General features: G+C 42.2%; 1 protein-coding gene and 1 long non-coding RNA gene across 2 annotated transcripts in view; one reads left to right on the forward strand and one right to left on the reverse strand.

Moving 5' to 3' along the window:
• Window positions 1-13,650: 13,650 nt before the first annotated feature.
• Window positions 13,651-87,457, reverse strand: LATS2 (large tumor suppressor kinase 2). The gene is made up of 8 exons (XM_032838293.1): window positions 87,227-87,457; window positions 74,138-74,685; window positions 27,148-27,280; window positions 24,515-25,926; window positions 22,616-23,198; window positions 21,378-21,560; window positions 19,511-19,617; window positions 13,651-16,015 (listed from the first exon to the last, which is right to left on the reverse strand). The coding sequence occupies exons 2-8, from the start codon at window positions 74,477-74,479 to the stop codon at window positions 15,521-15,523; spliced, it is 3,255 nt and encodes a 1,084-aa protein (XP_032694184.1). The 5' UTR covers window positions 74,480-74,685; window positions 87,227-87,457; the 3' UTR covers window positions 13,651-15,520.
• A 44,451-nt stretch (window positions 87,458-131,908) lies between these two features.
• Window positions 131,909-144,179, forward strand: part of LOC116855440 — a 15,519-nt gene continuing 3,248 nt past the window's right edge. Inside the window, exon 1 of the long non-coding RNA XR_004380355.1 lies at window positions 131,909-131,947. This is a non-coding gene — a long non-coding RNA (uncharacterized LOC116855440). The remainder of the gene's footprint in view (window positions 131,948-144,179) is intronic.

The raw sequence follows: 144,179 nt of genomic DNA on the forward strand, positions 1-144,179 counted from the left end.
ACTTTAAAAAACAAAAACAAAAACAAAATTAACTTTCCCTAAGTTAAAATTATTATTTTCACAAATACTAGCACGAAATGAAATAGTAACAGCAAAACAAAAACCATGATTAATGAGGAAGTTGAATGTTTTATGATTTAACTATTATCTTCCTACAAGCCTGTTGCTTCTTTGCATAAAAACAGCACCAGCAAGGGCGGTATATTGCAAAATTAAAGAGAGTATTGCTCTTTATCTGACACTACACAACTCACAAACCTTTCTCCAGTGCCAGTATTTCTAATGGGAAGATAATTTGAGCATTTCCACCTCAATCTGGGGTAAGCAATCCAGGATATAAGCAAGTGACTATATTCCCTAAGGTTTAAGATTACAATGTTGTTCTTGATTTATGTAATTTTTATAACTAGCTTTTAACCACAGATAATTTCAGGATTCTGAATGCTATAATTGGAGTCTAGCCTAAAAATCATAGGGTGTTGCAAAAAAGATGCACATGTGTTTATCTGCAATCATTAGAAATTTAAGGGGTGGTTTCCTCCTTTAGCATTGTTGTAAGTATTGTTAAAAGTTGCTATTTTAAAACCTCTATGCACAACTAATTCAAGACAACTATACTAGATTAAGTCGCTTTATGCTAGTTTATTTAGGGGTTTCATTTTCACTCCTCAATAGATTTTATGTATTTTCCATATGTTTTTTCACTCATTAATTCACCCAGTTCTGAAGGATTACTGAGTATTATCTTGATCAGCCAACCATTTTCATAACATATTTGTTGACAAGTCTTGGATTTTCTGCAAGAACTTCATTAATTTCAGTTATTTCTGACCAGAGGAGAATAGAGTTCACTAATAGTTTTCACACTTTCCAAAGCACCAAACTTATCTTGCTCAATTTGGTCCAACTTCAGGCAGATTGCAATTAACATCTCCCAAAGCTTCCTGTGCAAAGTTGCTGATTCCCACTGGTCCAATACCATTTTCTGTTGTCATCCAGTCACGTTTGTCTGTGAATGCAGGCACAGAGAGCAGAGTGGAGCATGTGCACAGCTTCCAGATGGTTCCAGTCCTCAGCCCCCCGGGACCCCAGCCCCCATGCTCCTCACTGCTCCTAGAGTCATGTTCTCATGTTCACAGAGGTGTGGGGGTCACAGACTGGCAATGACATTTTTGATAGAACATTGAAGGCATGATCCATGGAAGAAAGAATTGGTTAGTGGAACTTTGTTACAATTAAAAATTTCTTCACTGTGCAAGACAATAAGATTCTCTCAAGAGAATGAGACAATAAGCCACAGACTGAAAGAAATTACTCGCAATAGACACATCTGATAAAGGACAATTATTCACAATACACAAAGAACTCTTAAATTTCAGCAATAATAAAACAAGCAATCTGATTTTAAAATAGGCAGTCTGAAAAGAAGCCTCACCAAAGAAGATATACAGATGGCCAGTAAGCATACGGAAAGAGGTTCAATATTATATGTCATTAGGGAATTGCTAACTGAAACAACACTGAGATACCATACTATATACCTATTAGAATGGTCAAAATCCCAAACACTGACAATAGCCAATGCTGGTGAGAATGTGGAGCAACAGAAATTCATTCATTGCTGGTGGGAATGCAGAGTGATACAGCACGTTGGAAGACAGTTTGGTAGTTTCTTGCAAAACTAAACATCCTCCCAGCATATGATTCAGCAATTGTGCTCCTTGGAATTCACCCAGAATTGAAAAGTACAGCGGTCTACCCTCATCTGTGGTTTCAGTTACCCCCCATCAACTGTGGTCTTGAAGCAGACAATCCTCCTTCCGACATACTCTCAGAGGGTCAGCGGTCACCTAATTCTCTACCAGAATGCCTCCGTCATTCACTTCGCTTTGTCTTATTATATAGGCCTTTTATCATCTCACACCAACACAAGGAGGGTGAATATAGTGCACAAAGATATTTTGAGAAAGAGACCATGTTCACATAACTTTTATTACAGTGTATTGTTATGATTGTTGTATTTTAATGTTAGTTATTATTGTTAATCTCTTACAATGCCTCATTGATAAATTAAACATGATCACAGTTGTGGAAGTACAGGAAAGAACATAGCATATCTAGGACTCATACACTGTCTGTGGGTTCAGGCATCCACTGGGGATCTTGGAGCACGTCCCCCATGGATAAGGGGAGACTACTGTATGTCCACACAAGAATCCATACATGGATGTTTAAAACAGTTTTATTAATAATTGCCCACACTTGGAGGCAACCAAAATGTCCTTCAGTAGGTGAGTAGACGAATAAACCATGGTACATTCAGACGATGGAATATTATTCAGCACCAAAAAGGAATGAGCCATGAAAAGCCCAGAAGGAACCTTAAATGCATACTAGTAAGGGAAAGAAGCTAATCTATCTATATCCAACTATATGGCATTCTGGAAAAAACAAAACTGTGGAGACAGTAAAAAAAAAAAAATCAGTGGCTGCTAGAGGTTATGGGGAGGGAGGATGAGTCCGTCAGGCGAAGGATTCTTAGGGCATGAAACTATTCTGTATACCATAATAGTGGAAACCTGTCATTATACCTTTGTCAAAAACCCATAGAATGTATGACACCAAGTCAAATCTTACTGTAAACTATGGACTTTGAATGATACCAATGTGTCAATGTGGATTCATTGATTGTAACAAATGGACTCTGGTGGGGGATGTTGATAATGTGAGAGGCTATGCATGTGTAGAGGCAGGGGTGCATGGGAAACCTCTGTACTTTCTATTCCATTTTGCTGTGAAACTAAAGGTGCCCTAAAAAGATAAACCTATTAATTAAAAAAATCTCTTTTCTGTCATTTTAGTGGTATTAGGGGAGAGAGAAAATGTAGATACATCCAGACATCTTAGATGTCTAAATCAGTATAATACATTGAAATAGAGTAGTGTGTTAAAGTCTATGGTTGGTGAAGAACACTAGAAGAAGCTGGTTACTTGTGGTCCTGAGGAAATAAATTAGTGCTCCTGGTATGAACTGAAAGCAAAGGAATGGGTATTGAGTAAAGAGGGTCCAATGGTTTATTTAAGAATCATAAATATCCTGGCAGTGCCAGCTGCTGAGTAATGGGGAACCATTTTTAGGTAGACTTCAAGCTTCTCACACTGCAGAAGATTCCTGACCCAGGAGGGAGAACACAGCCAATGTACAAGCAACAGAGGCAGAGATCTCAAGGTAGAGTAAGGGGTGCAAATTATGAGCTCATCCCTGCTGGGACCTAAGTCCACAGAATGCCTGCAGTTGGATGTATAACCACCAGTCAGCAAGTGCAGCCTTTCCTGCAAATACAGAAAGACCTCAGAGTCATAAATAAAACACACCCCCACCCCGCCAGGTGGGGCTCCTATTCAGCTGTCAGTGCTTGATACTTTAAACAAGAATGGATAACAAAAGGATAGATGCATAGTTCAATTAAATACAATGGAGAGTCCAGAAATAAATCCTTAAATTTATGGTCAGTTAATTTTTGGCAAGAATGTTAAGACAATCCATTGGGAAAAGAATAGTCTTTTCAGCAAATGTCAATATTCACAAGCACACTAATGAAATCATACTCCTGCATCTTGCCACTCACAAAGATAAACTAAAAATAAATCATAGAGCTAAATGTAAGGGCTAAATTAAAAAAAAAAATTTAAGATTATTTATTTATTTATTTACTTGACAGGCAGAGATTTACAAGTAAGCAGAGAGGCAGGCAGAGAGAGAGAGGAGGAAGCAGGCTCCCTGCTGAGCAGAAAGCCCGATGTGGGGCTTGATCCCAGGACTCTGGGACCATGACTTAAGCCGAAGGCAGAGGCTTTAACCCACTGAGCCACCCAGGTACCCCTACATTTAAAAATTTTTAAAGAAAACACAGTAGTGAATTTTCATGACTTTGGGTCAGGCAACGATTTATTAGATATGATGCCAAAAAGAAAACCAACAAAATAGTTAAGAAATTGGACTTCATCAACGTTAAAACACGTAGGGGCATCAAAGAATGCCTTTTTTAAAAAAAGTGAAAAGAAAACACACTTCCAAGAATGGAAGATATTTGCAAATCATATTTCTTTTCTTTTCTTTTTTTTTAGATTTTTTTTTTTACTTATTTATTTGACAGAGAGATGACAAGTAGGCAGAGAGGCAGGCAGAGAGAGAGGAGGAAGCAGGCTCCCCGCCGAGCAGAGAGCCCGATGCAGGGCTCGATCCCAGGACCCTGGGATCATGATCTGAGCTGAATGCAGAGGCTTTAACCCACTGAGCCACCCAGTCGCCCCGCAAACCATATTTCTGATAAGGCACTTGTATCTAGAATATATAAAGGACTCTAACAACTCAATAATAATAAAAAATAAATAATCAAATTTTAAAATTGGCAAAAAATTTGAAGAGACATTTCTCCAAAGAAGATATAAAGATGGATAATAACCACAGGCAAAGGACTGATATCATTATTCTTTAGGGAAATATAAATCAAAACCAAAGTGATACCACTTCACCCCTACTAGGATGGTTATAATAAAAGGACAGATAGTAACAAGCATTGATGAGGATGCAGAGAAACTGGGGACCTCATACTAGCTGCTGGGAATGCAAAAATGATGTACTTGCTTTAGAAAACAGTCTGGCAGTTCCTCCTGAGGTTAAATATAGAGTTATCATTTGAACCACCAATTCCACTACTGGGCAAATACCCAAGAGAAATGAAATCATTATCCCCACAAAAACGTGCTCATGAATGCTTATAGCATTCATGCTTATGAATGTTTATGAATGAATGCTCATGAATTCATAATAGTAGAAATAACCCAAATGTTCATCAACTGATGGATAAACAGGGTAAGTAAAATGGGGGAAATCTACACAAAATTATCTGACAATAAAAAGGAACGATATACTAACATATGGTACGACATGGACAAAACTTTAAACCATTAGGTTAAGTAAAAGGAGCCAGTCACCAAAAGCTGTATATTGTATGACTTTGTGAAATGTCCAGAAGAGGCAAACCCATAGAGATAAGAACTAGATTAGTGATTGCCTCAGGTTGGCAACTGGGAGGGGGGTTTAAAAAAAAAAAATGGGAATGATCACCAAAGGGAACAGAGTTTCTCTTGGAGTGGGGGGCACCTGGGTGGTTTAGTTGATTAAGCATCTGCCTTTGGCTCAGGTCATGATCCCAGGGTCCTGCAATCGAGCCCCACACTGGGCTCCCTCCTTGGTGGGGAGTCTGCTTCTCTCCCTCCCTTTGCCCCTCCTGGTTCGCCTGCTCATGCTCTCTCTCTCTCTCTCTCTCTTGCACACTCTATCTCAAATAAATAAATAAAATCTTTTAAAAAATCAAACGAAGTTGTTGGGATGTTTGTGCAACTCTGAATATCCTAAAAGCTAGTTAAATTTTACACTTTATGTATTTGTGTCAATTATATTTCATTAAAGCTACCTTTTTATTTATTTATTTATTTATTTATTTATTTATTTTTAGAAAAGATTTTATTTATTTGTTTGACAGAGATCACAAGTAGGCAGAGAGACAGGCAGAGAGAGATGGAGAAGCAGGCTCCCTGCTGAGCAGAGAGCCTGATGTGGGACTCAATCCCAGGACCCTGGGATCATGACCTGAGCCGAAGGCAGAGGCTTTAACCCACTGAGCCACCCAGGCACCCCTAAAGCTACCTTTTTAAAGAAAAGATTTTATTTTTAAGTAATCTCTACACCCAGCAGGGGCTTGAACTCACAACTCTGAGACCAAGAGTCTCATGTTCCATCAACTAGGAAGCCAGGTGCCCCTAAAGCTACTTTTTGAAAAAAAGATGGCCAGAGTCATTTGAGGAAAGCTTCCAACATGAAAGAGAAAGAATAAAACAAAGATACAAGTAGCAAAAATGATAGCAAAAAGATAACCAGAGACAATTTGGCAAACAACAGAAAAAACTCAAAATAATAAGAAGGCTAATAAACACAAATATTGAAGACATAAAACAAGAATAGATTGTTTAGAGAATAAGAATGAGCTCTTGGGAATTAAAAAGATATTGCTTGCCAGCCCTCAAAGAGTTTAATATGAAATCTAAAGTCAATGAAATCTTCCAGAAAGTGGAATAAAAAAGACATGGATGTTAGTATATAAACTTAAGAAAACTGGAGGAGCAATTGAGGAGATCCAACATATAGGAGTTAGAGAACAGAGCAAATAAAGTTTAAAGCAATGCAAGAAATTTTCCCAGAAATTTTCAAGGGTACAAGAATCTAGGTTGAAAGCTACACGGTTTTCAGGATAATACATGAAAAACAATGTATATCAAGGAACATAATCATGAAATGTAGAACACTGGGCATGCAGAGATGATCCTAAATGCTTGGAGAGAAAGAGGGGGATAAAAGGCCACTTATACAGGAGTGAGAATCCGAATGGCATTAGACTTCTGACAGTAAGACTAGAAGCAGGTAAACAAAGGATTAATGCCTTCCAAATGCATGTGAATGTTCATCCTAGAATTTTATGCCTCCCCATATTTTCAATCAAGTAGAAAAGGGACATTTTCAGACAAACTAGGACTCCAAACTTTTTCTAGGTATAAATCAAGGAAAAGGAAGATACAGCTTTTGGCAAAAATGGGATCCAACACAAGAAAGTGACAAAGAGAATTCCTCCCCAAGATGAGTTGTTTGTCAGGTTTGGAGGGTGGCCAGTCCAGACTGGGAGGAGGTGGACAAAGCATTTGTGCTCCTGGAAAACAGTCTGGCATTTGACAGATCCACTGCAACAATTGGAAGGCAAGGAGGGAAGGACAGGCAGAAGGAAGGGAGTGAGGGAGGGAGGGGAAGACAGGGAGGGAGGAGGAAAGGATGTATGAACAGACAAAAACACCTGCAGGCTCAAAGAAAACAAAGCAAATGAAAAAGTGAGGCAATTAAGTCCAAGAGGAAAAAAATTATATAAAAAGAAAAACATAATCACAATACAGTATTTGGCTCAAAGAGTACATAGCATAGTCTCAGTAGTATTTACACTGACAATTGATTTAACAAAATATTGTGGTAGAACTCTGTTAGGAAACAGAGGTTGGGAAGGGGACTATAAGAGAATGACCATAATATGCTATTGATAAAAAATATTTGAAATAAGTCAAGAAACATCATTAGAAGCTTATTACCAACAAAGGAAATACTAGAAGAAATAACAGAAAAACATAACAGTTGGTTGTGTTTGGGGAGCGGGCAATGGTAAGAGATGGACACAGACTTCTTTTTTTGAAGTCTCTTCAAAACTATATACATTTATTATGTTTATAAACCTTAAAATTAGCTTTTAACAACAAAGAAAACACTTTACCAATCATGTAAACCAGTGGTCTTAAAACTTGTTTTGGTTAGAATGCTTGTTTTGGAAAACCTATGCAAAATACAAGCACAACTAGTATATGAGAGAAGCAAAGGGCAGGGCCCTCCTGCCCTAGCAGCCTTGGAGACAACCCTTAGAAGTCACTAATTCTTAAGAATAACTTAAAAGCCAGATTCTCTCTGACCTGTGTAACTAATAAATCTGATAGAAGTTCTAACTTACCCAAAGTTATATAAAGCTGGGCTTAGAATCAAGGCACTGGATTCCCTGCCCAGGACTCTTTCTCTTATATGGCCCTGCTTCAAGAATTTAAAAACACAAGCGACAGAGGCATCACTGAAGCCAGCTCATTTTTATGGACAGGGAAAATGTGGGCATCTATGATCATATTGATGTAAGAGTTAGAGGTCAGTGGAAGGAATAAATGAGCACTGAGGCTTTCACAGGAGGTAAGATGTAATAGGATCAAAGGAGAAAGAGGGGAATTCAAGAAGTTGGCATTGCCGTGTTAAGATTGTTAACAAGATATTATCTTGATGCCTGGTTTGATCAATCAATAACTTCTCCAAGCACTGAGTTGGGTTTTGAGGCCAGGTCTGGGTTCAGCCGGAAGGGGTTTCTTGATCGATTGGCGACGTCTGGTAAGACAAGTGAGAGGTTGCTGTAGTAGACATGCTGCATGTCTTCTAGTCTTGACTTATTGCTATAAGCTATCATTATCCTTTTGGAGACATTAGTCACCAGCTTAAAGAAAAGGAAACTGGTGATTTTAGGAAACACCATGTAGTCAAAGCAGTGTGGCAGGAATAGTCAATGATGCTGCTGAACCAAAGGTAGTTTTGGATGCACCGTAGATCTTCAGTTGACTCTGCTCCTTGAGAGAGAGTGTGGTCTCTCCATTGCCCAATGATGCATAAGAGATGAAGGCTAGCTTTATCCTTATCTTAAAATTCAGCAAGAGGGTACCTGCATGGCTCAGTCAGTTGGGCATCCAACTCTTGATTTCAGCTCAGCCCATGATCTCAGGGTCATAAGATCAAGCCCCGCATTGGGGCTCTGTGCTCAGGGTGGAATCTGCTTGAGATTCTCTCCTTCTCCCTCTGCCCCTCCCCCTGTTTCCATTCTGTCTCTGAAATAAATAAAATCTTAAAAAAAATTCAGCAAGATGTTTGTCAGTGCAAGGATTAATGCAAAACTAGAGAACCTATTGTCTCAGATCTGAGCTATCCAGTATGGTAGCCATTAACCATGTGTAGCTACTGAGCATGTGAAATGAGGCTGGTATGACTGAGGAACTGAATTTTGAGTTTTAATTAGTTAAAACTGAAGTTGAAATTGAAACCCTCTTCCACTTTCAGATGGAGTATACATATTTTTCCCTATTCCTCCTGTTAAATACAACGAAAACTCTTAGACGTTACATATAAAACAAAAAGCACTGAAAGGTAGAGAGGTGGAAGCCAAGCAGCTAGGGACCTCAGTCTCCAAGGAATGACATAGTAGTGAGTTCTCTGGGTTTTCTTTCTGCCTCAGTGTTCCAAACTTGGAGCTAGAAGCCAGCAGCCTGGAAATGCCAACAAGCACAGGCAAAAAGAGTCCCAACAAAAGCCTGCTCTCTCTAGCTAGTGGGGTAGACTAGCAAGACAGCTTTTAGACCATAATCGCTCTCTACTCCAGCCAACTGCCAGAGAAAACTGTGACACCACACGCTCACCCTAAATTGCCATGCCAGCAAAGGCAAAGTGGAAGCCTACAATTCTACTCTTGCAAGGCTGAAATGAGGCTCCTCAACATTCCTGCTGGGGTGATTTCAGAGAACTCCAAGTAGGAGGCTGGGATATTTATCCCCGTTGGCTGGTGATGCCTTTCCCAACTTGGCAGTCTAAGTGAAAAATATGGGGAACCTGGACTTTGGTGTCCGATACCTGACAATAATGAGGCATCTCTCTCCCCCCATCACTAGGATGGTGTCAGAGGAGGCTTTGCACAGAGTCAGGACTTCTCAGTGATAATGAGGCCACCCCAATAAGATGTCAGTGGACACAACTTGGACAGCAGATACATCACCCCTGCTCAGCAGTTAACAAGGAAACATCCCTGTCCCTGCATATCAAAAAGAGGCTGAGAGGCTGACTTCTGCCTGCACCAGGCAATAATGAGGCAGTTATATCCCTCTTTCCTTGCCGGAACAATGCCCATGACAGCCACCTAAAACAGAAGATCCAAAGTCTCGGAATGTAATGCAAAATGTCCAGGTTCACAACTGAGGATCACACCAAAAATCAGGAAGATCTTTGAAAGAAATCAATAGACAACAATGCTGAGGTATTAGATTTACCTAAGATTTTAAATCACAATGTATGCTTCAAAGAGCAATTGCGTTCTTTAAAAAAAAAAAAAAATGGGTAGAAAGCTTCAGCAAAGAAGCAGAAGATATAAAGAATCAAATGTTATTTTGTGGTCCCCAAAATACAATAACTGAAATACAAAGCTCCATGGATGGGCTCAAGAGTAGAAGAGAGGGGACAGAGTAAAGAATCTGTGAACTAAAAGAACAACAGAAATTACCCAGCCTGAGCAGCACAGAGAAAATGGGTGAAGAGGTGGGGAAGAGATGAGCAGAGTCTCAGGGATAACAAAAGATGTAATACTTGTATCTTCAGAGTACTGGACAGAGAAGAGAAACAGGGCAGGGATGAAAAAGCGCTCAATGAAATAATGGCTGAAAACTTCTCAAATTTGGCAAGAGATGTGAACCTACATAGTCAAGAATCTGAGTGAATCACAAACAGGGTAAATCTAAAGAAATCCAAGCCAGCACACAACATAACTAAACTTCTGGAAAGCAATTAAAGAACATTTTGGAGTCAGAGAAAGACAATGACTTTGTCTGTAGAGGAAAAATAGAATGATAATAGATTCTCATCAGAGACCATGGAGGCTGGACAGAAGGGGCATATTTCTCAAGTGCTGAAAGAACTGCTATCAATCTAGAATCCTACACCCAAATGAGATTATACCCAAAGTAAGTACACCTAAAATATCTTTCAGGGGAAAAGGGGAGAGGAAGACATTCTCAGATGCAGGAAACCTAACAGAATTTGTCACCTGTTGACCTTTCCTAAAAGAATGGGTAAAGGACATTTTCTAAAAAGATAGGAAAAGTTAAAAATCCTAACAATATCAGGAAGAAAGAAGATGGTGAGCAAAAATATCCACAAAATTATCCACAAAATTATCCACAGTAGGATTCCCTTTCCCTCTTGATTTTTCTAAAGCATATTTGATGGTGGAAACAAAAATTAGAACACTGATGTGAGTTGCAAAAGAAAAACAAAGTTGCCATTCAAGCTAGTTTTCTCCCCTTAACAGTGAGCCATATGTATTTCATCCCAGTGTTCAATAACAATAAAATGTTTCTTCCTTTCTACAGTGAATAAGCACATTTTGTCCACTAAGCTGTCACTTTTGGAAATGGAAAATTCACTTGCCGAGGAAAAGTTCTTTATTGATAGAAAATAATATAATTAATGATTAATAATGCCAGCATAGTAGTACTTACAAATATGCACTTTAATAGCAAAGATCTTTTATGTTGAATTTTTGCCAATGAAAATAAAATATTAATTAAGTACTGGACTTTAAAGCTGGTCCACAAGTAGAATCTGGAGGAAGTATTATGAATTTGATAAACTGCATTTAAAAAATTTGCAACTGAGGGCACCTGGGTGGCTCAGTTGGTTAAGCATCTGCCCTCTGCTCAGGTTATGATCCCAGGGTCCTGGGATCCAGTCCCACAGCGGGCTCCCTGCTCAGCCAGGGAGTCTGCTTCTCCCTCATCCTATGCCTCTCCTCCCCACTTATGCTCTCTCTCTCTCTCTCTCTCTCTCGCAAACAAATAAAAATCTTTAGAAAGTTTTGTTTTGTTTGCAACTGAATAATGGTTCAGACCATAGGAGGTTCAGAGGAAGCCAGCCATGCTGGCTACTGTTTTTCTCTTTGAGATTTGCATTCAGATTTATCAAGGGACACATAACATGCCAAGTGTGAAGGAGGAAACTTCCAAAGAATGTAGTATTTTTTCCCTCAACACACTCCAGTCACACCCAGCAATGACCACAGATATGTTGAAGTTCGATCTGGCTGTGTCCTTGCAACATTCTGAGCGGAGTATTCACCTCCCATGGAATCTGTCAAAACACTGAAGGGTCTGTTCTCAGTAATCTGTTATCTGGCCTTCAGCCCAGTTAATTCACTGGAGCCGAGCAGGAAGAGAAGACCAGGAGTAAGAAGTGAATGGAAATCTTTTGGGATTCCCTTAAGTACCAACACTCAAATGATGCATAAAATTGGAACCATTGCTTTTTAAGGATATGCACTTGAATATTAAGCATACACAAAAAGGCTCAACCTCTTTCAAAATGAGAGGAATGTCAGAAGTACATCAACACACACATACACACACATTTTAACTTAGTCGATGGACGAAGATCAAAAAGGTTGATAATATACTCTGCAGCTGGCAAAGCAGTAAGTGAATACTCCCATATGTTTCTCTTGGGGGTATATATTGGCATAATACCTGTGATCAGGTCTAAGATTTGATTTTACCCTACTTATAAGCTAAGAAGTTAGCCTGTCACTCTTTCATGAATCCTGAAATAAGACAAGGGACTCCAGGATCAGACACACAAGACTTTATTACTCACAGAACATTAAGCAGCATGAGCACTGGTGTGTTTGCACAGATCTCCTTGCCTCCAAGTCCCACAGGGGAAGCACAAGAGACCCAGAGGGATTCTGCTGAGGTACACTGAGCCTGAGGAACCTACCCCTTTTATAGCAAGCAATAAGCAAGCTTTTTTTTTTTTTTTTTTTTTTTTTTTGTCTTAGAGGGAGACATTACTCCCCCACTCAGGGTTCCTCGCTACAAACCCTAACCTGAGAAACAGTCCATGTGAAAAGTGGTCAGGGCCTTGCCTTCTTGGTATACCCAAGAATGCATAGGAGAGAGCCATGGAAGGGTTCTCCCAAGATCTCTGCTGGGCAATCTGGCAATAAAAATTACAAATATACTTAACTTTTGACCTATCAATTCCACCTCTAGGAAACTACCCTATATAAGTACTTGTACATGCACAAAATGATGGCTATAGAGGTTATTTATTCCAGTATTATTTATAACAGAAAAAGATCAGAAACTGAAATGTCTGTTGATATGGGACTTTGCTTGATTGATTGTAATACACCTTCATGATGAAATACCACATAGTATAATAAAACATGATGAGTGATAACTTAGACTGTCAAGTGAAGAAAACAGATGCAGAAAGTATTCGTAACATTCTCCCATTTGTGTAAAAGAGGTAAAATGTATGCATTTTCTTGCGCTGTGTATGCATGAAGTTTCATTTTTTTAAGGACACACAATAAACTGTGAGAGGTGAATTGAATGGCTAGAAAAAGGAGTAGGAGACATTTTCTTGTATATCCTTTTACGTGTTTTGGTTTTGAAAATATATAACTACTCAAAAGAGTAACTGAAAGAAAATAAACTATCTTCTGAAATTCCACCAACCATTTTATTTTATTTATTTCTAAAAGATTTTATTTGAGAGAGACAGAGCATAAGCAGTGTGAGGGGCAGGAGAAGCAGGCTCTTCGCTGAACAAGGAGCCTGATGTAGGCTCGATCCCAGGACCCGCATCATGACCTGAGAGGAAGGCAAACGCTTAACCGACTGAGCTACCCAGGCGTCCACATTTTGATTATTTTTGAACCATGCGATTATAACTATTCAAAAGATTAACAGAAAGAACACAAACTATAATATTTTCTGAAATTCTATCAACCATTTTAAACCAAAGTTCAGGGAGTTACCGTAGTCCTCTTAGTTTAAGCGTCTCACAAAGGGTAATCAACTCCTGATCAGGATTTATTTTATCACCCACCATACATATTTGATATCCCACTTAATCCACCTGCTGATCCTAGTGAAGTATATTTTGTCAATGTCTTATGGAAGATAAGATAGGTCACAGAACCATACCCTGACCTGGACTTTCTGTGTATAACCTGAAAACCCATTTTTCCCACACCCGACCCTTCCCTTCCTGAGCCAGAACCCTGTCTGGGGAGGCTCTTCTCCCTCCCTCTCATGACAGTGCCTCCATCAGCAGTTGGCAGTCCTGGCTGCATATGGATCACTGAGAAACACATTGATAAGAGCAAGAAATTACAGATTCCAGTATGACATCACACCAAGGGATTTGGATTCAAACTTTAATAATAAATTGTGCCAGTAGAAGCTTTTCAAAGGCAATGATATATCAATAAATAATAGTTAAATTGAGTTCCTGAGAAAGAACCTACCACATGAAAGTATGTCAGAGCGCTGTAAATAACAGGGCGTTACTATAAAATAGCGAAAATACTGACAGTCACGATACAAGCACAGCAGACTTCAGAATTTGCCATTCATACAAATGTAAACCAGTACACAGTAATTTTTTTTTTGTTTTTTCTTAGTTTAGACATTGATAAACTTGTAAGTGTTGTTGCCTAGATATATACTAAATAATGGATACATTATGCTAAAAAATTCAAGGAAAATATGTGGAATAACATAATGAAAAATATGACGCATCAGATTTTTAAAAAGCAAAAAAGAATTGAACTTTTTCTGAGAAATAAATCACTTTAAATAGGAATCATACTAATTTGAAATAAGGAATATTTTGTGTGTTTATCTATGTAGTTATATATACACCTACACTTCTAAGAAAATACGTATGGCTTAATTATTTTTTTATTCCAATGTCACTTTGAATAATCCTTGCTGTTTTACAAAGATTAGAAAAGTATATTTTTAAAACCAAGTTAAGATTGATACTTCAAAGCACACCAAAAAAAAAAAGTGAAAGAATTAAATTTCATCATGGTCGTAACACCTCCCTTGTCTACAATGACAGGAGGAATGACATCACACAAACTGTTCATTGCGGGCAGTGTGCTGGCAGCCGGGCCGTGGCCACAGGGTTCCACATATCAGCTATGCCAAGGAGAGTATACTGACTAGCGAAATGGAGAGAGTTCGATGATTAACTTAATATTTTGGGGCATAGCTAAATTAATCCCTTTTGAAGTATATAAGTTTAGTATATGACATATATTTAAGTTTACCCCCAAAAGAATCCAATCATACCCAAGACGCACACACAAAAATCACTTCTCAGTTACACATCTGCATTTCTTTGACAAAACAATAAGGGATACAATCATAGCAAAGAAGTCACCCACACGATACGTTATCAGCAAACTGTCTAGAACATCTCATTTAAAGATACTCAGTAAAAACATATTCACAGAACCTGCTGTGAATGGCAAGATATGGTAATTTTATAATAGAAAAACCTTGCTCATGCAGTACTCTCTACACACCAGACATCTGAAATCACACCCACATAATCACCTTGCTCATACTTCCTAGTATACTATCATATGCAAAAAGCAAAAAAAGAAAAAAAAAAAAGCAGCTTTTAACATTATATCACAATTTTGAAATGTGGGAAAAAATATAAAACAAAAACCACTGTGTGAATAAAATGGTATCAGTAATATCAGAACAGTGTTACCTTTTTTTTTTAATACATTATTGCACAGAGATTTTTTATCACATGTTCTTCAGTTTGTATGTCTTTTCCTAAATGTGAATAAGTGCTATGGAAAAAATACAAATGTAGAAAATAACAGCAGCATGATTTGTCAAAGTTAATCCCTATAATTTAGTAAGAAAAATGGCTATAAACAAAATAAGTGCTCTTTCTAAACTGTACTAAATTTTTAAAAATATTGTTTTAATGCAGTGAAGGTCCTCAAAAGCCAATTTCAATTCAAAGCAATGTTGACACTTGTCCCCCACCCCCATCAACCAGAATCTGCTAGACTTGAGTCCTTTATAAAAAAGCTTTTTTGTTTGTTTTGGGGTTTTTTGATGAAGACCAGAACTTCAAGTGAAGTAACCAATGGACTAACTTGAACAAAGCTGACCTCGACTCTCCATCAGGCCTGTTAAGAAACCAGCTCTGGGCCCCCTGGACCTCTGAAGAAGCAGAGTGGCAGGGACTCCAAGTCACTGTCTATACGTACACTGGCTGGCAACCTTCAGTCTGATCCACCATATCAGAATTTTCCAAATCAGAGTCCTCAGCCTGTGAAGCATCTGCTCCTGAAGGCTTTGGGCACCTAAAGGGATAGCCATTGTCATCAAAGAACCTTCGGAAAGTGAACTCATAAAATGCATGCTCAGGGTGTTTGTTATTTGGAGAGGTGAGTGTGTCCCAGGCCTTCGTGCTATCTTCACTAGCATCGTTCCAAGGGCTTTCTTCATCTACAGGGTCAAAATTTGAGGTGTCCATAGGGTGGCTGATCTTGGGGACATAGGGGGCTGGCTGCTTCCGGATGTCACTCGAGAAATCAATGGCCCCGAAGAATGGATGGGTCTTCAGGTCGTCAGCCCCATTCCTCCCCAGCCGGTGGTCAGCTGCGCAGCACAGTTTGGTGATGAGGTCCCGGGCCTCGGGGCTCAGCTTGACCTGGGCTGGAATGTGGAGCGTGTTCTCCCAGTTTATGACCTGAAGAGACAACAAAACTAAAGTTTTCCTTTCTTTTCACATTTTAAGTTTCATTTAGGGCAGTTCTGAGATAGTATGTGATGACATGGCTTTTAACTAATTGGACTTTGACGATGGGAGGATATTTAGAATAGATCGAGGAGCAGCAGGTGCAAAGCTGAGCAGCTATCAAAGGCCAACATGGGTAAGTAGCAGGCTCACAGCCTGAGGTGGGGGGTGCGTAAGCCAAACAGACCATAATAGACGGACTTTCTTTTAACAGAAATACAGATTCAAATTAAAACCACATTGAGATATCACTTTACACCAGTTAGAATGGCCAAAATTAGCAAGACAGGAAACAACATGTATTGGAGGGGATGTGGAGAAAGGGGAACCCTCTTACACTGTTGGTGGGAATGCAAGTTGGTGCAGTCACTTTGGAGAACAGTGTGGAGATTCCTCAAGAAATTAAAAATAGAGCTTCCTTATGACCCTGCAATTGCACTACTTGGTTGTTACCCCAAAGATACAGATGTAGTGAAAAGAAGGGCCATCTGTACCCCAATGTTTATAGCAGCAATGGCCACGGTCGCCAAACTGTGGAAAGAACCAAGATGCCCTCCAACGGACGAATGGATAAGGAAGATGTGGTCCATATACACTATGGAGTATTATGCCTCCATCAGAAAGGATGAATACCCAACTTTTGTAGCAACATGGACGGGACTGGAAGAGATTATGCTGAGTGAAGTAAGTCAAGCAGAGAGAGTCAATTATCATATGGTTTCACTTATTTGTGGAGCATAACAAATAGCATGGAGGACAAGGGGAATTAGAGAGGAGAAGGGAGTTGAGGGAAATTGGAAGGGGAGGTGAACCATGAGAGACTATGGACTCTGAAAAACAATCTGAGGGGTTTGAAGCGGCAGGGGGTGGGAGGTTGGGGGAACCAGGTGGTGGGTATTAGAGAGGGCACAGATTGCATGGAGCACTGGGTGTGGTGCAAAAACAAGGAATACTGTTATGCTGAAAATTAAAAAAAAAATAGTAATGAAAGAGTAATAAAAAGAAAAAAATTCTGGAAAAAAAAAAGATACAGTTAAGCAAAAGAATTTTGTGATTTCCATAAAAATGAAGAGGCCGATCACTGGAGTCATTTCTTTAGCTTATGCAAGAGATTTCTATTGAACCATCATGGTTTGCATTCAGTACTTATTATGGCCAAGAGATGGTCCACTGGGATTTTGTTTAAAAAAAAAAAAAAAAGACAACCTCACATAGGAGAATAAAGGTGACAGAACCTATGGTCTTGGCCTCATGCTTGTGACGGTCAACTGCACAGACCAGCCATCAGGATGTTTAGTAAATACATTTGTCATGAAGTTCATCTACTATGAAGAGAAAACCTAATGGACGTCTCTATTATTTATACTTAGAATCAGGATAAAGCAAGGCCAAATTATCAGGCTACAGGGAGGGGTGACAGGGCATTGGTAAGGCATGGAGATAGGTGGGTGTATGGGTGGGAGGGCTGGTTTGAACTTGAGTAGTTGTTTTAATAAAGCTAAAATTATAAAAGTCAAAGAAGAAAACATAGGGGAAAGTCTTCATGACATTGGATTTGGCAACAATTTCTTGGATATGATACCAAAAGCACAGGCAATAAAACAAAAAATACATAAAATGGACTTTATCAAAATTAAAAACTTTTGTGCACCAAAGGACACTATAAACAGAGTGAAAAGGTAACCCCCAGAATGAGAGAATATATTTGCAAAGCATATATCTGATTGGGGATTAATGTCCAGAATATATAAAGATCTCCTACAATTCAACAATAACAACAACCTGATTAAAAAAGAGCTAAAGACTTGAACAGACATTCTCCAAACATGTGCAAATGTCCAATAAGCACACGAAGAGAGGCTCACTCACTATCATCAGGGAAATACAAATCAAAACCAAAATGAGATACCACCTCACACCCACTAGGATGACTATGATTAAAAAAACAAGTAAAGTAAGTGTTGATGAGCATGTGAAGAAACTGGACCCTCATGCATGGAAGATGGGAATGTAAAATCATGCAGCCACTGCAGCCAACAGTTTGGTGGTTCCTCAAAAGGTTAAACACAGAATGACCACATGATCTGGCCCATCTCACTTCTGGGTATATCACCCCCAAAAAGAAAGCAATACTTGTATATGTACTCATGTTGACAGCAGCATTATTCAATCACCAAAATGTAGAACAAGCCCAAGTGACCCATCACCACATGATGGATAGATAAATGTGCTGTACACATACACCGGAATATTCTTCAGCCTTATAAAGAAAGGAAATTCTGATATGTGCTACAGCATGGATGGGCCCCAAAGACATTATGGTAAGTCAAATTTAGCCAGTCATGAAAAGACAAATATGATTATTACACTTTCATGAGGCACCTAGACTAGGCAACTTCACAGACACAGAAAGTAGAAGAGAGATTATAGAGTCTGGCGGAAGGAGGAAGGGGAGTTATTGTTTAATGGGTACAGTTTCTGTTTGGGATGATAAAAATATCTAAAAACAGGTAATGGTTACAGTTGTACAACACTGTGAATGCACTCAATGCCAATGAACTGTAAAATTAAAAATGGTTAAAATGTCAAATTTTATCACAATAAAAACATTGGGTTATTATCATGCAGGCAAATTAGTGAACAGTTCAGCAATTCAATTAGGATACAGATAATGTCAAATTGCATTTTTATTATTACCTGAGTGAAAACTAAGCCTTCATTTAGGGTTTTTCTAAGTAAGGGATTATTAATTTAAGGCCTAACATAGATTCTGGGACATATGGATACTTCATAGAACTGTTAGTAAATACCTATATTGGTTAAGTGCACTGTTAAAGGAAGTCTCAAAGATTTCATCAGCTTCTCTGTTCAATCCTTAAGTAATCAAATCATTTATTTCAGAAAATGGCTATCATTCTATCATTCTAAAACTAGTTATTTAGTATTAAATGATTGACAGAGTAAATATTCTTTCCAACTGATATTAGAAATATGTAAAACTAGCCCAACCACACAGCTGATAATCTGCAAACGGTAATATAGCATATAATGCAGTATAACAACCAAAGAAATAACTGGTTTCTTTAGGTCTAGTTATATCATGGAGTTTTCAGTGTTTTTTGCAAGGTAGGCATGGGTGGCAGTAGAGAATGGATGTACAGTGCACCTTTACAGCATCTCACTGTTCATGCTTCAAGATGGTGGGTGGCCACTCGTTCAAGTAAAACTTCAGATACACCTATGTATCAAAACACAGGTCTAACTTTGTGGCATTAGTAAAATAAAAATTTTTATACAGGTAATAATAATTATAATACTTTAAAATACACAACTGACAATCCAACACTATTCAGAATGAAAGGTCAAATGCTGACTGGAGATTCATGGGTTCATCAGAAAACCACGTGTGTTTGCAGCAAGCGGATGCATAGTCTCATTAGTTCCTACCTTCAGTTGGGTTTCTGTGGGAGTAGGGGCCAAAAAGGGCGGCTGCCCCACCAGCATCTCAAAGAGAATCACACCAACACTCCACCAGTCACAGAGTTGAGTGTATCCTGAAAAACAGAGTCTCACTCAATTCCAACACAGGCATGTATTCTTCTCAGAGAAGGATTTTGTGAAATCCTCAAATGCTAACTGACTGTTAAGGGGGAAAGCATGTTCAAGCAGCATACATGTTATGTAAAAGAAAACCAACCTACACAAAATGCACTTCCTTGCACGTGTGGCTCAGAATAGAAGGCTGGATGGGACACCTGTCGGGATGGTGCCAGTCTTCATGTATTCTCTTCTCTTCTACCATTAGTCTGTGATAAACACAGGATGCTTTCGTAATAGAACTTTCTAATTTTAAAAGCCTATTGTTGTTATTAGCAACACTACTAATCAGGATTTTAAGTCCTTAAATAATGCACAAAGACATCAATTAAAATAGGACTAACTGAAAAACAGCAAGTGCTACACCTGCCAGCCTCAAGGGCTTCCTGGGGAGGCTTGCTAAGCTGATTTTGGAAGAAGCTGAGGAATATGGAGCAGAAGAGGGAAAGGGGGCCCTTTGGCAACGGAAACAACTGTCTCCTAAGACACAATGTGACACACTCACGGAGCCAGCCCCTTCCTCACCGAGCTCCCAAGACACAGTAGCTGAGGTGGGGCACTCTGCAGCTTGGGCAGGCGGGGCTGGCCTCATCAAGGCAGCAGAACAGGTCCATTTTTCTTTTATTTTCTCCCACTTTTCCTTCAGAGCTCTGTATCCCAGTCCCAGCCATGCTCTAGTCCTGATGTCACCTGATCCTTGCCAAGCCTGAACTGGACCTTAAGACCTGCCGGCAGTGTTTGCTAACTCTGTTCTCCACCCATCCCATCTCCTCCTGCCCTGGTGTGGCACTGGAGGCGGCAGGGTAACACCAACCCGTTTCCTGGACTGCGGCATGTGTCAGGGTGCCAGAGACACCTCCCACGTCCCACTGGGAGAGGAAGGAGAGAACTATACCTTTCCAGGGCAGCAAGGCCGGTATTCACAACCACCTCTCAAGGTAGTTACTGTTATGCCTGTGGCTCTGAGTGGTTAAGTGATTTGCCTTGGATTTCCACAGCTAACAAAGAAAACTGACTTGAACAGACTTCAAAGACTCGAAACAACACATGTGAAAAGACAGACCACCAGCCTTTGGATTTACTGCACTGTCACTACGAGCCCCATAGCTATCACTGAAAGGTTCCTCTTGTACTCAGTCAAATGAGTATTTGATAGAACATCCACACAGATCAATTTTACTGAATGCTTGTAATTTCACGCATATCACTGACCCCAAAACTCACCTGCCAGCACTTCTGGACTAACAGGGGAGAAAGGGAGGAAAACAAAACTAGCGTTCTGTCATACTTCCTAACCAACTGGATAGGCTATAAGCAGCTAGGAACCTGGGCATGTATGGTTCAGGCAGACTGAATAGTGTCCCTGTGCCCTCAGAGTTGTTTCTGTCAGAACCAGTTGTGGAGATTCTCTTGGGTTCTAGACAGAAAGCCCACACCCTACACCAAATCTATCCCAGCCAAAGCTAGTGAGGCAGGTCTAATGGTTTGTGTCCTCTTTCACCCCAGAAGCCACAGCAGCTGCAAAACAGATGTGAGACACGCTGGAGGCCTGTGAGGGAAATAATTTCCTCTCAGGCTTCCACGAGTACAAAAATACAATGAGAACATTCAGCCTTGGAAAGCTGGAGCTGGAGAGACTCAGAGGTCATCTGGTTCCACAGGTTTGAAGTCAAGATGGCTGCCAGTTGGGCAGTTGCCTGTGGCCGGAAGCACAAACCTTTTCGGAGGAGCACTTCCGGCGCAATGTAATTTGGGGTCCCAACCAGGGAGTGCGCCAGACACCTCTGGTGCTGCTTCCTGGCTCTCTGCTCCAGAGTCTTCAGCCTGTCTCCACATCGACAATTAGACACGTCATCCCAGAGGTCGCTGGGTTCCATGCTGTCCTGTCTGATGTGGCTCCCTTTCACCCAGAAATCAGGGGCAGTGAAAGAAGAGAATAAAAAACAAAGTGAATTTCCACTATTCAATGATGCAACAAATCCACAACTTCCAAGGGGGAAAGTAATTCAGTTCAGATCCAGACATACTACAAGAAAGGATCCTCCCCAGCTGCTCTCCGGGGGTGGTCCATGATTCCTGGGTGTGAGTTTCAAGTCAAGAGGTAACAAACACTAAGAAAGATGGATGAGGCAATGAGAGGAGCTGGGTGCTGTGCAGGGTGACAGCGTGATGTGCCAGGAGAAAAGCTCAGGTAACTATGGGAATAACAGACATAGCACTCTGGCCAAAGTCTACTACCTGTCTGACAAGACATGTTTTAAGATGAGCATGGAAAAGCATGAGACGATTTAAAAAATATAAACAAAAGTGGCTTTAATGCCAGAAAATGGGAAAGATGAAATGATTTAGGATTAGTTTTGAATTAAAAAATAAATGCATGAGGCTCAATTGATAAAGCATGCAACTCTTGATCTCGGGGTTGTGAGTTCAAGCCCGTTACGTGTAAAGATTACTTAAAAAAAAATCTTACTAAAAAAAAAATAGATGACTGAGCCATGGTATTAAAATAACTATCTCAAGAAACTGAGTCATAAGTAAGCTAATGGCCAGCAGAACTATAGAAGATGGAGTTAACCTATATCTGTACTTACAGATACCTATAGAGAGAGTCATATTAACTAGAAGAGAGGACTCTTAGGAGGTTGTGAGATTTAATTTTTTAAGGCTCATTTTATAAGGGCATATTGATGGTTCCCACAAAGGTCCCATGACACCCCATAGCCTATTGTCCTAAAAATACTATAGTAAAATTTGAATCCATTCATTTAAAAAACTTCTTTTTTTCACATATCATACTACTGCTTCAGGGAGAAAAGGATGTCATGACAAATTATAAAATAACGGAAAACAGATAATTTCAAATGATCAGGAACCACCCAGATGGGAAAGAGTTGCCTTAGATGGTTTAGTTATGTCTAGAGGTAGAAGGTGGATGTGGCACGTCTAAGACAATACCTTTCTGGTAGTATTTGGAATTGTGAGTCCACCTGAACCCAGTGCAGAGGCCAAAATCTGTCAGTTTGATGTGGCCATCAAGATCTATCAAAATGTTGTCTGGCTTAATGTCTCGGTGGATAAAGCCCATCTTGTGGACACTCTCAATGGCCAGAGTCAACTCGGCGATGTAGAAGCGGGCCAGGTGCTCAGGGAAGACCTCCATCCGGATCAGCAGGCTCATCATGTCTCCCCCTGGGATATAGTCCATCACAAAGTACAGGCTGTCCTTGTCTTGGAAGGAGTAGTAGAGTTTGACCACCCACTCATTGTCCGCCTCGGCCAGGATGTCCCTCTCAGCCTTGACATGAGCCACCTGATTTCGGTTCAGGACATCCTTCTTCCTCAGGGTCTTCATGGCATACAGGGCATGAGTGTCCACCTTACAAGCAAGGCATACTTCTCCAAAGGCACCGATCCCCAGGGTTTTGATTTTCACGAACATGGACTTGTCCATTTTGGCCCTCTTCAGCCTGTTGTAATTAGACTCCTTCTGGTAGAGGATCTTCCTCATCTGTTCTTGCTCAGCTTCACAGAGTCCAGCCTGTGGGGAAGGAAAACAAGGAAGTCAAGTTAGAGGAGTCCGTGGGAGGAAACAGATGGGACAGGAGATACAAGGGTCCTAACTTAATTTATAGAAACAAGAACACTGAATGGGTCCGGTATACTACAAGCAAGACAACAACTGGCTCTGTTCTTTATATGCTTATGTAGACACAAGTCTGGAATCTAAAAGGAAGACAAAACGGGTGATTTTAGGCTCCAAAGGAAAATTCTATAAATAAAAATCTGCAAAAAAAAAAAAAAAAAAAAAAACGGACCACAAAGTTCCTAGAACTCTAAGAGCAATCTAATAATTTAATAGCTTAAGGAAAATGGGAACAAGGAAAAGTCAATGAAAATGGAAGAGTAGAAAGTAAGGACACAGATTTGATTTTTAGAATTTGGAATGACTGGCTTTGTATGATTTAAATTTACTGTAACATTTTATTTATTTTTTAAAAAATTATTTTATTTATTTGACAGACAGAGATCACAAGTAGGCAGAGAGGCAGGCAGAGAGAGAGAGGTGGAAGCAGGATACCTGCTGAGCAGAGAGCCCGACATGGGGCTCAATCCCAGGACCCTGGGATCATGACCTGAGCCAAAAGCAGAGGCTTTAACCCACTGAGCCACCCAGGCGCCCCTACTGTAACATTTTAATTTAGATCATTTCATTAACCACCTTCTCTAGCAGATTGGTGTCAATTAAGGTACATTTAAAATATTATTTACTGGGGCACCTGGACGGCTCAATCAGTTAAGCATCTGATTTCGGCTCAGGTCATGATCCCAGGGTACTGGGATGTCCCTCTCCCTCTAGCCTCTGCCCCTCCCCCTGGTGCTCTTTATGTCTCTCTCTCAAATAAATAAATAAATAAAATCTTTCAAAAATATATATTATTTGCTAATTAAAGGATATATAATTATCAGATATATTTTCCCTTATAAATCCCACAATTTCAATTTGTAGAACCTCAAACTTTGTTTCTCCTCTTTCAAAATGTTTAAATACCAGTTACTAACAAATTTTGTTAAGGAATAAGTACACACCATAAAAATCGATCTGGTAATCTGACTGTTGGCTACATCACACTCAGTGTTCACTGCTCCCCTGCAGAGTCAGAGTGAATGGGCAAGGGAGCCTGAAATATGTGTCATTTCTCCAAGGTGTTCACCCTGTAACCATATCATTGCCCTGTGAGATCATTTGTAATAAAGATGCATAAAGCAGAAACAAAAAAGGAATTCTGCTGTAATTCCCACTACCAATTTAGGAAAGAGCCAGAGCCAAACGATAAGAACATAATTAGAAATTACTTTCGCCATTTCCTGTTCCAGCTGCAACCTCCGGTTGACCTTCTGCTGGTAGGTTTTTATGACATTTTCCACGTGCTGCTCCATGAAGAACTTAAACGCATATGGCGAGTAGCTCTTGATGCGAGATTCCCTCTTCTCTTCATCTCTGCTGTTTTTCCGAACGGGAACAGGAGAAGTCTGAATCTGCTTTTTATCCTTCCCCACTTTCTCCCCTTTGGCATTTTTGTGGCTCTTGTCACTCCTCTCGGCAGGCTCGGCAGCCTGGCTGCCTCGGAGGCTCTGCTCCATGCCCACACACAGGCTGTCCATGTCATACTGCTCTGACTTACTCCGGAGCAGCAAATGCTTGGGGTACGGTGGGGGCGGGCACCTCAGGTCTGGGCTGCCATAGTCAACGTCCAGCGGGTATGCATTGGCGCCCCCCAAGGGCAAAGGGTGCTCATCCTTGGAGTCCAGACTCTCCACCCCGGGGGTGGGCGCTGGCACCCAGGCCGGGTGGGAGGGCCCCACAGCTGTCTGGGGCTCGGGCCGCATCACCCTCACACTCTTCACTGGGTGCAGGATGTGGGCAGCCGTCACAGCCGTGATGGTGTTGGGGGAGGGCATGGAAGGCTCCGTCTTGCTGGGCACTCCTGCCCGGATGGGCACAGCCACTGGCTGCTGGTGGTTGTTGAAGGAGTTGGTTCTGCTGGGGATGGGGCCTTCGGGCAGGAATGCCACGTGCTGGCGGGGGGGTGCCTCCAGGCCCGGCTTCTGAAGAGAGTCGCGGCGGGACAGGGTAGAGGACTGCCACTGCTGGACAGGAGGGCTGCTCAGGTCATAAAGGTCCACGTTGAGGCTGTTTCTGGAGGGTGTGATCAGACTCTGCGGGGGGCTGTCGCTTGTGAACACCTGACCCCGGGAGCCCATCATGTGCATTTGGTGGGCCTGTTTGTGGTGCGGGTGGGGCATGTACAGCCCTGTGGCCGCTCCCGTGGGTGGAAACGCAAGGCCGGCCCCCGGCTGCACGGCTGGACCCTTGGTAGCAAGGTTTGCGTATGCTCCTGCCTCCTTGTTTTGGAAGGAGGGGCTACGCTGGATGCCATAGCCCAGCGGCTCCCCAGGTACCAGTATGTGTGGCCTGTAGTGGGGGCCTTGCAGTGGGAGGGGTTGGGCCCCGGGGCCGGCCACTGGGAAGTTCATCCCTGCAGCCTCCATGTTTGCGGCATAGCCTTTGGGCTGGTGCTGATGGCCACCAGGCACGCTGTGAGTGCTTCCGGCGAAAAGAAAGTCCATATACTGACGAGGTACCTCCTCCAGCGTGCTGCTGCCCTCGTAGGCTGCCCCACTCATCTGATGGTAGGGTGGGAAAGGCTCGCCTGTTCCTTCAAAGCTTGGCCTCCGTGGCACAGGGGCTGGTGTGATGCCCTTTCCTGCAGAGGAAAGAATGGGGACATGGTATTAGAGGGGAACCTGCTCCATTGGCTCTGGCTCTTTCAGGCTGGACCCTCGCACTGGCCGTGTCCTTGGGGTCAACACAGCTGTACAGGCTCTGCAATGACCCCAGGCCCTCTGGAAGGCCCTCCGACAGAGGCTAAACTCTGCTGTGGGCAGATCCAGATGACCTTCTAGGTCAAAGGCTCTGCCCCACCCATCAAAGGTCCCTCAGGGGGACACCTGGCAGAGCCGAGAATCTCTACAGACATCATCTAGGGCAGAAGCACAGCCAAACAATTACTTTTCCTGGGCTAAGAAGATGCATCAGCAAATACATGTCAAAGGTAAATGCAGAAGAAAATCATTACAGACATGGGCCTGCATTTCCCCTTGGAGCTGTGCTCCAAGACAGACCCTGGGACTCTAAGAATCTTGATTTGGAGAGCCAGCAGGCAATCATTCAAGGACCTTCTATCAACAAGAAAACAAGAGTCTGTGTTCTCTTAACAAAAAAGATACAACTTCCCACTCAACAGATGAATTGGGTTTTATCAAAGATCTTCAAAATAAGGAAAACTTTTTTTGCTAAATATCCAAAAATCCCTTATCACTCCCATGGACCTCAGCCACCCAAAACTTCTCATCTGCTCCAGAAACATTCACTGAGATCCAGTGAGGCAGAGCATGTGGTGCTGGTGTGTCTGGCCCTTCCCAGGGGACACTGTGGGGGCTGTCCTAGTGCCATTGCCACGGCTGCCAGTCCGGAGAGCTGCCTGCCAGCCTGCTCTGAGGCAAGAGTGTGAGCAAAGGTGTGTTCTTAGATCAATGAAATAAACCTCCCTTTTCAAAGACTCCCTCATAAGCCTAACAGAAAATAGAAAGAACATTTTAGATCTCACTCTGCTGTGTTGCCTAACTTTAATATCCAGTCGGTTTTTTAATCTTCCCAGAACAAAGCATGTATACAAGCAACCCCCACCCCCCGCCACTGGAAGTACCGCAGGCTATTTCAGGACCCAGGTAAGTCCTGTGAATGGCCACCTGCTGCCTCCCCTCACAGGGCCCGAAGGCAGAGCAAGGCAGGCCCAGCTCACCACTAAGTGCAGTGAGGCAAAGGGCCAAGAGATAATGTGCTGGCTGGGGCCATACTGGACCTCCCTTCCTGTAAGTGGAGTTATGTTTTTTAATCCCCCACAGTGCTGCAGGTCTGAGCTCACCTGGCGAGGTCTGCTTAATGACTCGCACAATCTGCTCGTTCCTCGGGTCCAGGTAGCCCATCTTGCTGATGTACTCCAGAGCGGCTTCAATGCTCCGGCTGCCGGTCTGCTTCAGAGCCCTGCCTGCCATCTCCTGGGAGGAAAGCACAAGGCTGCTTCAGTGGGTGGTGTCAATGTCTGTCATCTTAAAACAAAGCCACGCGAGGACTTGCGTTGCCACCATGCTCAGGACTGTTGTGACATCTGCCCCTCTGTGCCTGCTGGGGTCCTGCAACGTGCCGCAGACAAGTCTCAGAATGAGCACAACTGGCTCCATGTCCTCAGGGGCCTTGTGACAAAAGCTCCCACACACTAAACCGTAGGCTACTTAGGATACGTCACAAACACACTGGAATTTTGATGGTGGACCTGAAAGAATCTTAAGTTCTGCTTCTCCTTAGAAGACTTCTGTGATTGGACTGATTCCGTTTTGTGGGCAAACCTAAAACTAGAACAGTTTAATGTGAAGAATGGCTGAAGTCAGAAACCTTGGCTTTAACCTCCTCTGACCCCCAGGCTAACTTGGAGAAAGAGGAGGAGGGGAGGGTCACCAGAGTCATTTATAAAGAGCTTGCTGAATGTCCTGAGCTGGCTATGGTAGCTGGGAACTTGCACTTGGGCTCCTGGTCTAGTGGGAGAAAGAGAAGCCAGGCCCTAAAGGAGCCCTCGGAGAAGTGCCCAGCATAGGACAACCCCCCTAAAACTGCCTGTGGGATGAACAAGAGAAATAAGCTGGGGACCACCACAGGACGCACAGAGGACAAAGGTCAGGGATGAAGGACAAGGGTCAGAGGAGACGGATTCCTCCTGCTGGGGGGGAAGGACACCAGACACTGTTGGTGGAAGAGATGGAGGCAGAGCTAGCTCCCCAAGGACCCACAGAATTTGGGTAGATGGAGAGTCCAGGGGGTATTCTTGGCAGGGGGAACAGCCAGAGCAGAGGCCAGGGGGACAGAGGATGGGCTGAGTGGCAGGCAGCAAACAGGGACATGAGAGACAGCAGAGAGGGAGCTAAGGCTGGGGCCAGACTGTACCAGTTACAGAGGCTTTCCAATCGGGAACATGGGGCAATGAGAAGATCAGTTTGGGGTGGAGAGATGATAAGCAGAGCTGGAGGCATTCCGAGGTCAGAGAGATCACACAGGCCAGAGCGGATGGGAGACAGGAAGGGACAAAGTGCCTGTTGGTTGGCTTAGTAGAGCTGTGGGCGAACAGGAAGGACGGCAGAGGCTGGCCTCCTCGAGACAATGATGGAACAGGCTGAGGCAGCAAATGGGGAATTTGTGGGAGGGAACACAGAGCACTGTGAAGGTGGAGGGGCAGGCAAGCAGGGAGGAGCAACAAAAGGCAGAAAGGGTGGTGACAAGAGGGGGTCCAAAGGCATAAGGGGTAGGAAAGTAATGCAAAGGAGATCCCGTGGCTCAGACAGGAGAACAGGAGTGAGGGTGCAGGAAGATCCCAGGATGACGAGCAGGAAGCTCAGGGTTGTTCCGGGCAGAAAGACAGTGGCTGTGCTGGCCAAGGGCCACTCTGGAGAATCAGAACTCATCCCACCAGACACTGAGAAGGAACCGATCTCCCTGGCTTCCCAACCAAGTGCTTTTCCAGGCTAACTCAGAGCTGACCACTATGCTCCTGCCAGCCCTGGGACAGGGCATCACCTACCGATGACCTTCATCAGACCAATCTGTCTGTCCATGTGTCCTTCTCTGGGACTGGGAGAACCTGGTGGGGCCTGAATTCCACCTCACTTGTGGCTGTATCCACCCACCTAATGCAGCAATTGGAACAACTTCAGCGCCTAATATCCCTCTGATTATGTAATACTGAAATCCAGTTTTCCTTTCCTGGCCATATCCCCGCTTCATGGCAGGACAAAGCACACTGGCTGCTAACCTGTGTCTATATTCTTGGTGACACCAAGAGACACGACAAGATGATGGGGGGTGGGGCAGGGGGCAGGCACTGATGGCCTGAGATGGGTGGGTGGGGACATGGTAGTTGCAGGACGCAGGGCGTGGGGGGGCAGGGGGTGGGGAGAACATGGAGAGGCATTTATGAGGCAGAGGGAGAAACAGTAGTTAAGAACGGAGCTGTGTTCTGAAAGCAGAGCTTGGACGGATAGAAATGGCAAGTGTGTCAAATCCGGTGGGGCCGCTGAGAGAAGTGCAGAAGTGAACACAGCGATGCCTCACCTGTAGACGGAAGGTAATGCTTCAACCTCCCGACTTCACAGCTATGTTATGTGATGAGGTCATGTCTGCAGAGAACTCTCGACAGCTCGGAGGAAAACACGGCATAAGGCCACATCTTATCAGGATCACCCTGGATCTTTTGGCACCCATTTAAAATGTGTGCCCGAGGGGGCTGACCCTAACCACAGCTGTCTGCTCTGTCTGAAACGTGACCACCAGCTCCTGTCTTCTCCAGGGTGAACTGCCAGACACGCTCACTCCCTCAGCACCCGCCGAACGGCAGAAGAGTGCAGACTCTCTGACGGACCACCACATTCTCAAACTCTCCCTGTTTACTGGGTACCCATGACTTCGAGATTTATACGTTTATTGTGCTTTGAATCTAGGAACTTAACCAAGAAAAATGAACAGGAGACCACAAATAATGACTGTTCATAGCAATGCTTCAAATCATAAAACCTAACCAATGCTAACGAGGCAACCTGTTTATTAAAAACCATCAAATAATCCAGGTCAGGCAAGTCTTGCCCCTGTGCGTTCCTCACCCTCATTTGGAAAATAAGTGGTTTGTACACGTTAACTCTCGGAAGATGCTATACGCACATGTGTGCAGCTAGGTCTTACAGCTGCAGGAAATCCAGGATCATTTCTAAATCCAGGGGAACATGCACACTGCCTCTCACCCAGCCACCCCATCTGCCGTGGACTTCGCAGACCCAAGCAGGCGTCAGCCGGTGCTAAACCCGTCCAACAGCATACTCTGCTCCCTTCACGGCTGCTGCGTGTGACCTCGCCAAAGCCCCACACAACTCTGGCTCTCAGACACCAAGCCAGCAGCTTGGACTGTCCCCCCGGGAAGTAGCTTGGAACCTGCTTGGGGAGAGGTGCCAAGAGAGGAAGGGCAGCAGCCACTGCCTCCAGCATCCCCACAGGGTGTCCAGGCGCTCCCAAAGGTCGGATGCCCCTCCTGGCACAGGTCAGTGATGATGGTGGGGCCAAGCATGTCATTATACACAGTATTTCTAATGTACCCAAGAATGCCCAACTTCTGCCCCAGAGCTTAGGTACTTTTCCTGGATGGTATATGCTTGGACACTGGCATATCTACATGCATGATGCACGGGCTAGTACACGCAGTCCCCCTGCCCCTTTCTTCGGCAGATAGACACAGCCATGTCCTGTCTGCCTCTGGACTGTCTGTCTCTTCCTCTTACCCGTCCCTGTACCACCCCTGCAACCCCCACCACCCACACACGTATGCTCCTCTGTACCTTGTACTCCCATCTATTACTGATCTGTCCCGGGGCATCTAAAGTCTCCCCTACCAGTGTAGCAGCCCAAAAAGCACAGAGGCAATGTCTCGCTAATTTTGATTTCCTTAGTACCTTCAGTAATAAGTATCTTTGGAATAAAACCAAAAAGGCCTATCACAACTATAATAGAGAAAAGGAAAACAAAACAAAAACCGAGGGAGAAAAGGGGTGACCTAATAAGGCCAAAGTTAAAGTGATGTGGCATGTGTTGGGCCCAGGTGGTGACAAGGCCCCCCACCCCCCACAAGGACCACCTCATTCACAGGAGCTGTGAAAACAAAGTGATCATCCTCCAACCATTCCTGAGACCTGACTAACAGTATCACTTCTTCCCACATAGCTTTTTTTCAGTGTATACCTTCCATGGAAATGCTCCATGGGCAGCCTTGCCCTCCAAGGCAGATCTGAGAGGAATCTGGGCTCTGAGATCTGGTGGGCCACCTGTCCCTCCCACCCTCCTTTGTTGCAGGACAGGGCTTCCATGGAGTTCAAGGGAAACAATGAGGGATGAACCAGGCCCTGGGAGGGCAGAGGTGCCCCCAACCAGGGGCAGCTGTCATGGCAGCAGGACTGAACAGGGGCCCCCAGTCCCCAGATCAGTCAGGGGATCCAGACTTCAACATCCATCCCTAGACCCCAACTGTGTCTGTCTGTCCATTGGCGCCTTCCATCCCACTCCCTGTCTATCTCATCTCAAATCCCCATTTCACAAAACTACTCCTCAGTTTTCAATGGACTGATGAAGAAACAGAAACTACTGATCAGCCCATTATCAAATTCATAATAAAAATGACTGGGAGGAAAAAAAATACACCCCAAGATGCAATTAACAACAGCTAAAAGTATCTATTACAGGGATTTGCACTTAACAGAAGGGTGACTCTCTATCTGAAATTCGAACCTGGGAAGCTCAGAGATATGGACATGGCCAAACAGTGGCTGCTCATAGCTCACAGCGTGGAAGCAAAAATGAGCAGGAGCTAATATGGTCAAAAGCTAATCATGAACCCAATCCTCACTGTAAAATTTCAATGGAAACTACTTGGTTTTGATGAAAATAAAAGTAAAAACGGAAACAATTGTAAATTATCTAATTTCTAATGAAACCTAACGTGGGAGCTGACAAATGATGACCTTAAGCCTGTCCCAGAAAGTCACTGAAGCTTCATTTCCCACATTCTCCCCAACTCGTAGGAAGCTGTCCTGCCACCTGCTGCCTATAGTAGCCCATACTGCTGTCTGCTAGGCTCTCCGCAGACCCCACACAGTATATCTTGTGGTGCAGCTGGCTCAGCTCCAAGGTTTCCCTCCTATGAGAGAAGGCTAGAGGGTGACAGAGACAAGACAGGCGACTGCTCCCTGGAAAAGAGATCCCACCAAAGGCCCTGGAAACACTTCAGCGTTCACCCACAGCTTCCTAGTCAGCCCCAAGGAGCAAAAGCTCACGGGCAATTTGGCAGCACCTCTTCTGGACAAGCTGCCCCAGAGATGAGAAACTGAGAGAGAGGAAAGAAGCCACATTTCTGCGCTCACTAGTGACCGCCACGGGCCGCACACCGCATGCCAGGCATGAGCAGAGAGTGGCAAGGGTGCTCACAGCCATGTCAGGGCAAGGACAACTGGGAATGGGCCCGGTGCCCTCTGCCTGGGTGAAAAGCCTGTGCACAGGCAAAGAGACAAGTGCACAGACAGTCAGGGGGATGGCAAGAAGCTGGAGCCAGGAGATGGAGGGGGATGAAGCTAATACCGGGCATCGGGGCCTAGAGCCAAGCTGAGGAGCTCCTTTCTCAAGCACTCACCCGCCGTCAGTTCAACGTCCTGATCGAGAATTGCGCAGGGCCATTCCGAGCATAAAACCTGCTCCTGAGCAGGCAGCAGGATGGCAGAGCACTACAGAGCCTCGACGTGGAGCATGGAGCCATGTGGCCTGGCTTCACTCCTGCCCTCTGCCACGTAGCAGCTGTGTAACCTTCAACCAGTCATTTACCTACTTTGAGCATTTGTTTCCTCCCTGTGAAAGAAGCTAAGAGGGCCGCCCCGCAGATTAGAAGAGATAATGACACGTTTCAACACCATTTAAGGGTTTGCTCTTACAGTTCACAGAGGTACTTCAAGTGTCTCTAGTGACAAACATAAAGATTATGCTTGCAGATTTGATACAGATTCAGTATTTAATCTTTCTAATACTTTATACTTCATTTTTCCTACCATAATTGTAACTAGAACGGTAATGAATTCTTTTCACCAAGTCTCAATGGACACCTCCAAGCTCTTCCAGTTCACCTAGGGCTGCCCCATAAATATTACTCCGTTCCGTGGGTGCTAAGATGGGAACAGGGTCAGGTGGCCGTGCCTTGAAGTGAAACAAGTTGCCCCGAGAAGGATGGTCAGGAATCTGACACTAGAAAGAGCTGGCTGAGTGACAGAATGACTGAATGGGACTCTGGCGGGAGAGCCACAAAGGAGGAAAGGGGGGGCCTTTGGGGAGGCCAGGAAGTGGGGAGGCGGGAGGAGGTGCTCTGGATTCTCATGCAGGTTGCCTCCCCCTGTGTGGGAAGGTGGCGACAAAGCACAAACAAGGGCTGTACTCAACCACAGGCTGAAGGAAAAGTAAAACGCATACTGAACACAAAAATCAAACTATTTCCCCAAGTTTTCCTCTAGTACCTAATTTGCATACCTGGGCCATTCTTCAGGAAAGCCTCTTCTGTAGATGTTCACAAAATCTTCAAGCTGTCCAACCATGTGTCTCCTATATTGCTTACCACTTACTAATTATCAACGGTCTAAAACTGAGCAATACAATGGGTTAAAAAGACTTTGATAACTTTATGCCACCTAGCAACATGCACCAAGAAAATATTATGTACAACTCATTCTCCTAAAGCACTCCAGAAAGCTTCAGTTAGGATTGCTTAATAGCTCATACAAAAGTTATGCTTATCCACTAGGGACTCAGGCACCGTGTCTACAAGCCAGCCTTCTCTTTCACACAGCCTGGTGTGCTGGGGTTGAAGCTACTGCATGAGCTGTGCTAGGTCTGGTACAAGCTGCCTCCAGGGTTCAAACTCACTTCCTTGGTGACTGCTCCATGCCACCTACGGCAATGACTCCACCTGTGCAAACCCACCCACCTGTTCAGTCTTCCCATTCAGTAAACAACAGCGCCATTCTCCCAACCTTGGAAGCATCCTGACTTTGAGATCTCCTTCATATCCCACATTCAATCTAGAAGCACTTTTTCTCAGCTTTACCTAGACTAGAGTAGTAGAAGATGCCTGATGCTCTGAAGGCAAGAGCCTTCCACCTTAGGTATCTCTCCCAAGAGATTTCTCCTTTTATATTTTATCAATAAACTGTTGAGAACTTAAAACTGGTTCTAGTCAAAATAAATTCTGGAAAATGAGATTTCCCCATATCTTGTCTGCTATGAAAGCGACTTCAGTGAGGCAGTTTAACAAAATGGCCAAGTGGCTGATGTGTAGGGCATGGAACCAAACTGCCCTCCCGCTGTTCTGGCAGACTCTTGAGCTGCTCCACACCCCAATTTCAAAGCATTCCCAGGACCAGCCAAGCCTCCACTGTAGGTCCATTTTACCTAACAATCCCTTCTGCCTAGTCCGGATCCTGCCCCTCAGTAAGCCTCCTACCCAGCAGCCCTGCCAGCTGCTGCAGGGCCCCCAGAGCCTGCCCTGCCGGCCCTACAGCCCACACACGACAGGAAGCCCACCGAACAGCAGGAGGAGGCCCAGCAATCAGCTGTGCTACTTCTCCAGGTGCGAGGGCTCTTGATGCCAAAAATGCCCAGCCTGGGGAAAAGGCTGTGGTCTGGCTAGGTATGTGCCCCACCTGCCTTTGCTCTCCTGACGTGATCACCCTCAAATGGGTACATTTTCTCCACCACTCACAGGTCCTACAGTGCAGAGCTGTAGCAAACCTAGTCACGCGCCTACGGTTTTTGAGTCATAACTCATAAGAGGACAAAAGCTGGGTTCACACACTCTATAAGGCTTGATTATTTTATGGGCATCGACGCAGGATTAAGATAATTGAAAGCCAGTGAAGAGTTATTATGTATGAAGGAAGGAATTTCCTATGGAGGTCCTTCCCTTAACCCCTTCCTGGTAAGGAAGCATTTTTCAAATATAGCAAAGCCATATCCCAACATTTTAACATTCCAATTACAAATTTTGGCTGCAAAATGAGAAATGTAGAACTCGGGTCTTGTTGGGTCCATGTGGGCCTATGTCTCAGTCCTCAATACACACTATCAACTTAATTTCAGAGTCAGAATGGAGGAAAAGAATCTCTGGCCATCCCTTGCTGAAGACCCCATCTCTGGGCAAGACCCCCAGCCACCTGAGCACTGCTGTCCTGGGACTCAAACAGCTCCTTCTATCCCTTCTATCCCCTAATGGGCACTTCCTCAGCCTGTCAAGGAAAAGGAAGACAGCATAGCTAGCTTTGTAATTGGGCGGCATTCCTCTTCTTCACCTTAAAAAGGAATCTGATCCAGAAGACTAGATTTCCTGAAGAGAACACCAAGATGGAAAAGAAACAGCAGGGTATTTGGGAAGGGCACCCGCGGTGAGCAGCAGCCCTGAGAGGAAAGGTGCCCAGGTGCATGGAAAGCTACGGCCCAGATAGCTGCTCCCGGAGCACACAGCCCACACACTGTCACAAGGGCTGCTGCCGCCCTGCATTCCCTCAAACAAATGCTTCCAGGAGTTCTTTTGGAAACAGAGTGGAACACAGTGTTTCAGTGCATCCTGCCGCCAGTTTGTCAAGCCTTAATCAGAAACACGGGCCTGGGGCGGATTGGATGTGAATCACCAGCCAGCCCAGCAGACCCGCCTCCTGCCATTCTCTGCCCTGCACAGAGTTTCCAGACAGAAGGAAGAGCTCTCTACGTGGGCTTGTAGGCACTTCCTTGTGTGTGTGCTCCAACAATGGCTTGGACAAACAGAAGCAACCTCTGACTTTTAAAGGTGTGTGCAAGAAAAGAAAATTACTAATGCACATTAGTGGCTCACAGCAACTTCTACCCCTTGTGGCGGCCTCCGAAAGGTTTGCTGGATGAGGCCACTGGACCTACACCTTATTTACCCAGCAACTGGGTGTGAGGAGGTAGAGTAACGGCCCAGGTACTTTGGAGGAAAAAAACCACTTCTTAGAGTAACCTGTAGATAAAAGAATGAAGAATAAATCTGGCCTAAAACTAAACATGAAAATTTTCAACCTTGCCAATGATCAAAGAAACACTAATAAAATAATATTTTATAATCACTATTAGCACCGAAATAAAATAAAACAGTATAAAGACAAATGGGCTGTTGAAACTCTTCATACTCCTTTAAGATGAATGTTTGTTATTAAGTATCAATAGTTATAAAATTTGCTTGTACCCTGATTAAATAATTTTACTTCTTGAAATTTATTCTCGGGCTGGTTTTTTGTTGTTTTTTTTTTTTTTTTAAAGAAATCTCTACCACCAACATTGGGCTTAAGCACATGGCCCTGACAGATAAAGAGTCTCATGCTCTACTGACTGAGCCCAGCCAGGTGTCCCTTTCAAGCTAATTAAAAATAATACTTTAAAAATATTTAAAAAATCAATTTGTATAAAGAGGTATCCAAATTAGGTATAATAAATCAGCCCCTTAAATAGAAGGAGGTGGGACAGGAGTTGGAAGGAGCTTAAATATCCAATGATAGAATGATTATGTTAATTATAATTAATGTATTGCCCAGAACATACTAATACAGCCATAAAAATACTTTCTATGGCCACAATTATTTCACTTGACAAAAATTTACTGAGCACCTACTACTGCTCTCAATACTAAATATGCAGTAGCGAACAAAACATGCAACTTGCAATAGTGTAAACAACATGCAAAAATGCTTACATACAAAACATTATGTATCTTTAACTACGTACAAATTAATTATTATCTGTGAACAAGAGCTTAATTAGAACATGAGAAAATAATCTGACTTGATTTTATGTTGAACTACCCATGATAGAGATCATGGTAACACATACTGATGAACATGCCGCATTCCATCAGAATAAAACTACCTGTATTATCTAGCAGCATTATTGTAAGCAGGTAACAAACTCTTCAGATCACAGTGGAGTCCAATGAGAGAGCAAGATTTCACAAGGTAATCCCTCTAAAATACCATGATATTGAGGGATATTTGCTAAACTGCTAAAGATTTTTACTTTTGCCACTGTCAAGGTAGGTGAAAAGAGGTATGCACGGGTATGCACATTCCATGGAAACTTAGTACAGCAAAATTCCCTCTTAGTTTTCATACACACATATGGTTTCAGGGGCCCAGATCCTCTCTTTCTACTCATGTGTGCCTGTGTCCAAAAATGAGGACCAACTCCTCCATCCCTTGTACACAGGCTGCAGCTCCCAGAGGAAGGTGGAGTCTATCGCCCCGCCCCTTCAGTCATGGCTGGCCTGGGATCTGCTCCAGTGGAATGAACCACAAGTGAAACTGTGCCCGTTCTGCGCCTTGCCTAGCCTTCAAGAGGCCTGGCTGCTTCCATCTTTACTCTTTGGCTCCGTGTGTGACTTAAGAGAGACCCAGCCAGCCTCAGCAGTTCCAGCCTGCCCTGCTGCAGTTCTGGCTTGTGGGTGATGCCATCTTGGATGCTAAACCCCCAGCTGAGCTCCCAGTGGAATGAGCCATAAAGAACCCCAGCAGATGCCACATGGAGCAGAAGAACTATCTAGGAGAGGCCAGCCAACCCAGAGGATCACCACAAATAAAAAATTACTGTGATTTTGCAGCCACCAAACGTTCCGGGATGGTTTGTTACACAACAATAGACAACTGATAACTGACTCAACTTTTTCTACAGTACATAATCTGGGAAAAAAGTATGATTACCTATTTATCTTAAAACTTTTCATTAGCATAATTTGGCTGCATATTCAGCAGTAAGTAGTACTGCCTTTCTACACAGTCTTGCAACTCTGTTGGCCCTCAAATAGATATTTGGTTGGGTTAATATTTGACTACAAAATTATTATTTTATCTCTAAATGTTTTTGTTCTCTTAAAGGAGTACCTAACCCTTGGGTATGACTTGTTACAGTAACTAAACCCAATCTCTTGTTGAGAAAAATAAACTATTTTTTTCAGTAATGAAAGTAATAAAATAAATAAATATATAAAACCACTTTAAAGTGCTTCAGGAAAGAATAGGCAAATGAATCTTTTTTTTTTTTTTTCCCCTTAAGTAAGCTCTATGTCCAATATGGGGCTTAAACTCACAATGCTGAGATCAAGAGTTGCATGCTCTACCAACTGAGCCAGCCAGGGGTCCCTGGGCAAATGAATCTTTAACAGCACACATGCTGTTCAATGTCATGTCTGCAAGGGAGAACTCCTGGGTTCCAACCACATGTGTGCACGGGCATGCACTTGTATGTGCATACAGCCCATAGTCTGGGCTTAGGAAATCAGCACTGTACTGAACTTCCCAGCCCCAGTCTCCAATCTGCAGGCATCCCTGTGCTCTGGCAGGAAGCCCTTTGGCTCCAGCAGAACAGGGAATAATCCAGCAGCATCCTGATCCAAAGAGTGAGAGCCAAAGCCCAACAGAGATTGAGCAAGAGCTTCACAAGGCAGAATCTGCTCTGGCCCCTTCTCTCCCCCACACAAGACATCCCTGCTCTTATGACGGACAACAGGTACTCTAAAATGTGGCCGGTAAAATTCAGCAAAAAAAAATAACCATACACACAATGCACACAGGAGTTATCATATGCCTCACTTTTATCAAGTCTCTAAAACAACCTCTACTGCTGAAGGAAATGCAGATCATCACTTCCAGTGTTCTGAGTGCTTAGGGAAGCAAGAAGCCTCTGGCAGCACAGAAATGGTGTGATCCACAGGAAGCAATGATGTTGGCCCCACAGAAGACAGAATTCTAGGGAAAATTCTGGTAACCATCAGACATGGGTTTGACTTCTTGAGTACGTAGAGGTCCATGTTTTCCCAGCACAAAAGAACGCCTATCACTAAGAGCACACACTTTTAAAGAGCGAGCTGAAGAATGCCAGATGGGAGGGTAGGGCTGAACTCAGGCAGAAGACAGATCAACAAAGTTTCTGGCTAAGAGGACAAGATTATACAGAGAAAACTTAGAACATAACCTGACCTTGATAGAGTGGATAATTGAATAGATGCTAAGAGACCCAAAGCCGGCCTTCTTGGCTCCCTCTGTTGGGGAGAGCTCAGGCTGGCCAGGATGGAACCAACCTCAGGCTTTCTCCTGCGGCTTTCTCTTCCTTTTAAGACAGGCTCAGAGGTCAGGACAAGAGTCCAGAAAGAAGGGCTTGACAAAGCTTGGGAGTTCAACTGCAACCTTAACTTTGAACTTCTACTGATGTCTAACAGGGACACTGGTAAGACAGATACTAAAGCTAAGGTAAGCAAAAGGCCACCTGCCATTTGTCTTTGGCTCCTAGCGGAGCATTACCCAGTGGTAAGGAGAATTACGACAGGAGGTAATTTTGAGTTTTAATTCACACTCTTGATGGGAATTCTACCTTTAGAGGAAAAAAGTCTCTATAAAGGAAAAGATTCAATGTCTGCCTCAACCCATGATGCCTGAGGAAGAAAAATCATAGCAAGACAGTGATGGGGCCAGTGCTCTGTAAGCAAGGCATGGGGATGTTATTAATGAGCAAAAGAAAACTGTGCCCGAGATGTGCAAGCTTTTATCAAAGATACTGGTACCCGTCCCTGGTCTCCAATACCCACTGTATATATCCTTTGAAAAGGGCAAACAGATGACAGGTTCAACTCTATGAAGAACTGTCTGCTACCAAAGCACACATACTGTGATGGGCTTGAGTTTATGAAGGACTAGCCTGTGCCAGGACTGGGCATCAAGCCAGCCAAAAGATAAACCAGAGTCCTCGAAGCTGAAGCATGAACAGCTTAAACACTATTCTGGACAAACAGATTTCTCCTACTGGGCTCCAAGCCAATCCTGGCTCTTGAAATTAAGTCCACCAAATATGTGGGAAGACTGGCTGCTCTTCACTTCCGGACAAATGCTGCCTGTCAAGTTCTGCCCCTGTCTATGAAATGCTTACCTGAAAATAGCACATGGACCTACTTCACTAGCCCATGCTTTTGTCACAGAACTTGAAGTTTGTTTTCCTTGCTTTTTAAATGAGTAACTGTTTTTTGTTTTTCTGTGTGTTCTGGGCCCTCAGTACTACCTCTGTCTCACTTTGTTGGGAATGGTCAGCCCATAAGTATCAAGCGGAAGGGGTGTTTAGGTGCAGTGTACAGAGAGCTCTCTTCCCTGTGGTTATTTTTTTTTTTAATGTTATCAAGTAAATGGGAATATCTAGAAAGCTACAGGCTCGTCAAAGAAAACAGTAATCTGCTACTTTTGTAAGAACTCTTCAAAGATAATCATGTAATATACTACAGTATAATTTATTAAAATGTGTAAGTATCTTAGTTATGAAACATGGTAGTGAAAACTGAAATTCACCATTAAGTTTTTATGTATTTTTCAGAAACAGTTACAGTATAACTTTGAGATGAATATATATTGGGGAGTCAACTTTTAATTCACATCTCCAAAGACTTGGAAGCTCTGTAACAATCTTCATTTTCCAACAATGCTTTATTTTTATTTTTATTTTTATTTTAAGTAGGTTTCACACCAAATGTGGGGCATTAACTCACAACCCTGAGATTAAGAACTGCATGCTCTGCTGACTAAGCCAGCCAGGTACTCCTTCATCAATGCTTTCAAATCCACTCATTTTGTTTCAAACTTGGCTATGACTACCAGTTATAATTTTTTTTTAATTCTATGTTGCTGACAGTGAGATACTGCATTGCCAAAATAGTGGTGACAAACATTGCCAAATAGTGGTATAAATTTTATGTTAAAAAAATATATCTGTTTGGCAAGAATCTGGAGAAAAGAGAACCCTCATGCACTGTTGCTGGGAATGTAAACTGATATAGCCACTTTGGAAAACAGTATGGAGCTACCTCAAAAAAATTAAAAATAAGAATACTGTATGATCCAGCAATTCCACTTCTGGGTATTTAACCAAAGGAAATAAAAATACTAACTCGAAAAGATATTTCCATCCCCATGTTTGTTCCAGCATTATTTACAACAGCCAAGACACGGAAGCTTAAGTGTCCACTGATGGATGAATGGATAAAGAAAATGTGGTATCTATATCTACATCTACACACACACACGAATATTATTCAGCCATAAAAAAAAGAGCTAGAGAATGACAAATACCGTATGATCTCACTTATATGTAGAATCTTAAAAAAAAAAAAGAAAAAAAGAAAAAACCCAAAGCAAGCTCATAGCTACAGAGGAGAGACAGGCAGTTTTCAGAGGTGAAGTGTGGGGAATGGGCAAAAGGGGTAAAGGGGTCAAAAGGTATAAACTTCCAGTTACAAAATAAGTAAGTCCTGGGCATGTAATACATAGCATGGTGACTACTTAATAATACATACTGTATTGCATATTTGAAAGCTGCTAGGAGAGTAGATCCTAAAAGTTTTCATCAAAAAAGAAAATTTTCTAACTATGCATGGTAATGGATGTTAACTAGATTCACTGTGACAATCATTTTGCAATATATACAGATATTGAATCATTATGTTATATACCCTAAATTAATGTCACATATTAATCATACCGCAATTATTTAAAAAATATGTGTGTATAACATTTTAATATTTTTTAAAAGATTTTATTTATTTGAGAGAGAAAGAGAGAGAGCACCTACACAGGTTGGGGGGGTGGGACTGACAGAGGGAGAGAAGTTGACTTCCTGCTGAGCAGGGAGCCCACTGTGGGAATTGATCCCAAGACCCTGAGATCATGACCCGAGCCCAAGGCAGACACTTAACTGAATGAGCCACCCAGGCCCCCCAACATTTTAATATTAAATATATATTAATAGATTAAAATAATTAAATAATATTAAATAGAATGCTACATTTAAATTCTTGTTGTGCCCAGTAGGGCAAGGATAGCTTCTGCCAAGTTCAGATGACAAACATGTCTCTCAGTACCCAATTTTTCCTAGGAAGGAAGAAATTATCAATGACATTTCTCAGAGCACCACGCAGTGAACCCAGGCCTCTGAAGAGCCTTTGCTGTTAGCAACGGTACCACAAAGCTCTCTCCTACTCAGGGAACAGGGGCAGGCCAGGCCCAGCCCAACAACCTGGACAGCCACCACCGGAGGATACAGAGCAGTGGATGTGGGCGCAGATGGGTACATGAGAGGGAGAGATGGAGAGAGGGACTAATTGTAGAAAAAGGTGACGGGGCACCTGGATGGCTTAGTCATTAGGGATCTGCATTAGGCTCAGGTCATGATCCCAAGTGTCCTAGATCGAGCCCTGCACTGAGCTCCCTGCTCAGTGGGAAGCCTGCTTCTCCCTCTCCCACTCCCGCTGCCTGTGTTCCCTCTCTCACTGTGTCTGTCAAGTAAATAAATAAAATCTTAAAAAAAAAAAAAAAAAAGGCAGGCTCAGTGTGGCTGGAACACAGCAGGCAAGGCCCGATGGTGAGTGCCCATCCCACTGAGACTCCCAAGGCTGCGATGCTACTTTGACTATGGCCACAGGAAGCAGTCCATTTTACACAAAAACTCATTACACATGCACCTAACTGATCCAAGTGATTCAACACCAGCTGTGCGCTGCACTCTTCCATCCCTCCTCTACTTCCTGGCTTTGGAATGCTGGACATGATCCTGCAGATTCATTTCAGGATGAAAATGGGCAACAAACCACTGGGTGGGAACTCAACGCACAGGCCATGATAAGGACTTTGGCTTTCACCCTGAGTGAGACCAGAAGCCACACAAGAGCACAACATCTGCCTTTGGCTTTAAAAGGATTGCTCAGGGGCTGCCTGGGAGGCTAAGTGGGTTAAGCCTCTGCCTTTGGCTCAGGTCATGATCTCAGGGTCCTGGAATCGAGCCCTGCATCGGGCTCTCTGCTTAGCGGGGAGCCTTCTTCCCCACCCCCTCTTCTTGCCTCTCTGCCCACTTGTGATCTCTATCAAATAAATAAATAAAATCTTAAAAAAAAAAAAAAGGATTGCTTGGGGGATGCCTGGGCGGCTCAGTGGGTTAAGCGTCTGCCTTTGGCTCAGGTCATGGTCCCGGGATCGAGTCCTACACTGGGCTCCTCACTCAGCAGGGAGTCTCCTTCTCCCTCTGCCTGCCACACTCCCTGCTTGTGCTCTCTGCCTCTCTAATAAATAAATAAAATCTTAAAAATAATAAATAGAAGGATTGCTCAAGCCGCGGTGTGAGAATGGACTGTAAAGGTGCAAGGGGAGAGAAGGGAGATCAGTTAACACAACAGACCTGACTGACTCCACAAGCTCTGTGGCATAGCAACTGCGTGTAAGGGCCCTCCTGGGACTCCTGCTGGGCTCTCAGGAAGGTCCTTCCAGCTCCAATGGGGCCTCTGTTACTGTCTCCTGCTGCTGCAGACCACAACTCTTGGTTGGGTGGGGAGGATATCTCCTCAGTGTGGGGGGCAGGCTTGTGGGTATTGTTGGAAGAAAGATTTGAGACAGACAGAAACAGAGTCAGAAACTGTGCACATGGTCTCCAATCTTCAGAATGACTCCAAAACACCAGTATTCATGTTTTATGAAAATCAGGAGATGAGGCTTGGAATGAGTAATCATACTGCAAGTTCATGCCATCAGTGGTTCAAACTCAAATAGTCAAAAAAACTACAATGTCATTAGTAACAGAGAACTGCATTTTCTTTTTTAGAGAGAGAGAGAGAGAGAGAGCATGAAAGTGGCGACAGGGGAGGGGGAGAGAGAGAGAGAGAGAAAATCTCAAGCAGACTACATGCCCAGCACAGAGCCCAATGTAGGGCTCTGTCTTACAACCCTGAGATCATGACCTGAGCCAAAATCAAGAGTCAGATGCTAACTGAGACTGAGCCACCCACATGCACCCAGAATTGCATTTTTAATTTAAATTCAATTTAGTTAACATAGTATATTATTAGTTTCAGGGGTAGAATTTAGTGATTCATCAGCTGCACATAACACCCAGTGCTCATCACATCACGCGCCCTCCTTAATGCCCATCACCCAGTTACCCCATCCCTCCACCAACTTCCCCTCCAGCAACTGTTCTCTACAGTTAAAAGTCTCTTATGGTTTGCCTCCCCCCAGAATTGCATTTTTAAAAACTATTTCACACCTCTTAGGTTGACATATTTAAAATGTCTGACACCACCAGCTATTGGCAAGGACAGGGAAACCTGCCCTGATAAACCAAGGAAAGGAGTGTGAATTAGCATAACCACAGAGAATACTTTGACAGTATCTAGGAAAGTTAAAGATGATCAAATCCTGTGACCCTGAAATCCTACTTCTAAGTATATACTCTAGGGAAATTGCCATGTTCACAAGAGGACATACAGAAGAATGTTCACTGCATTTCTGTTGGTAAAAGAAAACTGGAAACAATCTGAATTTCCATCAACGGGCTAGTGGATAAATAAGTGATGATATAATTATACAATGCAATACAACTGAGCAATTATAATGAATTAGAGCCTCTTCTGTCAACAAGGATAAGTCTCAAAAACATGCCACATGAAAAAACTAAGTTGCAAAATCATACTATACAGAGCTTTTTTCTCAAATCTGTAAAACAGTCCTGTGGATTGGTTATAGTATGCATGGGAAAAAGATGAACTCAGTATAATAGAGGCTGGGGAGAGAGGGGAGAGATCAAGGCTGGAAGAGCCCAGAGAAGCCCCACTCTGTATGTAATAGAGTGTTTCCTTAAAAGTCTCTAAAGCAGCACCAAGATTCCTGACTCCAAGTTATATTACAGCTGTAGTTATCAAAACAGTATTGTATGCACAAAAACAGACACACAGATCAATGGAATAGAATACAGAACTCAGAAATAAACCCACAATTACATGATCAATTAACCTTCCACAAAACAGGAAAGAATATACAATGGGAAAAAGTCTCTTCACCAAAGGTGTTGGGAAAACTGGACAGCTACATGCATGCAGAAGAATGAAACTGGACCATTTTCTGTAAGAAACACACAAACATAAATTCAAAATGGATTAAAGACCTAAATGTGAGACCTGAAACCATAAAAATCCTAGAAGAGAGCTCAGGCAATAATGTCTCTGACATCAACCATTGCAACATTTTTCTAGATACATCTCATAAGCAAGGGACAATCAAAAAAATTAAAAGGCAAACTATTGAATGGAGAAGATATGCAAGTGACATATCTGATAAAGGGTTGGTGTCCAAAATATATAAAGTACTTCCAAAACTCAATATTGAAAAAACAAATAATCCAATCAGAAAATAGGCAGAAGATATAAACAGACATTTCTCCAAAGAAGATAGCCAACAGACACATGAAAAGATGCTCATCATCACTTACTCTCAGGGAAATGCAAATCAAAATTACAATGAGCTACCACCTCACACCTGTCAGAGTGGCTAAAACCAACAACACAAGAAACAGCAAGTGTTGGCAAGGATGTGGAGAAAAAGGAACCCTTGTGCACTGTTGGTGGGAATGCAGATTGCTACAGCTTCTGTGGAAAACAGTAGGGAGGTTCTTCAAAAAAAATCAGAAGCAGAACTACCCTGTGATCCAGTAACTGCACTACTGCTTATTTACTCAAAGAATACAAAAAAACTAATTCAAAGGGTACGTGCTCCCCTAAGTTTACAGCAGCATTATTTAACAATAGCCAAATTATGGAAGCAGCCCAAGTATCCATCAATGGATGAATGGATAAAGAAGAGGAGATACACACACACACACATACACACACACAGGAATATTATTAAGCCACAAAAAAGAATGAAACCTTGCCATTTGCAATGACGTGGATGGAGTTAGAGGGTATAACGCTAAGTGAAATCGGTCAGAGAAAGACAAATACCATATCATTTAACTCATATGTGGAATTTAAGAAACAAAACAAAGAAGCAAAGGGGAGAGAGACATATCAACAGACTCTTAATTATAAAGAACAGACTGGTGGTTACCAGAAGAGAAGTGGGTGGGGGGTGGGTGAAATAGGTGATGGGGATTACGAAGGGCACATTCATGATGAGCACCAGGTGATGTATGGACGTGTTGAACTGCTATACTGTACACCTGAAACTAATACCACAATGTATGTTGACTAAATGGAATTAAAATAAAAACCTAAAAAAAAGTCTTGGAAACAAATGTGGGGAAATGTTCTCTTATTCTCCTTTTATGAATGTTTGGAAGATTACATCATCGTCAACCATCACCAAACATACTGAACAATAAAACTAAGACCCAGCTTCTCTTTGTCCCACAGCCTTTCTTCACAATCCTGCCTCCTTATCCTGTATGCTCTCAGGGCCAAAAACTGAGTCATATTCATGTTTGTATCCACTGTACTTAGCAAACAGGGACTGTTCAATGTTTGGTTAAGTAATGAACAAATGAATAAGTGTGCGAAAGCATAGCTCTTTCATGCCTTGGTTTCCTTACCACCTTGCAAGGTCCCGGGAGGCAGGAACAAGCACCGTTTCACATCTGATTCAGTGCCCCAAAGACCTTTACACAGCGTCAAAAAACTCGTAATTCCTTTGCACCTGCTCCTGTCTCCTCCCCTTCTCCTCTCAGGCAACTATCTGAAAATCCCTCTGGCAAATTGGTTCAAATTCTCTGTTGACAACTGGCCCAGCAAATCATGTCTAGGAATGATATAGCTGCTTAAAAGTATATCCACATGAGTGCTGCAAATAGGGTGAAAAGTTACAAACTAATGGAGTGCTCCCATATAAATTAATGTCTATCACCCACTTAGTGAAATATAACACTTTTTTTAAAGTGCTAGAGGGGCCCCTGGGTGGCTCAGTCGTTAGGCGTCTGCCTTCAGCTCGGGTCATGATCCCAGGGTCCTGGGACTGAGCCCCATGTTGGGCTCCCTGGTTCGCAGGAAGCCTGCTTCTCCCTCTCCCACTCCCCCTGTGTTCCCTCTCTTACTGTCTCTCTCCCTGTCAAATAAATAAATAAAATCTTCAAAAAAAAAAAATAAAGTGCTAGAGAGTAAAATTTCATGACATAGAAAATGTTTATAATACATTGTTATGTAAAAACAAACCAAAAAATTGGGTAACAAAAATATATACGGGTCTTGGAACATTAGCCACAACTCTACTTACTCTGCTTAGTTTTCCATCACAGCTCTTATGCGAACAATCACAGTGAAGAAGGGATTTCAGTTCAGAACCAAACAGAGGGGCAACCATGGACTCCATATACACCCAAGTGTGTGATGGGAGCCCACAGGGCAGGAGAGGGTGGAAAAGAGGGTGCTCTGCGGGAGGTCCATCCGCAGTGGACCCGAGTCCTGGGGTTCCCACGCTGTGCAGGAGACACTGAACCAGAAGCACCCAAATCAGAGTCTGCAGCACAGCAGGGGGCAGACAGGAAGCAGTGGGATTAAAGCGGGGAGATTGAGCCCAACTCACTGAACTATGGCCCTGCACATCAGAGATCCTCCCATCCTGAGAACAGACCTCCCAGAGCCACTGGCCATCTCACAGACTTGAGGGTCTCTCCTGGAAAAACCCAAGGGCCCCTCAGACAAGTCTCTAGAAACAGGTATTTGTGGGACCGGCTCTCCCCAATCACCCTACAGTGAAGCCCCCATCAACAGGCCCCACCCCACAGTCCTTCCAATCAGCATTTTTAGCGCACTGCCCCAAATACGAAGAGCCCGAAATCACTAGATACTCAAGAACGTCTCCCAACAGAAAGTCAACACAAATCAAACAGTACCCACAACATGACCCTGATCTTGCAAAATTTTTAAAAACCCGAGTATACACCAACATTAATGGCTACTGGTGGCTAACCTGTAGTGGTGGCAGCATGTTTTTCCAGAAATGCATGCCAAATACCTTATAACAGGACCCATGACCCTTCCTACTTCCTCTCCCTTCTTCTTTGGCTACTCTTCTGAAATATCTGTCTTCCTTCAAAGACTGAAACGGACTTCTAAAGATGGTGAATGTGAGGGGCGCCTGGGTGGCTCAGTGGGTTAAGCCTCTGCCTTCAGCTCAGGTCAAAGTCTCAGGGTCCTGGGATCAAGCCCCCATTGGGCTCTCTGCTCAGCAGGGAGCCTGCTTCCCCTCTCTTTCTGCCTGCCTCTTTGCCTACTTATGATCTCTCTCTCTCTCAGATAAGTAAAATCTTAAAAAAAAAAACAAAACTAAAAAAAAAAAAAAAAGATGGTGAATGAGTGTCAACTTCTGGTGGAAACAATCTATAATCCTCTCCATATCCTCTCCACTCACCAAATGCGCACATGGGCGCTGCTGCAGAAGATGTGGCTGGAGGTGATGCTGCTCATTTCAGGGAGGATGGCATTTTTAAACGGGTCACAGTACCCACAAGTGGCAGAGAGCTAATAAACAAAAAATCAGAAAATGTACAACTCAAGAGCATTACATTTTTTTCTGAGAAAACGGCTATTTTTTGTGGCAAGTGACTCTCTGTGGAAGATGATTAAACTATTCTGAGTACACACTACTGCTAGGAGGCTCTGCCTGAGTCCAGACCTTCCAAAATCTGCTGTGCTTCTCTCTAGACAGGACAATCTGGGGGCAAGACACCAGCTGGCTAATGTAGAGTTAACAGACTTCCAAAAATGATAGAATGCTATCTTTATCAACGTTTGCCAAAATGCACCTTCCGCACCTTCACTAGGAAATTTTCCAATTGAATTTTCTTTCTTCTTTTAAAAAAAGATTTTATTTTTAAGTAATGTCCACATCCAATGGGGGGCTCAAACTCACAACACTGGGATTTTTAAGAGTTGCACGCTGTACAGACTGAGCCAGCGTGGCACCCCTCTCATTAAATTTTCTACCTAAGAGCATTCCCACCTTTCAATGCCTAGGAAATGCCATTTATGCCACTGGGCACAGTCCACAACTGTAAGCTGTTGGTAGATTTTTGAAGGAAATGGGCAGCATGAGGGGACAATGCTAGCAAAGACCAGGTGCTGTGCAAGGCTCTTTACTTAGATCATATCTTATCCATCCCACAACCACCCTGGAAAACGAACTTTACCAGCCATGCTTCCAAGATGGAAAAACTGTGACTACAACAGATTAGCAACGATAACACAGGTGGAGCGGTGTTAAGAAGATGAGAAGGTTGTTTCTATTACAAAGTGACTGTTTAAGGTATAGAGATTTTGTTCATGTCAATGACTTCATGATCTCGGCTAGAACACTGCATTCATTCAAAACCGTTATTAAATCACCAAACAGTAAGGGGCCCTGTTATAGGTATTGGGGATGCAGCAGTGACAGAACAAAGGCCCTCTGCTTATGTGAGTTCCATTCTCGTGGTAGGGTTAAGTTTCTATACCTAAAAATTCTCATTCCTTGCTCATTTAGGCCAGTTAAGCCAACCAGCTATAGTGACAGGTAAAGTGGGGCTTTCAGGATTACAAGTTAACTACTCACTAGAGTTATGGAAGCTTGAGGTTAGTCCCAGAAAGACCTGAACAGGTGTCCGGGCTTGATGCCTGAGTAATATACTCACCCTCAGGATGTGAGCAATGTGCTTGGGCCAAGACTTATTATCATACTTTATAAAAGCAAAAATCAGCGTGTTAACTCCCAAATGCATGGAAAGAGTCGAATTTTCTGCAGACAAGACCTAACAGGCCAAGAAAGGTAAAGATAAGGTTGTTTGAAAAGCTGCACTCAGGAAGGCTGTAAATGATACAAAGTCCTGACCTTTGTTTCAAGGCCCTGGAACAGAGTTCCATTTTAATGGTCTGCCTTTCACATTTATATTGGAGTGCTCTTAAATGTATTCTCTTAAATGTCCTTTTCCTTGTCCTCCCAAGAAATTTGTATAGCTCGTTTTAAAATGAAATAAGGAAGCAGATTTTAAAAGCTAAATAATTTAAGGGAAAAAAACTGATGAAAGGGAATTATTCTAAAAACAAGAACAGGACAATATGAGCTCTGTGACACTAGTCCCCACTCCCTGGATGGGAAGGCGTGGCGTCAGGGAACCCAGCAGCTTCCCTTCTTACTAATTCTCTCAAAGATGAGAGCAAACCACAGAGGACAATTAGCAATTCAACCATCTATCCTCTCAGGTCAAATGATCTATCTGAAACAAATTCCAGAACTGAAACACACCAGCCAAAGAAAGTAATAACGGAGTCAGGTTAAACAAACCAAAAAAGCCAGTTTGCCCTGCTGTATGGTTTGGCTTAGCTCAATGCTGAAGTATGAATAAAGCATAACCTTTGCTAAGGAACTGCTATGAAGGAAGTATTTTTGGATGAAAAGTATATGCTTGATGTGTATTAAAAAATTATATGCCAGAAGGTTCTACAATAACTCTTTCAGATAGCATGGAAACGTCGAGACGGTGTGGTGAAGCAGCGCCCCTCGCTGGCAATGCACGCCTCAGCCACCGAGTCAGAAAGGCACCACCAGCCCATCCGCCAACACAAGTTCTGATTTCACTGAACCTGACAAATCTGTTTCTGCAGGCAACACTTGTACTATCAGCCTTAAAGTCCAATTTGAGCAACAAAAATAAACATCACAGGCCCAAGGAAAGAATGAGTATGATACTTAAAAAAAAGAAGTTTGTTGCATGGTTTAACTTTAGAGCCTCAACCACATGAACACTCCTTTCTCAGAAATTCAGAAATTCACAAATAACACAAAATTCTTCATCCAGCTGGGCAATCAAAGCTATTCTAAGATCTTGTCTGTTTTAGGACAATTTAGTTTGGAAAAAGGTATTGAAAATGTATTTGTTGGCTGGTCATATATTCCAAGAGGGGCCACCCGTCTATTATGTTCGCTGTAGCACCTATGGGGTCCTAACACAGTGCCTGGCACACAGCAAGCACTCCACAATGTGCACTGAGTCAGCACCATTAGGATTTTCTTTTGAGTTTCCGATGCATGGTGTTCTAGGTAAAACTGTAGAACTCTCTTGGTCCAGTAATATTTAGATTACTGTGAAAGGGCCTGTACTGCACTTGGGCAAGAATGGTTTGGTAACATATTTCCCTATTCTTCTCCTACTATCAACGTCTCTTACTCCAAGGGGTTCAGACTCAGCAGCTGGCAGCAGAAGTCCAGATCAGCCGTAGAAATAAAGGGACAGCCAGCTAGAGGACCGACTGGGGCAGGGTGCAGCTGCTGCTTGTGTTGGCCAGGGTTTCACTTTGTGCTGGTTTGTTGCAACCATCAGGATCCTGCCCTGGAAGAAGCCCCGTGTTTCAGACACAGCGAGGACCTGGCCTCTGGCAGAGATGAAACATGTTACTCTCTAGCGCACAATTTCTACACTTAGAGACATCTAATAGTACTGCACAGTAATCCACACTATACACATCAATTCACCTAAAACCCAAATAAAACTTATTCTTAAACTTCTGTAAGAAGACAAGCAAAATACCTTTGGCTTCATTAACGCCCAACTTTAAAAATTCTCCTAGGTAGGTGTTATAAACAGAATTCAGGGGACTGTCAAGAATTAGTTTTCGGGGTGCCAGCTGGCTCAGTCAGTACAGTATGCAACTCTTACTCTCAGGGTTGTGAGTTCAAGCCTCATGTTGGGTGTGGAGATTACCTAAAATTAAAATCTTTATTATTATTATTTATTTATTTATTTATTTATTTTTGAGAGAGAGAGAGAGAGAGAGCACAAGCAAGAGGAGGAACAGAGGGAGAAGCAGATGGCCCGCCAAGCAGGGAGCCCCATGTGGGACCGGATCCCAGGACTCTGGGATCATGACCTGAGTGAAAAATGGATGTTTAACCGGCTGAACCACCCAGGCACCCCCTAAAAATAAAATCTTTTTTTTTTTAAAAAGTATTTTCTATAATCAGCAGTTTCCCTTTTTATACGAGTTCCTTTAAAAATGGCCACACACACACAAAAAATACCTTTCTACACATTTCGCCCTTATCCTACAATCAGGAAATATTAGCACTCTACCATAAATACTAAGATACTAAGCACAGCCTCTCCTGGACCTTGAGTAAAAACAAGTGTTTCTTCACACCAACATTAAGTGACTGGATTGTGCATTTCACAGGTGAGAAATTAGCCAGATAGCACCTTGCTTATAAAACCCCACAGAAAACCTGAAGTAACTAACTACTGTGAACAGGGTCCAAGACTGCCTCCCTCATATCCTGTTAAATCCAAGTCCTTGAAATGAGGGACACCAGGACAAAGGACAGCACCATGCCCAACCCTTGGCCATACATTTATTCTCGGACAGAAGACTAGTTAGGGGACCAATTACTCATGAGGAAAAAACATGTTCCACAGAATATGGCAAATCCAGAAACAAATTCATCCTCATTGTTAGTGCTTCTTTCTCTCTCAGAGTTCTAAGGAATCTGAAGCATCGAAGGAGGAGGTGACAGACCATTAGAAAAACGCTTAGCAGAGTGTTTGGCACCTGAACAGCAGCTAGATGCTGCTGAAAAGCACAGAGTCTGTCCCTTCAGTCTCCCATCCAGTAAAAGTTAACATTCTACATAGCACTGTATTATTGTTGTTTTGTTTATACCATGACTCACAATTTCATAAGAATGACTTACCCTTATTTACATGTGATGTGATTCTCTGCGTTTTTATTCATAGACCACAAAATGCTTGTTTGATCCACTCAAGGATCTCGCCCTGCAGTCTGAAAGACACTTGACTGAAAATGCTGGGGTGCTGTCAGCAGCCAACCACCTTTTCCCAAAAGGATCACTCATTTCTTCATTCTAGTAACGTGAGACTTCTCAAAATGCCATCCCTTCAGTTAGGTGCCATGATCCTCTTTATATTGTCTCAATTCAAGCTGCCATGGGGAAGCAGAAGTTGCCAGCTGGTCCACTCCTACCTCAGGCTCAATTTCACTTCCGCAGGGAGCACCTGCTAGTTGCTTAGCAGCTCTGCAGCCTCACAGGTCAGAAAGGTCTAAAAAACCTGAGACATCCCCTCAGGCACATGTCAAATACTTAGAATTCAATGAAAGAGTAAAGATTTATTGGAGAAATACAGTTTATGGAGATAAACAAAGGCAAGTTTCTTCCTGATTTGGAACGTAGGACACTTGTTAAGCGTGGGCTCTGCAATGATGCTGAAGGGACTTACTACTAGGAGGTGATAAGGCGCTGACACAGAAAACCAAAACTGTCACAGGACCCCTGATGCGGGGGCACCATCTGCTCTGGTCACGCGCACACCTGGCACACTCCTGCGCAACAGCCTCTGACAGGACTCAGGGGCGCCTTCCACAGCACCCCAGAAACCAGCTATGTAGGGCGCCTGGGTGGCTCAGTGGGTTGAGCCTCTGCCTTCAGCTCGGGTCCTGATCTCGGGGTCCTGGGATCGAGCCCCACATCAGGCTCTTTGCTCAGCGGGGAGCCTGCTTCTTCCTCTCTCTCTGCTTGCTGCTCTACTTGTGATCTCTCTGTCAAATAAATAAAATCTTAAAAAAAAAAAAAAAAGAAACCAGCTATGTCACAAAGCAGCACCTTCTCAGTTCCATAAACTGAAATAAAAATCTGTACGTCCCCAAATCAGAAGAGCTAATATTGTTTGTGACACTAAAGTGACTGGGGTAAAGGGGATGAGCCCAAGGGAAAATAGGAAGACAAAAGCTGAGAAGACTAGCCCAGTGGGTTCTCAGACTTGCTGAGTTTTTAAAAATACCAAGGCCCAGAACCCATCCAAGACCAATTAAATCAGAACCTCTGGGGTTGGGGCCCAGGAATTCGGGTGTGCGAGCATGAATGAAAGTGTGAGAGGGAGAAAGTGTATGCTCACATGTGTTCCCAGAGCTTCTTAGTAAGTCTAACTGCTCAGGGCTGAGAACTGTCACTCCAGGTCATGCATGTACCTTGGGGTTCTAGACTTCCTCCAACACATCCCTTACTTTTTCTCTCCTACTGGTGGTAGAGCTAACCTCCTTAACACCCGACGCTCAGACTGCAGTGTTAGAAAGCTCCTCCTGGTATCATGCATATACCACATGGACCTTGCTCTCACCTGCCTTACTTCAAACCATACAGAATAAATCTTGTCCCCTTTCCAAGTGTTTGAAGAGACAAAGTGAGCTACACCAAAGTCAAAATTAAGCTTTTTATTTGTCAGGTGCCTCCAGATACCTGTTTACTACCTGTATCAGAGAAACTGAATATTTAAGCAAGCTGGGGTCAGAGATGAGGGATGTTACAGAAACAATCAATTTAGATATGAAGGTGGAGAGTTTCATTTACATGTTTTTGAGAAACTTAAGTTGATAATAAAGAGTTACTCACTCTGATAGAGAATAAAAGATCTTCATTATATCCACAAAGGGATTTTCCAACTACTCTTCAGGGAGGTGGGAGGAGCCACAATACCCTGGCTTTATAAGAAAGAATCACCTTTTCTGGGGCACATCTATTACCTTGATCATACATAAATTAAAAAATAATAGTTTCCCCTTCTTATTCTTTAGCTGGGTGCTTTTGCCAATGGCTGGTGTTTTCTATTCCCCCACCAGGCATTTTGATCTCCCCTCTTGAGCAAACATAGGAGGCCAAGGAGCAGCATGTTTTGAGCGTCCCAGTACTTAGAGAGAGTGGGGAGTCACCGGAGGGGAAGACAGCTCAGCTTAGCCCGCTCCTCTAGCTGGTGCTGCAATCCCTGGCACCAGGGCCCAAGGCAGGACAGCCCACAGTCCTCAGGGCCAATAGGCCCCGTCTCACATGAGCAGCTGCTCAGAGGCTTGGGGTTTAGGTTCCATGAGAACATAATTCACAAGATGGAAACTAATTTTTTTTTAAACTGTAAGACTGTGTGTAGGTAGAACAAAAACACCACTGCTAAAGAAAGAGCTCCTTGGGGGTGCCTGGGTGGCTTAGAGGGTTAAGGGTCTGCCTTCAGCTCAGTTCATGATCCCAAAGTCCTGGTATCAGGTCCTGCATCAGGCTCCCTGATCAGCATGGAGTCTGGTTTTTCTCCCTTTCCCTCTGCCCCTACTCCTGTTCTCTCTCTCACTCACTCTCTCAAATAAATAAATAAAATTTAAAAAAAGAAAACAGAGAGAAATCCTTAGGCTTCCAGCCCGTGAGCTCTGCTATATCCAGCCTGGAAGCTGAGATGCCAAGCGCACTGACCAGCCTCCGCCTGCCTGTGGTATGAACCTGTATTCATCTAAAATCCAGGTGCACGGCACAACCAGTGCGCCTTATGCAGTGAACTGCCACTCTTGATGGAACGTTTGCTTCCCGAATCTTCTGAAGTTGAGGATCAACAATGAAACAAGATCTTAAAATTTCAAAAGTACTGAAGGGAGGTCCAACTAATGACACATTTTGTGCTACTGGCTAAAAGAAAACAGAGGACTTGGGGGAAAAGACAGCAGGCATCCTGGCATGTTGTGAGGGAGATGCTCCCACAGCAAATTTATAGACCTTCACAGAGAAAAGCTAAGTGTTTACTTGTGAAAAATAAAACATCAATTTGAAAAAGAGCATGCATGGGTTTAAACCCAAGAAGAAAAGGCAGTGGAATACGGAGAGAAGCAGCTCATGAAATGATAAACCAAGATTACAAACCAACGTGATTCCAGTTTGTTTGTTTTGTAAAATGCAAACATCCAGAAAGACTGAAAGGATCGATTCGTATCAATACATTAATGTTAAAAATTTTAATTTTATCAGTGGTTGCCTTTCGGAGGTAAGGTTTTCAACAGCTTTTGTTCTCTTCACTACAGTGCCCAAAGTTTTCTACAATGAGCACAGATTACCATTTTAGATGTAATAAAATGATGACAACAAAATTGTAACAGTTGCCTCTTCTAAGTCAGCTGAACTTTTAGTGAGGACAGTTACAACCAAGCAATCTGGGCAGAGAAATATCCAAAGCAATAGCACTGTGCAGGGAGCTGCCCCAGGGAATGGTGTGACTGAAGATGGCCTCACCGCCACTACTGCCACTGACTAGCTACCCATCCACATACGGTCATTTCTAATTTTCTGACAGCCTCATTTTAGAAAACAGAGATAAAAGTGGAATTAATGTTAACATGTGTTCTCTAGCGCAATAAATCTTTTCAGCATGTAACCAATATTAAAAAGATGGAAAGAGGGCGCCTGCATGGCTCAGTTTGTTGACTGACTGCCTTCAGCTCAGGTCATGATCCTGAAGTCCCAGGACTGAGTCCCCCTTCGGGCTCCCTGCTCAGCAGGGGGTCTGCTTCTCCCTCTGACCTTCCCCCCCTCAAGCTTGCTCTCATTCTCTTTCAAATAAATAAATAAAATCTTTAAACAAAAAAAAAGATGCAGATATTTCACATTCTCTTTTTCTCATAAAGTCTTCCAAATCGGGTATTATAGACTCACATATCTCAACTGTGATAAACTACATCTCTGGGGCTGCACAGCCACGAGTGACAAGGTATATGCAACAGTAAAACCACCATCACAACAAAGATACAGAATGTTTTCATTACTCCTAAAATTTTCTGAGTGTTCCTTCTTGGCACTCCCTCCTTCCACTCCGACCCTAGTTAACCACTATCTACTTTCTGTCACTAAAAGTAGTTTATATTCTCTAAAATATTATAAAAAGAAAATCCTATATGATTCTATTTTGTACTTAGCATCTTTCATGCACTGTGATTTTGAAATTCGTCCATGCTGTTGTTTATGTAAGTGGTCCCACAGGTTTCTTTTAATTGAATAGTTTCCCATTGTATGGACATGCCAGGATTTATTATCCATTCACCTGCTGATGGACATTTAGGCTGTTTATAGTTTTTGGCTATTGCAAATAAACCTGCTATGAACATTTATGCACGAGTCTTTTTGCAGACACAGGTTTTCATTTCTCTTTGAGAAATAATTATGAAGAGAATGACTGAGATGTATGGTTGGTATATGCTTAAGAAACTTTTTTACATTTCCACCAAAAGCGTAAGAAAATCCTAGCTGCTATACATTCCGTCAACACTTGGTGTTATCAGACTTCAAAATTTTATCCTTTCTAATGTAGTGATATCTCATTGTGGTTTTCATTTGCATTTCCCTGCAATATTCCCTCTAATAATATTGAGTATTTTTCATGGGCTTATTAGCCATTCTTGCATATTCTCTTGTGAAATGTTTGCTCAAATCTTTGCCCTTTTTAAAAAAAAAATATTTTTTTCAAGTTATTTATTTGAGAGAGAGCAAGATGGAGAGAGAGAGCACAGAGGGAGAGGGAGAAGCAGACTCCCCACTGAGCAGAGAGCCTGATGTGATCCCAGGACTCTGAGATCATGACCTGAGCCCAAAGCAGATGCTTAACCAACTGAGTCACCCAGGTTCCCCTGATCTTTGCCCATTTTTAAGCGCTTGTCATTTTATTACTGAATTGTAAGGATTCTTTACATATTACAGAAATAAATCTATTGTCCAGTGTATGTATTTGAAGTTTTTTCTTATCCCATGGATTGACTTTTTGTTGTTTCAATGATGTCTTCTGAAGAGCATAGATTTTTAATTTCAGAAAAGTCATATTTATCAATTTTTGTTTTATGATCCATGCTTTTTATATTAGATCTAAAAAAAATCTTTGCTTTTTTTAAGATTGCAAAGATTTTCTCCTATGTTTTCTTTCGAAAGTTTTTAGTTTGTATTTAGGGCTATAATCCATTTTAATTATTGTGACTGGTGTAAAAGTGTTAGTATTTGTCCACTAGGATATTCATTTATCCCAGGACCATTTGCTGAAAACACAAAAAAACCCTTTCCTTCTTTCCCTTGGTATCCTTGTGACTATAAAAAGGTGGGCTCATTTCTGCACTCTGAATTCTTTACTATTTTTTAATAAGATTTATTTGACACAGAAAGAGAAGGAGCACAAGTAGGCAGAGCAGCAAGCAGAGACACAGGGAGAAGCAGGTTCCCCACTGAAGAGGGAGCCCAATGTGGGGCTCCACCCCAGGACCCTGGGATCATGACCTGAGCCAAATGCAGAAGCTTAACCAACTGAGCCACCCAGGTGCCCCTGGACTCTGAATTCTGTTTCACTCATCTGTGGATCTATCTTTGTGACAGTACCCCACTGTCTTATTGTATAGCTCTAGAATCTATTATAAAGTTTAACTAGTATGAGTCTTGAAATTACATAGTTTAAGTATTCTACCTATGTTCTTTTTAATATGGCTTTTGTTATTCTAGGTCCTTTGTGGAACATATGAATTTGTAATCAGTTTGTCAATTTCAATTAAAAAAAAATAAAAAGCCTGCTCTGGCTTTATCAGAATTGTGATGAATCTGCAGGTAAGTTTGAGAACTGCCATATTAACAATATTAAGTCTTCCAATCTATGAACATGGTATATCACTCCATTTATTCTGATCTTCTTTAACACATTCAGTATTGTTCTGTGCTTTTTTTTTTTTTTTACAGGTCTTGTACATACACATATTTTGTTAAATTTATCCCTAAGTATTTCGTATTTCTAAATGCTAATATAAATGAAATCACTTTTTTTTTTTCTTAAATAGGTTCCATGCCCAGCATGGAGCCCAACATGGGGGTTTGAATTAACAACCCTGAGATCGAGGTCTGAGCTGAGATCAAGAGTCAGGACACTTAACTGACTGAGCCACCCAAGGGCCTCATGAAATCACATTTAAAATTTTAATTTCCCAGTGTTGATTGCTAGAATACAGAAAACTACTGATTTTTGAATATTAACCTTGTCCTGTAACCATGCTAAATTATTATGTAGGAAATTATTAGTTCTGGTAGCCTTTTAATAGATTCCTTATGATTTCCTGCAAAAGGATCATGTCAAATGTAAATAAAGACAGCTTTACTTATTTTCCAATCTGTGTACTTCTATTTCTTTTACCCTCTGTAAGGCACTGCCCAGGACCTCCATATAAGATGAAAAGTAGACATCCATGCTTTATTACCAATCTTAAAGGCAATGTAAGTAGGAAGAGTTTCACCATTAAATGTGATGCTGGCTGTAGACTCTACACAGGTGTCCTTCAGTAATGTGAGGAGTTCTCTTTTATGCACAGTTTTGTTATGAATGGCTGTTGGATTCTGTGATGGGATTTTTTTCTATCTATGGAGATGGCTTTACTCATGGCCTTATTCTTCACTTTGTTGACATGGTGAATTACATTAATTTTCTAATGTTAAACCACCCCTGCATGTCCGGGATAAATCTCATTTGTCCTTAATATATTTTCACTGAATGGCATTTGCTAGTACTTTGGTTAGGATGTTTGCCTTTATATAGCATTTACAAAAGATATTGGAAATATTGGTCTGTAGTTTTCTTATAATGGCTCCGTCAAGTCTTGATACCAGAGCAACACTGGTCTCATGAGATCAGCTGGGAACCACTCCCTACTCCTTTATTTTGTGAAAGAGTTTGGCTAGCATCACTATTACTTCTTCTTTATCTGTTTAATAGAATGCACCAGAGAAGCATGTGAACCTATAGTTCTCTTTGTAGGAAGGATTTTAATTATGAATTGAATAGATGTTGGGCTATTCAGATTTTTCTATTTCTTTGTGTTAATTTTGGTAGTTTTTTTGTCTTCCAACAAATTTGTCTATCCATTTCATCTAAGTCACATTTATTGGATCATAAATTTATTGATTATATATTCCCTTACAATTTTTAATGTCTTTAGGACCCACAGCAGTAGCCATTCATTCCTGAAATTGGTCCTTTGTTTCCTCTGTGCTTTTTTTCTTTTCTTTTTTTAAAAGATTTTATTCATTTATTAGAGAAAGAGAGAGAGAGAGCATGTGTACAAACATGTGGTGGGGAGGAGGCAGAAGGAGAGGGATAAGCAAACTCCGTGCATAACACCTTATAGGCACTCAAGCAACATGTGCTCAAAGAAGGGCTGCAAACGTGGGTTTACCCCTGGTTCTGCCAGTCATTTACTACTACTGAATTTACTCAACCTCTAGGCAAAACTAACTTACATGAAACAATTATATAAGAAGGCTCCTGGAGTAATTTCACTTTAAAAAAAATCTAACCTAAGGAAAGCAGTAGAGATGTCTTTTAAAATTTACAAATAAACATGCTCACTGTAGCATCATTTATAATAGTAAAAACCCGAAACAATTTCATTGTCCTAAAACAGGGGAATGGGGCACCTGGGTGGCTCCATTCTTAAGCATCTGCCTTTGGCTCAGGTCACGATCCTGGGGTCCTGGGATCGAGCCCCGCATTGGGCTCCCACCTTGGTGGGGAGCCTACTTCTCCCCCCTCCTACTCACCCTGCTTGTGTTCCCTCTCTTGCTGTCTCTGTCAAAGAAATATATAAAATCTTAAAAAAAAAAAAAACAAAACATTAAAAAAAAACCTAGGAATTGTTAAATTCTGGCAGACTCCCATGATAACATGTAAATGTTTTAGATTAATGTTTTTACTGATATGAAGAGATGCTACGTATAGAAGTGTTGAGGGAAAAGAATTCAGGATATAAAACAAGAAACAGTCAGATCTGGATTTTTGATTCCTGGTTTCACTACTTAGTAGGCACATTATTTACCTTATGTAAGTTAACCTGTGATCCAGTTTTTTCATCTGTAAATGTTGACAATAATAGAATCTTGCTGTGGGCTTGGTGGGAGGATTAAGTGATATTCACATAGTAATTTCTCAGAAATATTAATTTCATTAATAAGCAGTTCTAAAATATTAACCATGTAGTCATAAAAATTATATTAAATTTAAAATGTTGGGGCACCTGAGTGGCTCAGTGGGTTAAAGCCTCTGCCTTCAGCTCAGGTCATGATCCCAGGGTCCTGGGATTGAGCCCCGAATCGGGCTCTCTGCTCAGCAGGGAGGCTGCTTCCTCCTCTCTCTGCCTGCTTCTCCACCTGCTTATGATCTGTCAAATAAATAAATAAAATCTTTAAAAAAAAAAGTTTATTCTATTGAATGTGTGATAACAGTATTGTGATTATGTTCCTATTCTGTGTGGTTTTTATTTTTTCTGTCTTTTGCAGATACGTTTAAATATATGAGTATATGAATGATGAATGAAATGATGTCTAGTATTTGTTTTCAAAATATTCTAGATGTTGGGGCACCTGGGTGGCTCAGTGGGTTAAGCCTCTGCCTTCAGCTCTTGTCGTCATCTCAGGGTCCTAGGATCGAGCCTCGCATCAGGCTCTCTGCTCAGCGGGGAGCCTACTTCCCCCTCTCTCTCTCTCTGCCTGCTTCCCTGCCTACTTGTGATCTCTCTCTGTCAAATAAATAAATAAAATCTTTAAAAAAAAAATTCTAGATGTTATATTTGAATTAAATGTTTATTCTAAAATTACTGGAGAGAGAGATGCTATTGTACTTTTAAATTTTTTCCAAAATAAAAAGTTAATCAAAGCAACAACAAAAGGAAATTAAAATGGCCAAATAACAATAATTAACCCTGGACCAATTCTACTATGTGGAAATATCTCACTTTCATAAATGGTAGGGTGATGACTATTTCTCCTTCTTTCTCTTTCAAGTTTCATGGGTGAAACTGAGAGGCTTGTAGCTCTGGGTCTGTCCTTCATTTGCTGTATAGTCTTAAACTGACCACATTACCTCTCTGGGTCTCAGTTAATTTAACTGTGTAAAGAGCCATGTAGCCTAGATAATCCCTAAGACCCCGTATAGACCTACCAGAGCACTCTGGATGGTACCAATAAAAAAATGGGAATTCAGGAAAGGGAGAACCCCCACATGTGCAGGAATGAATGGCTAGAAAAAGCCACAAAGATGAATCATGGAAGAAGTGGGACTTGAGTGGGCAGAGCATGGCTGGGCTGGCGGGGAGTGCATTCCAGGTATCGTAAACAGCATGAGTAAAGCCAGTGTGGGAGAAAGTCACACAGCTTGGTAGTAGCTGGTGTGTAAAGAGGCAAACACAGCTGGAGCAAGCAGGCTGGGCTGGAAATGAGAGAAATAATCAAGTTTGGTAAGTGGAGATCACATGGTAGGAAGAGGAGGGGAGTGGATACAAGGGAGTGGCTGACTGTCACCTCTCAGGAAAAGTTCACTGGCAGAAATACTGGGTCAGGGAGACTACTTAGAAGAATCCAGGTATAGAGCAGGGTGTTAGCACTGAAAAGATACAGAGATGTGAAAGCTCTGCAGGAGAAGAAATAGGTACTGGGGAAAGTATGCCTTAATATAATGACCAAAGTAGAGATTAGAGTCAAAGACAGATCACTTTAAATTCTTTCTGGTCTGCAACACAACACATTGGGTAGGAGTAATTGTTACCCCCATTGTATAGATGAAGGATCATGAGGCTCAGAAAGGCAGGCTATTAGCCCGTGGTGACAGCCAGTACAACATGTGGTCATGCTCTGGCTCCTTAATGAAATCTACCATCTGACTTACTGAAATCCAGTCCTCCTTACTAACAGAAGGCCAGTTACTGAAATCCGGTCTTCCTTACTAACAGAAGGCCAGTTCTATGGTGGCAACCGTATGCGCAGCTAAAGTACACAGTTCTGCTTTAACCTCTGGTGACTAAGTGACTACGTTTGGGCCTGTGAGGTAGAGAAGCATTTCTGCTGCCATATTCCTGCTTCTTGTACAAACTGTTGGCTCTCAGAGAGGTGCCACCTTGGGCACCTGGAAACAGAAGCCTCTTATTAAGGAGGCCAGAACAGACAGAGAGGAGGAGCCCAGGGCTTTGATGACACTGCAGAACCACCATGCAGGCCACATCCTGCCGAACTCCAGCCTTCCTTTGTGAGGCCACCTATGCATACTAAGCTCTGTAGCTGAGAATCTGTCACCAGCAGCTTAATTCAATTCCTAAATCATACTCAGAGCAACTTTAGTCAGAATGGAATACAGTCCATCTGATTCTAACTGCTGGGGATATCTACTGAGCATTCACTATTTATTCAGGACTATGCTAGATGGTCGGGGTAAGGGTGAGGACATGGGAGAATGGTACAAAGGGAAGAAAAATTTCCTATGGTTTCCCACAACTCCAGGAAAAAGAGCCAAGTACACTTATAAAAATTTGAATTGTTGCACTGAAAGTCAATTATATATATATATCACAAATGTGAAAAATACAATTATGAAAAATATCTCCTTTCCAAAGACTAAAGACAAGAAAGAGGAAATACAAATCAAAACCACAATGAGGGAGCGCCTAGGTGGCTCAGTTGGTTAAGTGTCTGCCTTCGGCTCAGGGCATGAACCCAAGGCTGCTGGGATTGAGTCCCACATCAGGCTCCCTGCTCAGCGGGGAGCCTGCTTCTCCCTCTCTCTCTGCCCTTCTCCCTGCTTGTGTGTGCACGCTCGCTCTCTGTCAAATAAAAAAATAAAATCTTAAAAAAACAAAAACAAAGAAACACAAAGAGATACCACCTCACACGAGTCAGAATGGCTAAAATTAACAAGTCAGGAAACAACAGATGTTGGTGAGGATGTGGACAAAGGGGAACCCTTTTAACTGTTAGTGGAGGTTTCTCAAAAAGTAAAAATAGAGCTACCCTACAACCCAGCAGTTACACTACTAGGTATTTACCCAAGGAATACAAACATAGTGATTCAAAGGGGCACATGCACAACCATGTTTATAGCAATAATGTCCACAATAGCCAAACTACGGAAAGAGCCCAGATGTCCATCGGCAGATGAATGGATAAAGATGTGGTATTTCTCCTGTTTGTGTTCCTTCTCTTGCTGTGTCTCTCTTTCAAATAAATAAAATCTTTAAAAAAATGTGGTATACATACACAATGGAATATTACTCAGTCATAAAAAAATGAAATCTTACCATCTGCAGTGATGTGGATGGAACTAGAGGGTATTATGCTAAGTGAAATAAGTCAATCAGAGAAAGACGATTATCATATGATTTCACTCATGCAGAATTTAAGAAACAAAACAAAGGATCACAGGGGAAGGGAGAGAAAGATAAAATAAGATGAAATCAGAGAGGGAGACAAACCATAAGAAACTCTGAACTCTAGGAAACAAACTGAAGGTTTCTGGAGGAGTGGTAGGTGGAGGGATGGGGTAACTGGGTGATGGGCATTTAGGAGAGCGTGTGATGTGATGAGCACTGGGTGTTATCTGCAACTGATGAATCACTGAACTCTACCTCTGAATCTAATAATATACTATATGTTAATTTTTAAAATTAACATATAGTATATTATTAGCCCCAGGGATACAGGTCTGTGAATCGTCAGGCTTACACACTTTACAGCACTCACGATAGCACATACCCTCCCCTGTGTCCATAACCCAACCACCCTCTCCCTACCCGCCTCCCCCTGGCAACCCTCCATTTGTTTTGTGAGATTCTCTTATGGTTTGTCTCCCTCCGATCTCATCCTTTTTCATTTTTTCCTTCCCTACCCCCCAAACACCCCACCTTGCCTCTCAAATTCCTCATATCAGGGAGATCATATAATTGTCCTTCTCTGATTGACTTATTTCGCTCAGCATAATACCCTCTAGTTCCATCCACGGTGTTGCAAATGGCAAGATTTCATTTCTTTTGATGGCTGCATAGTATTCCATCGTATATATATACCACAGCTTCTTTATCTATTCATCTGTTGATGGACACCTAGGTTCTTTATACTATACATTAATTAATTGAATTTAAGTAAAATAAAATTTTTTTAAAAAACAATAAAGAAACCCAAGATGAGTAAATCATAATATAAAAAATTGCATGATCAACTTATTTTACATTAAACTTGAGAACCATGAGCTTCCGGTAACTGAATTTTAGTGCCAAAATAAGAAGCAGCTGGGTAGTGACTATGATAATGGAGGTGGCTTTTTTTTGTTAAGTTTGAAATTTATAATAACTGTATTACGAGTAGCTTAAAAGAGATTGTTGTTAAAGGACATAAAAGGTAGGCACACCCGGGTGGCTCAGTTGGTTCAGTGTCTGTCTTTGGCTCAGGTCATGATCCCAGAATCCTGAGATCAGCCTCACGTTGGGCTCCCTGCTCATCGGGGAGCCTGCTTCTCCCTCTGCCCACCACTCCCTCTGCTTGTGTGCTCTCACTCAAATAAATAAATAAAATTTAAAAAATAAATAAAGGACAAAAAAACCCCTCAATGTCCTTGTTGGGTATTTCACTTCTCTTTACATCCATAAATGGGTTGGCAATGACAGAAACAGTGTAAGGAGCCCTGAAAGAGACTGCAGGCAAACATAAGGCTCAGATCTTAGAGGCACTTCTCAGGGCCATCTCTATCAAGTTCAATGCAGAGCTGAGGTCCCTGGCTGCCCCTTAGTCACCATCTGGGACCTGTTAGGAAGGACTCGTACCCAGGGCCCACTCCTCACCAAATGAATTCAATCGCTGGTGCTGGCTTCAGTGGCAGTATTTTTCCAACACATCCCAGGTTGGAAAATCACTGGGTGCAAGAAAAGGAGGAACAAATAATTGTTCCAAAACCTTCTCTAGCACTTATAGTATCTGCCTATGCAGCACTTCGAAGGGGGAAAGCACTACCCTATAGAATATATTAAAAATGTTCATTAATCACCTATGAGGATGGCATGAGCCATCGAATGGCCACAACCATATATATAAGAGCAAGTAATCATTTAGGTAGAAGACTTCTCAGTGTGAATAATAGGTATTAAATAAACAATATTTGTGATCTCCAATATTTTCCACATTATGGCACATACAGAAAATGTCAATAGTTGTACTGCATGTTTGGATTAAGGTAGAAGGTTGCTCAAAGAGGAGGCCAGAGCTGGCTTCCTAAGGGCAGCCAGAACCAACGCCTCAGCAACTCGTAACCCATCATTCCTAAACACCAGCCAGGGCGCTCTGTTCTGCACACCAAATATTCTGCGGAACAAAGCAAGCTGAATGTCCGGACAGTGCTGCTCCTGGGGCTGTTATGGCTTGTCCTCCCCAGAGGACAGGCCTTGCCTACCTGTCTGCCAATGACTCTCTTGCAAATCCTCTAGGACTGCAAAATCCTGTGTTGGCCCAGAGATGTACCAGGCACAAATGTAAACCACTCAGGGAGGAGAGAAAAGACGTTCCTCAGAAGATGCATTTTGGTCTTGATGTACTAGACTTTGCATTGCATTTTAAGAGGAAAATGGATCCAGTCTCAGACACTTAGAGCCCCCCTCAAAATATGAGTTTCCTGCTACTTAAAACTGAAGAGCTATCACCACTTTTTTACTACCACATACTTATTGCCACAATTAAGAATACAGAACAAACTACCAAACTGACAAACAGATGTGTTGTTTCGTAGTAGCAGTATTCATTGCTGGCAGGGTTGGAAATATAGAGGCAATTTTAAAATTTTCGAAAGAAACTTGGCAAATTAAAACTGTAAAAATGCTCTTATTGTTTGTCTTAGTAATTCCATTTCTAAAATTTATTCTAAGTAAATCAGTGATATCTATAAAGATGTAGAGGGATGTTCATCACAGTATTTAATTAAACAAGAAGGCCATCAGATGGAGGTGATTCTAAGATCTTATGCCTATGTACACAAACCAAACCTAAGTCTGTAATGCCTGGAGGCTAAAAATCAAAACCTAAGGACAACCAATCATAAACAGCTACCCAGGCTTTCCCAAATAAGGTAACCACTTAAGGTGTAGACATTGGAATCATTTTCTCACTTCGCTTCTGCCTCTGCTCTCTGAAAGTCTTTCCCTGAGCGATTGTCAGTAGACTGCTCCTAATCACTTCTGGTTTGGAATCATTTTTGCTCAGATAAACTTAACAATGTGCTTCAATTTACCTCCTAACGCCAGTTACATATAATATGTATAATAAGTTATAGAACTACTATTTGAACAATGAAATACAATACAGGCATTAAAAATGAAAATGTTTATAGCAAAACATTTATCCCTTCATTCATATATCAGATGTTTTTGAGAATTTGCAAAGTTTTAGGTACTAGAGAACGATGACAAGAACAAAGCCACTGCCCTAATGGGGATTAAATCTAAAGAGAGAAATGGATATTACAAGAAATACACAACTAAACACTTAGTAACAAATTCTGATAAATGCTATGAAAGGAAATTTCTATGAGAGAGAATAAAACAGAGGCATCTGGTCTAGACTAGGGAGGATCAGAAAATGCTTTTCTGAATCCAGGAGAGCAAGACAAGCCTTCCAAGAAGAGTAGGCATTATCCAGGCAAGAAAGGGCCAGTGCTGAGAAGAGGAAAGGCAGTAAAGCGGGCAGGGTCAGAGCACCAACTGCCGGAAAAGGGGTGCCATCTGAGGTTGTGGGATGGGCCTCGCCTTCAGGTCAGGAGTTTCATCCAAGTGCAGTGGAAAGATTTCCAGAAGGAAATGACAGGATCTTTTCCTTTTTAGAATGATCACTCAGAACGTTCTATGCAGGGACCGTAGGCGAGGAGCCAGGAGGAAGGGCAATGTCAGTGAGCAAAGGTAGAGGCTTGGCAGGTAGGGGGACCAGGACTCAGAAGTGCACTGGAAGAGAACTGATTGGTCTTGATGTTAGATAAGGAGAGTGAGAAGGGCCATATTATACATGTATATTTTTTATAAAGGAAGAGGTGGGATCATATCCCATATTCTGCCTTTTCTACCTGTTACCTGGCACACTCTCCTCACTTTCCTTAATTTCCTTTAATTAGAAAAAAAGCTGGCCACTTTTATACTAGAAGTTCAGAGTGGTCTCATTTGAGCTGACAGAATTATAGGCAATTTTTATTTTTTTATACATTTCTATATTTTGCAAACTTACACAATGAACACATATTCCTTTGATAACTAGAAGGGAGCCACAGGGTGGGGGGAGGGTATGACACAAAGGTATGATGTGACTGTGTCTTGTCAAATTAATTTTAAATATACTACTTTAACAAAGTATACAGTTTATCTTTTGGCAAGGCCAGATTTAATTTGAAAAGCTAAAAAAGGGCGCCTGGGTGGCTCAGTGGGTTAAAGCCTCTGCTTTCGGCTCAGGTCATGATCCCAGGGTCCTGGGATCGAGCCCCGCATCAGGCTCTGTGCTCAGCAGGGAGCCTGCTTCCCTCTCTCTCTCTGCCTGCCTCTCTGTCTACTTGTGATCTCTCTGTCAAATAAATAAATAAAATCTTTAAAAAAAAAAAGCTAAAAAAAAAAAGGTGGGGGGAGGGGGGAGACAAGGAACTGCTACACCCAAAAGCCATTGTAATACAGTTTCCTGTTACATTACTGGCATTCCTAAACTTAAGTGTTTCTTTTTTCCTTCTCCTCATATGAATATTTCAGGGCAATACCCAGTGTTCGGTAATACTGAAAAGTCATTCCCTTTCCAGAATAAGGGAGGAGGAGGAAATGTACTGGTTATCTAAACCTTTTCTACTTTTTTTCATTAGCAAACTACCTGTATTCCAGAGAATGAATCCTGAGGCAGGATCCTGACACCAGGTTAAAGGAACAGCACTTCAGCGTTAACATTTCTCTAGGTCACTGTCTAGAGCTTTCCTGATGATGTCAACTGCTTGAGCTAAACATAAAAAGAGGCTTCGTGCTGTCTCTCTCCTAAAGTCTGACAAATCAGCAATGGCATGTACGAGGGCCAGCGCAGGGAACCATCTGGGCAAACTTTTCCAGAGGCACGCACAGCGGGTGTGCAAATCCCCACCGTGCACAGCAGGTGAGCCACACCTGGGGCCCTGCGCTCATGAGGACACACCTGGACACACTGTGGACATAGCACCCGGAGGCCTGTACACCACGGGGCAAGTGCAACGACAGCACGACCACCTGTCCACACACGGCTGGCTTCAAGCGTCCAGTGCCCTAGACATACGGAACACTGGAAGGCTGAATAGGAACAGTTCAAATCCAGGTGTAAGAATCAAGACCCTGCAGTAAGAAAGAAGGAGTCAAACCATAACAGGTGCCCAAATCCACGCCAGGGAAGATGGATGCCGACACTGCCAGCCCACAGAATAATGTCTGAAGAAGCCCCCCAAACAAATGAAGCAGAGGTGTGAGCAGGAGGAGACCGTGCCATGCATCTGGGACAGGTGCACAGGGGAGGAGTGGGTGGGACACCCCTGGAAAGGACCAGGCAGGGCCTGTGGCAAGGGGGCCTGGGGACTGGAAGTGCTGAGCAAGTGCCACCTGCCCATGCAAGCGAGAAGACATGAGGGAAAGGAGAGGACCAACTCACGGAGAAGAAAATCCCACCAGGACGGGGTGTACATCAGCAAACACAGAAACTGGCCAGCAACCCACACAGTGCAAGTTAAAGACAGAGATCTGCATGGCCACATTAAGGGAGCACTGAGTCTTTCCTCTCAAGTGTGTGTAACGAGTAAGTCTAACCCTTACTGAAGATGCAAGGTCAAGACCTGGGGGTTGGGGGAAGGGGCATGCAGAGGAGAGCTTGAGTCACCTGCCTGACCACCCAAGCCATAGTTTCCTCTGCAATACTCGGGTAAGGACTGGAATCCATCTCAAATGCTTTCTGTGTAGTTTCAATAATGAGGCTATGGGTGCAAGCGCTTATTCGAACAGTACTTGGCACAAGAGGTTGCTGCCAACACCAGTGTCTGTCCTTCCTCTCTGAGATTCACAGGCCCCAGCAGGCCTCCCCTCTCTGCAGTGCTATTTCCTTTGGCAAAAGGACCTGGGTTGAAAAATAACTTGTAAGATGGGTTGAGAAACTTGATTTTTCTGTACTTTTTGGTTTGAGAATGCCAAGAAATTCACTTCCTTTCCCATTAACCAGACTACCTGAAATTTATTTGTTGTTCTGACCATTATTCTCGGGAAGCATGCCTCTGAATATACATCCTGACCATCAGCTTTTTCCTTAGGCCAAATTTGGTGTAATAAATTTGTTTACATTTCTTCCTACCTTCACTCCAATAATGATTTAAGTCATTTAAACATTTACAATAAAGTGAGGAAAAATTGGATTAAGTCAGGATTAGGAAAATTATGCTAACACAGGACTGAAAGAATGTAGCTATGACAGGCCAGAGCCCTAAGAAGTCTTAAAGCTGCCACAGACGTGGCACCTCTCACAGCAGATCAATGAGGGAGCCTCATGAAGGTCAGGATATGGGTTGTCCAAGGAGAAATAGCACATGCTAATTCCTTAAGAGAAGCAAAAAAACATTTCTCAGTATTCACATCTGAAAGGCAGTTCTCACCTAAGTCGGCCTCTCAGAGGCATAAAGTGATAAAATGCTTAGCTATTCTGAAGACTGCAGGAGGTACCACTGAATAGGATCCTTGCCATCTCTAGACCCCTATGCCAGCCAGCCATCCCTGCACCCTGAGAAGCCCCAAGTATGGTGAGCCTGTCCCAACAGCACCCTTACACCTGTTAACCCAATGCAATTCAGTGAGAGGACTCAAGTCATATGCTTTCAAGAAGCAGACAATGTCATCGCAAAATCAAATTAATGGGGTTTTTTTTAGCATGTTTATTTATTTATTTGGCAGAGAGAGAGAGCACGAGCAGGGAGAGCAGGAAAGAGAGAAGCAGATTCCCTGCTGAGCAGGGAGCCTGATTGTGGGACTTGACTCCAGGACTCTGAGATTATGACCTGAACCAAAGACAAACACTTAACCAAAAAAGCCACCCATGCACCCCTAATTAGTAGTTTTTAAAACTTTGTCAGGAAGAAAAAGAGGGAAAACCTGGTAATATGATCACTTGAAACCACTAAGAGTAAGAGAAAAAGTGAAACTAAGTTTTATAAGATAAAGTAAAAGCTAAATTTAAATTATTACCTATGTCAGTATGAAGAGTATCCGAATGATAAAAAAATATGACACTCATAACCAAACACTTATCATTCCAAGTCCTTTAATCTGTCTTTAAAGAATAGCTCCTTCCATAAGGAATATTAATCCACTGGCCTTTTTTTTCCTGTAGAAATTTTCATTAAGTCTTTAGTAATGTATATGTGAAAATATTTTAGACGCTGCATCATTTGACATTTACACTAGATCACTACACAGAAAATACTTAGTCTTTTACTTTTCCTAGAAATTTACATTAAAAATATTGTAATTAAAAATATACCCCGCTGGGGGCTGGAGTGCCTGGTTGGCTCAGTCAGGTGAGTGTCATCCTCTTGGTTTCAGCTCAGGTCACAATTATGAGACTGAGACCTGAGTTGGCTTCACGCTCAGTGGGGAGTCCACTGGGGATTCTCTCCCTCGACATCCGCCCGTCCCTTCCGTGCTCTCTCTCATGCACATGCTGTCTAAAAATAAATAAGTCTTAAAACATACACACACACACACACACACACCCCTAGGGGTTCCTGGCTGGCTCAGTTGGAAGGGCATGCAACTCCTGAACTCAGAGTGTTGAGTTCAAGCCCCACGTTGGGTACAGAGATTACTTAAATTAAAAAAAATAATAAAAAATAGCCTGGGTGGCTCGGTTAAGCCTCTGCCTTTGGCTTAGGTCATGATCCCAGGGTCCTAGGATCAAGCCCCACTTTGGGCTCTCTGCTCAGCAGGGAGCCTGCTTCCTTCCTCTCTCTGCCTACTTGTCATCTCTGTCTGTCAAATAAATAAATAAAATCTTTAAAAAAAAAAAAAACACCCATCCATGCTAGTTACATGAGTGTGATTCACTGGGTGAAGTTCACTGAGCTGTCCACTTAGGATCCTATCATATACTGTTCTTATGGAAATTTTATTTTATTTAGATTTATTTATTATTTGAGAGAGAGAGAGAGCATGAGAGAGGAGGAGGGTCAGAGGGAGAAGCAGACTCCCTGCAGATCAGGGAGCTGGATGCAGGACTCAATACTGGGACTCTAGGATTGTGACCTGAGCCAAAGGCAGTCACTCTATCAACTGAGCCACCCAGGCACCCTCTTATGTAAATTTTATTCTAATAAAAAGTTTAAAAGAAAACACTCATAAACATTCAAGTAAATATTCTCAGTAAGCCTCAGGTCAAATAAAGTGGGAAAAAATGTATAAACGTGTATATGCAATGGATAAAATAGGGCATATAAAAGTGTGTATCACTGGTAAGACCTTGAGAAAACATGGAGTTTACTACCATTCTGATTAATATTAGGGTTAAGAATGACAAAGTATGGGGTGCCTGGGTGGCTCAGTGGGTTAAAGCCTCTGCCTTTGGCCTAGGTCATGATCTTGGGGTCCTGGGATTGAGCCCCACATCCAGCTCTCTGCTCCGCAGAGAGCCTGCTTCTCCCACTCTGTCTGCCTGCTTCTCTGCCTACTTGTGATCTCTCTCTCTGTCAAATAAATAAATAAAATCTTAAAAAAAAGAATGACAGTACAAGAGAATAAAACTGAAGCTAAATTAAAAGGCAATAGAGGAGGAGACAAAGGAAACTGAAAAGCTGCAACACTAGGTACTCTGTACCTATTATATTGGTTCTGATAATCTGCTTTATTGAAGACCCACACAACTCTAGAGGTACTATTGATTATTTCCACTCCAATTATTCAGGTTCTCATAATGACATTCTGACCAGGATTCTCTGAAAGCAAATGCACCCTGTATACAGACCCAAACTGGAGGGTTAGGCTGAAGGCAGAGGTTTTTACTTTATAAAGTAACACTATACACCAAAGCGACTGAATCACTTCAGGAGCATTAGGTATGACAAAAGAAGTCCTTCCTGCTATCAATTAACATAAATTAAATGTTGATGGGAACTTCACTGGTGTCATGATCCTTAATTTTACTGTATTTGTATTTTACTGTCTTGGATACAGCACCAGCTTCATTATTTCTTGTACTGTAATTATCACTAATGGATTTCACTATAATGAGATCCCACCTGTATTTTGGCTTATTTGCCTCACTTGTTTCTTTTTATCACAGCTGAAACACAACTGCAAAGAACACCCTGCTCTGATTACCTCTTTTGTTTGCAAGTGATTTATAGAAGATTTTAGGCTTTGCTGTTGGTTTTCAAGTCTCTGCAATCTTACTCTAGTATTTCCCCCAGACTGCTCCTTCCTACTTTCAAAACCATCAAGTTCTGTTTGTCAAGGGATAGCACTTGGCAGCGTATTTAACTTCATATTTTCACAATGAGAAAGGTCATGCCTCTGCTGTCAGCTTCTACTGCTAAAACACTCTGCACCACATTATTCATGATCCTATGCTTTAGAAAAGCAACTCTCAACACAACAATGCTTGCTTCACACGAGTTAATCCCAGTATATCCCAAAGTGTCAAGGCAGTGCCCTGCAAAATAGCACGATTAGTTTCACAAACATATCATCTGAGAAATATAAATTCTCTAGTTAAATTCTATGGTAATCAACTACAACAAGAAGGTTGAGATAGCTTTTGAAAATAAAAGAGGGTATTGTTAGCCTTTTCCTGTGACTGTGAGGCCAGGAGTAGGTAATTAGGTTCTTCCTAAGAAACTACAAGTGCTCAAGCCATCTTGATGTGCTTTGAACATGAAATCTTACTAATTTTCCAAGGCTACAAAAATACCTAGCTTATTTCCATTTTCATGCAACTGAGACTTTTAAGATGATAGATGGTAACAGAGCATTAGCTTTCAGAAGTCTTTTTTTTTTTTTTCAGAAGTCCTTTTGTAAGGACAATTACATTTTTACCAGTTAGATTTTACTAAATGCATTTTTATGTGGTTGGACACCAGTTCCATTTTACATGGTCCAACCCCTCAACCTGGGTTTTACGTGGCTGTGTGAGTCCTTAAAGCATCACAAATGTATAGAGAAAAGTTGTGTATTTATATATTATTATTGTCACCTCCATTAATGTGTCCCTTATCTTGAAAGCAATTGAGAAGTCAGAATACGTTGCTTGATCATTTCCTTAACATAGTTATGTCTCCTATAACAGTATACATACTGTTTTTCAAAATAGGAGAAAAAAGAGTTTAAGAAGAGCCAAATCATGGTAATCAACCTTTCCCTCAGCTAAGTTAAATGAATGCACAAACTAAAAACAAGGGAAGCCACTATCTTCCCCATCACAGCTCAGAATAAGCCCAAATAAACCACAAAGAAAGGGCTAAGTGTGAAAGCCCTTCTCAACTTCACAAGGACAGAACAGAAAAGACACATGGTACAATTTCAGTAGAGTTCGGAAATGTCTAGATTTTGCCTGTAAAGAAAAAGCGGCCAAAAAGACCGTTCTGGGGAGAAGATGGAAAAAAATGCAATGGCACACCAGAAGGGCCTCTGGTTTTGACCCAGAAACACTTATCTTCGGAAGCAATTCAGAGCCTTCAAGCGCAAGCACAGGATCCTTGGCTGTCTCCTCTGCACTCTGCGGGACTACTTACTGTTAAATGCCAGGGCAGGAGCCTGGGGAGGTTACACCCACCTGGTCACATCCCGCGTTCACCAGTTCCTGCAGCATCTGTCGGTTTACTTCTGCCGCTGTGGAAGTGCTGGATTCGTTAGCAAAAGGCAACAGGGAGTATCTGATTTCTCTCAAAGCTTTCTGATAAGGTCCGAACTTTGGGGTAGCTCTCATCTGCTGCTGTTGCCTGGCAGCATCCTTGCTCCCCACGACTTTGGTGGCCAGGGAAGCATCACTGTTTGGTCCCACAGGCAGCCCCTGAGTGGAAGACTTGGACGGCTGCTTTAAGCCCTCTCGAATCTCCTGCAGTCGCTGGCGGCTATTTCCAGAATAAGTTGTGGCAGGAAAAGTCTTTGGCCTCATTGTTAGTCCAGTTTCCTTTTACCATAAATACTATCTTCTTAAAATGTTTTATTATTAAAAAAAAAAAAAAACTGTCAACAGTATCAGTTAGTTGTAAACATACTTTCAAAACAATTTCCTTTTGAAAATCTTCTTTCCTTCAACTTTTGTAGTTCCTATAGAGAACCTAAAATTTTCCAGAGTCTTCATTTTGAAGATCATCGTATCTGAAAAAGAAAATTGAAAGAACATACTCATTTGTGGCTTTCACATACTGTTAACAATACTTTTCAGAAACGGACAATGATCTTGAAAAAATTCCACTTGTTCCACTTGGAAGGATGAAGAAAGAACATATCACCTCTCAGAAATGATTTTAAAAAAAAAGTGTTCAGCTTTGGTTGGCACACATGACATCTAGGGCTGTCCCAAGATGCTTCCTGTAATATGTAATCTGCAATAAAGTAAATCTCCACAAGCTCGTACTGACTTAGAAATATTTAACTCAGGCCAGAGCAGAAAGTAGTTTTAACAGTTGATAGCTCATTTAAAATAATTCACTATATAATTTCATTTTGAAATTCACAGCTTGAGTAGGGTTAAACTTTCTATATGAGGTCTTGGATTTCTGGCTTGTTCCTAATAACCAACCACCCAACTCATGAGCCACACCTTTGTCTCTTATCTCCATGATTTCATTAACCTACTCTCCCACCCAAACCTGCGGTCCTTCCATGTCTTTAGAAATTATTCCTTAGAGGGCACCTGGGTGGCTCAGTGAGTTAAGCCTCTACCTTCGGCTCAGGTCAGGCTATCAGGGTCCTAGGATGGAGCCCCCGCATCAGGCTCTCTGCTCAGCGGGGAGCCTGCTCCCCCCCCCCCACCGCCCCAACCCCTTTGCCTGCCTCTGCCTACTTGTGATCTCTGTCAAATAAAATCTTTAAAAAAAAAAAAGAAGGAAAGAAAGAAATTATTCCTTAAAAGCCCTCCCAAACCTCCTGGAAGATACCACAAAACTTATCACATTAAAGGTGTCCTAATATTGCAACTGAAAGCAGTTCTAACACAACATGCTATGAGATTCTGAAGGTAATTACTCCCTTGTTTTTTTACAAAGTGGTCACATTCTTATCAGCATTGTGGCCTAAATACCTTTCTTGTAGAAACTGATATTTACATGAAAGGGGACTGGTAAAAGCATGTGGGTGATTTCTTTCTCAGGGTACACTATGATCATACTAACGAGGGGCTGCTTCAGTAAGTTATTCATATAGATCACCTATGACTTCGTCATGGAAACAACTTCTACATGTAGAAATAGGGACAACAAAGCCATTTTTTGATAGTGAATAACACCTACCCCAGGCCTAATTCACGGACTACTCTGTTGTTCTTGCATTCAGAAAACAAAATGGAGCCCAACACGATACTGCCCTTAGCAGCCAGCTCTCCTGGAAGCAGGATCTAGCTCATTTGGTGACTGGGTGACCTCGGACAAGTCCTTTAACTTCCCTCACCCTCCCTGGGTGAAACAAATGACACCATTTAGTGAGAGGGCAATGGTGAGCTGAGTAAGACCATGCACGGAACCGGCTCAGTAGCACCTGGAACTCTTTGGTAAACAATGTTTTCTACTACTTGTGTTATTATTATTTGTGTAATTAGCTGTCATCACCAGAGCATCGATGCCCACTGGTGGCAAAAGCACAGACCTGCGGCAATGCCTCTGGGCTCACACCTGAAGCTCTCTCTCCCTGTTTCTCTTTTTCTGCCCTCACTCATTTCACTCCTTTTTACCAACAGAACAATGAGCAAACTGTAAAGGAGATGCATTTTGTATTTTAATGAACAAAGAAAAACCAATTAAAAAAAGGGCAGTCTTTTAAAGCCACAGGGCGAAGGGGATGATCTGGACTATTTCAGTAAGGAATTTCAGAACTGTAAAATGGAAATCTGCTTCACAGGCTTTGTCATGTAGAAGGAAAAATGATTGCTAATATTTGTCCAGTATCTACTATGTGCCAGGCTCTAAGAGCTCTATGTGAATTTACTTACATAGATCTATTTCAAATCATATATGACTGTAAATTTGAAGAAATGACATTAAAATTACTATTCTTTTCTTAGAGGTGGGAAGATGGGAGGTCTTAAAAAGTTCAAACTATTGTTCTCAATGACAGGGAAGATTCTATTTAGAAATTAAGAAGCAGACTAAATACATTTTTCAACATGAAATCCCTATTTTAATATACAACATCTAACACAGTAAAGTCACCGAAATGACTGTTTTAAGACTATGCAGAAAGTGAACAATTAGATCCAAGAACTGCTGAGATTTCCCTGGGGCCCGGACCAGAGTGTTGGCGGGGGGCCAGAAGCCCAGAGCTCTGCTTAATTGGTGTAAAATGGGGCATATTGCAACCACACTCATTTTCAGTGACTTCGTGGTCTAAGCATCTGTTTTGAAATACCTAAATTTCTAAAACCATGAATTCCCATTCCAGCAAAAATACAGAGATTCTCAAGGAGCTGCCAAGCACGTATGGAGGATCCTGAGTGACTCGTTATGTCTGAGAACAGGCAGAAGAGTTCTAGCTTTTCCTGTGGGAATTTACACAAATCACTTTGTTTCTAATCTCTAGGGTCTTCTCCCCCTCTGCCTTTTTTTTTTTTTTTTGAAAACTGAAATACACAAGACATAAATCATCCTACCTTCACAATAAATCATCAGGGAGGGTTTCTTTGCATCAAAATATACTCATCCTTCCTATACCATCTACTCATCTATGTGCCATCCACCCACCTACCCACCTTGCAAACATTCATCAGAAGCCTACTAAGTCTCAGGCACTGCCAGTACAAATAAAAGCAAAATCCAACCTTCAGCAAGGAGAGGGTGAGGTAGCCAAATAAACAGCTTCAAAGGAAAAGAGATGCCCAAGAGGAGGGGGGAAAATCATCTAACAAGTGGGAGAATAAAGGAGAAAGACAGAAAAAGCTCCGAAGTACAGATAACTGAATCTAAGTGTAGGAACAATGGAATTCCAGCCAAGGGGAAAGGCATAGGCAAAGGAGCAGAGGAACAGGCCCCACCCCTCACATTTACATCTGGGTGGCAAAGGCTTTTCCAGGAGAGTTTGGGAGGGAGGAGGGATGAAAGGGTGGGTGTCCTACAGGGTCCCAGCAGGACCTTCGAGGCCATGTTAATTGTCTGGACTCCTTGCAGATGGTGGCAAGTCATTGTCTGCAGTTAAGCTAAGGAGTGACGTGGCCAAAAGTGCCCTTAAAGAGGAGTCTGGAAGCCAACTGGAAGGTGGACTGCAAGGGACAACTGCAACATACCAGGTGCGTGAGGAATGCCTGGGTGAGGGGCAGCAGTACCAGGGAGGGAGGAGAGAGGGTTTCAGGAGCTAGCTACACCTTGGCCAGACACGCTGGGCTTAGTCTAGCCTCAAAGACTTCAGTGAGAGCCACCAGCTCTCAAGGGGAACACTCGCCTAGCTAGGGAGCTCTCTGATCAGCCACAAGAAGGAGTGGTTAGGTAAGTGAGTGGAGAGCTCATATCCCTCCCAACTGGCATGACTCAGAAGAGAAGCCTCATTTTACCGTCAAGTGATATTAGCAAACTGAAGAGAAGCTACAAAGCTGCTTTGCACTCAGCTAAGGAAGGGCAAAGGTCACAGGAGACAGTCCACACTGAAGAAAAAAGAGCTGTGAGAATGCCCAACCCAAGATGTGGGGGTGTCCCTTCTGCCCCGCCACACCAGCAGAGAGAAGGGGAGCCAGGCACAGGTGAAAGAGGCCCTGGTGGGTCAAGGCTTGAAAGCTGTCTGGAACTTACTGTAAAAACACAAAGTTGCTGAAAGCTGGGGAAGAAGTCAGTCTTTTGAGGGGGTCGAGGGGAGGGCTGTTTGCATTTAGGTTGAACATATATTTCTTAAGGTGCACAAATCATAATAAGATCAATGAATGTTTCCAAAGAATACACCTTTGTAAATATTATCTAGATCAAGGAGTGTGTCATTACAACCCAGAAGGCCCAGGCCCCCCACAGACCAATGCCCCAGGGGGAATCGCCTTCACTACTTCTAACACCAAGGATTAGTCCGACTGGTTTTTGAACTTTATATCCATGGAATAATGTGGTGTACTCTTCATGTCTAGCTTATTTTGGTCGACACTGGTTATTCATACAGTGATATGTAGCAAGAGTTTGCCATTCTTCAAGGCTGAGTAATATTCCATTGTATGAATGTACTTGTTTATCCATTCTGCCACTGAAGGACATCTGGGTTATTCCCAGTCTAATTTGCTTTTGCAAACTGTGCTGCTGCTGAATGGCTGCTGGAGCCCACATGGCTCCGGCCCTAGAACTATGAGGGGTTGAGGAGGGAGTGGACTCTGAGACACTGATTCTACCACCACATCCAATACTTGTGTAGTTATTGGCAGAGCCCTAGTGGTTCATGTGGTACCTTTGTGGGACTATAAAAAGGTACCCATTCCTCAAGTAAATTGTTACTATATTATTGTACAACATGGGCAACTCCAGCCCTGGGGAGCTTTCCAGGGCTCTGTGGACAGTGGCCTGGCACACTCTGAAACATACCGATGCCACATGTCACAATCTATCACACTGTCACAATCTATCACACAAATGTGCGCGCGTACACACACACACACACACACACACAGAGAACATACACCCCCCAGGGAGCGGGGCAGGTAAAGTCTGAATCACAAGGAGGGTGGGAACTGGACCTCTGAGGCAGGTAACAGAAAAGTGATCATGTGTACTCTTCAGAATGGGTGCACAACATGCACGCCATGTGGCTTTATGCACAGAGGTGACTCTCTACTGCTGCACGGGTATTCTGTGAGTAGCCCAGAGTCTCCACATTGGCTCCTCATGCCCTATTTAAGTGAGCATTCGTATGACGTGAAGTACACCCTTTTACACATAAGGCCCTTGAACAGTGCACAGCTCAAACACCCATACAAGGTGGCCTTGTAGTCTTAGAGAAGCAGAAAATAATGACCAGCCTCTGACTTTAAGAAGTTCACAGCTTAAGATGGGAGACAGACAAGAAGATCAATTACTCAGATAACGTTACAATAAAAGTCTACCCAAAGAATTATGGGGATCCAAAATAGAATAGTAGCTGGAAAACAGAAAGAAGTGGGTGATTCAACAGCTTAAGAAGTAGAACACATAAGGGTCGATGATGTTCACTAGAGGACTGGTTTGAAAGGGGAGGCCAAGTTTCTGGTTTAGGAACCAGAGCCAATGGTAGTACCATTCTCTAGGCCAGGACAACCACTTGGACTATGAACATCAAGAAAGAAGCCTTGGTGGAGATGGAGAAGGGCACTTAACAGGAGGTAAGGACAGGTCTGGGGGAGACGGATTCAGAAGATGGCTGTTTCAGTGCAAAGGAAAAAGCAGCTGGAGGTGAGAAGCGTAGCTTCCACCCCCAGCTCTGGCACTTAGCTCCATGTGATCTGGGCAAGCACTTCATCTCTCAGAGCTTCAATTTCCTGCTGGGTAACAAGCCTTTCTCTGTCTACTTGACAGGGCTGCTCTGAAGATCACAGGTAAAACTGCATGTGAGATCATTCTCATCAGTAATGCACAACACACTGGCCAATTATCAGAATTACTAAGAAGTTCAGGACTCAGACTCAGACAAAAAACAGCTTTTAATCAAGTCAAGAGACAAGACCAGGGCAAAGTCCAGATTGGTTTAGTGGAAAAGGAACCAAACTGAATGTAGAAATGTAGGTGAGTGACTCCTCTTTAAATGACTACTTGATAGCAATGCTTGAAAAGTTAAAGTATCTTCCTTTTTAAAAAAGAAAGCACGAAGAAAGAAAAAACTTAGGTGATTACACCTAATGTTTGAAACATGTGGCTGCAGCCGGGCCGAAGTTGGCCAGTTCTGAGCAGTACCTGAGCTTCAAGAAGCTGACTCCTCCCCAACCAGCCAGCATCAGGTTCAACCTGGATGACCTAGGGCAAGTTAATGGCAACAAATTCTTCCTTACCTCTGAAACTTAGCAAGACTATGCTTTCTGCTAGAACAAATACCACTCCCAGTCTGGTTCACTTATACCTCTTACAATTCTCGGCTGAAAACCACCCCCTGCAGAAGGACATCCCTGCTCAGAAACCATGGTGTCCACTAACAGCCCTGTCACAGTGTATAACAAATGACTGATGTGCCTGCTTCCATCTTGAGCCACTTCAACTGCAGGGTCTATGGGGCAGGAATATGCCTATCAGACCTGCACAAAGGCCCAAGAAGCATCTGTTGAATGAATACATGAAGTCATCTAGCACTCTGGGTCTGTCCCCTCCATCCTAACCCGGTGATAAACCCTGCCAGTGGGCTACAGACAGTAGAGAAGAGTGCCTGGCACAAGGCTGAGCACATGGAAGGCACTCAATAAACAGCAGTGCTCGTTCTCTGAAGTGTAAGATGTGGGCCCACCTGAAATGCTCCCCAGTGATGTTCACACATAACTTATAGAGTTGCGTAACAGCAGATTATTCAGTCAGAAAAAGGAATGGAACTTTGACACAGGCTACAACATGGATGGACCTTGAAAATGTTATGCTAAGTGAAGTAAGCCACATAGAGGGACAAATACTGCACAATTCTGCTTCCATGAGGGGCCTAGAATATGCAACTTGAGAGAGACAAAGTAGAATGGAGACGACCACGGGCCAGGGGAATGGGGAGCTATTTAGTATGTACAGTTTCTTTTCGGATGATAAAAAAGCTCTGAGTATAGATTACGGCGATGACGGCAGTAACAATGTGAATGTACTTAATGCAGCTGAATTATACACTTATGAATGGTTAAAATGATAAATATATGTATATTTAGCACTCATACAAAAATGGGGGAAAATCGTCTAACTATTCACACTTAGCTAACTGGTGTTTGAAGATTGGTTCCCTTGCTACACATAGTGACACATGCAGAGACCAAACCTTGGGACAGGGTGCTGGCAAGAGGGCAAAGTCCCCACACATAGTGCAGTCTAACCTGCCAGGTGCCACATACGCCCTCCCACGCATGTGCCACCCAACAGCCAGGAGGCCAAAACATACGAGGCAGCAGCTTCCCAAGAGCAGCGGTCCAGAGATTCTTGGGAGTTTTAAGCACTCATGTGTCCCACAAACATTCCAGCTATAAAGGCAGCCGGCACAGGTGAGACCAGACATTTCTGTGTTGATGTCTGAATTGACGCAGAAGCCAAGAAATACCAAGTGGATGAGCCCTTAAACAGAATCTGGCTCAGCTTCTTTTCTGTTTCCCCCTCAACAATTTATTACAAAAATTTTCAAACATACAGAGAAGTCGAAAGAATGATTCCGTGACACCCCATTAACACACCGCTGGGGAAGCTCCTCCGTGCGGCAGGAGTGGGAGGTCACCGCCCACTCTTCTCATGTTCTTCTCATCTCCCACCCTCACAGAAAGTGCTGGTCCTGGGACCACCACAGGCATTGCCCCGTGTCTTTTAGTGAATGCGTAAAATAGTACCTCTGGGCAAACTGTGTTCCTGCCTGAACAATCTGGAAAGCATGATACTTTCCTTCAGTCTCATAAAGAATGTTAAGTATTTTCTCAGCTTGAGACGTTGTATTTTAGGTTTTAGTTTGAAGACAGTTGGTTTCATGGCCAAATTATGAACTTATGAAAGAATTTTTCATGAGAATACTCACCAAAGATTGCAGCTGGAAATGAGGTACTCTGACACACCATTATATCATTTTAATAAGTTCTTTCATCAAGAATTTTCTAAATATGACCCTAAGGCCTCATGATTGTGGATTTTTAAACAAAGAGAGTATCAAGCAAAGTAAGTCTAATTTTGGAAATTCATTTGGCATCATCAATCAATTGAAATATACTTTAAAAGAAACTATAAGACACCAGAATTTTAAAACTATAATACAAATCACAAAACAGAAACACCTCATTTTCAAACCTGGAACTGAAATGACTACTTAGAATAGGTAGCTCATATAAAAATGTGAGAGCAGTACTTGAAGCATCCCTTAATTTGGCCCTCTCAAACCCAATTCCAATCCTAGAAGATGCTATCAGATGTTCATAAACTTTCATTCTAATTTCTGTTAGTGCTTCATGAACCCACACTGGATGCTAAACACATCAAGCCCCAACCACAGAATCAACCAAACCCATGTCTCCTGAAACCCACACTAATGACAAACACTGGCATTTTTAAAAACTATATTTCTTGGACCTAAAATTCCAATTATTTAAATCATATCCTTACTATAATTAACTAGCAAAGTTGAAACTAAGTCAGGCAGACAGGTCAGGCTTCCAGCCAGACGCTGAATATCAGAAACACAAACTACCACGCTGATGGACCTCTTCAGTACTGTCCAGGCCAGGAACCATGACAGGGGCTCCCCCTCATAATGAGGGTCTTTAAGGAAATCAATGCTTACATTCCTCTGGGGATCCAGGAAAACTCTCCAATAAATAGTGCAATCACAAGGCTGCAGTGGGTTTGGAAGTGCTATATGCCAAATACTTTGCTGGATACTATGAGGTCTCACCCAGGAAGAACAGGGTCTCATCTCTAAATAAGTTTACAATCTAGAGGAAAAACAAACCATCACGTTCTCTATTAGCTCTGTACCTGATATCTGTGGGATATATATGTATGCATTATGAACAATGGCATAAAAAAATGAAGCCACAGAAGTTCGCCCTCAAGATTACCACACAGAACGATCAGGTTATAGAAAGATTTATTACCCATTATTTGCAGCATTCCTAACAGCAAGCAACTGTATGGGATGGGTCTCCTTATCTTCAACTCCATACCCCAGTGTGGGTTTTCAGTCTTTAAGAAAGCATTGCTTCCTCTCCCTCCAAATTTCAGACATACACCAGTGAGGGGGTCAGAACACCCATCCCATTTGAGAGTCCCTGCTATGGACAGAGGTAATAATGTAACTATCCAAAGAATTCTAGTACATGTAGATTTTGGAGAAAATCTACTAGAGAAAGGATTGTTTCAGCAAAACTAGAAAGGCAAAAGGCTATGATTTGATGAAGGAAGTGTGAAGCTATTCTTTGAGCCTTTTCACAGGAGTTCCAAACTCTAACATAGAAGAGAAAAATGGGCAGATAATGTTGGGGAAGGGGCAGGTGTTGTCTGGGTACATTTAATGAAAACACAAGAGTGAGACTTCTGAGGTAGGATGACATTAATTAGAAATGAAACCTGCTGGTTCTTAGCATTCCTGATCAGGAAAACTGCTTGGAGGCAAGGAGGCCAATATTCCAGAGATCCAACCCATTCAAGAGCCAGCTTACATTCATAAGATCTTTACCATCCTTACTAATTTACAGGTTACAGAATCTATGCTATGCCACAAAAGAGCAAAGATTAGTTAACAATAACTATAAACCACAGCTACAAAATATGAGATTTTTTCACTTGTCCTCCAAAAATTTCCTATGAATGTTAAAGATTAGTACATGGGCAAAAACTATTTAATTAACTTAAGAAACCGTTTGTCACAATTAAGTTGACATGGTCTAGATGGTAAGCGACATAAGGTTTTCATATAGTAAACGGTAAACATTAAATAATGTTAAATTTCTGTCCTAATTTTAGTATCACAACCACTATCTTTATTTCCAACACTACTTTGTTTGAATAACACTTCAAAAATGAAACTATAGATCAAAAGCATTAGCTTTAAAAATACTGAGAGAACAGCTGACTTATTAAAACTGGTGGCCCAAGGAGGGCTCCCTTCAAACACCAGGAGCCATTCACAGGTGCTGTGTAATAAAGCCCTGGCTCATACAGCAGCATCCACATAACACATAATGGGAACGGTGACCTCCGAACTTGCGCCACAGAGGCCCAGTTCTGTCCAGAGGAATTACTAAGCAATAGGCTTTTGTAAAAAAAAAAAAAAAAGAATTAGATTCAGAGAATTTTTTGAGCTAGAAGTCAGTCATTTTTGGGATTATCAAGCCCAACCCCTTCACTCTGCTGACCAGGATATTGTGCTCCCTTTTAAAGCAAATTTACAGTTAAGACAAAGTAAAGGCACTGAGTTGTCTTCTGTATTTCTTCAAGTCATTTTTTTAAAAGTCAGTTGGGGAGGGGGGGGCGCCTGGGTGGCTCAGTGGGTTAAAGCCTCTGCCTTCGGCTCAGGTCATGATCTCAGGGTCCTGGGATCGAGCCCCTCATCAGCTCAGCTGGGAGCCTGCTTCCCCCTCTCTCTGTGCCTGCCTCTCTACCTACTTGTGATCTCTGTCAAATAAATAAATAAAATCTTAAAAAAAAAAAAAAAAAGAATCAGAGCCTTTAAAAATAAATAAAGAAATAAAAATTTAAAAAAATAAAAGTCAGTAGGGAATATTGTTTAGAAGTTTCACATTATAATGATGAAATAAAATATAAAAGCAGCTTTTCAGAAACTGTGTTGGTCTGGTTTACCTACTACAAAGCAGAACACCCCCTCCCCCTCCAAAAGCTTTCCCAAATCCTTCCTATGTGTTTATGGTGAATTTATCAGCTTCAACACCTGCCCCCCAACTCCCACCCCCAACACACAGTGGGATTTAGAAGCCTAGGGCTGGCTATTTACAATGCAGCATTTAAAATAACAAGGCATCTTATTGTAAAAACATTCCCCTCCCACCAAAGGAAAGTCCCTCCCATCAACCCTGTGATTTGCTAAGGAAAGAAGTATGTACAGTCCCAATTTATACTCAGGTCAAAACTATTTCCAACTAGATGGAGAGGCTAGCTGAATCTTTGCAGTTCTAAAATTCCATGATATTAGTAATTCACCTTAATACTTTTGCACGAGGTCTTCTGTTTAGATACCATTTTAAATAGCTTTACATTTTGAGATTTATTAACTGTTTGGCAATTTTTATTTCAAAGGAATGCTGGTGTACTCATTAAACAGTGTTCTATATACCTAGATAATGAGACCAAATTTTATAAGAGACTGAATAACATAGTATCTTGTTAATTATAATTTAAAACAGACTTTCTTAAACAGTCTGCATTCTTGTTTTGGAAGATTGTTCTGTTACTACCTTATTACTACAGCTGCTAAAGGAAAAAGTAAAAGATACAAGGCAGCTTAGTCAAAAATGGTGATTCATCATGGAGGGATTTATGCTGAGATTCAACTAACTATATAGAGCAAGATCTACTTAGTACAAATTTCCTAAAAATAAGCCACGAGTTGCTTCCTCCATTATTAAAGGAAGGCTCCTCACCTACTTATTTAAACAGAACACCTGTATAAAGACAACACACGTTTTGTGACTTTCCATTCAAATTTCAGTATGCTTAAGTTTCTTGGTAAGATGTGGGCCAACTTAAGAGTACCGTTAAACAATTTTTAAGTCTAGATTACTATTAAGAGCACGCTCACTTATGTCCTACATACGTGTGGAAATGTAAAAGTTCTTAAGATTTTGTCATAATCTACAAATAAAACTACAAATAAACTTTCACGACTATGATTGCAATAGAAAAATAAAATAGTTTCTCATTCGAAGGGCTCAGAACATCCAGGCAGCAGCCTAGGACACCCGGGCCTCCGAGCCTTCAGGTGAGTTTCACCTTCTTCTGGGGGTCTACCCTCCCCGCCTTCCCCTGGGGCACCCGGGACTCGGAATCAACAAACGACAGGTTGGCTCCAGGCTTGCACTCCCGCCCAACCCCGAGAGCCAGACTTCACCCTGAGAGAGATGCTCTCCCCGAAGTCCCGAAGGCAGACTTGCAGAGAGATGATCGGCAAGACGCGAATTAACTCAGAATTCGCATCTCCGGAGTCCGGCAAGGGAACTAACTGCACGTGAGGTTGCATCAGAAAAAAGACAAGCTCCAGAAAGTCGGCTAAACTAGGGCGCAGGAAAGGCGTGTTATGCAACGGCCGCCGCTCTCACGGCCGCGAAAGTGTCCCTGAAGCTCGGGCTGCGACCCGCGAGGACCGGGAGGCAAACTTGGAGGGCTAGGAACGAGCGCCGGCCTGGCAACGCCGGGGGCTCCGTTGGCTGCACTGCCCGTGGGGGGCGGGTGGGGCGGACGACCGCAAGACCAGCGGGGGCACGACGCCGCGGCCTGTGGGGGGACGACGGCACGGCCCGTGGCGGACGACCGTACGGCCTCGGTGGACGGCGGTGCAGCGGACGCTGGATCCGGACGCTGGATCCGGACGCTGTTGGCCCCCAGCCGGCACGTCGCCCGGCCGGGTCTCGGGGTAAAAGCCCGTGGAGGCTGGGTGCCCCTGGCGCGGACGGCCCCCCGGGACGCCCCTCTCGCCGGCCCCGGCCGGGCGGCTCCAACCCCGCCAGAAGCCCGGCCGCGGCTGCCCGGCGCACAACAAAGCGGCGGAGTCCCGCCGGCCGGCCGCTTGCTTCCAACTTCCCCGGCTCGGCGGACTCCGGACGGCCCGCGACGACGCGCCGCCAGCGGAGGCGGCTCCCGGCCCGGGCCGGGCGGGGGCCGTGGGGGCAGGGCGCAGGGCTCCGCTCGGGACAAACTTCCTCGGCCGCCCCGCTCCCCGCCCCTCGGCCGGGCCGCCCCGCCGAGTCGGGCGCCCCTGCCTGAGCTGCGGCCCGCAGCGGCCCGAGGGTGGGCGCGGGGAGCCCCGGGGCCCCGCCGGCCCGCGGAAACTTCCAGCCGCCCCGCCTTGGCCCCTGGCCACACGCCCCCCGCCCCTGCCCCTTCACCTCCTGGGGCGCGGTCTACACCCTCCGGGGCGTCCTCGTCCGTGGCTCCGGGGCCTCGCGCGCCGGGGGACCGGGCGCCAGTGGCAGGAGCTGCTGCTGGCCCCACGGGTACGGGGGAGCCCCGGGCGGCGGCGGCGCGGGCGGCGGCTGCTCCATCTTCCCGGGGCGCTCACGCCGAGGTTCCAGCGCGCAGACCCAAGTGGGACATTCGCTACATTGTTGGCATTCCACGGGCGTCACGTGACCCCGCCTCCCGCGTCACTCTCGGCCGCATACCAGCCCGGGCGGGGCGCCTGCGGCCCTGGCTGCTCAGCGGCAGACCCGCTCCTCCCCGCCGCCGTTTCCTCCCTCCCGGTCGCGGCCGCCCGCGCCCGCCGCCACCTGCCCGCGGCCTCCCCGCCGAGTGTTGCGGATCTTTTTGCCACTTTGTCACCCGCCCCCAGCTGCAGTTATTGCCCCATGGACTGCACTGGTATAAAAGTTGGTAACTCTGTCGTTAAAGCTACTGTTTTCTTAAGCATCTCACACCGACCCTGGCGAAGAAAGTAAGTTAACAGGCCTGAAGGAGCCACCAAGTTACCAAATAGGTGTCAGCTGTTAAAAGTAAAGGCAGAGGAGGACAGACCGCTTAGTCCAAGGAATCAAGTAATAAAGGATGTTAAACTGTATATCCAAAATTAATTTAAATTTAATCAAACCCCAGTGCTGTGGATATTTTGTTTATGAGAAATGTTTCATGATGTGCAGAACCAGATAGAAATGTATACCAACAAGTGAGAGTCTGAGTTTTGCATTTGCATTTGTGGGCTATGAGTGCAATACAAGGGCATATGCAGGGATTGTGCAGAGAATTAAGTAGAAACAGTAGTAACCTGGAAGCCAAATCCTTAATCTACTTCTGGACTCTCCTGACATCATACTTCCTACCACTTACAGTCTGTGGCAGGTGATGGTGAGGGCTAATTTGTTTTAAAAGCCAGTCCAATTTCCTTTTTAACTAATAAACTCTTGTGAAGTTCTTAAATTTAAAGTGAAAATAAACAGTAATGAAGGTCATTATATCTGGACATTTTAACAACCTTCCCAGTCCCTGGTCTGCCATCCTGTCCACTTTCCTCTAATTCCTACCCAGGCTTTCAGTCCTGTCTTAGCTCTGGCAAGGAATCTTCCTAGATTGCCCTCCTGTTTTCTCTCCTCTTTGAGCTCTGGTAATTAAACCAATTATTGTGGAGTTAGAGTTCAGTTTCATTTTTCAGTTTTCTCCTGTGCTCTACCCAGGCATCTTGCACAGTCTAAGTCCCCAGTGGATGTTCTGTAATTGAATCCCTCTTGCACTCACCTGTGTACATTTTCACTCATACATTGACCTTACTCTCTCCTCCCCAGCCCCAGGACTGCAGGGGCTTTTTTGTATGTGCTTAAAGGTCCTGTCCTTGCTGTATTCGAAGATGTAAACGTAATTAAATAAAACATTTTTTGTCAAAGAAATATTGCAAATAAAAGGAATTTAGTGACTTAAAAATTATGCATAAAACCCTAATAAAATTTTGTAATTATACTGACCCTTAAAACATTGTTTGCAATAGTGAAAAATCAAGAAGAACCTAAAATATCCAGCAATAGGGAATAGTAGGAAAATAAAAGATATTCAAGTGATGAAAAAGCTAAGTGAATGAACTAGTTCTATACTTTTCATATGATAGATGATAGAATTCAAATTGTAGAGTGGAAAAAAAAGCCAGTTGCAGAACAATATATACACTATGATACCATATTCATAAATAAAATGCCACAGTACCTATACTAACAATACTTTTATAAGTATAGACATGGAGACTGCAAGAAGATGCACCAAATTCATGATGGCTCTTGCCTATGTAGAAGGAAGGAGGGAAAATAGACTGAGAAGAGTAGAATGAGGACTTCCACTTTACCTCCAATATGTTATTTCTTTTATTTAAAAAAGTAATGAAAAACTGTCAAAATCTTAAAATTTGTTGATTCCGGGTGATTAGGTTCAATCATTTGTGCTGTGTTATTCTTTGTGCCTTTAAAAAAGAAATCTTTTTAAAGTTTTCAATTATCAGGGCGCCTGGATGGCTCAGTGGGTTAAAGCCTCTGCCTTTGGCTCAGGTCATGATCTCAGGGTCCTGGGATTGAGCCCCGCATAAGGCTCTCTGCTCAGCAGGGAGCCTGCTTCCTTCTCTCTCTCTCTCTCTCTGTCTCTCTCTCCCTTCCTCTCTGCCTATTTGTGATCTCTGTCTGTCAAATATATAAAATCTTTTAAAAAAATAAAGTTTTCAAATATCTATATATGAAACAAATTGGAAATAAGTAAATTTCTAAATAGAAGCTTGCTTGGAGGGGTACCTGGATGTCTTAGCTAAATGTCTGCCTTCAGCTCAGGTCATGATCCCAGGGTTCTAGGATGAGCCCCACACTAGGCTTTCTGCTCAGTAGGGAGCCTGCTTCTCCCTCATCCTCTGCCTGCCACTCCTCCTGCTTGTACATGCATGCTCTCTCACTCTCTATCAAATAAATAAATAAAATATTTTTAAAATCTTGCTTGGACAAATTGACACACCTATGCAGGAGAATATTATGAGTATTGGTCGTGTTTATTATTATTCTGGATATGTGTTTATTGATATGGAGTCATTCATTCCTTAGGGTTTTTTATTTTGTTTTGTTTTTATTTTTTGAGCACTGCCAGGAGTCATGGGCTAAACCAGGCACTGGGGATACCATAGAGAGCAAAACCACATGATTTATCCCCTGCTGGAGCTGACAGTCTTGTAGATGTGTTCGAAAAAAAGCAAGTGGTATCCAATTCTGTAAAATAATATAAGTATATATGTTTATATTTTAAAGTATATATACAAAAAATATATAACATAATATAGAATTTTCAAAAGTATACATATAGGGGGGCAGCTGGGTGGCTCAGTTGGTTAAGCAGCTGACTTTGGCTCAGGTCATGATCTCAGGGTCGTGGAATCCAGCCCTGCCTCTGGTTCCACACTCAGCAGGGAGTCTGCTTGTCTCTCTGCCCTTTCCCCTGCTCTCTCTCACAAATAAAATCTTTTTGTTTTTTTTTTTAAGTCCGGAAAAGTATGCAGCCAAATGTTAAAAGTTGTAGTTTCTAGATGTAGTTATTCTGGGTGATTTTTTTTGTTTTATTTCTTTATTATTTTTTATATGTACTTGATTTTTTTTAAGATTTTTATTTATTTATTTGACAGACAGAGATCACAAGTAGGCAGAGAGGTAGAAGCAGGCTACCTGCTGAGCAGAGAGCCCTATGTGGGGCTTGATTCCAGGACCTTGGGATCATGACCTGAGCTGAAGGCAGAGGCTTTAACCTACTAAGCCACCCAGGTGTCCCTATGTACTTTTTTTTTTTAAGATTTTATTTATTTGACAGACAGAGATCAGAAGTAGGCAGAGAGGCAGGCAGAGAGAGAGGAGGAAGCAGGATCCCCGCTGAGCAGAGAGCCCGATGCGGGGCTCGATCCCAGTATCCTGGGATCATGACCTGAGCTGAAGGCAGAGGCTTTAACCCACTGAGCCACCCAGGTGCCCCTGTACTTGATTTTTTAATTAAGTTTTTAATTTCAATTCCAGTATAGTTAGCATCAGTGTTACATTAGTTTCAGGTGTACAATATAGCAATTCAACAATTATATATATTACTCAATGCTCATCATGGTAAGTGTACTCTTAATCCCCTTCATCTATTTCACCCTTGTGGGTGATTTTTGTCTTATTGTTCTTAATCCTTTTAAATAGCAAAATTAACAAAAATTATATCTAATTAAATAGTCAACTAAGTAAGTACATCCAAACTTCTCCAGCTGAGAAGAGGAGAAAAGAGAGAACACAAGTCCAGCTGAGCACAAAGCCTAGCAGTGGCAATGTTACAATGTATAAATTAATTAACATAGTATGTGTATATATGTGTGGGTTTGTGTCCTTACTCTATACCAGCTGTTGCTCTAAATCTGTGTGTTCTCACTTAATGCTCTAGACAACCATGTTATTAACCCCATTTTTCTGGACAAAGACCCTAAAACACAGCCCCAGTAACCCCAAGATCCAAGAGCTGGGATTCAAACCTTGAATGATCTGACTCCAAAGCTTGAAGTTGCAGACCTCAAGAATTATGATTAGAATGCATCTATAAATAAGGAAACTGAAATTAAATAACTCCCTTATGTCTGAGTTTGTCTGAGGTAGGAGGAATGGGCTTTGTGCAGTGAGGAAGAGGGGAACTCAAAGATGTGTCTCCAGCATTAGCCAGAGCAGAGAGAAGCTGTGGATCCTCCCTGGCCAGTCCCCTCCAGTTGTGAGGCCTGGATGTTTTACGAGCTCTCACTGAGGCCCCTGAAGAATATGCCCTAGGACAACCTTCCTGCACTGCCCCTCAAACTTACAGTGCAAGAAACCTCATTATGGCTCAGCCTTTTTATACCTTAATGCCTGAAAAGTAGGCTCTAGTCTTAAAAGCCCTAAAAAACTAGAAGATGAGCTACACTGATTTAATTTGTTTTACACCTGTATATTTTGTTTCCTTAATTAGATTATAAACTCCACAAGAACAGGAGCCATATTCTTCCCCCAAAACTACATATAAAGAACTTCTTACCTGCTAATTTGAATATACTGAATGCACTTAAATATCTTAAATATCAAAATGTAATACCACATTTTTCTTGAAACCAATGACCCTGGGTCCACCAAAGAGATCTACTGGTTCCTTGTTGTTCTGAGTTTTGGGTTCTGCAAACTTGCAGCAACTTCCAGAGAAAAGAAAAGAAAAGAAAAAAAAAGAATCCAGAGAAAAAGTTAACAATATTGGTTCTATTAGTTGGGGGCTCTGTTTCAATGATGAATTCTTTTTTTAACCTTTTTTTTGGTAATTGTGATAAAATATAAAATAAAATATAAAATTAAGCATTTTAACTAATTTTAAGTGTACAGTTCAGTGCCATTAAGTACATTCACAATCATTACCACCACCCATCTCCAGAACTTCATCATTGCAAACTGAGACTCTCACCCATTAAATAAATCCCATTCCTCCTCACCTTCTTGTTTGTTTGGGGGCTTTTTTGAGGGATTTCCTTGCAGTTAGTTTTGCTTCTGTTAGGTAGTCAACTTCTTTTTTTTTTTTTTTTTCCCTCTGCTATCAAGATTCCAGTCTCTAGTAAAATACCATACCTTACTAATTTTCTGCTTTTAATCTGCTGTTGGGTAAGAAAGATTACTTAACTTATCAAAACTGTATGTAAACTAAGAGCTAATAAAACTTCTCCTTCCTAAAGGGCTTGCTTCTTCAAGGAAGAACTAGAACTTTGTGATGGTTATTTCAACTGTTAAAAGGCCTTTCACTTCTTCAGTTTCTGGACATTTTCCAAAGGGTATATATTGTAGAAAGTCAGACTTAGAGATAAGTAGATTATTATTGTTTTTAAGAGAGGAATAGATTACTAGAGAGCAGATGAGTGACCAGAAATGTTTTATATTTTGTAATTTTTAAAGAGCCTTTATTTAATAGGAACCTATTTAATAGTTTCCACCTCAAGGTTTCTTTCCAATTTTTTTCAATTTTGGAAAAATACGCCTAACTTACAATTTACCATCTTAACCACTTTTAAGTGTACAAACTCTTATGTTTCACAATAATGAAAACAGTTCTGATACCAGAGGAGAAAATCCCCAGTATTTTTTCATTCTTACATGTGTTTTCTAATATTAAAATCATGAGAGAGCAAAATTTTCACTGATTTTGGTTTATTTCTATTTGCTTTCACCATTTTGGAAAACAGGACCTCGTGGAAAACTTGGTAAAATTCTCTGGGGAGAAGGCCCAGGGTCCCAGCAAGCCTTCCGCAGTGGCTACCTGGCCAGTCTCTGCAGACCTGCCTTTCCAGCCCCCAAAACCACGGAGCACAGCTTCATTCTCCACATAGCTGCTCTGCTTCTCAGATGAGTAATAAAGTATGTGATTGCATAAGTTAGAATTGCTCAAGAGTTTAAGAAGATTTGTTCCCAGAAGACCTCAAAGAAACACTGTCAAGATAAAAATCACATTCTACATTTACAGAATTCTTATGTTGACACGTTACATTATTAAGAGACGAATTGCTAAGACAAATTTTCTTTTCTTACCACATCCTCCGTTAGTTTACTTTTTATGCTGAGTGAGCTATGACAGCAACACCAGCTTACGTTTATAGTTGGGTGCAATTTCTGTTTTATTTGCAGACATGAACGGCATGTTGCTATGTCTGTAACTGAAATAAAAATCCCACTGAAAAGGTCTATATGCTCCTATATGTTCTAAAACATTCCATTCAAATTTTTTATTTATTTATTTTTCTTCTTTTAAAGATTTTATTTATTTACTTGTCAGAGAGAGAGAGAGAGAGAATGCACAAACATGGGGAGAAGCAGACAGAGTGAGAAGCAGACTCCCCACTGAGCAAGGAGCCTAATGTGGGGCTCAAACCCAGGACTCTGGGATCATGATCTAAACCAAAGGCAGACATTTAACTGACTGAGCCACGCAGGCATCCCTTCAATTTTTTAATTTAACCTCTTGCAGTAAACATTGGAAATTCTTGCTTTAGGAAAAGCTAACAGTCTAAGGCTCAAACTCTCCTCTCCACAAAATCAATTTCAATAGCAAAATTAACATTTTCAAAGGGAAACATCTGAGCTCATCTATATTGACAATAAATATTTAATTGGGTAATTGTAAAAGAAACATTTTCGTGGTCTATTTTTAACTTTAAAATTTACTAAATGTTTTGGTTGTTTTCGAACAGTGCTTTTAAGACTATGTATTTTGCTTTGTTAATCAGATCTGAAAAAAAAATCGAGTGTGTTATAGTCAGATGCTTGATAAATGGGTTTTGATAATAAAAACCCTGAGGGGATGATGATAAGGTGATTTCACATGCAGAAGTGGAAGGAGGCCAGTGACAGACAGGCTGCCAAATTTCAAAGAGCAAAGGGAAATCTGTAAAAGTCAGGAAGCAGTCATGCAGATTGTATTTGGTAGCTGGCAACTCCAGAACAAAAAGAGTTTCTTGGTTTGGGTTGAAACTTGAAAAATGTCCCAGAGCTAATACCCCTCAGAGACAGAGAAAGAACTAAAGTTTGAGTAAAGATACTTGGAAGGGGAGAAGGGCAGCAGCAAAGTCACGGAAAAGCCTGGTATTTCAGGCATGCGGAGAATGGACAGAATGGAGAGAATAGGGAGAATGTTAGAGAAATAAGGCCGTGAAGTAAACAGAGACGTTGGGAAGGCCAGATGGTATCGCTCTGTGCTTATGTACTGTCAAATTAATACTTGGGGAGGAGAGAAGAGCTGAAAGAATATTGGGGAGATACCACAGGGGGTGAGAGAAAGTTAAACTGAGCTCAGGCAGAGAGAGGAGACGCCAGGACAACACTGGTGGAAAGCATCACACAGTGCTTAGCATTCACACAACTAAAGAACAGAACAAGGTTTTTGCCTACACTGAAAGGTGACCTCAAAGAAAAATACGATCTTGAGTTTGCCTACCTTTTCTCCCTGATATTTTGCATACATGGGAATTTGGGGTGTGTTCATGGGTAAGAAAGTTATAATTTGCATTTGAAAGTCCCACATATTCATTTCCACACTTCCAACCAATACTAGACATTTTCACATGTGTAGTTTGACAACCTTTCAAAGTCAAAGTGGTCTAAAATAGAACACATATATTCACTCAAATATTTATCGTACATTTACAATTCGCTACTCTTGTCACCGTCTTCAGCAGTACCTAATTTGTTCAACACATTGGGCATCCAGATGTGCTAGGCACCAGGGACAAAATCCTGAACACAGGCATTCTCACGGAGCTTACAAGTCTAGTGGGAGAGGTAAATAATAATGAGGTAATGCTACAAACATAGAAATTTTGGACTGTGGCTAGTACTATAAAGGAGACACAAACTGTCCATGAGATTTTATAAAAGAGGGGATGTGATATGGTCTAAGAAATCAGGAAGCACTTTAGCTGAAATGTAAAAGATGCCAAGAAATTAACAAGATAGACAGGAAAAGCATTCTAACAGAAAGAACTACCTGTGCAAAGGGCCCTGTGGGGGAAGGAACATAAGGCACAACTTCAAATGCTAGAAGAGACTATTTTACTGGTATGCAGAAGTAGGGGGTGGCAGATAACAGGTAAGGATAGAAAGGTACGCAGGGGTCAGGCTACATGGGTCCTTGTTTGACATTTTAAGGGTTTTAGTCTTTATACTTAGAACAATGGGAGGTCATGAAAGGGACATGATGGAATGACGTGATCTGATGTGTTTCCAAAAGGTCACTCTGGGGGCTGAGTGAAGGATGAGTGGGAGCTGAGAGGAAGGAGGCAAAGTCTAGTCGAGGAAGGAGGCAAAGTCTAGTCGAGGAAAGAAGTGATACAGCTTGGGCTAAGATGATAGCTTTGGATGAGGAAAAGAGTAGGTGAAATGGAGAAATAACAGTGGGATCAGCAGTATGGACCAGGGGGGAAGGAAGTGGCTCCTAGGTTTCTAACTTCTCGAACTGGTGGGCTATAGTGCCATCCATTGCCCTGAGATCCTGCATTTGGTTTTGGAGCTCTCTTTTGGGGTGGACTGGAGTGAATGGACGTGTTATGAAGGCAGTTGTAGCTCAGAAGAAATCTGATCAGGAGATCCAACCTTGTGAGTTGCCTGCATATACTACTGCAGGTGGCCACCAAAGCTGAAGTTGTCGAGGAATTTGCCCACAGGGACAGTGTAGAGGGAGAGGGGGAGGGGACTTGAATGTTAAGGAAATGCAACATTCCATGGCGTGTAGAGCAGGCTGAGCCTGCACAGGAAACCAACAAGATGCTGCAGAGCTGGAAGTCAATGTGATTTTATAGAAACAAAGGGAAGAGTGTTTCAGGGAAGGAGGGATCAACAAAGATGCATACTCCTAAAAAAAAAGTCAGGTAAAATGAGAACTGAAAAACATCGGTTGGGTTTAAAGACCTGGCAGTCATTGGAACCTTAGCATAGAGCTCTCTCTTGGGAGATTGAGGAGAGGAGACATTAGGTGGGAAACATTTGTGATGAGTAAGGTGAAAAAGAAACAAGGATACGAAAGTGGCTGGAGGACAATGAGGGCTCAAAGGGAGAACTTGTTTTAAATGGGAGAATTCTGACACTGTAATAAATTACCACAAAATTAATGACTTGTAGAAGCACATATTTGTTACCTTACCACCTTGTAGGTTGGCAACACAGGTGAAGAATGGGATGGGAGACCCTAAGACCATTCCCTTTCACCTTTAGACCAATATGGTTCCCTAAATGGGCTCCCCTCCTTTCAGATTCTTCTTTTTCCCATCCATTCTTCACAACCTGAAGCCACATTAGTTTTTCTAATGTGCAGCCTACTCAAAAACCTCCAGGAGCTCCCCACTGCCTACCGAACAAAGCCTAGACATTTCAATAGTTGACAAACCTTCCATGATGAAGCAGAAAAAATGGCTTTCCGGGCTTCTTCTACACTCTTTGACTCTGTGTGCATGTACCCTAGACCTCCATGCACACTAAATGGCTCTTTCCTGCTTGGAATCTGTCTCCATATCCTGCTCATGCCTTGCCAGGCTTGGCTATCTGCTCCCCACTTTCTCTCCTGGTTGAAATCCTACTCCCATGTGGTAGGTAGCAGAATGCTGCCTCCCCACCAAAATAGCCATGTCTTTTTTCTTTTTTTTTTAAGATTTTATTTATTTATTTGACAGACAGAGATCACAAATAGGCAGAGAGGCAGGCAGAGAGAGAGGAGGAAGCAGGCTCCCTGCAGAGCAGAGAACCCGATGCGGGGCTCGATCCCAGGACGCTGGGATCATGACCTGAGCCGAAGGCAGAGGCCTTAACCCACCGAGCCACCCAGGTGCCCCAAAATAGCCATGTCTTAATGTCTGGGGCCCATAAATGTTACTCCACATGGCAGAAGGGACATGGCAGATGTGATTAAAGTTACAGACATTGAGGGATGCCTGGGTGGCTCAGTTGGTTAAGTGATTGCCTTTGGCTCAGGTCATGATCCTGGAGTCCCAGGATCAAGTCCTGCATCAGGCTCCCTGCTCAGCAGGGAGCCTGCTTCCCCCCCACCCCTTTGCCTGCCTCTCTGCCTACTTGTGTTCCCTGTCTGTCAAATAAATAAATAAAAAATTTTTTTTAAAGTGGAAGAGAACAGAAGGGAAGTTTAGATGCTACAATATGGGAGGAATTTGACCTGCAAATGGCTTTGGAGACAGAGGAAGGGCCACAATCCAAGGAATGCAGTGGCCTCTAGGAACTTTGTAAAGCCCTCAATTTATAGCCAGCAAAAAAACCCAGGAACCTCAGTCCTACAATCACAGGAAACTGAATTCTGCTAACAACCCAAATGAATAGCAAATAGACTCCCTCTCCTAGAATATCTAGGAAAGAATTCAGCCCTGACGACATCTCGGTATTAGCCATTGAGCTCCATGTTGGACTTCTGGCCTCCGGAAATGTAAAAAAAAGACATTTTTGTTGCTTTAAGCCACTAAGTTTGTGGAATTTGTTGTGGAAGAAAAAGGAAGCTGTTCCACCTTCCTTCATGGAGTTTCTCCTTCCCTAGACACTTTCCAATTCACTGTCTCCAAGAAGTTGTCCTTGAGGGTCTTAGTCAGAAATAACCACTTTCCTTTCTTTTGAACACCCAGCAGCACTGTGGGGGACTTTTCTCCTGATGAGAAATGGTCTGGTATCCTGGTTATTTGCAGACTTGTCCTAATTCTCCTGTTAGACTTCTAGCTCCCTGAGGGGAGTGAGTGTTCAGGATTTAGGTGCACACAGCAGCCACCACAGTATTTAACCCCTTGCCCTAGTATCTAGAAGCCGCTCAAAAGTTGTTTTTGTTTTCCTTTGTTTTGTTTTTACAAAATAAATGAACAAATGGAAATCCCTATAAAGATGGCAGACATAAAATAATCATACTGTACCCTTCCTCTTGTTTTTTCTCTCATGTTAGATGTAATCATCTTTTTAAAATTTAATTTTATTTTGTCAGTGTTCCAAGATTCATTGCAGATATAATTATCTTAACTTTGAAATTTGAAGCCATTCCTTTACTATCATTGGTAGCCCCAAACCATTTGAATATTGACTGTTAACAGAAAATATTATTCCCATAATTAATTTCAATTAGTTATATTTCATGCCTTTCCTCAGAAGCAGACCTTGGAACTTCAGGGAACTGATAAAAAGTAAGAATGGATAAAGAGACGTGTTTACCTATAAATGGCTGCTGACAAGCAAGGTATAATTTTTTTAATATTGCTGTTGATAATCAGTTGTATTCACACCAAACAGGATTTTCTTTACTTATGAAGGACTAAGTCTACATTTTAAAGTTTCTTTTCCAGGATGGAATTATGAGAAAAGGAAGAATACAATAGTGAATATAAATTATACTTAGAAAGAGAAAAATGTGTTTAAAAAAAAATTTCCCCAGATTAAAGGACATGTTCATGCCCATCTATACCAAAAGAACACCATTAATAGCAAGGCAGACAGAACATTTATAGACTACTACAAATCCCAAGATACGAAGCTACAGTGTCCAAATAATCACTATAAAAGCAAAAAGCAAGATTCAGATATTAGAGATGATTGCTCCCTTGACAATAGGCTCATGAATTTAATAGATCCCAGAACTAGCAAAAGGTAAATATTTTTCTGGACAGTGGAAGCTACACTTAAAAAATGACAACTCAGAGCTGAACTAACAGATTAATTTTACATTGAGAGATCAAAATGACAGATTTTGTTTTGGCCAAGTTCTTGCTAGCTTTTAAGCCCCCAGTATGCCTTTATTTAGCAGATAGTATACTACATATTTTCCAAAATGAATATGCGTTGAAGATCTCTGTAGCAAACACGCAACTACTCAAATACTGAACATAGTTAGATACTGAAATCTAGAGGAATTTTAGATAAAATCTGACAAGGACGGGGAAGAAGTGACAAGAAAACAGGAGAAGCCAAGAGGTACAACTAGAGCAGAAGCTGAGAGAAAGCACACTCAGGAGACAAAGCAGGTGGAGAGGAAAGGGCTGAGCTCCCAGCAGGAAAATAATCAAGGAACATGGGTGCTCTCCGACAGATAAGGCTGTGGGATTGTGGTTGCCCATTCTATTGGTGTAGAATTATTCTTGGCAGATTTCTCAGTTTTCCTCTACAGGTAAGTTTTAGTTACTAAATGCACTAGAAATACTGCCTGAGCCCAAGTCTTTTTTTTTTTTTTTTTTTAAGATTTTATTTATTTATTCGACAGAGACGGGGAGAGAGCGCGAGAGAGAGCACAAGCAGGAGCAGTGGGAAAGAGAGAAGCAGGCTTTCGCTGAGCAGGGAGCCCAACACTGGGCTTGGTCCCAGGATCCCAGGATTATGACCTGAGCTGAAGGCAGACTCTGAACTGCATAACCAATTGAGCCACCAGTCCTTTTTATTAGTGGGTCCTATAAAGGAGGTCAAAAGTAAGGGAGGAGAGTCTTTGAAGTCCTCATGGACAGTAACCAATGCTGTATCACCATGTCCCCCGGACAGTGCTGCTCCCAAGTGTAACTGCCATGTCTGAGCCCATTCTGATGCTGCATTTCCTCCCTAACAAATAACCACTGAATATTTGCATTTTAAAGGGAACCCAGGAGATGTAAAGCCTTTAAGTTTCAAAGGACTGAATCTCTTTAGGTGGAATTTCAAGAATTAGAAATACTTTGTCATTCATTCATTTATCACATGTATATTGAATTCCAGGCAGAGTGCTGGGCATTGAGATCATAATGGTGGTGAGCAAAGTCAGACAGGACCCTCTCATCATAGAAATTACCGGTCTGAGGAGGAGGAGGTGGCTATAAATCCATCATCATAAAAACAAATGTGTGATAAGAAACAGTATTAAGTGTCATATAATCAAATTCCTCTAACTTGCTGGGCACAGGAGGTAGTCAGGGCTGCCCTTCCTGAAAGAATGACATCTGAGGCCTGAAGGATGAGTGGAAGGTAACCAGACAAATGGTAGGGATGGGGGGGAGCAGTATCCCAGGCCTGGGGTCTTGAGAATTTCCATAAAGGGTGGGGAGGGGAGTTCTGCGCTAATGAGTGCCCTATGAAGATTGTAGCCAGTCTACTCTTGCTGGAAGGACCATATTTTTTTCAATAAACAAACCCCCTCTTGGTGATACTGATAGGAGTGATTTAGGGGCCACAAAGTGTACTTGGAGGGGCTAAAGCAGATGTTGGTGACCTAAGTCCTTCTCCTGTCCCCCCTCAGCCTCACCAAGAGGCAGATGGAACCGCCAGGGCAACCTCCCTATCAGGCCCACGAAAATGTTTTAATTTTAACATCTTTTAAGATCAAAAGAAAAATATGAATATCGTATCAATTATCAATTATATTTGCCTTTATACACAGTCACAAACATAATTTTCATTTTTATGGAGGAAGGGGCCCAGGAAGGCAGTCTTCACACCACAGCCATGGGAAGTGTCTGTGGCAGAAGGGCACAAGTGGGGGAATTGAAAGGAACGGTTTGGAGGGCAGGCAGGGCCAGACTTCTGGGAAAGGTAAGGATGTGGGACTTTATCTACCTTGGAGCAATGGGCAGTCACTGAGAAGGTCTAAGCGGAGGACTCACATGATTGTAAAAAGATCACTCTGGCCACAATGGAGAGAGCAGACTGTGGGGCTGGTCAGGAAGGAACTTAAGCAGTCACCGGCCTCACACAGGTGAGAGATGAGGTGTCTTCCTCAGAGAAGGGCAATAGGGGTTTTCTGAGGCTGCCTAACAAAGTACCACAAACTAGTGGGGGGTGGGGGGGGAGTGGTGCGCCTTACACAACAGGAATGCATTGTCTCATGGCCGGGGAGGGTAGAAATCTGAGCTCAAGATGTTAGCAGAGCCGGTTCCCCGCAAAGGCTAAGAGGGAGAATCTGTTCCAGTCCTCCCTACAAGCTCCTGGTTGCTTCAGGTGTTTCTTGGCTTGTTGGTAGTCATTTTCTCCTTGTGTCCTCACATGTTCTTCTGCTGTATGTGTTCAAATCGCCCCCCCCTTTTTTTAAAAAGATTTTATTTATTAACTCGACAGACAGAGATCACAAATAGAGAGGCAGGCAGAGAGAGGAAGGGAAGCAGACTCCCTGCCTAGCAAAGAGCCCGATGCGGGGCTTGATCCCAGGACTCTGAGATCATGACCTGAGCTGAGGGCAGAGGCTTAACCCACTGAACCACCCAGGTGCCCCCAATTTTCCCCTTTTTATAAAGACATATAATCGTACTGGATTAGGGCCCAACCTGACCACCTCACTTCAACTTGATTACCAGTACAAAGACTCTATCTTGGAATAAGGTCACATCCCAGAGGTACAGGGGGTTAGGACTCTAACATATGAATTTTGGAGGAACACAACTCAACCCATAACAAAGAGTCAGCAAACTATGGCCCATGGGCCAAATCTAGGCCACTACCTGTTTTTAAGTGACCCCTGAGCTAAGAATAGTGTTTGTATCTTTAAATAGGGGGAAAAGTCAGAAAAATAATAATATTTCATGATTCATGACTATTTTGTGAATCTATAGTTCAGTGTCCATGAATAAAGTTTTATTGGAACTCTACCACACTCATTCATTTATGTATTATATATAGCTGCTTTTGCCCCACACTAGAGTTGAGTAGTTGTGACAGATACCATATGGCCTGTAAAGCCTAAATATTTACCATCTGGCTTATGACAGGGAAGGATTGCCAACCGTCACCCCAGAGCCACAGCAGAGGGCAAGGAAAAATTGGATGGGTACGGGGGATGGTGAGGAGGCAAAATTGACAAAACTTGGCATTGTGTTACATAGAGGTTGACAAAGAGGGGGATATCAGCAACTGCTGCTTTTTGGGTGTCTCCCCCAGATATTGCCATAGAGCTCAGGATATGCAAAAGCCCCTACAGACCAACCAGGTAAGTAAAATAACCCTGTGTTGGGACCCCTGTAAGAAATAAAGAACACCGGGGCCTTTGGGGAGACGCATGCCTTACACAAGTTTGCAAAGTCAGTTTTTGTGAGTACACAAGACTGGTGAAACAGGACACGTCAGAAACCAAGTTTAGGCTGACTTACTGTTCACAACTCCCACTTGACTTATGAGGCTGATGCGTAAAGTCCAGTTCGGCTTACAGGGAGAGAGGAGGAGCCTCACATCTGTTAAATCCCAGACTTGCTGTTTACCTCTGGCTGTAACCAACACCACATGCACCCCACCTTCTTTCTCTCCTGAAGGCCTTCAGCATTTAGACTTGGAGCTCCTTTCACCATCCCCTCTGATCTCCTTTGTTCCCCAGGCCTACCTCTTCCTCCCTCCCTCCCTCCCTCCCTCAAACCTGACTCAGCCTTCTTGCACCCTGGCCTGTGTGAAGCCAAGGGAGAGAAGACTAAGCCTGTCTTCGCCTATGAAGAGTTCTCCTCTCGTAGGGGAGACAAAAATGCAGGCAGGTGCAGGTGTGTGAAGAAGACTGAAGTGTGGACCAAGGCAACAAGACTCTGAACAAAGGCCCAAACAGGTTTACCAGGATGCCATTCAGAGTAAGTGGGTTATTCCCAACAGCCTCCCTGCACCTCTGCCTTCCTGGTAGCACTTCCCACCCATCTGAGATGGGACCCAGGCTGGACACAGACAGACTCTCTGGGGGAACTGATGCCCAGGGGCAATTCTGCTGCCCCAGGGATGCTCCACCAGCCAGAAACTGCTCCCAGCCTTCTCTCCGAGTCTTGTCTCCTGGATGCACTTCTGAAGTTCCTAGAAAAGAAAGGTATGAATGAATTACTAAGTGAAGGGGGAAAAGAAGGAGAAACCTTACCCTGCTACTGTCAACTGCATGATGGTGGATTATTTTAGTCTTAGCTCATCCTCAGCACCCTAGGACAAGGCCGGCATCTAGGAGGTAATCCATAAATGTGACAGAACAATTGAAAGTAACTACTTTCTAATGGTGTGATTTCAGGTGCCCAGAAATGCCATGTGTATGTTGCATTCCTATTTATTTTCCACTTGGTTTTGGTCCTTAGTATTTTTTCCCCACTCGTTGCTCTCAAAGCTTCCATCACCCTGATTTAAAAGAGCTCCCCATCCTGCCACCTCCTCCACAAAACCTTTCCTGATCCTGGATTGCAGGGACCTCTGGTCCAGGAGACAGCTGAGTGTGCTGGGAAGAGCCAGTCTTTGGAGCCAGCATATCTGGTTAGTTGTGAGATCTTGACCAATTTCATCAAAACTTTTGAGAGCCTTGGTTTCTTCATTTATAAAGCAGGAATTTATATCTGTCTCACGGTATCATAGGATCAAATAACACAATGTATGTGAAGCCTCTGGCATATGATAGGTGGTTGTGGAATAAATAAACTTTTTATCCCAGGAAAAATTTTGAAGAGCTGGAGCTTACCAAATCTCAAAAGAGTGAAAAGAGCATCCTAGAAGGGAGGATAAAGCCAACAATCTTTTGGTGAGTTTTCAGCCTGATGAATTATTAACATCAAATTTAGGGAGGGAAATGTATTTCTACAGAAAGTAATAGCGCCATATGCTACCAATTATTGCCCATAGCTGTGCTTTCTTAGAAATCATGAACAGAAAACCTAAATAAGGCATTTATGATGATTTTGAAATAAGGCACAGTTGTGACCAACATCCTGTAGATACTGAATTTTTTTACAAAACTATTTATCTATATTAAACTCCACATGCTGTACATGCTGGGGGAAAAAAAAAAACACCGAAGAATTTGGGGACTTTGAATGGAATTTCCCTAACCTTAGGAAGGAACGCCACAAGTCGAATATCATAACTGCCAGCTGTGGAATTAATTCTAAGCCAAGTTAAGGCCTGACAAGTATATTATTTGGCAAGAAGAGAGCTATGTGTTATGGTGGATCTCTGAAACTCGGGGTTCTGATTCAGGGATAACCCAAGTTTTCCTCTGGTGCTGTTAGACAAAGAGAAGAAACATAGGATTCACAGGTTAGAGTGGAAATAAAAAGATAACTTTGAACACGTTGATAGCCTATAATCCTATGTTGCCACTCCACCCTTTTTTGAAGGTTTGTTTTTATGTTCATCACAAAGTTAGTTGAATTGATCAAAGTCAAACCCTATCTTTGTTAACACATACGCACTCACACATGCACACAAACACGGGCCCCATGTCAGCTGGAAACAGGAGGTCAGACAGTCTACTCACCACAGCACGTTCTGTGAGGCCACACCCTGTTTGGTCAGTTCACACGCCCAGCAGAATGTGTCACTGAAAAACTCTGAATGTCAGGAAATTGAGACTATGGATAAAGAGAGACGGTCAAATGATTTCAATTCCTTCCTCAAGAGAAGCAATTCCTGACACCATGAGGAATGCTCAGAGGAATTTGCTCTTACACTTCCAGGAAACCGTTCTCCTATCTACTGGGCATTATCTCAAGCACCAAATGGGCTGAACAAGGACAAACATCAGTACAAGGGGCTCAGCCCTGAAAATTCCCTGGCAGTGCTGGACGTTAATTTAAGATGCAATCATTACATGTAAGTTCTACAAAAAAGCACAACTGACAAGACATGCATGTATGGAGTTTCATTTGTGTGCAAAACAAGTACTTCTCTGCTCAGCTGCAGATGAATTTCATATTTGCAGTTGCCGTCATTGCTCCGCTGCTAAATGCTAAACATAAATCTGGGCAGCGCATGTTACAATATTCTTCCAAGTGCCCAGCATCCCATAATAGCGTAATGTTTAGTTTCTGTAGGTGTGCTATTTAGTAAGGTTGGATAGAACTGGATGTCAGCCAATAGCATTCATGGAGCACTTCTGTGCCAAGAACTGAGAAGAGAAGGACCAGAAAGGACTGATGGAGAGAGACCCACGTACGAGAGAAATAATGATGGCATGCTTTTTATGCCACAACAGAGTGGTAAAAAGTTCAAAGTAATATACCAACAAAGCAAGGGCTTGAGTATTCAGAGGGTATCAAACCAAAATTCAGAGCTGAGTTGGAGTCTGAAGTTCAGATGAGTGCACCCAAGGAAGGTAACAAACAAGGTACAGAAGGGGCAGCTCTGGGGGGCAGCCTGTGTGGTCTAAACACAGGTATGTGGACTTGGAAACATAATTTTGTTTTAGAGATTCTTTTTTAAGATTTTATTTTTATTTATTTATTTGAGAGGAAGAGAGAATGAGAGAGCATGAGAGGGGAAAGGTCAGAAGGAGAAGCAGGTTCCCCGCTGTGCAAGGTACCCATAATTTTTTAAAATAGTACCCAAAAATGAGGCTCAGAGAGCTATGATTTCACCTTCAAAATTTAGAAGGCAGAATTAGATCTTTTTCTTACTGGATTTTAAGATAAAACAATCTGCTTCGATTGAATTGTTTAGTTATTCTCATGTAAAAAAAACAAAAAAAAATTGGTTTGTTTGATGCTACACAGTTCGCTGACATTTGGTTTGAAGGTAGTTTATTCTTAAGCTTGTGGTACTTGATCGTGATAAGATGAAAGGTGGAAACAAGTGGAGTATTAATTTAAAAACTTGGGTTCAACCATGTATGCATGGCCTCACAGCCCTCCCCCCTTTTCTGTGGAGGTGGCCTAATTGAGTGACAATTTAACGAAACTTAACATTCTCAAGCAACTGAAGTATTCACTAAGTCAACATATAAATGACACCGCCAAATCACAGGTTTTTGTGAAAGTAAAGAGGCATCTTTCATCATGGCTCCTCGAACACAGACCAGAGTTTGGCAAAGCACCAAGATGGTGAAAACCTGAAGGGGATCCTGGGCCAGAATAAAGAAAGCTCTGTTCACTTTTAATTCACAGACTGGGATGGAAACCCTCAAACAATATTGCCTATAAGTATAGTCTGGGGAGATTATTTAAAAAAGTTCAATCCTTACCCAGACATTTGGAGTCCAAAAGTCCATCCAAAGTGATGACTCCAGGTATGTTCATTTTAGTTTTTATTATGGAAATTTCTAAGTATTTACAAAAATAAAGAGATTGGGGTGCCGGGTGACTCAGTGGGTTAAGCCTCTGCCTTTGGCTCAGGTCATGATCTCAGGGTCCTGGGATCGAGCCCCATTGGGCTCTCTGCTTGGCAGGGAGCCTTCTTCCCCTTCTCTCTGCCTGCCTCTCTGCCTATTTGTGATCTCTCCCACAGTCAAATAAATTAAAAAATTAAATAAAGAGATTAGTATGATGAACCCCCACATATCCATCACCCAGCTTCAACCTATGGCACATCTTTTTTATTTTCTTGTATCCCTCCTCTGTATTATTCTGAAGTAAATCCCAGATATCATTTTTTTCTATAAATATTTCAATACTTATCTTTTAAAGATAAGGGCATTAAAAAAAAACAATAAAAGACACCCAAATCAGAAAGGAAGACATAAAATTATCTTCATTTACAGAAGAAATATCCTAAAAATACATATGGATAAAACTATTAATCTGAATAGATTAGTTCAGCAAAGAAAAAGGATATAAGAGCAATATTAAAAAATTGATTTCACTTCTGTACACTAGCAATGAATAATATGAAAATGAAATTAAGAAAAAATCCATCTATAATAGAATCAAAATGACAGAAATATTTAGGAATAAATTTAACCAAGAAGCACAAAATATTGTTGAAAGAAATTAAGGAAGACCTAAATAAATGGAAATATGTCTGTGTTCATGGATTGGACAATTTAATACTGTTGAAATTTAACTACAGATTTAATGTAATACTGATCAGAATTCCAAAAGTTTTTCACGGAAATTGATAAGCCAACCTTAAATTTCAATCTATATATATATATAGAGAGAGAGAGAGATATATATATATATATATCAACAGACACTTGTGCTGCTTCCATATCCTGGCTATTGTAAATAATGCTACAATAAACATAGGAGGGCATACATCTTTTCAAATTAGTGTTTTCAGGGTTTTTTTTTAGGTAAATACCCAGTAGTGGAATTACTGGATCACACGGTAATTCGACCTTTAATTTTTTGAGGAAACTTCATACTGTCTTCCACAGTGGCTGCACCAGTTTGCATCCCTACAACAGTGCACAAGTGTTCCTTTTTCTCCACATTCTCACCAACACTTCTTGTTTCTTGTGTGTGTGTGTGTGTGTTTAGGATTTATTGATTTATTTTTAGAGAGAGAGCAGAGAGATGGAGGGGCAGACAGAAAGGGAGAGAAAGAAACTGGAGCAGACTCCCTGCTAAGTTTGGGCTCAATCTCACCACTCTGAAAAACCTGAGCTGAAATCAAGAGTCAGACACTTAACCGACTGGGCCACCCATGCACCCCTATTTCTTGTGTCGTACATTTTAGCCTTTCTGACAGGTGTGAGGTGATATCTCCTTATAGTTTTGATTTGTATTTCTCTGATGATGAGTGATGAGCATCTTTTCATGTGTCTGTTGGCCATCTGGTTGTCTTCTTTGGAAAAATGTTCATTTCTTCTGTCCATTTTTAAATCGGATTTTTTTTCTGGTGTTCAGTTCTTTATATATCTTGGATACTATCCCTTTATTGGATATATCGTTTGTTAACATCTTCTCCCATTCAGTAGGCTATCTTTTAGTTTTGTTGATTGTTTCCTTTGCTGTGCAGAAGCTTTTTATTTTGATGTAGTCCCAATAGTTTATTTTTATTTTTGCTTCCTTTGCCTCAGGAGGCATATCTAGAAAAATATTGCTACAGCCAATTGTCAGAAAGACTACTGCCTGTGTTCTCTTCTAGGATTTTTATGGTTTTAGGTCTTTAATCCCTTTTGAATTTATTTTGCCCAGTTTCATTCTTTTGCATATGGCTGTCCAGTTTTCCCAATACCATTTGTTGAAGAGACTGTCTTTCTGCATTGATTAATTGACCATATAATTGTGGGTTTATTTCTGGGTTCTCTATTCTGTTCTACTGATCTATGTATCTATTTTTATGCCAGTACCATACCGTTTTCATTACATAGCTTTGTAGTATATCTTGACTCTGGGATTGTGTATCACACAAACTCCAGCTTGGTTCTTCTTTTTCAAAATTGCTTTGGCTATCCAAGGTCTTTTGTGGTTCCATACAGATATTAGTAATTTGTGCTAGTTCTGTGTAAAATGCTGTTGGCATTTTGATAGAGATTGCACTAAATGTGTAGAATGCTTTGGTTTGTTAAGACATTTGTTTTTCTGCTCTGTGAGCATATGGAGTATCTTTCCACTCATTTGTGTCTTCTATTTCTTTCTTCTGTGTTTCATAGTTTTCAGAGTACAAGTCTTTTACCTCCTTTGTTAGGTTTATTCCTAGGTATCTAACTATTTTGGTGCAATTGTAAATGGGATTGTTTTCTTAATTTCTCTTTCTTCTACTTCATTATTCATGTATAGAAAGAGGTCATTTTTAAAACAGAAGTTTGTGGGCTCAAATAACTCTTCTGTGGATAGGAAGTATGGGGAGGTATTTTGAGGCCCAGGTACAGCTCTGCTTCCATTTCCTCAGCCTGCATCACAAGAAGAGGAGTCAGAGCCTTGGTTTTCCTGAAAAACAACAACCTTCCCCAACATCCGACCACTACCGAATGGAGGTACCCCCACAGTTCTCAAAACTCCTTCAGTATCTGTGGTCATTACTGATTTTTACCTGCCCTTTGTAAGAAATTACATTCATTATTTTAAAAATCTCAGAAAATCAAACTTTGCTAAAACAGCTAAATAATAATATGATTCAAGTTGACAGTGACTTTCCCCATGTAGGTATGCAGACACCACATTCACGTTGCTAAACTGAATTTCCTTCCCAGGGAAACTAAATATTAAAGACAGGAAAGTAAGGTGCAGTGGATGACTTCAATGAAGTAGGGAAGAAACCCTCCACTTCTATAAAAATCATTCCAAGAAATAGTGAATATAGGCTTAAAGTTACATAGGACTTTCTTAACTAGAATCAAGTCTGTGGGATGCCTGGGTGGCTCAGTCAGTTAAGTGTCCAACTCTTGGTTTCTGTGCAGGTCATGATCTCGGGGTCCTGGGATGAAGTTCTGCTTCCCCTCTCCCATGCCCTCTCCCCCTGGTTGTGCTTTCTCTCTCTCTCTCTCTCTCTCAAATATATAACTCTTACAAAAAAAAATAAAATAAAACCAATCTAACCTCAAGACATATGGGCAATGGCAGCCAACTGGCAGAAAGGGCTCAATGGGCTAAAGGAATCAGGAAGTGCAAGAAGAATGTTTTTAAAGTGGAAACTGCGTTTTTCTTTTTTGCTTACCTATATTTTCTGATTTTTCTCTCCAGAGCAAATGTTGCCTCTGTGATCAGAGAACAACAGCAATAAACTCCTTTTGGGAAAACTGAAAAGGACGTGCCAAAGGAGCCAAGGGTTCAGGCCGGAGGATCTGGGGGTGCTGGCAGCCATGTCCAGGTCCCAGATTTGATGACTGTAGGATCTATCCCCTTCATCCTCTGCCTTCTTAGTACGTTCCGGGAGTCGAGGTGACCAAAAAAGTTGAGGACCTGGAAACCTACCTGAGTAGGACTTTGTTTAATGATCAGCATTGTGGGTATGAGTTTTTAAAAATACTGCTGCGGGGTAAAAAGCCCTGCTTCAGTGGGTCTGGGGTGGGGCCCAGACGTTATTTGGAAACTCCCCAGGTGAGCGTTATTGTTTAACGGGGATGGAGTTTCTGTTTGGGAAGAAGTTCTGGAGATGGACGGTGGTTGTACAACTTTGTCAATGTACTTAATTGCCACTGAATTGTACGCCTACAAGCGGTGAAACGGTAAAGGTTATGTTATGTATATTTTACCACAATAAACATCCCCTTCACACACACACCTCCCGTGATCACTCCCTGCAGCCAGCATGCATGAGGTCCAGGGTTGAGACTGGCACTCACCACGTGTCAAGCCCCAAGTAAATTCCTTCCAGGATTTTTCTCATCGGATCCTCAGAGCAGCCCTCCAGGCAGCCACTCTGGGCAACTTCAGCTCATAGTGAGGAAAAGGAGGCTCAGGGGCCTTGACTGGCCTAACGTCTCATAGTAAGTGACTAAACCAGGTTTCAAAGCCAAATCCATTTTTACAATATCCTAAGTGGACTGCAATCTCATTGCCATTAGAACTAACCAGAGGGTATCAACCAGCAGGCACCTTTCATCTCAAGTGACTTCAATAAAGTTAACACGGACCTTTCTCCCCTCCTCCTCTTCCTTCACTTCCTCCTTCTCCTCTCTGTTCAACACACTGTGTTCACCCTGAGCCTGGAACAGCTTCCAGTTGACTTTTAGAGCCGGCAAAGCAGGAGCCGTTTATCATGCATTTCTGTACCGTCGGCCAAGGTTGAGCTTCACTGAAAACTATGCAATACATTTGCAATAGATCTCCTTTTGTTTTGGTGTCACTGCAAATACTGAGGCTCACACCGAAAGTGACGAATTGGAAGTGTATTATTTTTAATAGCAAATGCTATCACTGTAACAACGAGATACTAGCAAATCTCCAGGCCCAGATGGGAGGACAGCGGAACACGGAGGGAGGGAACAGAGAGGAACTGAGGCAGATGCCTCCTCTTCTGGTCTGGATTCTTAAGCAACTGTTGTTTTCCATCAGCCTGCACTTTGCCATCCCCCACCTCCTTCTAGCTCCCTTGAATTCAGAGTGATGGTTGAATCTGGCTGGCAGAGCCCCGGGCTTGGGGGATGTTCCAACCCTTGCATGTTTCAGAAATAAATTTCAGCGGAACAGCTATCTCTCAGTCTGGCTAAGCAGGGCTTTTTTTTTTTTTTTTTTTTTTTTAAGAAATGAACCTCTTTAGCAGTCTGGGGAAGCCAGTGGATCCCTTCTCAGAATATATTCTAATGCATGAAATAAAAACCATATGATTACAAAGGAAACCAATTTTATTGAAATAAGATTATCAAATACTTTAAAAATCTGATGATATAGTAACATATGTGGGTTTCTTTACCCGTGCATTAAGATCTGATGGCAGATGTAAAAACGTCCATAATTAAGAAGTAGTAATGACCATAAATGGTATTTCAAGAATAACTACAGTTGTCACATGATAAGAAAAATCTGTAATTTCTACTGGAGACAAAGTCACAGATTCTGCTAATACTACTGAGAATGCTGCGTACATTCAGAAAGGAAGGAAATTCTTAATTTCAGTTAGAAGTTAGGGAAAATAAAAGTGTAACTTTCCCTTTCCAAGTTCATAAACCCTTAGCTCTAGCCACAGACTTTTTGGGAGCTCTGAATCTCAGGTTAAGAACCCTAGACTTGTATCCTCTACATGAAATGTCACCCACATGAAGCCTGATAAAAGGCTTGACTTAGCATTGAATGTTAGCAGTGATCACAATATACATCACATCATTAGATTTCCTTCTAATGAACCTAATCAAGGAGGATACTTCCATAGCCAGCTGTGAAGGGTGCTCCTTCCTGGTGTAAGGCTAACTGACCTCTCCTGGACTCACATTCTTCTCTCCGCCCCAACTTTTTATCAGGAGAATTTTCAAACTTACAGAAAATGTCAGAGAATTGTACACTGGTCACCAATATACCACTATCTGCATCACGTGTTCTCAAATTTTAGCATACACCAGAATCACCTCAAAGGCTTGTTAAAACACACATGGTTGGGCCTCACTCCCATAGTTTCTGATTCAGTGAAACTAACAAGTTTCTAGGTGATACTGATGCTGCCATTTCCCGCATGTCACTTTGAGAACTGCACAACTTGGTTCTTCTAGATTTGTCTTATCACACATCTATCCACTTATCCATCCACTTATCCAACCATCCATCCAAATATTTTTTTGAGAGAGAAGAGAGAGCAGTGGGGAGGGTTAGAGGGAGAGAGATTCTTAAGCAGTCTCCAAGCCCAGCATGGATCCCAACACGGGGCTAAATCCCACAACCTTGAGATCATGACCTGAGCCAAAATCAAGAGCTGAGCACTTAAGCAACTGAGCCACCCAGACACCCTATAACCTTCCAATTTTCTGATTCATTCCAAAGCAAGTTTCAGGAATCAATACATGTTATCCCTGAACACTTTGAAGATACATATCAACTAGACCCCAGTATTTGTACATGGACTTTTTTTAAAAAGTTATGTCCAGTGTGGGGCTTGAACTCATGACCCTGAGACTGAGTCGCATACTCCACCAGCAGAACCAGCCAGGCGCCCCTTCATAGATTTTTTTTTAAGTAAAATTTACATACAGCGAAATATGAACTGTGCAGTCTTTTTCTTGCTCAAGTTTATTGAAATAGAATTACACATAGTAAAATTTGCTCTTTATGGTATACAGTTATTATATACTATATAGTATGTGAGTTTGACAAATATCTACAGTTAGGCACCACAGTCAAGATACAGAACATTTACCTTGATATGAAGTGTTTCTTCAAGCTCCTATGTGATAAACACCTTTCCCAACCTCCAGCCCTTGGCAACCACTGATCTGTTTTCTACCTTGATAGTTTTGCCTTTTCCGGAGTGTCATAGAAACGGAATCACAAAGCATGATGCCTTTTCTGTCTGACTTCTTCACTTAGCATACTACATTTGAGATTCAACCCTATTATTAGTAATTCCTTTTATTTCTGAGCAGTACTTTACTGCTAATAGCATGCCGTTGGCTGGATAGTCTTTGAATTAAATTTGAAGTTGATTGGCACACACAATTGCATTGAAGTATTTGGAAGTAAATTACAGATATCTAAACACCTGCCTTCATGAGAACATTGTGTGCTGGATGCTGGCTTTTGTAATGCTCTGCACCTCATCTTCCCTGGGCCTTAGTAATATTCTCTACTCTACAACCCATGATTTCCTTAAAGTGACTTAATGAAGTCTGGTGCTCTGTTTCCTCCCATGAACCTTCTCCTAGAAACTTTTAGGACAAGAATCCTCCAAGATTCCTTGGGCAACCAGGAATGCTGGGTGAGTGAAATTTGGATACTTCCCCACCCCCACATAATTATAACATTCCCCTATTCTTAGGCCAGTTTCTCCTTTAGGCCAATACAACCTTCTTTATCTTCTTTTTTTCTTTTTCTTTTCTTTTCTTTTTTTAAAAAGATTTTATTTATTCATTAGAGAGAGAGAGCACTAACGGGGTGGGCAGGGGAGAGGCAGAGGGACGGGGAGAAGCAGACTCCCTGCTGAGCTCAATCCCAGGACCCTGAGATTATGACCTGAGACAAAGGCAGATGCTTAACCGACTAAGACACCCAAACAACCCTCTTCTTTTTTCTTTAAAGGCTTAATTTTTTTTTAAAGCAGTTTAAGGTTCATAGTAAAATTGAGAGAAAGGTGCAGAGATTTCCCATATACCCCCCACTCTATGCAGGTGCAGCCTTCCCCGCTGTCACCACCCCCACCAGAATGATACAGTTGCTACAGCTGATGAATTTACACTGGATACATCATAATCCCCCCCAAAGTCCACGGCGAACGTTATGGCTTGCTCTTGGTGCTGTAAATTCTGTGGGTTTAGATAAATATATAATAACATGTATCCACCATTCCAGTATTATACAGAACAGTGTCACTGCCCTAAAAATCCCCTGTGCTTTACCTATTCATCCCTTCCACCTCTACCAACCACTGGCAATCCCTGATCATTCTACTACTCCATCGTTTTGCATTTTTCCAGAATGTCAAATAGTCAGAATCACAGTATGTAGTCATTTCAGATTGGCTTTTTTCACTTAGTAATATGCATTTAAGTTTCCTCCATGAGTTTTCAGGGTCTGATAGCTCATTTTTTTAAAGTACTGAATGACATTCTGATGTCTGGACGTATCAGTGTTTGTTTACCCATTCACCTACTGAGAGAGATCTTGGTTGCTTCTGAGTTTTGGCAATTATAAGTAAAATTGCTATAAATATCCACATTCAGGTTTTTGTGTGGATATAGGTTTTCCACTCCTTTAGAGAAACACCAAGAAGTGCAGTTGCTGGACCTGATGGCAAGAATATGTTTCATTTTTGAGAAACTGACAAGCTATCTTCCCAAGTGGCAGCACCATTTGCACTCCCACAAACAGTGAACGAGAATTCCTGTTGCTCCACATCCTTGTCAGCCTTTGTTGCTGTCTGTGCTCTAGATTTTGGCCATTCTCCTAAGTGCATAAAGATATCTCAGTGTTGTTTTGATTTGTACTTCCCTGATGACTTACAATGTGGAGCATCATTTTGAATGCTTATTTGCAGACTCTATATCTTCTTTGGTAAGCTGTCTATTACAGTCTTTGAACCCTTTTTAATAGGATCATTTCTTTTCTTTTTTTTTTTAAATTTCTTTTCAGCGTAACAGTATTCCTTGTTTTTGCACCACACCCAGTGCTCCATGCAATCCGTGCCCTCTTTAATACCCACCACCTGGTTCCCCCAACCTCCCACCCCCTGCCGCTTCAAACCCCTCAGATTGTTTCTCAGAGTCCATAGTCTCTCATGGTTCACCTCCCCTTCCAATTTCCCTCAACTCCCTTCTCCTCTCTAACTCCCCTTGTCCTCCATGCTATTTGTTATGCTCCACAAATAAGTGAGACCATATGATAATTGACTCTCTCTGCTTGACTTACTTCACTCAGCATAATCTCTTCCAGTCCCGTCCATGTTGCTACAAAAGTTGGGTATTCATCCTTTCTGATGGAGGCATAATACTCCATAGTGTATATGGACCACATCTTCCTTATCCATTCGTCCGTTGGAGGGCATCTTGGTTCTTTCCACAGTTTGGCGACCGTGGCCATTGCTGCTATAAACATTGGGGTACAGATGGCCCTTCTTTTCACTACATCTGTATCTTTGGGGTAACAACCGAGTAGTGCAATTGCAGGGTCATAGGGTAGCTCTATTTTTAATTTCTTGAGGAACCTCCACATTGTTCTCCAAAGAGGCTGCACCAACTTGCATTCCCACCAACAGTGTAAGAGGGTTCCCCTTTCTCCACATCCCCTCCAACACATGTCGTTTCCTGTCTTGCTAATTTTGGTCATTCTAACTGGTGTAAGGTGGTATCTCAATGTGGTTTTGATTTGAATCTCCCTGATGGCTAGTGATGATGAACATTTGTTCATGTGTCTGATAGCCATTTGTATGTCTTCATTGGAGAAGTGTCTATTCATATCTTCTGCCCATTTTTTTTATATGATTATCTGTTTTGTGTGTGTTGAGTTTGAGGAGTTCTTTATAGATCCTGGATATCAACCTTTTGTCTGTACTGTCATTTGCAAATATCTTCTCCCATTCCGTGGGTTGCCTCTTGGTTTTGTTGATTGTTTCCTTTGCTGTGCAGAAGCTTTTGATCTTGATGAAGTCCCAAAAGTTCATTTTCGCTTTTGTTTCCTTTGCCTTTGGAGACATATCTTTTTTTTTTTTTAATTTTTTTTAAGATTTTATTTATTTATTTGACAGAGAGAGATCACAAGTAGATGGAGAGGCAGGCAGAGAGAGAGAGAGAGGGAAACAGTCTCCCTGCTGAGCAGAGAGCCCGATGTGGGACTCGATCCCAGGACCCTGAGATCATGACCTGAGCCGAAGGCAGCGGCTTAACCCACTGAGCCACCCAGGTGCCCTGGAGACATATCTTGAAAGAAGTTGCTATGGCTGATATTGAAGAGGTTACTGCCTATGTCCTCCTCTAGGATTCCGATGGATTCCTCTCTCACGTTGAGGTCTTTTATCCATTTTGAGTTTATCTTTGTGTACAGTGTAAGAGAATGGTCGGGTTTCATTCTTCTACATATAGCTGTCCAGTTTTCCCAGCACCATTTATTGAAGAGACTGTCTTTTTTCCACTGTATATTTTTTCCTGCTTTGTCAAAGATTATTTGACCATAGAGTTGAGGGTCCACATCTGGGCTCTCTACTCTGTTCCACTGGTCTATGTGTCTGTTTTTATGCCAGTACCATGCTGTCTTGGTGATCACAGCTTTGTAGTAAAGCTTGAAATCAGGTAATGTGATGCCACCAGTTTTATTTTTGTTTTTCAACATTTCCTTAGCAATTCAGTCTCTTCTGATTCCATACAAATTTTAGGATTATTTCCTCCAGCTCTTTGAAAAATACCGGTGGAATTTTGATCGGAATGACATTAAAAGTATAGATTGATCTAGGCAGTATAGACATTTTAACATGTTTATTCTTCTGATCCAAGATCATGGAATGGTCTTCCATCTTTTTGTGTCTTCTTCATTTTTCTTTCATGAGTGTTCTGTAGTTCCTCGAGTATAGATCCTTTACCTCTTTGGTTAGGTTTATTCCCAGGTATCTTGTGGTTCTTGGTGCTATAGTAAATGGAATCGATTCTCTAATTTCCCTTTCTTCTGTATTTTCATTGTTAGTGTATAAGAAAGCCACTGATTTCTGTACATTGACTTTGTATCCTGCCACTTTACTGAATTGCTGTATGAATTCTAGTAGTTTAGGGGTGGAGTCTTTTGGGTTTTCCATATAAAGAATCATGTCATCTGCGAAGAGAGAGAGTGTGACTTCTTCATTGCCAATTTGGATACCTTTTATTTCTCTTTGTTGTCTGATTGCTGTTGCTAGGACTTCTAATACTATGTTGAACAAGAGTGGTGAGAGTGGGCATCCTTGTCGTGTTCCTGATCTCAACGGGAAGGCTGTGAGCTTTTTCCCATTGAGGATGATATTTGCTGTGGGTCTTTCATAGATAGATTTCATGAAGTTCAGGAATGTTCCCTCTATCCCTATACTTTGAAGTGTTTTAATCAGGAATGGATGCTGGATTTTGTCAAATGCCTTTTCTGCATCAATTGAGAGGACCATATGGTTCTTCTCTCCTCTCTTACTGATTTGTTCTATCACATTGATTGATTTGCGAATGTTGAACCATCCTTGTAACCCAGGGATGAATCCCACCTGGTCATGGTGGATAATCTTTTTAATGTGCTGTTGGATCCCATTTGCTAGGATCTTGTTGAGAATCTTAGCATCCATATTCATCAGGGATATTGATCTGAAATTCTCCTTTTTGGTGGGGTCTTTGCCTGGTTTGGGGATCAGGGTAATGCTGGCTTCATAAAAAGAGTCTGGAAGTTTTCCTTCTGCTTCAATTTTTTGAAACAGCTTCAGGAGAAAAGGTATTATTTCTTCTTTGAAAGTTTGGTAGCTTTCCCCAGGGAATCCGTCAGGTCCTGGGCTCTTGTTTTTTGGGAGGTTTTTGATCACTGCTTCAATCTCGTTACTAGATTTCGATCTACTCAGGTTGTCAGTTTCTTCCTGGTTCAATTTTGGGAGTTTATAGTTTTGCAGGAATTCATCCATTTCATCTAGGTTGCTTAGCTTATTGGCATATAACTGTTGATAATAACTTCTGATGATTGTTTCTACTTCCTTGGTGTTAGTTGTGATCTCTCCCTTTTCATTCATAATTTTATTAATTTGAGCTTTCTCTCTTTTCTTTTGGATTAGTGTGGCCAATGGTTTATCGATCTTATTGATTCTTTCAAAAAACCAGCTTCTAGTTTCATTGATACGTTCTACTGTATCTCTGGTTTCTACCTCATTGATCTCTGCTCTAATCTTGATTATTTCCCTTCTTATGTGTGGAGTTGGTTTGATTTGTTGTTGGTTCTCCAGTTCTTTAAGGTGTAGAGACAACTGGTGTATTCTGGATTTTTCAATTTTTTTGAGGGAGGCTTGGATGGTATGTATTTCCCCCTTAGGACCGCCTTTGTTGTATCCCATAGGTTTTGGACTGAAGTGTCTTCATTCTCATTGGTTTCCATGAATTGTTTAAGTTCTTCTTTGATCTCCTGGTTGATCCAAGCATTCTTAAGCAAGGTGGTCTTTAGCTTCCAGGTGTTTGAGTTCCTTCCAAACTTTTCCTTGTGATTGAGCTCCAGTTTCAAAGCGTTGTGATCTGAGAATATGCAGGGAATAATCTCAGTCTTTTGGTGTCAGTTGAGTCCTGATTTGTGACCCAGTATGTGGTCTATTCTGGAGAAGGTTCCATGTGCATCTGAGAAGAAGGAGTATCCTGTTGTTTTAGGGCGGAATGTTCTGTATATATCTATGAGGTCCATCTAGTCCAATGTGTCATTCAATGCTCTTGTTTCTTTATTGATTTTCTACTTCGATGAGGATCATTTGTTTTCTTATTGCTGACATTTTTCTTTTTAACTTGGGAATTTTAATTCAAGTGTTTTGTTGAAAATGTCTCTAGAATAGCACTATCCAAAAAATATATATAATACAAGTCACATATACAGTTAAATATTTTCTAGTTAACCACAATAGGAAAAGGACAAAAGGGAAATTAATTTTAACAATATATTTTACTTAACCCAAATTATTATTTTAACATGCCATCAACCTTAAAAATTTATTAATGAGATATTTACGTTCTGTATTTTGTACTAAGTCTTCCAAATTTGGTATGTATTTTAACTTGCAGCACAACTATAATGAAATTCAGACTAGCTACATTTTAAATGTTCAAAATTCACATGCGGCTAGTGGCTGCCATATTAGACATTATAGGTGTAGAAGTAGCCATTAGCCAGGACTCCTATGACTGAGAGGAAAAAGTTGAGCTGTGGATAATAATAATAATAATAATATTTCAGAGGAGGTTTTGGTTTGCAGATATTTCTTCAGACATTATCTCATTCAGTCTTTGTAGCAACCCTGAGAGATCATTATTTTCACCATCACCGTTTTGCAATGAGAAAATTAAGTCTCTGAGAGGTGAGAGTGGCGTGCCTAACAGTGCTCAGAGAGGGGTGAGACAGCCTGGGTTTTCTCCCCTGGGACATCTCATCCCCACACAACCTCCTATTAAGCAGACCCTACAATCTGGCCGTCACGGAGGAACATGAAAGCAAGTGAGGTTACTTCTTCATTCTGGCTAATGATATCCCAAGAGGGAATGTTCACATTAAAATGATATAAGGCCAGTAGCTTTTAAAGTTCAATGCTCATAAGCGTTTCTTAGATGAACTTACCTTAAATGAAGATTCCTGGTCCCCAAACCCTGACATTCTTATTCAGTAAGGCAAGAATCTGCATTTTTATCAAGAGCCCCAGGATCCTGAGAGAGGTAGTCCTGTGGCCCATGAGTTTCCATACATGGCCTGCAAGAATGTAGAGGACCTTGAAATAAGAGTCCTGCTTAAGAATTGACATTCATTTTGGAAAGTTGTTTGGCCTCAGGCAACTCAAGAATCCCAGAAAAGGGTATGTTCACAAAGTGGAATACTGGATTTATGAAACATGCTATAGAAGATTGAATGATACATTATTTGTTATACATTCATTAAGAAAGGTTACTAGAGGGGCGCCTGGGTGGCTCAGTGGGTTAAAGCCTCTGCCTTCGGCTTAGGTCATGCATGATCCCAGGGTCCTGGGATCAAGCCCCGCATCGGGCTCTCTGCTTGGCAGGGAGCCTGCTTCCTCCTCTCTCTCTCTGCCTGCCTCTCTGCCTACTTGTGATCTCTGTCTGTCAAATAAATGGATAAAAGCTTTAAAAAAAAACTATAAAAAAAAGAAAAGAAAGGTTACTAGATTTGCGTGCTTTCCTGTAGGATGTCGTATATCAATGAAAAGTTTTATAGAAAAGAAAATTATCAAATAAATGTGACAGCATCATGCCTTATCTGCATGTATTTATTTATATATATTTACATGTAAATGTATAGCTAAGTAAAATGAATGAAGAACACTAAAATATTCTCAGGGCTTACTACTACCTGACAGATTCACAGAGAATTCTTAAATTTTCTTCTTTTACCTTGATTTTTCCCTGAATTTTGGGCAATTAACATGTGCTGTATTTGTAAAAAGAAATGAACAATTTGAGGCAATACCTGATAAAGACCAGTCTTGAAAGATAAGCCCAACCAGTAGTCATTTCTCCATATGAATGAGGTCTTAGGAAAAGATTACATTTGGTAGCTTTTTATAAAATTCCGTGTTTTCTCATTGGGTGTATAAATGAATACCATTTGTACTCCATATACTTGTATGATTACTGTAAAATTGAAGACGTTAGCTGTCAGGTCCTCTTCTAGGCTGGGAGCTCCTTCAGGGAGTTTCGGTCCACTGGGCACTGACAAGGTGCCAGGCACCTTGTGTCTTGATGCCACTGAACCTGATGGAGGTGAGGAAGGTGCCACTGCTCTAAGTTGTAGGGACACGAGCAGGGCAGGGAATTGCCTCCAGTTCATGGGACATCAAAGCCCAGGGGTGGACTGGAGGGCCCCAAGCAGATCTGAAACCTAAGAGGTACTATAAAACAACACTTGCTGCCTTAGTAAATAAATGGAACTGCACTCAACCCACGCTTTTCCTCTGTTGAAGATGGATAGAGTCAATGTGCACTGATTGACAATTTCAAAGGAGACATCTGAGGATGTGAATGTATTTTTACATTTATATATTTTATATTTACAATACATATAATTTCTAGAAAGTGAAAGCATCTTTTAAAGACACCCTCTACCCAAAAATGTTTTGGCTTGTCTGGCTTCTGGCAAGTGCCAACACAGCCTTCCATTGGGCAGGCTTTCCTTTGCTAAGGGTCCCATCTGGCTGTATCACTGGGTAGTTCCCAGTATACTGGGAAGACCACAGTAGGGTTGGATTTGAGTCTGGCTTGTGTGGTTTTGGGGCACTTTGTGACCAACTGAGACCCTTCATCAAGCGTTCACAAGTGAAGCCAACAGGAGATGCCCTCAGCTGAGCGCCCTGGAAGGACACTGCCAGGACACTGCCCTCTGTATCCCCGTCAGGCCTCCAAAGCTCCTCATCTGAAAAAAAGAAAAAAAAAAAAAGGTGGGAAGAACAGCGCTATTTCCTTCACAAAGTTTTTGCAAACCTTACATGAAATAATTCATGTGAAGTGCTGAGTGTAACACTTGACTCAGGAGAGGTGCAATTAATGTTTTGTTAATGCTGTTGCCGAAAATATGTTATCAGTGAATAAATGAATAAAACAGAGGAAATGTTTGATCAAAGGATTTTGCCGGAAGATCTAGGCCCTATGGTTGTCTAGCCACCGGGTCCTAAGGGAGCAGGGAGGGGAAAGCATTCGGGCAGCGCTAGCCCACAACTTCTGGTCTCATTCTATGCCTTTCCCAGCCCACGTCGTCTCTCAGTGGGCTCCCCACAAAACCTGGTGGGCTGATTTTGCAAAGCCTACCAGCAGGTTCTAGCATCAACTCCCATTTTAGCTTTCTCTTCCCCCTCTCTAGTTTGTGTCACCCCCTACTTGCTGGGCAGGATTCGCCTGTAGGCCAGTATCAAAGATTGTGGGAAAGGGGCTTTGATGTTCACAGGTGGCCCTACACCCCATCTGGCAGGCGGTGTGGAAAAGTCAGTGGTGTGTGAACGGCAAACAGAGCTGGGGAGAAGAGGAAAAGGAACCCCCACTATCCTCCCACAGTGAAGGGAGCAGGCAAAGCACATGTGAACCTCACAGGACACAGCAGCTGATGTATTAGAATTACCTCAGGACAAAACAAACATAAGGAAAAAAGGAAAGAACTGTAAAAGTGACTAAGCTATGTCAGTCATGGCACAATTGGCAGAAAAATTCTAGGTTTTCTGATTTAAAAAAAAAAAAGAAAAGTAACTATTCCTTCCATTCTGCACAGAGGGTGGTTGCATTTCATTTACCAACAAGATACAAAAATAAACTTTAAAGAAGAAAAAAAAAGACACTCTAGAAGCATGAATGAGGTCAAACCCCACTTCCAAGGGAAGCCCTTCCTCACTGCAGAGCCGGGAGACAGTGGTGGCTAAGATGGATTCCCCACCATGAGAGAGGTGGGTCCTTCTGAGAGGTGGTTGGCTCTTCTTGGCTCAGTCAAGAGGTCTTTTGCTCCAAGAAAGAAGGGCCAAACCTTTAATGCAGAAAAGTTTCAGTGGTGGAGAACTAAAGTGAAGGAAATAGCATCTTATAGAAAGATGTGCTCTGTTGGCCCAAGCCAGAATACTGTGATTGAGAGATCCTCAGGCAGCTTTAGACATTAGTGAAATCATTAACCCGAAAGAAAAATTTATCTAAGAGGTCCTGTTTCCAGGGAAGTATTCTCCCCTCACAGACAGGTTTCCACACATTTCTGACATTTAAGTTTCAGAAATTTGTTTTCTCTTGTTTTAAGGAAACAGTTCTGCTATAGGTTGAATTGTGCACCCTCTCCCCCAAAACCGATATCATTAAGTCCTAACCCCTGGCACCTCAGAATGTGACCTTAACTGGAAACAGGGCCTTTACAGATGTTATCAAGTTACAATGAGGTCATGGGGGTAGCAAATCCACTATGACTGGTATTGCTATAAAAGAGGAGATTTGGACACAGACGTGCACCAAGGAGGATGCCACGTGAAGATGAAGGTGGAGATTGGGGTGATGGATCTACAAGCCAAAGAACGCCCAAGACTGCCAGCAAACCACCAGAAGCTAGGCGAGAGGCCTGGCCCAGATCCTCCCTCACAGTCCTTAGAAGGAACCAGTCTTGCTTGTCTTGACCTTGTGCTTCCAGCCTCTAGAACTGGAAGACAATGGTCTGTGAGGGTGATACTTTGTTCTTGCAGCCCTAGGAAACCAATACAACTTCGTTCAATTTTTGTTGTTGTAACGATAATGTAGGATCATTGTAAAACATTTCAGAAAATGAGAAAAAGTACGGGGGGGGTGGAAATGAACATTACCAAGGCTCCTATCATGGGAGATGTGTTTCCGGTCTGCATGGAGTAAATTGTCACGGAGATAGTCAGGTGAGGGGCTACACCCCAGAGCAAGGCGTAAGGCAACACCTGTGCTCCAAGAGCCAGCAACAAGCAGAGAAGTCAATTGATAAACATGCAGCAAAAAGCCAGTGTGTGGTCGATGTTGTGCGGAAAAATAAAATAAGAGTGGGAATAGATTACTGGCTATGGCAGTAACATTTTAGCTTGGTAGTTCAGGAAAGGTTTCTCTGAAGAAATGCCATTTGAGGGAGGAAACTTGAAGGAAAGGAGAGGATGAGCTATGTTAGGTTTTTTGTGTTTTTTTTTTTTTTTAAGATTTTATTTATTTATTTGACAGAGAGAGAGACAGAGAGAGACAGCTGGAGAGGGAACACAAGCAGGAGGAGTGGGAGAGGGAGAAGCAGGCTTCCCGCAGAGCAGGAAGCCAGATGTGGGGCTAGATCCCAGGATCCTGGGATCATGACCTGAGCCAAAGGCAGATGCTTAACGACTGAGCCACCTAGGTGCCCCGAGCCATGTGAGTTTTTGAGAGAAAAGCATCAAGGGTGAAGATTGTCTTGGCGTGTTCAAGAAACAGCGAGAACTCCTGTCCTGGAAAGAACAGAAGGGAGGTCACTGAGGTAGGTGGGGTCATATTTTGTTCTATTTGTGACAGGAAGTCACTGGAATGTGAGGAAGGGACTGAGGGGTCCTGGCTACCAAGGCTCCCCCTGGCTGCTGGAGGAGAACAAGCTGGGGGGTAAAGGTAAAGGTCCCCAGGAGACACAGCAGGAGGTGCTACCAAGACAGTATAGGCAAGAAGAGACGTCCACAGAGCTGGAACTGCCCACTCTCTGGATAATCACGTTAAAAGACTGGGGCACCCTTATCCCTTAATATTTGGTAAACAAATGGTCTTCTAGAAGTATATCATTTTAATTATCTTTTTTAAAAACAAAAATTTGGGTTCCTACTATTATGCAGGATTATGTTATGTGGTTTATTTGGTTTGGGTTTTGGCTGGTATGACTTTTTTTGGTGACTGCTTCCTTGCTTCTGATGATCTTGCCTTCCTTTTCCTTTTCTTTCCTTCCTTCCTTCTTTCCTTCCCTTCTTCCTCTCCTCCTTCTCCTCCTTCTTCTTTACTTTTTCTTGTTTATTAGTAAAATGTACACACAGTTAAGTACTTAAATCTTGAGTACGTAGCTCAGTATGGGTTTACCTCTGTGTCCACATGTGTAGTGACTATCCAGGCCAAAACATTAAACATTTCCAGCACCCAGCACCCGGCCCCACCCAGCTTCTGTGTCTTGATTTGTTTAGATTTAGGAATAGATCACAAATATGTCTCAGGTCAGTCAATACAGACCTCCAAAATTATTTTCTGTTTTTGTATGGTATTCCATTTTATTTAATGGATGTTTCATCATTTCCATAACTACTGGTATATTTAGATTCTTTCCAATTTTTAAGGTTTTGTAAATCACCCTGTAATGGCCATTCTCACAAATACATCTTATCTCAATTGTCTATTCCCTCCAGGAGGTAGGATTGCTGAATCAAAGGAATGCACACTTTTTCAAAGAAAGATTTTATTTATTTATTTGAGCACAAGCAGTGGGGACAGCAGAGGGAGAAGCAGACTCCCTGCTGAGCAGGGAGCAGGATGCAGGACTCCATCCCAGGATCATGACCTGCGTGGAAGGCAGATGTTTAACTGATTAAGCCACCCAGGTTTCCCTAATATTTTTGAAAGGAGGTTTGAGAGCCCTTTAGAGGGAGCATTTCAAAGAGACTGCTAGACAGATGAAGGGAGAGAAAGCACCACCTGCCCTTGTGGAGGGGCTCTTCAGATGGGGAATGCAGGCTGAGGGAGCCACAGTGATAGCAGGCCTTTACACAGACACTTGTGAAGCAAGCAACATTGTCATTGTCATTCCTATTGTTGTTCCTGGTATTATTATCCTCATAGACAAATGAGAAAAAATTTAAAAGGGAGAGAATTAGAGTTGACCAGTTGTCTCAAATGAAATACTCTGCCATTTACAGAGTCAGGACTTAAACCCAGATAGTCTGAGTCGCACCCCAGGGCTTTTTCCAGTTAAGCTGAGGGCCCCTGTTCACTTTTTAATTTGTTTCCTCCTTTCTTCCTTGGTCTGTGATTTATTAGGTTCTAGGGTGAGTGGGTGTGAATGAACCTGGATTATCCTCCTGAGACAAGAAGGAAGACTTGACTTGACTTCTCCAGTTAAGTCAGAAAAGTCCCCTGTGGAAGTGAAAGGTCCCATTGACCAAAAGATGGTTTGACTAACAAGGAATCTTACAGCATTGGATGGAAACACTTTAAAACTGTCTACATCTACAAATTCAAAAGGATACTAAAAACAGCAATGATAACACCCTTGTTGGTCACCTTCAGAGCTAGGGACCCACATTTTATTGTCAAGATTGGCAAATAAAGAAAGAATTAAGTATTTATTTTTCCATTCCAGTATGAACTATCGTACTGGGTAACCAGAGAGGGACAAGCGGAGGCTTCTATTTACAAAGTATTCCAGCTAATAAATGAAGAAAACAAGGTAGAATATTAGCACTGTGTGACCCTTATATGGGCTCTAGTCAAGAAGTGTCAATGGCTGATAAATACACAAAAAGATAAGCAGACAGTGTGAAAGTACACACTACCACCTGTGAAGTATTCTTGCCCAAAATGTAAAGCTTAAATCTGATCCCACATCTAAATCTAACCACCGATTTTCTGAAAGTGTAGGGGAAAGGGGAAACTTGCTAAGTGACATTACGTGGGGCTGCAGTGAGAAACATTAACCAGCTTTCTTCACCAAAAATTTGCAAAAAGAAAAAGAGATGGAAGGGAAGTTTATGGATTAAAAGAAAAATGGGTTGGTGAATTTTATGTTGTACAAGTTATACCTCAATCAAGCTGCTCTAAAAAACGAATTAAGAAGTTTATCAGCCAAGAGACATATAGATCTTATTTGGATCCTAATTTGAAGAAGAAACTGCACAAAAAAATTAAAGTTCTGTGAGACAATCAAGAATTTGAACACTGTTCATTTGATAATATTAGGAAATTAATGTTTAAAATGATTTTAGGTGTAATATTGGTATTATGGTTGTATTTTAAAAGAAGAATCTTATCTCTTAGTGACATATACTGAAATATTTATGGATGAAATGATATTATTTTTAGGATTTGCTTCAGTATAATCGGGAGGGGAAGTAGGTGGGGTATAAATGGAACAAGACCCGCTCCTGGATGGTAATTGCAGAATTTGGATGTAATACATGGACGGTCATTGTACTATTCTGTGTTTGTGTATTTGAACATTTCATGATAAAAACTTTTTAAAAGTCAGTATTTAAGTATGCAAATATTTAAAAGAACACTTACCCAACTTTGTTCAAAAATTTTTAAAAAAAGATTTTATTTATTTATTTCACAGAGAGAGACAAAGAGAGAGTGTGGGCAGAGGGATAGAGAGAAGCAGATCTCCTGCTGAGCACAGAGCCCAATGTGGGTCTCGATCCCAGGATCCTGAGATCATGACCTGAGCTGAAGGCAGACACTTAACCAACTGAGCCACCCAGGGGCCCCTGTTTTTAAAATGTTTTTAAAAATTAGAGAAAACCTAAGTGCAGAAAAGTTGATAGTCTTGGTGACTCTGTGGGATGTAATACTGTGCTCCATTACAAATGGAGATGTTCACAATATGTTGTGCATGATAAAAGCAGCTTATAATAAAGGCAGTTTAAAAATTTTTTTTATCATTTTTTTTTTCATCATGGTAAGTTTGGTCTTTTATTCCCATCCTCTAGCTCCTCCTCCCCCATCCCCTCTGGTAACCATCAGTTTTTTCCCTATAGTTAAGAGTCTGTGTCTTAGTTTGCCTCTGTCTCTCCTTTTTGCCCCTTTTCTCATTTCTTTTGTTTCTTAAATTTCATGTATGAATGTGATCATAGGGTATGATCAGTCTTTCCCTGACTGACTTCTCTTTGCATAATGCTCTCTAGCTCCATCCATGTCATTGTAAATGGCAATATTTCATTCTTTTATATGGCTGAGTAATATTCATAGATAGATCGATAGACTTATCTATATATGTACCACCTCTTCTTTACCCATTCATACATAATCTTTTAACCAGTCCTTATTTATGGACATTTAGGTTTTTATGATTTTTCAGTATTATAAAAAATGCTGTGGGGAGCCTGGGTGGTTTAGTCAGTTAAGCATTTGACTCTTGATTTCAGTTCACGTCATGATCTCAGGGTCATGTGATCAAGCCCCATGTCAGGCTCTGCACTGAGCGTGGGGACTGCTTAAGATTCTCTCTCTCTCCCTCTACCTGGCCCCATTCTCTCTGTCTCTAAAAACAACAACAACAACAACAAAACACTGTAAAACATCTTTATGCATTCATTTTTACTTTGTATTGTAAGTATTTCTGTAGGATAAATTCCTGGAAATGGGATTCCTGTGCATGAGACCTCATGTCATTGTAAAAAGTGTCTATGCATTTGTTGTGTCTGTATAGAGGTAGTATTTTGACATATAAACTCATTCTCATTAGTTCCTTTTTATCTAACCACATTCCCTTCCATTGTTAAATCCAGACCATGAGATATGCTTACTGCCTTTGAGAGGGCCGCAACTCAAAAGAGTTGAACGTACTGAGTCATCAATTAATTTCATAAAGAAATGAGTCACCAAAATGGATTTTTGATGCTCATGACAGAGACAGAAGCTTTGAAAGAAAATTCTTTCTGAGTTACCAAAACCTAGTATGAGCGCCAAACTTTCAAAGTTTATGCCATAAACAAATGATTCAGGAAAATTTGGTGATGATGTAAAAGCAAGTTGTTCTACCCAAGAGGAGATTAAAGGTCACTGGGGTGAGGATGAACTTCAGAGAGATGAAGATAAGAGCCATGGAGACACACTTTGATGCTGTCTCTGAAAAGCAGCCTCGCTCAGCCTGGATGAAAGCTAATAGTAGCCCTGGGAAGCACTGAGGGGATGCCACAGCTCAGGGAAGCCATAAGGCTCTCTGTAGAGCCCCAAGCCCCAGGCCTCTTGAGTCACGAGAGTTGTATAGTGGCCTGGATGGGTGAGGCTCCTGAGCAGATGGCCTGAGGATAGCCTCATGTTGTCTGGCACACCATAGTACATGAAAGGAATGTGGAGGTGGCTGAGAGAAGAGCCTTAACACAGCGACAAGGAGGGCTCCAAAAACACGGACACTTGACCAAAGACCACGTGGGACCAGGGCCAACAGTGCTAAGGGCTAGGAATAGAATGGTGAACAAGACTTACACAGGCCTTCCCTTCACAGAACTTGCAGACATCTGTGGGTGACACAAAATAGCTGGGTAATTATTACATGGGAATATAACGTAATATACTGGAATGTACAGTTTCCTAGAGTAAATGGAAGACTTTATTTTTTTCAAAGATTGTATTTATCCATTTGACAGAGAGAAAGAGACAGTGAGAGAGGAACACAGCAGGGGGAGTGGCAGAGGGAGAAACAGGCTCCCCACCCAGCAAGAAGTCCGATGCAGGGCTCGATTCCAGGACCCCGGGACCATGACCTGAGCCGAAGGCAGCCGCCTAACAACTGAGCGACCCAGGTGCCTCTACACTGAGACTTTAAAAGGGAATAGAACTCTGCTGGGGGTACAAGGTGTGTAGGATGGTCTTCAAGCTGAGTGAACATAGTGCAAAGGCTCAGAGACAGGAGATAGAATATTTAGGAGCCTGGCTAGAGAGGCGAGTTACGACTGGTAGGTAGAAGGAACCAGTTTCCAAGAACCTAGACCACATTAATCAATTTGTATTTTGTCCTGGAAACACTGGGGAGCCATTGGGAGATAACCTATCTATTTTTATCATCTATTTTTTTGAAGTTCCCTGCTTTATTAATTAACTAAATCTATAGCTAATTTGCTAATGAAAACTGTAAGATATAAAGTAATTATAAAATGTGGGGAACAGGGGCGCCTGGGTGGCTCAGTGGGTTAAAGCCTCTGCCTTCGGCTCAGGGCATGATCTCAGGGTCCTGGGATCGAGCCCCACATCGGGATCTCTGCTCAGCAGGGATCCTGCTTCCTCCTCTCTCTCTCTCTGCCTGCTTCTCTGCCTACTTGTGATCTCTGTCAAATAAATAAATAAAATCTTTAAAAAAAATGTGGGGAACAGATAGCACCATGAGTTATTGTTAAAGCAAGAACCTCACATCATTTAAACTAAACCCCCCAAACCAATCAATTATTTAGGATACGATAATAATAATGTCACTGAGAGTTTAAGATGACTAAGAGGCACCAAAAGATTTGTAGCAGGGAGTGCTATCATTAGTTCTGTGTATTAAACGAGCACTTGGGGGTGCCTGGGTAGTTCAGTCAGTTAAGCACCTGCCTCTAGCTCATGTCATGACCCCTGGGGTCCTGGGATCGGGTTTCCCATCAAGCTCCCTGCTTTTCCCTCTACCCCTCCCCCTGCTTGTGATCTCTCTCTCTCTTACTCTCTCTCTCTCTCTCTCAAATAAATAAAATGTTTATAAAAAAAATAAACAGCATACTTGGGCTGTTGTGTGGAGAATGGAATATAGGGGTCCAACCTGGAAACAGGCAGAACAGGCAGGAGGGCCAGAGACCCAAACCAGGCTAGAAACTAGAGTAACCCTAGAGCCTTGTTACCCAGGCCCTGGTTTGCCTAAAACCTACCCAAGTTTGTGACTATTGTCATCTCTTGCCATCTGTTGGGGTGCCTTTCACTCTCAAACACAACCTGGTTTGGAGGCTCCAACAGTGGCAGTGGAGTTGGAGAGAAACCAGCTGGGATTTGAGAGCTCTTTGGGACATAGAACTGATTAAGCTTGGTGATGGGTCAGATGTAGGGGTGAGGCATGTTGTCTCCCAGGGCTGTGGCATGAACAGTGGGTGGAGAGACACAGTGCTTTTCAGAATATAAGGAGCACCTTGTACAGTGCTGGCTCCGAATGTCTTGGATTTGGTACTTCAGCAGCTTCCCACCTGAAGGGATGAGTAAGGGTTGTCTTTGGAGGGAAAGGGAGAGTTTTCCAGCAGAGAGAACAAGTACAACAATACAGAGACAAAAGGCAAAATGTCACCTTTAGGGGCAAGTGCAAATATTTTGTTTTACAGTGGTAGGAGGTGTCTTGGTGTGAAGGGAAGAGGATGGGTTGGTCAGGCTCTGGAAGATGGATTTTAGCAAGGGTCTGGATGTGCAGCTTGAGACTTGCCCATGGCTCATTGTGACTCTGTGTTAGATTCTCATGCTGGACTATAATTGGGAGGGTCATGTACAATATCTTTAAAAAAAACATCAGAGGAGGACTTCCCCTATCTCTTTTCTCCTTTTCTTTAGTAGGAAAACATCAACAACCAGAACCTTCACCAAAGATAGGATGGCAGAGCTGTCCCATAAGCCTGGAGCACTACACCTGGATTATTATATGAAAAAGAAAGGAACTTCTATATTATTTAGGGCTTTGTTTTTCCAAATATTTTCATTAGAGCAATCTAACCTGTACCTATTATACCTATACGTATATATAATATACCTATTATAGTACAATAATACCTATTGTATTAAAAAGCAATAGGTATTAATAAACCCATTTAGACATGTTGAATAGAAGTCCCTGCTCTCTGCTGATATGGTACCCTTGAATAATTTTAATCTCTCAGTTCCCAAAGTCCTGGACCCTCAGCCGAAAGCCTGGACTTTTGCTAAACAGTCTAGGGAGTGAGTTCCCCATTGAGAACTCAGGGAAACCAGGAAACAGAAGGAAGAATCTAATGTTGAGAACTGGCTTGGAGGCCAGAATCAATCAAATGGGGACCACACTTCTAAGTGTCTATGGGTTTGCTGAGCCACATTGGGGGAGCCACTGTGGAAAACTGCTCAAGTTTGGGCCTCCCTGTTAAATTCAAAAGATAAATAATTATTAAGTAATGAATGGTGAATGGGCCTCAGGGAGCTCAGGAGAAAAGCACAGATGCTCACAGATGCCCACTCAAGGTATGTCCCTCCTGCGATGAAAGCCTCAGGGGACTAAGAGTTTTCTTAAGGGCCCCAACTAGGTATACTCTATTTACTGGGCACAAACTGGATGCCTGGCAATGGATCAGGTATGAAGAAGTACAAAGTTGAATAAAACCATCGAATAGCTAACATCACAGTAGGAAAACAGATGAAGAACTATAATGTGATCCCTAGGAAACTCCACATCTAGGGACAGCCCTTTCATTCCTCCTGATGCACTGATGGAAAGCATCCATTGATGGAATCCCACTCTTGCCTGGAGGGCTACCTACTGGGCTTGTGTGGGACTCAAGGATGAGATCACTACTCCACTCTGTACAGAAAAACCCACTTTTAGTGACAGTGCAGCCCATCCCTCAAATCCAAAGGAACATTGCCCACCGTCAATACTGGTAGATATGTTGGCTCTGACTTCAGAGAGTTGTATAAACAAACCCCTGCTCAATTGGAAACTAACCCTCTAATCCTTCCCTGCCCTTCTAATTCATTAAAGTATCAATTCTCAGAGTCCGAGTGTCTCACAAATATCTTCTAATGGATCTATCCCATGGTTTTGTTTACTTTGTTTATCAGAAGAACCTCCAAAGGCATATTTTTATCCTTAATAGGTCTCCTTTAAGGCATGTCAATCTTTCAATTCATTTTGGCTTACAGAATTTTTTCTTTTTTCAGAAGGTAGCCAGCCAGTTCAAAAGGCCAAGATTCTGAGCATGGGGTGCAATTTGTATGGGTCACACCCAGGATCAGCCTACATTAATAATGCTATGCTTCCATCCTTGGCACCTCCAACCATCAAGGTAAAAGATGTGAAATGCATTAAAAGACCATTTTTTCCCCTTGACTTGTAATGGATAACTAAGAAGTGTAAAAAGAAGAAGGAGGATGCTTATAGAATTTTATGGATATATGTGTATAAAATGTATACATAGAAATAAATACATATACAAAAAATGTGTATATATATATATATATATAGTCTGGCTTTGGTTTCAAAATAATGCCAGCTTCATAATATGAGTTGGGAAGTGTTCCATTTGCTGGAAAATTCATCTAGAGTTGATCTTACTTCTTCCTTAAATGGATGAAAGAATGCACAGGTGAAACCATATAGGCCAAGTAGACCTACAGTTTACTGTATGTAATAAAAACATCCCTTCTCTTTTAAGAGGTCTTTATAACCTCCCAAGTGAGTATTCATCTGCTTACTTAAACATTGATTGAGCTAGAAGTGCTGTGTGCTTTGGGCACACAATGAAGATCTCCAACCTAACAGAACCCAACTAAAGTGACAGGTGCTTAACTTCTGAGTCACCTTAAAAAGCTCTTTGGTCTTCAGATTGTTTGTTTTGGGGATGTCTTTGTTATGAGGTTTTATAAATGACATGCAGATTGGCTGAAAACAGCTACAATTTGACACTCTATGATAGTTTAAAACAAGATGCCTGGACAAAAAGCACATTAAAAGATGCTCAACAGGGGTGCCTGGGTGGCTCAGTGGGTTAAGCCTCTGCCTTCAGCTCAGGTCATGATCTCAGGGTCCTGGGATCGAGCCCCGCATCGGGCTCTCTGCTCGGCAGTGAGCCTGCTTCCCCCTCTCTCTGCCTGCCTCTCTGCCTACTTGTGATATCTCTCTCTCTCTGTCAAATAAATAAATAAAATCTTTAAAAAAAAAAAAAAAAGATGCTCAACATAGCTAATCATTAGGGAAATGCAAACCAAAACCACAATAAGCTATCACTTCACATCTATTCAGATGGTCACTATTAACAAAATAAGTAAATAAATAAAAACAAAAACAGAAAAGCCTGAGGAGCAGGCTTCAGGCTTAGCAGGTGTCTAATGGCCTACAGAGCTGCTCTCAAGGAATATAGGCTGTAGACACCATCTTGGCACTTTTCTTCTGCCTTTCTCTTCTGGTATCTCCCAAAAAAGAGGTTATACACTCACCCAGAGCCCCAATTTTGTAATTGCAACCCAGAGGACACCTCTATATCTCCTGGCTCTGGTGGCCAGTGGGGCTTATGATTGTTATAACTTCAAGACTGTATATATTTGTACACATTTAAAAGCTGATGACTGAGGGTCTTGCTTCCAATCAGCCTGAGTCTAGGTGCTAAGATCTTCCCCTTTGGGATACTGACAAGTCTGTGCACATATGTAACTACATGGAACTACTAAAAATATAATAGGCCACTTGGACAAAAACAAAGGTTTGAGAGACAACAAAGACCTGGGGGAGGGTTGAACACAAGGTATATCTCCTGCACAGGGCACTCCTTCACGACTGGGACAGAAATCTCAATACCATAGAAATCAATACAGAGAGTCAAGCAAAATGAAAAAAATAGAGGAATATGTGCCAAGTTAAAAAAAAAAAAAAACAGAGAAAACTTAAGGAAAAAAAAAAAACCTTAATGAAACAGAGATAATTTATCTGATAAAGACTTCAGAGTCATGGTCATAAAGATGCTCACCAAAATGGGGAGAAGAATAGATGAACAGAGTGAGGAGTTCAACAAAGAGACAAAATATAAGAAAGTGCCAAAGAGAGGTCACAGAACTGAAGAACACAATAACTGAAATGAAAAGTACACTAGAGGGGTTCAACAGCAGACAAGATGAGGCAGAAGAAAGGATCAGTGAATGCAAAGACAAGGCAGTGGAACTCACCTGATCAGAGCAGCAAATAGAAAAAAGAATGGAAAAAAAAAAAAAAAAAAAAAAAAAGCAGATGGCCCAAGGAACTTATAGGACAACATCAAACAGACTAAATTTCTATTATAGTGCTCCCAGAAGGAGAAGTAGAAAAGTGGGAAGAAATTTTATCTGAAGAAATAGTGGCTGAAAACTTCCCTAACCTGGTGGAGGAAAAAGACATCCAGAATGAGGAAGCCTAAAGAATTCCAACAAGAAAACCCACACCAAGACACATTATAATTAAAATGTCAAAATGTCAAAAATTAAAGAAAAAGAATCCTAAAAAGCAGCAAAAGAAAAAAACAAATTGTTAACATACAAAGGAACTCCGATAAGACTATCAGCAGATTTTCTAGCAGAAACCATGAAGGCAGAGAGGATTGGCATGATATAGTCAAAGTGCTGAAAGAAAACACTTCCAACCAAAAAAACTTCCAACCTAGCCTACCTGGCAAACTTATCATTTAGAATTGAAGGAGAGATAAATAATTTTACAGACAAGCCAAAGGTAAAGGGCTAAATCAGCCTTACAAGAAATGTTAAAGAGAATTCTTTAAGCTGAAAAGAAAACATGATAGTTAGTAACAAGAGCATAGGAGAGAATAAGTCTCACTGAACAGGTAAATATATGTAAAGTAGTGTACTAATCACATATAAAGTGAGGATAAAGGTCAAAAAATGAAGTAGTAAAAATAAGTATGATTATAATAACTAGTTACGAGATACAAGATAAAAAGAGGTAAAATCTGACATTAAAAACACAAAACATGGGGAGAGATAGAGTAAAAATTTTGAGCTTTAGCTTTAGCAAAAAATATTTGTGGAAAATGGTCCCCTTTGAGATGGCATGGAAGCTTGGAGACCTCTTCCCATACCTTGCCCCATGCATCTCTTCCATTTGGCTATTCCTGAGTTATTTCCTTTTATAATAGACCCATGATCCAATTGGTTATATTATGGTGAGCTTCCTAGGAAAAGGTCACAAAGTATTGTAATGAAGCTTCCTTGTGTCTCCACAGTATGTCCAAATTGACCACTTGGAAAGCCCCAAAGGTTCTGACTCGTGACAGCTTCCAAGCATCAGGTTTGCAAAAGCTCTCCTCCATCTGGTGACTCAGGTATCTAGGTTCCTTCCATTCGTCATCTCAACTTTTGTAATATAGCATATCTGGATAGTCACCAACTTCTTATACCCCAGAGTTGCCTACTCTGGGACAAGGCTATTGCAGTGACTCTTGATGCCACACCATGTATCCCCCTCAGTCCACCTGGACTCACCTGCAGCTGGGAACAGTTTCCACCTGCATCTCCCTTTTCTGCCCAAGGGCTTCCTCTGGTACCAAGGAGAACGGTGTCAGATCTTAACACCCAAGGCCAAACCCTCAACTACTGTGGCAGGAAAATCTCGAATAAATGGTCCAACCTTCTTAACCTCCAGAGAGACCATTTAGAGATTTTATTTATTTATTTGAGAGAGTGAGTGAGTGACAGTACAAACAAAGGCAGAGGGAAAAGCAGATTCCCCACTGAGCAGGGAACCCAACATGTGGGTCAACGCAGGGACTCTGAGATCACAACCCAAGTGGAAGGCAGACACTTAACCGACTGAGCAACTAGGCACCCTGATGCTCTGGCAGCCCATAAGGAAACGTGTTTATCTTGAAAGCACCTGGCAGAGGTGGTATGGATGGAGCTGAGCTGCTAGAAAGACCCTATTTCTCAAACCCGGCTTTCTACATGGGAATTACTCAAAAGGAACCCTTATCAAGCAGACTTCCAGCTCTGGTGTAATCCATCTTCTAAAGTGCCTAACATTTCCATCATGAATCACCCCTTAGGAAGGAAACATGGATATGCCAATGTCTTTGCCAAGAAGGGAACAAGCTCGGTAATGTTCACCAATGTCCTAGAAAGGAGCTGCTAGTAATAATCCTTCAGAATGTCCTACTGTATGTCAGATATTTGTGTGTGGACATTTTCATTTGTGCCTCATCACACTTCTGTGTCAAGAACAACAGTTGATATCCCCATATTTCAGAAGATAAACTGAGTTTGAGAGATTTTGACTTGGCTGGACAACTAAGGAGCAGAGGGTGTGAATTCAGGGCTCAACATAATGAATCTCAGAATCTTAGATGAAAAGTTGATTTACTTCTGAATAGGAGTGCATTAAAAATTTTTTCTTAAGATTTATTTATTTATTTGAGAGAGCGAGCACAGCGGGGAGGGGCAGAGGGAGAGGGAGAGAGAATCTGAAGCAGACTCCACACTGAGTGTGGAACATGACATGGGGCTTGATCTTATGACCCTGAGATTACCACCTGAGCTTAAACCAAGACGTAGCCACTCAACTGACTGAGCCACCCAGATGCCCTACATTTGAAAAATTAGATTTGATTGAACAGTGGTAAATTTTCATTGTGGAAAAATTAGAAAATGTAAAAGAGCCAGAGAGGAAACTAAACATTGGCTAGACATAATCCCACAAGGCAAAGAGGATTTCATTTTCAATTTTGGATGTATTCTTCTTCTTTTCCATTAGCATTATGGATTTTTAACAAAAATGGGTGAGAATATGTAAAATTCTGTTATGTGAACGTATCATTATTTATTTAACAAAAAATGTTGAGCTTTAGAATGTGATCAAATTTAAGTTGTTATCAACTTAAATTATTATAAATATAAGTTCTTACATAAGCCTCATGATAACCACAAGGTAAAAACATATAGTAAACACACAAAAGATAAAGAGAAAGGAATCTAAACACACCACTAAAGAAAGTCATTGTGGGGCACCTGGGTGTCTCAGTTGGTTAAATGGCTGACTTTGGCTCAGATCATAATCCCAGAGTCCTGGGATTGAGCCCCATGTCTGTTCAGTGGGAAGTCTGATTCTTTCTCTCCCTCTGCCTGCCGCTCTGCCTGCTTGTGCTCTCTTTATCAAATAAATAAATAAAATCTTTTTAAAAAAAGAAAGTCATTAAGCCACAAAGTAAGAAAGCAAAAGAAGACCAGAGAGGAACTACAAAAACAGTCAGAAAACAATTAACAAAATGGCAAGAAATACATACCTATCAAAAAATTTTATATAAATGGACTAAAGTCTTCAATCAGAATACATAGAGTGTTTAGGCATTCTTTCAGGGTAGGTCTGCTGGCAATGAATTCACTCACTTTTTTTTTAAATTGAAGTATAGGGGTGCCTGGGTGGCTCAGCCATTAAGTGTATGCTTTTGGCTTGGGCCCTGATCCCAGGATCTTAGTATCAAGTCCCTCATTGGGCTCCCTGCTCAGCTGGAGGCCTGCTTCTTCCCACTCCTCCTGTTTGTGTTCCCTCTCTCGCTGTCTCTCTCTGTCAAATACACAAAATCTTAAAAAAAAAAAAAGAAATCTTCCTTTTGTTGCTAATTTGGTAAGTATAGCAATATGTTTACTAACAACACAAGCGAGTCTCTAAACTCTCTGACTACAATCCTGGCCATTTCTCAAGATATATTTTTAACTAGAAAATAAAGAAATGTGATGCTTTAATATGATTTAGAAATTATAAAATGTGATGGGTCAAATTTGATTTAGAACATAAAGAAATGTGGTGTTTAGGCATGACTCCTTCTGGTTGCATATTACAAAAAGCAAACCAGTAAAAGACCCCAGATCTAGTCGCTTACAGACCTATAAAGGTACAGAATGAGGAGGATACATTTTTAACCCGTTTCCTGAAGAAAGGGTCCTTGTAGGAGAAAGCTGACAAAAGTAATAAGGCCCAAGTATGCGAGACCAACCAGACCTCAGATTACACTTGGGTATGGTAACAGCCATAATGGGCTTGTCTGTGAGTACTCAGAGTGACAAATTACGTGAGAGTCTAAAATACTTGTAAACTTCCTGATTTATCCAAAGTATGCAGCAGGACATGGTCTGTGATGGGCGGGCTGCAGAGATGTGAGTGGCTGGCCAGAACAGCCCGGGCCATCCCCAGCAGGTGGTCAAGCACACGGGTGGGCTCACATCCAACAGCCTGGGAAGCCGGCACACTGCGTCCGGTAGCCCCTCCATAGTTCCTGAAGCTTCTGCCCCAACAGCCAAGGCTCCTCGCTGGTCAATCAACTTTATGCAATGGGAGGAAAGGGAGCCTTCCTCCAGATCCCTTACCGCCCCTGCAGGAAAACCATCACAGTTACTGTACTATTTTGGGACAATTACCAGGAGGATGGAGATCAGAGGAGGGGTGCAGAGCTGGGTTTGTGCCATATGAGCAGTTTTATGTTGTCTCTGCAGAGCTTTGACTCTGCAATTAATTATCCCGAAACACCCAAATCCTGCCATTTTGACAGACTGACATCGTACAAGACAGTGATCTTTCTATTCAACAACATGTTATTAAAGCTGATAAAAAGTCAAAACCATGTTCCTAGAACTGGACCCCCACTAGCTTCATGCCAAATACGTATCACTTACAAGCACTCACTAAGTGGCAGACACTGTTGTACATGCTTTACCAATATCAAGTCATTAAATTTAGTCCTCTTGACAATCTCACAATGCTGGGACAGAGTTGAAGCATCACATTCAGAACCTGAGGTGAGATGAAAATGACACAATGAACATCTGGCAGCCAAGATGGAACTGTGCAGGGGTTCCCAACAGGAAGTGCAGCTTGGGTCTTCTCTTTCAGGATGTGGCAGGGTTGAGTGCTGGAGCTTAGAGCCCCTGAGTGAAGACATGTTCTGTGACAGTTCCTGTTGAACCATGTTGCTCCTTTTCATCTTCCCAATAATCTTGAGAGTTTTATTATCCCAGTATATAGGTGGGAAAGATTAGTTTCGCAGAGGGCGGGTAATTGGCCAGATTTACACGAGCGGTAGTGATGAAGTGATGCCTCCTGAATGGGCCTCCAGATGCCACACCCCAGGCTTCCATGTGTGTCCTTGTGTCTGGGGGAGAAGGGGTGAAAGTGGGACCTGAGGTTCACAGCGAAAGCAGAAATCATGGTGCTATTTAACTGTCGTCACCGTTTTCTTTTTTCCACTTCACTCATTGCTGAATTTCTTTTCATTCCCACGTAGTGAATATCATGATCTTGATATAGGGATCATAAGCAGATATATTTGTTCAAGTTTATTTAAGTCAATGCAAATAATGTTGAAAGAAGGAAGAATGGGAGCAAAATTAAAATGACCGGGAATCTCATGTTTGCATTACCTGGATTTGGAGGACAGAATATGGTAAATCAGCATCATATTTATTCACAGGCTAAAGATCTGAAAAATGCCACATTTGGCATTTCCTGTCACTGCCATGTCACTAAACTCAGCCCTGACCTGCTGGGACCACCACCCACCCTGGGAATGAAGATTATTGGCTGAACTTCCTGTTGGGAAGCAGAGCGCCTGCACCTGGCAGCTGCTCCTCAGGGCTGAGCCCTCCCCATATTTTCATCGAGGGAATTCCAGCCTTGCCTTAACTCCATGGCAGGCCACCGGAGTGAATCTGGACTGAAGTCAAGACAGAGTCAAATGTTACTGAATATCTGTAATTACTGCTTGTCCCTTTGAATTACTTTTTTTTTTTAAGATTTTATTTATTTGTTTGACAGACACATCACAAGTAGGCAGAGAGGCAGGCAGAGAGAGGAAGGGAAGCAGGCTCCCCGCTGAGCAGAGACCCCCCCCCCCCCACGCCAGGCAGGGCTCAATCCCAGGGTCCTGGGATCATGACCTGAGCCGAACGAAGGCAGAGGCTTTAACCCACTGAGCCACCCAGGCGCCCCTTGAACTACCCTTTTAAACAGTAGCATATCTTTTATAGAAAATTCAAACCTAGAGTGGAACCCCCTGAAGATTCCCATTGGAATCCCATTCTATTTTTAAGGTTCTGATGACATCCTGGACTTAGCAATGACAGGTCATGTGTACGTGAAATTTGGAATGTAGACCAAATTCAGGGGATTTTCTACTTTGCTCCTAGTACAAAATGCATCTACAATAACCACCTTTGCTTTATATTTATTTTCCCATATGTTCTTAAACGTATTAGATAGGGCCAATTTGTCCTCACTCACTCATTCATACATACATAGCTTCAACCAGCGTTTGTTGAATGTTAGAACTCAGACGCAAGCTGGGCCCTGGGACACAAGGGGAAAATACAGACCCTACTGTCTTGGAGGAAGAAAGAAGAGAAATAACACTGGATAAGTGTGAGTCAACTCTGTGTTACCGAGTTGGAAAGACAGAAGTAGTAACAAATAATTAAAATAGAATTTCTAAGATTAGAAGAGTGAGGACTTGGGGCTTGGAGAGGCTAACCAGAGCCTCTGTGACTTAAGATTCTGTGGGTGAAAAAAAAAAAGATTCTGTGGGTGCAGGAGGAAGGCGGAATGAAGTGTCCTTCAGATGGAGGCATCAGCTGGTACCTGCAAACATAGGCAATAGGTTCTCTTTTCTTTCTTTTAATTTGTTAAAAGATTTTTATTTACTTATGTGAGAGAGAGAGAGAGAGAGAGAGAGAGAAAAAGCACGAGGAGGGGGAGGGGCAGAGGGAGAAGCCGGCTCCTTGCTGAGCAAGGACCCTGATGTGAGACTCCATCCTAGGACCCTGGGATCATGACCTGAGCTGAAGACAGATGCTTAACAGACTGAGCCGCCCAGGCACCCCAGTAGGTTCTCTTTTCTAACTTTGTGCTTCTGCCATGTGCTCTGATACTGTTCTTCCCTCCAATACACAGGTATCTCTCAAGCGTGAGGTGACTATTAACACAAATGACAAACAATTGAGCTAAATCTCAAGTAGAGTCTCAGTTTACTCAGTGAGCCTTGTTTTGCTTGTTTATCTAAAAATTTATTCTTTTCTTGAGTGGCTAATGATTCATGTTAACAGGAGTTTGGGAGAGGTTGGTTCCCACCGTCCTGGAGGACTTGGAGGGGTTCAGGGCGTCCGCAGAGGCAGTCACTGCAGAGGTGGTGGAAACAGCAAGAGAACTGGAGTTAGAAGTGGCGTGAGAAGATGGGGCCGCACGGCTGCTGTCTTGTGATCAGACTTGGACGGACGAGGAGCTGCTCCTCATGGATGAGCCAGGAAAGTGGGTTCTTGAGATGGAAACTGCTCCCGATGGAGATGCCATGAAGACTATTGAAATGACCACAAAGGATTTAGAATCTTACATCAACTTAGTGAGAAAGCAGCAGCAAGGTTTGAAAGGACAGACTCCAATTTTGAAAGAAGTTTTACTAAAGATTAACTACTATCAAACAGCATTGCACGGTACAGAGAAATAGTTCACGAAAGGAAGATTCTATCAGTGTGGCAAATCTCATGGTTCTCTTACCTCAAGAAACTGCCGCAGCCACCCCAGCCTTCAGCAGCCCCCACCCCAGTCAGTCAGCAGCCATCAACATGGAGGCAGAACCCTCCACTGCAAAAAAAAACGGGACTTACTGAAAACTCTCAGGTGATGCTTAGCATTTCTTATCAACACAGTATTTTAAAATTAAGATACATGTGTAATTTTTTAGACATAATGCTATTGAACACTTAACAGACTACAGTATAATATAAACATAACTTTTATATGCACTGGGAAGCCAAAAAAATTTTTGACTCAATTGATATGTGCTTTATTATAGTGGTCTGGAACTGAACCTGTAATATCTCGGAGGTCTGCCCATATATTTACTTGTTTGTTACCATTTCTTCCTTCAAAAGACCATAAAAGTGACTGGAACAGATTTTTTTTTCTGGTTTATTGAACACTCAGCCTGTACAGAGCCTGAAACACAATAAATGTTCATTGATAAATTTAATTTGTGTTTTCTTTTTCTATCAGAATTTTTGTCTTTTTTTATGAGTTCTTCACATAGTTATTAGCCCTTTGTCAATATGCTTTAAGTATTTTCTTAGAATACTTGTCTCCAGTTTCCTTTATGCGTTTTCTTACACTATTGTGTCTTAAACTTATTATATATTTTGCATACTACATTATAGACTTTCCCAGCTTATCATGACCATAAACGTTTTCCTGTATCTTTAAAAAATCCTTTGAAATCAGGGCTCCCAGTTGGTAGAAGCTGAAATCTGCTATGTCTGGGCATGTCTTCTGACCCAGAAAAATGTGCTGGATGATATGTATGAGAGAGAGGGAACTTCCTTCGAAAGAACGAAATCTGGGGGTGCCTGGCTGGCTCAGTCAGTGGAGCGTGCAACTCTTGATCTCAGGGTTGTGATTTTGAGCTTCACATTGGGCATAGAGATTATTTAAATAGATACAACTTTAAAACAAAACAAGGAATTCTGAGGAGAGGAGCCAGGTCCAAGGAGCTTGATTTACTATTTTTCACCCATTCTAAGGCATATTTCTTTTCTTTCATTTTAACACTCTGGATCAGGATGTATCTTACAATTGCTGACATCTTACAATTACAGTTGGCAATGTTTTCCCTGTTAGTGGCCCATAGAATAACAATGTGGCTCACACCTGGTAAGTCTTAGGTTTGAGGAAATACTAAAGGAAGTCTGGGTCGCCTAAGGAGAGTGAGATTGACACCAGAGCAAGCAGTTGTTCCCTCTCTCCCAGCTAACTCTTAGCTCAATGGCCGTGGACTCATTTTTAATTCAACGGTGAGCAGGGGATGGGGGATAAGAAGTAAAAATGAAGGGCGTGTTCCAAGTATGAGGGGATGACTGGCACACAAGAGGGACTGGATTCCCTTATACTATGGTGTGACACTTGGGGGGCTGGGGCAGGATGCACGTTGGCCTGGAACCTTCCTATACATTGGCCTACAGTCAGTCAGGATTATTGGTGATGCTTGGACAAGCAGACCTCCTCACGGGAGTGTTGGAGATGTTCTCTGGAAAGACTTGGGAGGTTGTAAATGGTACCAGGTTCCCACCACCATCTTGCAGTCCCCTCAGTGACTAGGTCTCTTTTCTAGAGATTTGAACCTGGGTCAGATTTGAACCTGATCCCTGGGGCTGCTGACTTTGATTACAGTCTGGAAAAAATGAGATGGGTTAGATCTCGAGGAGAATCTACACTCCCTTAAAATTTATTAGCTCAAGAAGAGATTATTCAGGGCATCAAGCAAGGCGGAGTGAGTCTCCTCAGACATATAAGAAAGGCTGCTTCTCCTGGCAAGAAGTAATCAGTGGGGCTGATAGGTTCAGAGCATTCACATCCATCCAAATGCACCCAAAGGCCCTCAGTACAATGCACAGGGTACTTCCCTTTGGCCATCAAGTCCCCCAAATTTATAGACCATGGCTACGGATTCAATGTGTGTTGTAATTCTGAAATCCACAGGTTTGACCTTTGGGCCTTTTGGGGGTAGTTTACTGGTCCTGCAGCCATAAAAAACAAGTTTCTGTTAGATGTGGTTATTGAAAATCTCTGGTTTCCTGACTGTGACTTCAGTTGAAAATGACAAGTCCTGAGCATGAGATTTGAAGTTTCATTTGTTTATTTCAGAAAAAGAGAGAGAAAGTGGGGAGAGAGAGAAAGGAAATCTCAAGCAGACTCCCCCCCGAGCACAGAACCTGATGTGGTGTTCTATCCCACAACCGAGACCATGACCTGAGCCGAAATCAAGAGTCACCTGACTGACTGAACCACCTCAGAACCCCTGAAGTTTTTTTCTTTTTTAAAAAAGATTTTCTATATTTATTTGACACAGAGAGATAGTGAGAGAGTGAGCACAAGCAGGGGGAACAGCAGAGGGAGAGGGAGAAGCAGGTTCCTTGCTGAGCAAGGAGCCTAATGTGGGACTCGATTCCAGGACCCTGCATAATGACCTGAGCTGAAGGCAGGCACTTAACTGACTGAGCCACCCAGACATCCCTGAAGTTTTCTTTTTTATAAGCATTCCACGCAGCCACTCTGCAGCCCTTGTAAAGCACCATTCCCACCACTGTGCCTCTCTCAGGGGCCACTGGCACTCAAAACATTACCTTCATGCCTGACACCCACGGATATTGGCTGAATTACCCCCTGCAGGTACAGAGTACCCGTGACCACTGAAATGAGGCCATTACCACCTTCCAACCCACTTAGCTTGGACAATGACTACCAGATCCCCACCCTTGAGGGTCATTTCCTGGAGCCACGTCTGGCACCAAATACTTCATCAGTCAGTGTTTTATTGAAAAAACAGAAACTATTTCAGATTATTTTTTGGAAAGATTTATTTATTTCTTTTGGAGAGAGTGAGCACATACCAGCAGCAGGGGGGAGGAGGGGGTTGGTGGGAGCAGAGGAGAGGCAGAGGGAGAGAATCTCAAGCAGACTCTCTACCGAGCATGGAGTCCAATGCGGGGCTCCATCTCACAACCTGAGAT

The sequence above is a fragment of the Lontra canadensis genome, unplaced genomic scaffold (genome assembly GCF_010015895.1).
Source record: "Lontra canadensis isolate GAN:19392208 unplaced genomic scaffold, GSC_riverotter_1.0 scaffold103, whole genome shotgun sequence".
Taxonomy (NCBI): domain Eukaryota; kingdom Metazoa; phylum Chordata; class Mammalia; order Carnivora; family Mustelidae; genus Lontra; species Lontra canadensis.

Excerpts from the sequence above, each read along its gene's own strand:
- LATS2 (XM_032838293.1), bottom strand. The coding sequence starts at position 74,479 with ATGAGGCCAAAGACTTTTCCTGCCACAACTTATTCTGGAAATAGCCGC. Across the intron at positions 23,199-24,514 it reads TGGAACAGGAAATGGCGAAA|GCTGGACTCTGTGAAGCTGA; the intron begins GTAATTTCTAAT and ends CCTTCCCCACAG. Across the intron at positions 21,561-22,615 it reads TTCCAAATACTACCAGAAAG|GGAGCCACATCAGACAGGAC; the intron begins GTATTGTCTTAG and ends TCTGGGTGAAAG.